The following is a 144,179-nucleotide window of genomic DNA, read 5'->3' on the forward strand; positions in this document are numbered from 1 at the left end:
CTGTGCCCTTGCCGCACTTGCTGAGGCTGGCTGCTGTGTTCATTGGATTTGTATTCTTTGCTGTTGGCATGTGGTGTGGGAGATGCTACAACATACTGTTGTTCTTGAATCTATCTCAACAGTTTATTGGCTTCCTTTTACCTATTTTTCTACAGTTTGCTCATACAGTGTTTTTCAATGGACTTATTGGCTTGAGGGTGTCTACATTTAGAGATACATATCTCGGAGTGTGGTTTTTGTGTTCTCGCACTGTTGGTTTGGTCGTTATTGAATTTCTCTTTCAGATGGGATTACATCTTCATGGGGCCCTGTCTAGCAGGGCGACTGACATGATCCCCAGGGTGAATTTCCTATCTCCCATCCAATCATCAAGGTTCCTTTTGAAGAGGGCCAATGAGGTACTCTGCTTGACATGTATGGGCAGTCTGTTTCAGAGTATGGGGAGTCTCTGGGTCAGGAACCTATCCCTCCAGCATGTTTTGTTCATTGTGATGATAAGGTTTAGATCCCTGGAGCGTGTGGCTCTGAGGGATTGGGATTTCTTTAAGTGGTGCATGTCCAACAGCTCAGGGTTTTATACGGCCTTGTATGTTAAGCAGAGACCACCTCTGAGTAGATGATATGCCACAGAGTATAGCTGGAGTTTTTTTAGATGGCCAGCATATGGCATCTGCTTTAGGCCTGTGATTCTTTTAGTGAGGTATTTTTGTGGCCTTTCCAGCTGTTGCAGATGTCTTGTGAGGTACATACCAAATGGGGCATTATACTCTATAATGGGTCTAATGAGGGATGAGTACAGTGGGACAATGACCTCCTTTTTTCTGGATGAAAAGCCCTTAGTGATGAGGTGTGCCATGTAGAAGGATTTCCTGACTGTTGGTTATCGAAAGTGAGACCACTGTCCACTTGTGTCCCTAAGTCTCTCATCACACTTTTGATGTTTAGTGTCCTGCCACCTATGTGGTAGTTCATGGGTGCATATTTTTTTTTCAAAGGGGATGACTATACATTTCTTGGCATTAAGCTTGAGCCCATGGCTCTGGCACCAGGCATCTGTTTCTGTAAGGCCCTTTTGTAGAATATCCACATAATTTGGGGATTCACTAATGGCTCCCAGTTTGCAGTCATCTGCAAACTTTGTTAGCCAGAGTCCCTTAGTGTTGACCTGTACTTCAGAGAAGTAGATGCCAAACAAAAGTGGTCCCAGGACTGAACTCTGAGGTACTCCACTTGTCACTTGTCTGGAGCTGGATTTGGAGTCGGCTACTTTTACAGTCTGGGTTCTGTTAGTAAGCCACTTGGCAACCCATCGAGTGACGTAGGGATTTATGCCCAGCTTAGTAAGTTTATCTATGATTCCAGAGTGGGGGATGGTGTCAAAGGCCTTGGCGAGGTACAGATAGGCTGTGTGGACCTCCTTACCCTTGTCTACAGCTCTGGAGACCGATTCAAAGAAGTCAATCAGATTCAGGAGGACAAGATCGGCCCTTCACAAACCCAAACTGGGTGGGTTCCAGTGTCTGGAGGTTGCCAATGTCTTTGTTTATAAGTTCCATGATAATGCGTTCCATGCCCTTGCAGATCAGGCTTGTCAGACTGATGGGACGATAGTTCCCGGGATCCAGGGTGGATCCTCCCTTGTGGATCGGGCTAACTGTAGCTGTGCGCCACTCAGTGGGCACGATGCCTGAGGTGAGGCTATGATTAAACATGACACTTAGGTGGGGTGCCAGTTCATTTTGTAGTTCATGTAGTACACAGCCTGGGATGTGTTTTGAATTACCCTACAGCCAATTTCAGATTCCCTGTAATAGATATAGTTATGGGTAAAAAAGGGAACAAGGTTGGCTGGCACAATATATTAAATTCCAAAGAAAGAAAATGGATCATCAAACTGGGTGGGTTATTCCCCCCTGGGCTCAATGAGCAAATGTGACCAGCCATGTACTTTTGCCAGTCAACTGTTGTATATATTATGTGGCTATTTGTGGAGGTTTTGTTACACTGAAGAAGGCTATGTAATTGTTTGCCGAACCCGGTCTGTGTTTATTGTCACATTAAAATATATTTTTGCCACACCACTTTGGGCTGGCAGTACCTTTTGGACTTTGTCTCCTGTGGGGCCATTATTGTTAGTTATTGTGCCACCATTAGTAGGCATAAACTTATGGTCATATAAAATGGGAACATGCACATGTCTATTTCTTTTTCCCATTACTTCAACAACTAACTCCCGAATAAGTGCTTCAGAATAACCTTTCTTCATAAACATAGCTTTTAAATTATCAGATTCCTGTAAAAAATCATCTGACCTAGTTGTCATATAAGCTGCCCTTACTAGCTGCCCTTTAACCACTGATTTCTTTTGATTATAAGGATGTGCACTTGGAAAATGCAGAAAAGCATTTGAGTAAGTGGGCTTTCTATAGATAGATGACACCAAACTCAAACTAGTAGGTTCCTTTTCCAACCATACATCCAGGTGTGATATCTGGTCTTTGCCCACCTGGTGTGTAAAGTTAAGGAAATCAGTGGTCCCATTAATATATTCTAAAAATATGGGAATTTTATGTTTTTCTGAATCAAGCCATAAAACAAGAATCATCTTAGTAACCAATGTAAAGTACCCACAGGTTTCAGAATACACTGTTAAGCAAAAATTTATTTTCTCATGTGACCATAACTGCATAAACATGCAAAACCCACAGGCAGACCCCATGGCCACCCCTTTAGTTTGTAAAAATTATTGATTTTCACAAAGTATATAATTGTTTTGTAAAACAATTTTAAGCAAGTTCACAAAAATATTTTCCTTGTCTTGTCCAAAGTCTGAATAATCATCCAGAAACTCAGCAAACCAAGACAACTCTATTACATATGGTATCGCTGTGTACAAGTTAGTAGCTGCAGTGGTGCAGCGGTAGCGTTGTTGCCTCAAAGCAAGAGGTTCTCCCATTCAATTCTCGGCTGGAGTGCCTTCTGTGTGGAGTCTGTATGTCCTCCACGCGATCGAGTGGTGTTTGAAAGACATGTGTAGAATGGGCGTGCCTTTGCTGAAGGTTGGGTGTCGAGCTGGCACCTCGGCACCCATAAAAAAATCTACTGCCAATCATTAGCAGACCGGAGTTCCGTTGTGGTGACCCCTAACCGGGAAAAGCCAAAAGAAGAACAACATTACTTTGTACAAGTTATTAACATCAATTCATAAAAAATATGTCTAAAACTAGAGTTACATTGTTCTAGAAAATCCCGAGAATTTTTAACTATAAACGGCACTTTTTGTACTGTTCCTTTCAAGTAAAAGTCCAAAAATTTAGCAAGTGGTGCAATAATCGAGTATCTATTGTTCACTATAGGGTGCATAGGAGGATCCACGATGTTCTTGTGGATCTTGGGAACACCGAAGATCATAGACACCAGTGGATCTTGTACACAAAGAAAACACATAGCAGCAGTTTCTGACCTATATGAATTTAAAAACAGAACATCCAAGATACTCTTTCAGATCATAGCAATGAGGCATCTTTTGTGAACATGCTAATGTAATTATAGTCTTAAGAAGTTTGTCATGTAAATATCATATACATACAAAACCTAATGCTGTGCAAGTTATTCATGTTCTCATAATAGTATCAATAAGTCTTAGAAGTAAACTGGAACAGAAACTGCACTAAATGGAAAACTAATGTGTTACTCAGAAGCACTTAAAGACAACAGAATAGGTGAATGGTATGATCATTGTTGTGAAAAAGACATGATTTACATTTATATTGATCCATAAAATCTGACTAAAGTGATTAAAAGAGCACATTCCCATTACTTTCAGTTTAATTGGTTTCAAGAGTGCCAAATATTGGGGGCGTGGCCAAGGATGAACACAGGATAGCAGCAGATTTCTTCAGCTCCACCAATTTCATTACATTGACAGGAATTAATTACTTAAAAAATTAATTCTTGAAGTAATTTTCTTTCTAAATATGTTTGTTTTATATAGTTCTTGAACTATATCTAAAAAAGAAAGGAAATCTTAATAATATTCCTGTCAGAAATTACTTTGGAAATTTTCCTGTCAGTTTATCAGTCTGAAATGAGTTCCAGTAAGACAAATTCTCAAGACTCCAGCATCAAGAAAGAACTTCAGTCTCTGATAATTATAGTCCAGCAACTTACTGCTAAGATGGATAAAATGGATACTAAAATAGACACTTTCATAGAAAAACTACAAAACAAATAGACTTGTTACATATGGACCTGCAACAACAGAAGATCCAGATGACAGGCATAGAAGAAGCTGTGAATGACATGGAAAATAAAATACAAGAAGAGGAAATCAACATTGAGTTTCTGCTGAAACAAAATACACATTTACAAACAAAGCTGGATGACCTGGAAAATAGATCTAGGCGCAATAACATTAGGATTTTTGGACTGCCAGAAAATATTGAAGGTAACAATATTACTTCTTTTTAACAACATGGCTCCCTAAAACTTTAGATTTACCAGAAGCATTCTCTTTTGGTATCGAAAGAGCACATAGATCTATAGCTAATACTAACTCTAACAAAAACTATCCTAGATCAGTTATAGTTAGATTTCTATCATCTTTTGATAAAGAGATGGTTCTTAAATCTGCTTGGGCTAAAGCTCCTGTTAAGTTTAATGAGACAACTGTGCGTTTTGACAATGACTATTCTTCCATGGTAATTGCTAAAAGAAAAGTTTTTCTGCCACTAATAAGGGAGCTTAAAAGCACAGTTTAAAACATACCTTCTGTTTCCTGCCAAGCTTAAAATCTTCCTTCCTGATGGTCCTAAGGTCTTGATGATTTAGACTCTGCTTTACTGTTTGTCAAAGAAAAAGGATTTGGATAAAATAGAAGAAATGGAATGGGCTAGTTCTTCATTAAAGAGATTGGCAACTGAAGCTTCCTGGAAGACTTCAGAGAAGAAGAAGAGACTAAAAACAAATGATTTGTTATATGTTTTTCTCTCTCATCATTTTAGTTCATTATTAATCTTTTTGAATATAGTTCCTGCATTTCCAGAAAGCCACAAATATTTTGGAAAAGATTTAATCAAAGTTATTCTCTATGTGCAAAGAAATGTTTTGTTTCATAACCAGTCAAAATGCCTGAGGATTTAATGGCAGGCTGTGACTCAATTTGTTTTCTTTCTGAAAAAAGTAAGGTTAGTAATTTGATACATTTTTTATCTTTATCTTTTTTTCCTTTTCTTTTTATTATTTTTTTTGTTTAAACTATAATATTCTATTTACCTTATGTAGTGGGTAAAGGGTGGGGAGGGCAGGAGAGAACAGTAATGAAAATATCATTAATAGAATAATAACATATTTATTTCTTGTAAAAGTTTATAAGTTCTTCAAATGCTATTTCTAATTATACTTTCTTGATTATACTGCTTATGCTTGTTTGTAAATAATCTGTCATGCTTTAACTAATAATAATCAGAACTAAATAAGAGTAAATAATATGTTTTATTTTTAACTCTATTAATATAAACAGTAAGTAACATTCCATTGTATATACTTCTTACAGCTTTCTCTTACATTTTTTATTTCTGCCTCACTCCCTTTTATTTTCTACTCTCTTTTCTTTTCTTTATTAATATATAGAAATGCTTTTGACTGTGTGGGCACAGTGAATAATAGGATTTGTATGAAAATTGAGTTGGGAGAAGAATGCTGAGTTTTATTGCTTGTTGGTAATTTTGAGTTTAATTTCACTTGCATAGAGGCTGTAATGATCTGTGGAATACATTGTGGAGGTTCTGTCATGTTTAGATGCATTTACACTGCTAAATGAATGTTTGTCACTAGTTTTTAATAAGTTTCCCATAATGTTAAGAGAGACAATCTGGGATGTGGGCTGTCTTATGCACAATGTCCTTGAGTTACCTCAGAATCTTCAAATCACAGAATTCTCACAGAGAAACTGAAAGCAGTTAGTATAAACATTGACAAGGTTATCACACTGACACACCACAGATTCAGGAAAAATACTCTGTTCATAAAATATGTCAGTTATAATGAGTTTAAATGATGTAGTTTCTTGTAGTAAGTAAATGTCTTATTTTAGAAGGCATAAAAAATGAAACATTTATTTAAATGTTTTGAAAATCTACTTAACAGCAGCATAATAATCTGTGTTAAAAATTTGTGTTCCAAACATATACTTTACTATAACTCATTTAATTCATCTGATTGACAAACATAAATAATCTTATAACTCTATTCTGGAAGAAATGTCATGTGATATATTTTAAAGCAGTAGGTTAGCATGATTGTAAAATCTGGTTACCAATATGTGTTTGCTGTGCATTGTTTTGTATAAAGCAGACAGATTTATTCTGGGAACAGCAAGTGGGATGGTGCTCTGCAGGGACACAACTCAGTGAGATCAGATATATATATATATATATATATATATATATATATATATATGTGTGTGTGTGTGTGTGTGTGTGTGTGTGTGTGTGTATGTGTGAGTGTGATGGCTTTTTCTGAGAGTCTGCATGGCTATCCAATATGATTTGTAATGATTTCTATGAATACAATGTTTTACTCTATTGACAAAATGAATGTTTGCCACAAGTTTTAATAAGTTTCCCGCCAAAATGTTAAGGGAGACAATCTGAGATGTGGGCTGTCTCATGCACAGTGTCCATGAGTTTCCTCAGAAGCTTCACTCACAGAATTTTCACAGAGAAACTGAAAGCAGTTAGTATAAACATTGACAAGGTTATCACACTGACACACCACAGATTCAGGAAAAATACTCTATTCATAAAATGTGTCAGTTATGATGAGTTTAGATGATGTAGTTTCTTGTAGCAAGTAAATATCTTATTTTAGAAGGCATAGAAAATGAAACATTTATTTAAATGTTTTTGAAAATCTACTTAACAGTAGCATAATAATCTGTGTTAAAAACTTGTGTCCCAAACATATACTTTACTATAACTCATTTAATTCATCTGATTGACAAGCATAAATAATCTTATAACTCTAAGCACATAGATGCAGCATAGAATGGGTTAGAATTTTGATAGATAGAGACATATTAAAAAAGCAGAAATTAAGAGAAGAAATTAAAGCACTCTGTATTAATATTTCCAATAAAATTAAGCAGGAAGAGTTACAACAGTTCCTGATGAAAACTAATGAACAGTTAAATGAGTATGAAACAGAATTGATTGATCGTAAAAAAAGTAAATTACACAGAGATCTACGTGATTACGAGAACAAGAGAGCGTTTTTGTTTTCAGCCAATCAGAAGATCCGATGGCAGCGCGTACATTTCGAACAGAAGGAGAGGCAAAGGGAAGGAGAAGGATATGCTTCTGTGGAGGCGGACTGTCATAAGCGGAAGCAGAAGCGGATAATGAAGAGTATCCAGCACTCCCCAAACCTGGAAACCAGAAGGGCATGAATCGTTTCAAGAGAATCGTTTCAACCCGGAAGCAGTTGGAATGGACAGGGTATAATGGGGGAGGGCAGGGGAAACAGCGATCGAGTTACAGCAGCAATAACAGCAGCAAAAAAAGGAGATGGGAAGGACAATGGGACTAAAGTTGTTTGTGAGTATGATAATAATGAATATGTAGTAAATTTATCTGGATGTGATTTGTCAGAGTGTGTATTAAATGTTTTGAACAAAGGTTTGAAATTTGTACCCACGGTCATTCCGAGGGTACACATGTTAAAAGCAGACATATTTCATTTTACTCGCAAACTGAATTTAATTGAGATGTTTCATTGGTTAAATAAGGATTTCCCAGTAGAAAGTAAACAACAAATTGATAGTGTAACTACATTAGTTAATAGTGAGGAAGAGTTTTTTTCGTGTAACTCGGAAATTGATACAGATGAATATAGGCAATTGGATACGAGTTCTATTCCTATAGTCAGTACCTATATGCCACCTCAAAGTAATGAATGTATCAGATATTTTCAGAAATCGCTAACACATAATGTAGAAATTGAATGTGATAGATTCAAATGTAAGAATAAAAGGGCAGGTATGTATAATCTTACTAAAATGGAATGGGACTGTTTGAATGATTTAAGTAGAGATGACAAGATAATATTCAAACCTTCGGATAAAGGAGGGAAACTGGTTATATTAAATGTCAAGCAGTATTTAGAAATGTGTTATGAACACTTGAAAAATGAGAATATATATGAAGCAATAGATATGACACAGTATAATGAGGCACAAAAAAAGTATGAATATATTATTGACAAAGGGTACAGATTACATTATTTTTCTTACAAGGATGTAAAAGAAAAATTTAATATTAATACCCCTAGAATGCCATGTTTTTATTGCATCCCAAAAATACATAAAAAAATCTTTCCACCACCAGGACGACCTATAGTGTCGGCAACAAATGGGTATTTGGAAAATATTTCAAAGTTTTTACATTTGTATCTGATGCCTATTGTTTGTAAATTACCATCCTATATCAAGGATGTATTTGACTTTATTACAAAGATAAAAGATATATATTGGAAGGCAGATATGTATTTTGTGGTAGTAGATGTGGTGAGCCTTTATACGAACATAAGACATGAAGATGGAAAGATGGCTATTAAGTACTTCATGGGTAATGAAAGTGTGGTGAATTATGTATTGGAATTGTTTGACATATGTTTAACTAATAATATGTTTGAATTCAATGGTTCCATGTATAAACAGAAGCAGGGCACTGCTATGGGGGCAGCTTTTGCCCCTAGCTATGCAAATGTATTTATGGGATTTTTTGAAGACAAATACATATATACCAATGCCTTTTTTAAAAAATATGTACATATGTACTATCGTTACATTGATGATTTAGTGTTTATATGTAAAGGGGGACAATTAGAAGTCGATAATTTTCTAACTGAAATACAGGACAATGTAATGAATATCAAATTTGATGGGCTACAAAAGGGCCAAAAAGTGCAATACTTGGATATTTCAATAATGGGAAAAAAAAGGGCAAAAAATAGAGTATCAAATACATAGGAAATTCCAAGGTAGTGGCTCTGTATTACATGGTAGCAGCCATCATCCCTTGCATATTATGAAAGCGATTCCTTATACAGAGCTGAATAGGGTAAATAGATTGTGTAGTAATTCTACAACTAAGGAAAAGGAACTTATGTCAACTTGTAATAAATTTATAGAAAGGGGTTATGATCAACATAATATAAATCAGAGTTTGGACAAAGTTAAAAAATGTGGAAAGCATTATGCTGAGGGGGTGTGGAATACATTACATGAAAGTAAGGAGAATGTATATTTTGTTTCCACATTTTCTATAGCCTCAAATAGTGTTAAATATTATGTTTTAAATAGTTGGAAGCTATTACAAAAGGAAGTAGAGTGTCTAACAAATAAGAACATAGTTTTTTCATACCGGAGAGGAAGAAACATACAAGATTTTTTGATACACAGTAGGTTTAAAATGGTATGTCAGCCAATGTTGTCACAAGTTATGGAATATGGAACAAAGAGATGTGGGAAATGCACTATTTGCAAGTTTATTGTAAAACAATTTCATCAGATCAATAATATTGCATTTGAAATCAAGGGAAATTATAATTGCAATTCTATGGCGGTAATATATGGAATTGAGTGTGGCTGCAAAAAGTTTTATGTGGGGGAGACGAAAAGAACATTGACTTGTAGGATAAAGGAGCATGTAAGGGATATTTTGAAAAATAAGGAAACTAGCCCCTTGGCAGGGCATTTCCAAAAGTATCATGGGGGAAAGGTGGAGAATTTGAAAGTGTCAGTATTAGATAGTATTGAGAATTTACAGTATTTAAATGATAAATCTATAAAACAAATACTTAGGAAAAAGGAATTATATTTTATATTAAAATTTAATACGCTCAAACCTAATGGTTTGAATAGTGATTGCTCATGGAAAAGTTTGCTGTAATGAATGTTTGTTAGAAATACAGCATTTTATGCAATTTTATTTGTTCTGTTTTTTTAAAAAAATGTATCAAAGGGTTGATTGAATAATTGGAAATAATTAATGTGTGATAGTAGGTGCTTATAAGATAGGCTAATTGCTTAGTTTAGTGAACTATCTACTCTGAAAAGGCTATTTGCGGCTAGAGAAGAGAACAGCAGTGTGTTTTTTCGTGTTACTGGATGTAACTACAACCTTTGGATTAAAGCTTTCTACAAAGTTGCAACGGAGTCTTCCTTTGTGTGGTATAACAACAGTGTTTGAGACTTTTTGTGGTTTTTGATATTAATCTTATAACTCTATTCTGGAAGAAATGTCATGTGATATATTTTAAAGCAGTAGGTTAGCATGATTGTAAAATCTGGTTGCTAGTGTGTGTTTGCTGTGCATTATTTTGTGTGAAGCAGACAGATTTGTTCTAGGGAGCAAGTGGGATGGTGCTCTGCAGAGGGGCACTCAGTGAGATCAGATATATGTGTATATATGTGTGTGTGTGTGTGTGTGTGTGTGTGTGTGTGTGTGTGTGTGTGTGTGTGTGTGTGTATGTATGTATGTATATATGTGTATGTGTATATGTATGTGTGTGTGTGTGTGTGTGTGTGTGTGTGTGTGTGTGTGGGTATGTGTGTGTGTGTATATGTGTGTGTGTATATGTATGTGTGTGTGCCTGTGTTTATGTGTGTGATGGCTTTTTTTTTTAAGGTAATAACACAGGTGTTTCTGAGAATCTGCATAACTATACAATATGATTTATAATAATTTTATGAATACAATATTTTACTCTATTGACAATAATGAGTTTAAGTAAATGCTCATATACAAACAATTCAAGATTTTTGGAAGCTGTTGATAGAATTCACATGACAGAAAATAGATGCATCTTAATGCATGTAATGTCTGAATCATATTAGCCAAAGTTTTTGATTTAAATGAATGTTAGAACATAATTTTCTCTCCTCTTGATTTCTAACATTAAGATTATTTGAATGCTATTAGAATACAAGTGTTATATATTACATAGATCTATATAATAGTATGAACAGTTTTTTAAAAAAAAAAAAAAAAAAAAAGCTTATTTTAGTTTATATGATGCTGTTTTACCAAATGTGTAGTTTTGTCTTGATAGATAATTGAATTGAAAACTGTTAACCTCAGTTAAATATAACTAGTATTAAATTGATAAGGTGGTAGCTGAGGTACTGCTGCTTAGGGTAGGCGGTTAACTTGAGTAGTAAATACTGCTCTAAGTTGGAGTTTTCAACTCCAGGCGGGATGCAAGGTTTAATCCTTACATTATTTTCACTTGTTCATTGTTATATGTATATAGTTTTGACATCCACAATATATTTTGTACACTCATTGTCACTACAAACAAAATTGAATAGTATACAAAATCCCATAAGAGATTTAATAAATACAGCTATGTTTAAAGGTACACCTAAAAGAGGAGATGTAACATTATTTATCTTGTTATTTGTTATTTCGATCATAAGATTCTTGAGTTTTAAAAATGCCAAATGACATCTTTAAAAGGAATTTCTTTAAACATTAATGGATTGAATAATCCGTGTAAAAGGGCAAGCCTAATAAGATACATTAATCTACACAAGGCCAATCTAGTCTTCCTGCAAGAAACCCATCTCTTGAAAAAGATATTGATAAACTAGCCACTAATAAGTATACAGTATTGGTTAGTTCAGAGCACACTCAGAAAAAAGAGGAGTGGCTATTTTATGGAATAAAAGTATGCCCATTCCTAAAACCATTAAGTCTTATCAGGATGACAAAGGAATGTTTTGTATGGTTACAATACAAATTAATGGGAAGACTTACACTTTAATTAATGTATATTGGATACCTGGAATTGGTATTAATACAGTGAAACATCATATTGATAAGATCATATCATTCTCTGTAGGGGATATTATTTTAGCTGGTGATTTTAATTGTATACTACATGAAAGTGATACTACCACTATAAAGAAAAGAAGAATTACATCTAATGCAAAACATTTAAATGATTTTGCTAATTCTTATCATTTGAATGATATTAATAATCAGATAGAGTCAAAATCATTACCATACACCTTTTTTTAACAGATACAAAACTTATTCAAAAATAGATAGGGTCTTTATTTCTAACGAGATGGTAACAGATTTAATTAATTCCAAAATCATTTCATGTCCTATATCTGATCATAACTCAATTGTTTTGAATTCATGATAAAAATACTCATAATGTTCAGATCAAAAGGATACCAGCATACTTAACTCAGCTAAAGACTATAAAGAATATATACTTTCAAGTACAACATCTTCTAGACATAAATAATACTCCTGAAGTCTCCATTGTCTATGTTTGGGATGCCTTAAAATCATATCTATATGGACAAAGTATCAGATGGTATATTAACAAAAGGAAATCTTGGGATAAGGAATTGTAAGATATTCAAAGTAAACTAGACTCTTATAAACATAATAATAAAGAAAATATTATGGACAAGAAAGTTATTGAAGAAATAAACAAACTAAATGAGAAATACAAAGAAATTTTAACTCATAAAGTTAAAATAACTTTAGAGAAATACAAGTTTTTGTCTTATTCAATAAGCCCCAAATACTTACATAGACTTAAAAATAAAACAAAAGATTGAATAAACAAAACCATATCAAAGAAATCTTTTCTCTAAGGAAAAGAAGAATGTTTCTAGTATACCAGAAATACTGGATGAATTTAGAAATCACTTTCACAAGATTAACCATAACAACATTAACATGGAACCTAAAGATAAAATAAAGGAGTTTATAACCACAAACATGAATAAAAAGCAATAAACAACAGATTAAACTATTGGACAAGAGTATTTCATATACAGAAGTTATTACACAAATAAATAAGCTTAAATCAAACAAAGCACCGGGTAATGATGGTATTATACCAGAGATATATAAAATCCTTTCTAAAACTACATATTCATTAATACATAAGGTTTTATTCTGGCCCAAACTGAGTTAATAACCCCCATCTTGGGAATATACATTTATTTCACCAATTTTAAAACCTAATAAAGATCCAACTAGATGTTCTTCATATCGACCCATCTCATTACTTAATGTTGATTATAAAATGTTTATGAGTATTTTTGCTGATAGATTGAAGACAATTATTCCCGGCATTATAGACATAGGTCAGGCGGGCTTCATTGTAAATAGAAATACTTTTGATAATATAAGAAGAACTTTAACATTAATTGATTTTGCAAATAGGAAAAAGAAAGATTTAACACTTATTAGTCTTGATATAGGTTCAGCATTTGATTCAGTAAGTTGGGACTATCTGTTTACCTTACTGAAATGCACAAATTTCTCTGATGCATTTGTAAATTTAATTGAGCATTTATACAAAGGCAGCTGGCTTATATTAAGGTAGGAACATATGTTTCACAAAAATACCCATTCTTAAAGGTACAAAGCAAGGATGTCCACTTTCTCCACTATTATTCACTTTAGTAATGGAGCCTTGGGCTAATTTGATTAGAAACAGTACTGACATAGAGGGTTTTGAAATAGAAGAAAATACAACATCAAAAATTCAACTTTTGCAGATGATGTTCTAATTACATCAGCAGGATCTAATTCTTCTATGCAGTCTTTATTTGATAAAATGATGAATTTTAAAAGTATTTCTGGTTTAATATTCAATGAAGAAAAACTAAAATACTACCTATATATACACAAAAAATACTCTCATTAGTGATTTTACTAAATATGTACCCAACTCAGGTCAGATAACTTATTTAGGTATAATACTATCTAAAGATATTAAATCTATTATATATAATAACTATAATACCTGTTTTCTTAATATACAAAATCTTTTTAATACCTGGAATAATATGTTTTTTACTATGGAGGAGAGACTTACAAATTTTAAAATGATAATATTCCCCCAGATTTTTTACTTAATACAAACAATAATACTTTCACCTACAAAATAACTATCAAGAAACTGAATACACTAATGTTAAATTTCTTATGGGCACCTAATAGACCTAGGATTGCATTAAAGAAACATACTAATAGCTGGTCTCAAGGGGTATTTCTTTTCCAGACTTTAATTTATATATTATCTCTTCTATTATAAAAGTTATTACTTTAATAATAGATCGGTCATATGTCAAAATGGAAAGATTATTGGGAGCTAATTAGTATGCACTTCATGAAAATCTCCTTAACACATAAAAATATGATTATAAATAACTCCATGTTGTGGTTGCTAAAGGAATTTTGTACTTCACCTATTACACCTAAACATATGGTCTGTTACCCATTAAATATTATTATTAGTTATCGTAACTTTATATTCATGCACCCTAAGTATAGGGAATGGAATTTTATTGTATTCCTATAATTTATACTCAGGGTATGCTTATGTCATCTACTTCTGAAGGAGCTCATTTAGCTATAGATAATAATCTAAAGTACTGGTATCAGCTGATATCTGATAATAAAGTTAAAAATCTAGATTTCTTAAAACAAGAATTTGATCTAAGAGAAACTTGCTGGTTAGAGGTTCAGATCTTTAGACAACATCTCATTGATAGAATAGATCTAATGTCTATAACAGTTAAAGAATCTATTCAAAACTGATTGATTACTTGATAATAAATTTACAGCATAAAGTTTCTGATAAAGGTAAACTTTCATATATACATAAAATTATCAGACAAGAAACTTTTACAATGTAGATTCATACTGGAATTATTTCACCTCTATTAATGGGGACCCACCAACTCAACAAGATAAACAATATATATTGGAATCTGCTTATAGAACTACATCTTCCATTGTCTGGAGACTTTATACATGGAAATTTTTAAATAGATCTTTTTATACACCTTTGATGATGAATAAAATTAATAATAAAGATAATCTATGTAAGAGATGTAATGTAGAAATTAATGCTGACTGGGCTCATATGTTTTATGACTGTATGAAGTTGAAAGAATACTGGAAGCCAATTAATGAATTTTTGCAGGCTCTTTTTACAGATAATTTCATTATTTCTAAGTCTCTTATATTATTCAACACACCTGTACCTCAATGTGTTAAAAGGATTAAGCTTCCCTTGTTATGGTCTATCCTAGCAGTGGCTAGGAAAATAATAACTAGAAATTGGATTTCAGATACACCTCCTTCGTTCAATGAATTTAGAAATGTTATGAATATAATGTGTCATATGGAAATAAGCACAATTAGAATGAGAACAACTAGAAAAACATCACATTTTATTGTATGGGATAATTTACAAAATTTGTTAAAAAAATTCTAATTTCAATAGCACAGTATTTTAGTTTAATTAATTGATCTGATTGTAGTGGATGTCTTTGTAAATACTTTAGTTGTTTTGTTGAATATTATAATAATACCTATTTTAATTATTTGTATAAAATTGTTATGATATTTCTCTTATATGTTAAAACAATAAACTTGTTTTGAAAAAGAAAAAAAAAAGAGTGCCAAATATTAAGTTATTTTCAGTATTAGAAGCAAAGAAGGGTTACTTACAAATAAAGCTGGATGAGGCAAACTCAAAGTTTTGTACATTTAGGATTTCTTTAGGAAGACAGAGATTCATTAGACTTCCATTTGGTATTTCTTCAACAGTGGAAATATTCTAAAGAGCTGTTGCCCAGGTAATTGAAAGCTTAAGTGACATTGCTAACATAAGTAATGATCTATTAGTGTAGAGTCAAAAGAACATGACTAGAGACCAGTACAGCTTATAAATATATTAAGACAGCAGCATTTCAAGCAGAATAACAGCAAAGGTAAAATAAGAGTGGCAATCTTAAAATAGGTGGGCCATAGGCTAATGTTAGTGGAGTCTAAAACTCTGATCCATATAAATGTGAGCAGTTGCACAAATGCCAAAACCAGAACTCAAGCAGGAATTACAGATGTTTCTAAGAATGATGCAGTGTCTTGGAAAGTTTGTACATGCACTATGCCTCGAAGGACACTGTTAAATGTAGCCTGGAAAGAGAGTTATGAACAGGACATGAGTTCTGAATTGCTTCATAATCCAGTTGCAGATGAAACACCATTAAAATACTATGATATGAATAAGCTAGTCGTGTTCAATTAGATGCCAGTTAGAATTGCACTACAGTTGTGATCTTAAAGAAAACAGACCAGTTGCCTATGGATGAAGATAGATGCCCAAAAATGCTTAAAGAAAAATGAACTGTTAGCAACCATCTTTAAATGCAATAAATTATTTGCCCTCGTGATTAAACCACACCAACCATATCTTCAATATACCACACCAACATTGTCAGTTATTACTATAATAAATAATACAGCAACACATTTCAGAAATAAATGTAGTGCAATACCCAAATTAAGTGTCAAGCTTCAGTTCTGATAATTTTCCCTGAAATATGCTGTAGATAGCACTCAGTAAATGAACGGGGTATGCGGTTAGGTTAACAGATGTCCTACACAGCCATACATGTGTGTAACTGGCATTAAGCATTACAGTGTGAAAGGAGATGGTGCTTTGATAACTAATGTTTTCAAATAAAGTCCTCATAATTCATGTGGTCATTGCATTTGGTTTCCAGTCTGATAACACACGCAGCTATGCATGTGTGTAAATGTACGATTTCACACAAAATGTTGCAATAAAAGTCGTAGAAGAGATGAGATTTTGAGAATTCATTATATTCAAATAAAATGCACATTATTCCTGTAGTCACTGCTTGTGAGTTCTAATCCCATGGCAGCCAACCAAGAAATGACCAGCTGTCTAGTGTAATTAGTGTACACAAACATACCTCTTAACTGTCATGATTTTTGCAGAATGTAATCATTGCTGCCCCATATGTCTGGCCCATGATTAACAGATAAATGACATTACTTGGTATGCAATTAATTGGCAAATCTGTTATCAGAACATCTTGCTACTACTGTATGAACATACTATATAACAATGTTCCCTGTAGTTGTGCCTTTGTACCACCATTTGGTAGGGCTTGGCCCATAATGTCCCATGCTAACAGGTTGAGAGCTATGTACATGTAACATCATCTATACAACATGTACAGTCACTGTACTCACAACTGAAATCTTAGATATGTAGAGGTACATATAGTAGTCTGTGTAGTAATATTAGCTGCAAAGTTACTAAAGTTTTTTTTCTCTCTCACTCCACCCCTTCCCTTCTTTAATTTATTAATTTATATTTATTATTATTATTTGGTATTAATATATTATTTGTAACTACCTCTTATGTTGGTCTTATGTATAATTTCATATTGCTTTTCTGTTAATATACTTTCATTTATGTTATTTATTGTTGTGTTCCTCATTATATTCCTTCATATTTCTTTTGATTAATCATTATTATCATCCATTATGTTAATACTAACATTTGTTTGGTTATGTTTATTTTTACCTTATGTTTATATTTAATTTACTACAACGAGACACAGTAGGTTGGTTCTAGGCAATCCACCTACCTTGGCTGCCCTGGCTGTGGCATTGGGGCTCAGCATGTCTGGGTCACAGCCTGGTGGTGCCACCTCTGCTGACCCTGCACTACCTGGGCCGTTGGGTAGTTCTGCCTCACAGGCTGGGGATGGTCCCCCTCTGGGAGTGGAAGTGGAGGAGGTGATTATGTCACCCACGAGGAACTGCCAGACAGGGTGTGTGGGCTGCTGCACCAAACTCTCTGTGCATGCCAACGCCAGATGGAGAACATGCTGTCCATCCTGGTGGGGCACCCTCGCCCCGCATGCCAGCATTGACCTCTGCCTCCAAAGTAACAATGAAGGTACAATGCTGACAGTTCCATGGGTGAAGACTTGAGTCACACTGTTACTGTGTCTGACTTTCATGGGTATGGGATTCCACAATACTCTCCCCAACGAAGGTGTTTACTCTCCTGTTGTGTCACACACCAACCCTGTCTGCTGTCTTTTCTGCCTTGTCTGTCTGCAAAAGTTTCCTCACCTTTCCAACTTACCTCCCCCTACAGTACCTATGTCTCTCCCCAACATTCCACTCTCACCTTCTGGACACACTTAATTTGGTCTAATTAACTTGACAATGCACTTATGTAGTCCTCACCCCTCTCTCTTGGGATGACAGTCCAAATTCATCTAAAAAATCTGTTAAAGTGCACAGTTGTTGTTGTACAAGAAATGGATAGCTATGGTTCTTTCCTACACCCTTCTTGCACATACCTTCCTGCCTTTCACTATGTCCCCCCCCCTGCTTACACCCCATTTCACCACTGTCCTATCTCCCCATTTTTCATTTCTTTAAAGATTTTTGCCCGATGCTGCATGACATGCAGCATTGCTAAGCTCAGCTAAATGGCGGTATATTGATATATGTGTGTGAAATAATAATCCCATTCAAAATGTACGCCTGCACCCTATTTTAAACCTGCAGACCAGTGCATCAACCCGCCAAGCCACACAACTGTTAATTAACACAGGTGGTTTAAGCAAAACATACCAATTGCCAATTTATAGCCATTAAGCGTTTTTAAGCAGGGCTGTGCATCGAGCCACACCATGCAAATTTACTTAAAGAGTAATGGAAAAAAGGGAATGTAACTTGGAGTCTCATACAGGAATACATCACTAGAAAGCCAGACACAGAATAATGTACGTGAGATCTCTAACAGCAGGTAGCTGTGCACTTCTATTTGTAACATTTAAAAATACACCTGCTAAAACATTAATGGCAAAATAGGTGCGTAACTGGGACTCTGGTGGAGAAATACCATGCCAGCCATGCACATAATAATGGATGTAAATGAGGTATGTAACAGCCTATAAGTGTGCAATTATATGTTGAAAAATATACCCGCTGTAACAGTGACTCAATAGCTCAGTCTGCGAAGTGCTTTAAAAACATTTATTTTTGGTACACATAGTCCTGGGTTCAAATCCAGTGGTGTGTAGCATTTAAAATACATGTATGTGTACATCACCATTGTGAATTCTGGAATGAATTACTGTGTCATCAACTATTTATCCACCCAATGCATTGCAGATGGAATGGCTGGTGTTTAATGATAGAAGTCAAAGGCCTGCAGATAGGACCACAGTTCACATATTCCTATTACAACACTAGAAAGTACATAGGATGTCAAGTCATGCTTTACTATGCATTCACAGAGGATTTTAAGTTATGTAATAAAAAGGATGCCCAGTAATATAAGACTGCAGCACATAATCATTTGCTACTGATATTACAGATAAACACAGTTGCACAACTAACATACATATATGGAGGTCATGCTAGCAACAAGGATTGCCAGCACAGCCACACACATTCCAGATGAGTACCATAATGTAACACATGGTTGACATAATAGTAAATGTACCCCCTACCTTGTTCAAGGACACAAGAAACATGTTGCCTTTTACTCTGTTAATAATACCTTTCACTAACTTACTTACCTTAAACACATACCTCAATATCTTGTATGATGAGTTCCCACAATCAGGCTGTGGCTGTACACCAAGGCTGCCACAGGTAACAATGTTACTCATAAGTGTTGTTGTGCTCCACATTCTATAGCCTCTCTGACTATGCATATTGCCTGCAGCAGCAGCAGCTGCAGCCTGTAGTACACACATCTGTATGTAATAGGTATCTACTACAAACATCCTCTCCGTGCTGACATAGTATTTCTACCCAGCATTTCCACCTCATCATTTGGGAAAGGGGATGAATTCTACATTGAGGGGCCTTATATCTCCTTCAATAGTTGCATGGGATTGCCTGATTACACTGCAAATCAGCTGTGTATGCTTCAATTCACATTACTCAACCACAGAATGGTTCAGATGGTAATCAACTGCTAATGAGAACTATCTTAAAAAGGCAAATTCCTAACCAGGGAAACCATTGTGCATGAGAGTTACCTTCTATGGTGAACTCGTTGTCACAACACATATATATCTGAATTTTTCAAAAGAGGAGTATTGTATGGTATGCAACCATTTTGTTTCAACATGATGTATATGTTTTAATAAGGTCTATATTACGATGACAACAGGGCTGTTTATTTAACACCCTTACATCGACACATATTCATCGAAATACCAAAACTTTGAACGGCCACAAAAGCGATTTTTTTCCCAGGGAAAAAAATCATTGGGCCAACAATAAACAAAACAAACCAACAGACACAATGAAGTGGGGGGCTTCACCACCCCGATGTGGGGGGCTGTGCCCTCCATCCCACCCCCCAACTTAAATATACCAACTCTGAGATCACACTACAGTGGAGGAAAGGGCAAATTCCCGAAAACGGCCAAGCGATTTTTTTCCCCTGGGAAAAAATCTGCTTATGTAGCCGTTCGGAGTTTTGGTATTTTGGTGGATATGTGTCGATGAAAGGGCATTCAATGAACAGCCTTTTCGAAAAGATAATATAGACCCATTTTAATATACCTAGGGGGAATGGGGATTACATCAGTAAGCCTTTCTTAGAACTGTATGGGTGACATACCATTGATCTGCAGCTGTGTATCACCTAGATAAGATGTAGACTACAGCAATGGTTTAATGCTGTCTTTTAACTAGGGACACAGGTCTCCTGGATACTGCCTTTGCTCTCATATTACACACTCAACACACTCTACACATAGTACCTCCCCACTCATAAAGTTGCTACAGTCCATCCTGCCAATATACTATCAGGACCCCTACACATTCCACAGGGTTATTTCTATACACTCCTACCACTTCTAACAAACCAAACATACTCTCATCAAATAATTCTAACACTAGCACTCACCATCACAGCCCATCTAATCTCACCCTACTTCAACAACATTACAATCCCCAACATAAGTCACCACCTCAACCTCACCACCAACATTCACTAACCACCCCTTACTTGTCTCAACTTCACTCTTTAACCACACCACCTATGACCTACACCCATACAAACTCCTCCATTATCAAAGCAAATCTAGAGTATCCATACAATGTGACTTAGCCTTCTCCAAATACCTACAAACCATAATAGACATTGCCTCTCATCTACTATGCAGTGGCAATATCAACCCCAACCCAGGTTCAATAACAAGTCCAACAAATCACCAAAATCATCCTAGAAACAATACAAGCCTAAAGAAAACATTTTATATTCTAATAATAAATCATAACATAAGAAGCATCCTTAACAAAACCACTGAGCTCCATGTAACTATAGCATTATACTTACCTGACATCATCTTCCTCACAGAAACATGGCTCAAACCACACATTAAAATGAAGAAATACTTCCCCCTGGTTATACCATACTATGAAAAGACTGTACAGCTAAAAGAGGAGGTGGAGTCCCTCACCTATATCAGAACAACTTCATTGTTAAACTATTTAACATAGAAATCCCTGCATTTAATAATGCAGCGATCATACTTGCTAAGGTAAGACTAAATACACAAAAACAGCTATATATCTTAGGATCATATATCCATCCAGGAGATAATATCAAAACCCTAGAATCTCTTTTCCACTGAGCATCAAAAACCCTCCCCCATGAAATCATTATACTAGGCGACTTTAATATCGATTGGACCTCACTTAACACACCCCACCCTTCAAATCATATTAACCTTTACAGATTCTCACAGCTTATACAAACTCCTACTAGGGCAGACAAAACCTCAAAAAAAGAATCAATACTAGACTGGATTCTCACCCATTGCTCATCTTCCACTCATAATTTTGGTATACTACCCAACATTCTAAGTGACCACCTCCCAACCTTCTTCATCAGAGATCAAACTAAACTCACTAGAACTAGCTCTCTTAAACACATCAGATACACTAAAAAATTTCAGGGCTAATGACCTTAATACAGCCCTTAAACACTCGAACTGGTCCCCACTTTTAACACTTCCTCTAGATGAAGCAGTTTAGTATTTCAACACAGTTTTCTTAGGCATTCTCAACCAACTTGCCCCACCAAGATAGATCTGCACTAAAACCATCTATGCCCCATGGCTTACCAAGCACTCTAGGCAACTTATGAAACAAAGGGACAAACCATGGGAGACCTGGTGCAAAAACAAAACTACTCCTAATCAAACTAAGCACAATACCAACCCACACAAGTTCTGGGTTGCTATAAACAGTATTCTCCAACCAGGTAAATCACCAACTCCTCATCCAGACATAGACACCACCTCTATTTATTTTATTTACTTATTTACACTTTGTTGACCGGGAAAGTACATTGGGCCAAAAAGAACCTTTTTTCAATGGAGGCCCAGGGAGAAAAGCTCCACATACAGTATTACAATATTAAATAACAATACAAAAGTAGCAAGATGAAAAAGACATAGAATTGGCAAAGAAATATTAATAACAAGTCATTATGTGGCATATGCCATAACAAAATATGCTACGATTACATGGAATACAATGGTCTTCTGCAGACTAATAGAAAATAGGAAAAATAGATAAAAGTTAGGTAGGATGAGAGCAGGAGCATTCACAGTTAGATGAGAGGTAGGAATGAAGTAAAGTCTTAAAATGGAGTGATTCTGAATAGTTTGTATAAGTGGTGGAAGAGAATTCCATTTGTGTGTTAGAGAAAATGACAATAACAGTTGTCCTGGACTACGTCTGTCTTTATAAACTTCAAGGAGATTTTGGTTTTTGATCTGAGTGATCTTCCAGGAAGATGAAGGATGAAGATAGAAGAGAGGGAAGAACAGTTAGAGGGATTGAAGAAAAGTTTGTGCATGGTGCAAAGTTGAATATAAAAGAGATAGTTAGGAAGTTCTAGCCAATTTAGGGAGTGAAGGGAATCACAGTGGTGAGATGAGGATTTGGAACCAGTAGCAAACTTATAGATTTTATTGTAGCAGGATTCAAGTTTTGCCTTTAGAGAGGATTGAAGGTTAGTAAGAAGAGGAGCTCCATACATAAGAGAGGGACATAGGTAAGTAACAGCAAGGGTAAGTTTAGTTGTAGGAGTGAAAAAACGATTATGACGATACAGCATTTCAAGTTTTTGATTGGTTTTCTTGATATTAGTTTGCAGATGAATGACAAACTTTAAGTGTTCATCAATTATAACACTAAGTAGCTTAGTATGAGGAGCTATTTTTGATGGGAATCTTATTTTGGATGACTATCAAGAAGGAGTTCTTGTTAATTTTAATGTGTCTTGATGGAGTGAAAATCATGATCTTAATTTTGGATGGATTGAGAGATAGATAATTGTTTAACAACCAAGACTCAGTACTAGTGAAGGCATTTTGAGTTACTTGCATGAGATTTGCGAGGGACTTGGAAGAACAAATGATAGTTGAGTCATCAGCATATTGGACAAGTTTAGCTTTTGGTATAAAATGCTGGAAATTATTGATAAATATATTAAATAGTTTAAAAACAGCCACCCAATTAAATGAGTTCCTTACCAACCCTATATGAAAGCTGTCAACAGACCCACCCTCCTCAACCCCCACTATACTATATAACTCATAAAATAACGCCAACTCCTTCACCCTTCAACCTGTACCAACTTACACCATCTATAGACACCTAACCAGACTTAAACCCACCACCCTTGCAGTAGACAAACTACCTGCCAAATTCCTACAAAAAGCCACCAAAGCCTTTTCCTACCTAGTCTCTATAATCATTAACAGATCAATCTCAGAACAAAAGGTGTCACTTCTCTGGAAAATCTCCTACATTATACCAATACATGAAGGGGGCACCTTCACTGACCTAACAAACTACCGCCCTATAGCTATACTTTCCCCACTGGCTAAAATACTGGAAAAATGTATCCACATCCAGATCCTAACACATCTCCTCTCCAACAATCTTCTTGCTGAAACTCAACAAGGATTCCACCCCAACCATAGTACTACCACTGCACACATCCATTTTAGTAACCTAGTAAATATGCAATGCAACAACGGCCAACTAGTATCTGCAGTTTTCCTTGACTTCTGAAAGGCATTTGATACAGTCTCCCATACAAAACGACTAACATCACTCTCATAATTAAGACTAACTACCCCTACTCTGTTATGGTTTCACGTGGAAAAATTCCCTTTCCCCCTACTTCCTGTAAAACTAGGAGTATCCCAAGGATCAAACCTAGGACATCTACTTTTCACTATATTTACAAATAATCTTCACAAAGCCACCCCTCTAGCAAACCCAGTTCAATACGCTGACGACTCCACCTTAATCTGCTCTGCCCCCACCCTTCAACAACTTCACATCAAGACTCAAGAAGCCTTTATATCCATTGAAACCTGACTAACAAACTCCCAGCTAATACTAAATCCTAAAAAAACCCAACTTATGCTCTTCCATCCTTCCAAAGGAGCAGTACCTACCCCCCTGTTCTCTATTTCTGCACCAGATAATACCGCTATCTTCCCATCACACAAAACAAATGACTAGAGTTCATTATTGACAATAATATGAAATTTGACAAGCACATAGCTCATACAATAACCAAGGTCAACAAAAGACTAGGTAGTCTTTACAGATGTAAACACTTCCTAACCTGCGACAGTAAAGTTACCCTAGCTCATACCCATTTTCTCTCTACCCTACTTAAGCTTCTCCTGTCCTAATTAATGTAAACAAGGGCAATTTAAAGAAGCTGTCAGTATGTTGTTGTTTGCTACAACAAAATAGCAAAATTTGCCACAAACTCCTCCTACTGCACCCACCACTGTCAAGCCCTAAAATAAGCTTTCCTGGCTGGAACTCCCAAACACTTTAGCGATAAACTAACTTCTTCTAGCCCACCAAATACTGTACCAACCTGACAAAACTCCAGCCTCACAAGTCCTGATCACTTACTCCAATAACCGAGAACTTAGATCCAAAAACAAGGCACTAATCGCAATCTCCAAAAGCCATTACAGCTCTGGTGCCTCCCTGTATTCGGGCAACATTGCCAAGACTGGGAACTCCCTACCATTACAAATCAGGGTGCAACCTAACAAAACCATCTTCAGAAAACAGCTTATTTCCCACCTAAATAACTCCTGGACATGCAACTACCTAGCACCTGGCAGACATATTCTAACTCCTTTCCCCTACCCACTATCCAACCTCCTCTTTAAAACTCCCACAGATGTACTATGTATTATCACACATTACTTGTAACTGCCTAGCACCTGGCTGACATATTCTAACTCCTTTCCCCTACCCACTATCCAACCTCCTCTTTAAAACTCCCACAGATGCACTATATATTACACACATTACTTAACAACTCACCACCGCCTACTCCCCACTGTCCCATCTATACCCACTGACTCTCCCCTAGACTAAGTTGAAAAACTTTACCTTAAAATGTCAATGAACCTCATATGAACTTGTCTATATTCTCCTCCTTTGACAGACTGGCTAGTGTTTTTAGTTTTTCCTTTCTTCTCTTGTCTTCATTGCATCTTCAAGATTATCTCTACTTAACATACTGTATGAGCAACAATTATATGTTACTACCTGCTATACTTTTAATTGCATGTCTAAACCACTATGCTTATGTAAATATCTGATGCAATCATATGTTATTATCTGCTATATTTTATAACTGTATGTCTAAACCACAATGCTCATGTAAATATATTATGTATATTATGTTAGCAATTGTTCTGGAGCTTTTCTCCCCGGACCTCCACTGAAAACGAACAGGTCTGTCCAGTCGGACCTCCCTGGTAAACAAATGTAAAATAAAATAAAGTAAAAATAAATAATTTGTTGGCAGTTGTAATACTACACAGCCATGTGTTGACATTGAACTGTAAACATATGTTATGGCGGAGGGGGCTTTCCTGCTATGGGCCACACTACAAGTGGACTCCTATGTTGGGTGTGTGATCATATGTGAGTATCTGTCATGGCACAAACAGGAGTAGGTCACTATTGCTATTTCCTAGTTGCCTCCACACTCTTTGCATGATTGCTACACTGTTGCATATGACATGTATAATGAAACAGGGAATACTGATAGCCTTCCTTAATTGCTGTATCTGTACATACTGTACACCCACTTATATGATCCTGACATTTGTTCTCATTATTTCAGGTGATAACGTGCATGCCAGATATCACCCACCTTTCACTGAGGTGGAAAACAACCTCATTATTGAGTCATTATGACAACACTACCAAGTCCTGCTGTTCAGAGGGAGGGCAAATAGGCAGGAGCGACAAGCCTTGTAGGATGAACAGGTCCATAACATAAATGCTGCAGGGCATCAGAATCTCACATATGAGCAGGTGCAACACTATGCCACAGACATGATCCACTTGGCATGCAGAAGGGCAGTGGATGTGGCCAGGGATCATCAGGTTACTGGTGGTGGGCCTGCAATGGAGCTGGTCTATGACACTGGATTGAAAACTGATTTCATCAAATGGCTTTTACACTGAAAATGCCATTGATAGAAATATGTTTTGTGAGATCATGGTACAGTGAATATCGGACAATATGCCCTTTCCTCACTGTAGTGTGATCTCGGAGTTTGTATATATATTTGGCGGGAAGTGTGGGGGGGGCAGCCCACCACAAAACTGATTTCGATCAACAGCATTTTTGGTGTAAAGGCCATTTGATGAAATCAGTTTTCTATCCAGTGTCATGGACCCAATGGAACAACCTCTGACAGCCACTGAGGAATTTCTGGTGAACATTGCAACACAGGACAGCTCCCAGGCTTCCATCACACCATATGTTGTGGATGTGGGTGCCACCATTTCCACACAAGAGAAGCATCCAGGTATGTTTAGTTAAATCAGCATCAGAATACTGTAACATTTAGTGTGTCAGGCTGTACATAGTTTTATGTGGGTGCCACGTGTTTTATGGGGTGGGGGGAAGTAGGTTACTTGCAGTTTTAAGCTCATGCAGAGATTGTGACCCACATACCTGTTATCATAGCAGCTACTGTAACTGGAGGATATTTGGACATACTACCAGTGTTATACTGTAACATGTGGTGCTGTTTACATTACCTCTCCCTCAATTGTTTTTAAGGACCATCAAGAATAGGAAGAGGCCATGCCCCTGCTGCTGGTAGTCATAAAACATTTTTGTCACAGATGTAGATTTACTTCAAGTTATTAGCTAAAGTGTCATCCCAGGCCTGCTGGCTGGATATATGTACTGTCTTCATGACTGAAAAATGTGGAGATATGTTCTGACTGTACACACTGTGGTCATACCTTGGCCTTGTGATTGATTTCACAGTATTGACAGGACTTATCAGATGGCCATACTTGTAAACTGGTCAGAGTTCTTCAAAATGTCAGCAGTGTACATAATTTATGTATTGATCATGAGAATCCAGTTTAAAGAGCTGTTATTCTGAAATATTTACAGATGTGGGTTAGAAATTAATGATCTCAGGTCCTACTATCTCAGATTGTGATTTGTACAAGTCTGTAATAGTGACAGCAGTGTATACAGCTTAACATATATTGGAACATAGTACTGCAGAGCATAGTAGTGCAGGTATTAATGTGATTATTTCCCCTTTATATCACAGGTGACCTGGGAGGTTGGTCATTGCCCCCTCCACAACCTGCAGTCAGTGTCCCTTCAGACTCTGATGATGATGCTGGCCAAAGTGAGACACAGCTGGGGGTTGCAGAGGCTGAATCTGTCACAGAGGCTTACACCCCTTGCCTGCTTTCATTATCACTGTGCACAGTCAGTATGCCTACACATACCCAGTCCCCTGAGGCCACAGATATTTGACAGTTGGAGGATGGGGACAATGAACTGGGAAGTGTGGCTACTATGGTGGCAGTGAGTGTTGAAACTGGCCATAGCCAAACAATTGGCAAGGTTCCACACAGGTGGATTGAGTAGACTGCTCGTAGGAGGCCTGCTGTCCCTCCACCACCTGTTGCAGGTGTCTCATCATGTCAGTTGGCATATATTTAGGGCTATCATGGAGGCACAGGCATGTTCTGAAAGGAATTCCAGACAAATGCTCAGGGTTATGAATGCAACACAGTCTGACATCCATGAATGCCTCCATCGCATTGCTGATATCCTGGATTGGTTGACTGACGCAGTGGAAAGACGTTGGTCTGAGACAGATAGCACACTATCACACACTATCTGCTTGGAATGCCCATTGTCTGTGATGGAATGTCTGGTTGGAGTTGTGCATCAGAGTCATGGACTTAGGTCAGCAACTACATCTGCTGAGAGTCCATGTGGCCATGCACAATCATGCTCCCATAGTGGCAGTAAATCTAGCGCTCCAGAGGGGAGTGTGCTGTCCACACCAAGATGTGGCAGGCTATGGGCTCGTGGTCCTGGACAGTCCCATGGAGGACACAGTCCCAGCAGACAGCAGTCACCCTCAGGTACTAGCCCAGCATCTGACCTTGGGCATGGATGTGCCAGTGCAACTCCTGGCAGAGGCATTTCTCATGTTCAGGAGCGGAGATGATGAACTGTCAGCTCTACCATGCATGGCTCAAAGCTGTCTGACATACATTCATGAAGGGCTAGCACTAAGCGTGGCTGTGTTCATGCAGACACTTACACAACACTGTCACACTCAGGTCACCTACAGACACACACTCCACATTTACATGGTCCATCTTGCCTGATCCCCTTTCTGCCTCACGCACACGCTTGTCAACCTATTGGGTCAGTCTAGGCCTCCTGCATCCTATACAACACCCTGTGCAAGTGATGATATCTGTGCCATATCCTTGTCATCATTGTCATTGATGTTGGTTAATGATGCTTTGTGTCTAGTGCACAGGGTGACTACCTAAATTAATATGTATATGTTTCATCCATTGTTGCCGTTGACATGTTACTTGTACTGGTCAGTCACACAGTTTGAACGTTGCCATTTGTAATGTGTAAACCACATTATTTTGTGTATGTTACATTGGATGCTGTTGTAATGGCTGTGTAGTCACACAATGAAAGGTGTCTCATGGCACTGTTTACGTTTCACTTTCAGGATTGTGTAGGAGACATGTATGGGTTCAGGTCTACAATAAACCTATCAATATCAGAGCACAGGATGGAATGACAGCACAGAAGAAAATGTCATCAGAAAGGTAAAACAGTATAGTTGCATGGCTCTATGGGTTCATTTGTGTATAATAGACTAACAAAAACAAGGGTGTCTTTCATTCTAACCATGCATCCCCAAACTCTGACAAGGTCTGATACACTTGATAAGTGTAAGTAGGGTTTTGGGAGCTGACACTTGGATAAGTTGGGGAGTGAAAGGTGAACCATCTACAGTTTCCCTGTGCCCATTAGAGACATTTGTCCTAAAGCAGTTATGATTGTCATGCTCCTCATCCTGTTGTGTAACTTGCACATGATTTGCGTTAGGGTGGAACTGTGCTTCACATGCATTGGGTGCCTGTTACATATTGGGTGTAGTGTCTGGGCTACATGCCTGTCTGCCCAGCATGTCCTGTTTATACCACAGTCAAGTTGTAGGTATGTAGGTGAGGTAATTCTTGTACTAGTCCTTTCTTGGATATGCAGGAGATGCACAGTAGGGTCTGACACCTCCCTGTATAGCAAGCATTCACCTCCTCTCCAAAGCATGTCAGAGATAAAATACACAGCTATGGGCTTGACACGGTTTGCATAGGACATGCTATGTACACTCTGTATTGGTTTACTGTGGAACCTCTGTAGATGGTAGGTGTGATGAATGCTGAATACAGCGGAACAGTGACTGTGTTTGATTTACATGCCATACCTTTGTTTATAGGTTGCGTTACATAGAATGCATACCCAAATATTCTCAACCTATATCACTATTTATGTGTCCATAAGTCCCTGACTACTGGGTCAGCTGTTGGAGGTATGCAGTCAATACATTAGTTACCAGGGGTGGATGACTTCCCAGGGGATAGTATTGTGCATTCCTTGGCATTTACTGTTAGTACATGGTTCTGACAACAACTGAATGTCTATGTGACACCATCCTGGATAACTGCTGAGTCAGTGTGGGATTTAGTGACAGCACCTAATTTACAATTAATGCAAATTTAGTCAGTAAGAGGCCAATGACTGTGGCCATGATTGCAGAGATGTAAATGCCTCGAAGGAGGCCATCCTACACCACCCAAACCCACATTACACATACCTACATGTGTGAAGCTCCTTACCAGACAGATACGCAAACACCAGACACCTCTGAAACCCAAATGCAAGCACGCTACCCATGATCATACCTCTGCAGAACACAGTGCACATTACAGATCATGCACCACTATCTCACCAGGCAAACACCTAAGGCAAAACATAAAATCAAACATATTACAAATAGGTGCTTACATCATGAGACACAGCGATGTCTCTCTCACCAGGCTACATAAGGAAAAGGTCATGGTCAGCTGTCTGTGAGGTGCCCGGATACGCCATATCACACATGCACTCAAGTCTGTCAACATCAGGTACTGTTATGACTACGTCATAGTTTCTGTTGGTGTTTATGACTTGAGACATACCATTCTGGACTGTATGCAGAGGCATGACTGGGCTGACAGACTATGTGTTTCAGGCAGGTATGCCCTTGGCCTTGATCTGCATTTCACCATCACCTAGGACGATGGCTTCATACAAACGGAAAAAGATTGATATCAATGATTGCCATAGTGTGTGGTGTCAGTGTAAAGGGATCCACTATCTGTTAGCCTGAGATTACAGTACATGCTCAACAGACCTCAATGCTTTGCCAGAGATGGTATTCATCTTGCTGCCCCTGGGATTTTGGCAACTGGCCAAGGCTGTTGCCCCCCCCCCCCCCCATACAGTGCCTTTTAGGTGGTGTCACAAGGAAACACTTTCCAATGAGAAAAACCCATCTACAAACAACATCATGGTTATGCTGCTAAATACTAGGAATGTCACTACTAAATTCCACTCAGGAGAAGCTGTCCCCACCTTGGAAGATGCAGACATTTGTGCAGTCACAGACACCTGGGTCAAGGCAGTGAAGACCATCACAGCCATACCAGGCTACACCTCCTTCCACACATTCAGATCTCAAACTTAAAGCGTGCCAAGTAATGGAGGTGGTGTATCCATATTCATTAAGGATAGATACACATCCATATTGGTTAGACAGTATGATTCCCTGGAGAAACTGCAGTTGCTATTGACTGCTTTTAGAACACCTAATCAAGCCATTGCCAGCCACAGGAGCAGCTCCATGAATCAGGACACTCACTGTGCTTCAATGGATCTACTTGAATTTATCAAGACACATCACAACAAGATGGTTTTGGCTGACTTTAACTACCCACCAACTGGGTAGATTACTCATGCTCAAACTCACTTGCCCAGAGGTCAGTCGATTTCCTTAACTACAATGCCCTGGACCAGTGGGTTGATGTCCACACAAGGGGAGACAACATATTGGATCGGGTGCTTACCACTATGGGTGACCACTGTACTTCCTCCACTGTGAGGTCCTCTCTGGTGAGATCTGACCACAAATTGGTGTAATTCAAAGTAAGTAACACAACTGAACCCCCCCCAGCAGCATATAAAGTAAAAATGTTCAGAACAAAGCAGATTATAACCTACTATGGGATGGTATAAATAGATTGACTGCACTACCCTCTCAGATGGAACAGTCAACTATGCCAGGTTCTACAACAATGCTTTATATGAGCACCTGTACAACTGCATTGACTCGCCTGTACCTGACAGGGGCAAAAGAAGCTTCTCATGGCACAGCAAACCTGCCTGGTGGGCAACTGCCATTAGCATGCTTTACAATAAGAGGTAGACATTGGTGTCTCACATTAGGAAGAAGGGAACCCCCTAAAATGGTGACACTCTCTCCTCAGCATAAACAAGCAAATACGTGTTGTTGTGAAGTCCTGCAAAACAAAGTATGGAGCAAAATTAGCCTCCTCCACAAAGGACAACCACGAGGCATTGTGCAGTTACATGTGTAACGTAAAAGGAAAGGCTCACACTGTTGTCAAACTGGTACATAATGATACCACATATAATGAGCCTGTAGACATAGCTAACCTGTTGGCCGACAGGTTCTGTGACAACGACACTCCCATGTTCCCACCACACATTACACCATGACATCCCTACAACCTGTCCCATACCTTGTATCTCTAAAAAGCAGGTACTAAATGCCCTCACTAAGGTGATAAACACAGCATCTATTGCACCTGCTAACATCCCAGGCTGCGTCCTACATGGTATCCAACATGGATTACCAACAACACTGGAAACTCTTTACAATCATAGTGCAACCACTGGCTGCATCCCAGCCAACTGGAAATTGGCCACTGTTATCCCCTTGCACAGAGGTGGTGCAACCACTGACCACGGGAACTATAAACCTATTAGCCTGACTATCCATATCTGTAAGGCCATGGGGCAACTCCTCACGGACCATATCAACAAAGATATAGGCAATCTAAAACACTTGCTCCTACACTGTTTGGATCTGTGATAGGGGGATCATGCCTGTTAAACCTAGTGGACATGTATGAGGCAGTCACCAATGACCTGGAAGAGGGGATATCTTTGCATACAACCACCTGGACTTAGGCAAGTCATTTGACACTATCCCCCACTCAGGAATCATTGACAAACCCACCCAGCTAGCCATCAACAGTAATATAATTAGAGGGGTCACTAAATGGCTGACTGATAGCACTCATAAAGTCAGAACAGTGGTATCCACCTCCAATAACAGAGCTAAAACCACTGGTGCTCCACAGGGTTCAGTCCTGTGTTCTCTAAGGTTTGAAATCCATTTATCCAACATACAAACACAAAGTGAATGTCTGTGGCTGACAAGGTTTGTTGATGCTTGCAAACTGGGAGCCATCATAGACACTCCAAATTACATTAACATCCTACAAGAGGGCCATACATGACAAAATGATTGTTGACACAATCATGGCATTAAACTCTATGCAAATATATGTACTATCATTCCTTTCAGTACCAGCAAAATCCCTGCCACATAGCACATCAATAATAACACCTTAAGTACACACTCAGGGGTGAGAGACCTGGGCACACAGGTTTATGCCTACCTTACCTTAGATCACCATTTCTCCACAGTGGTAAGAAGGATATTATATCTTGCTCATGTCATAACTGAGGGTAATGTCACCCGAAAATGAATTAGTTATAACTTGCATGTACTCTTCCCTCATTAGGCCAATATGTGAGTACAATGGCCATTCTGTTATAGGTTCATAGGTTCATAGGGAGATTTTGGGTTATTGGCCCAGAGGCCCTTATAAGCCTAGCCAAGACTTTCAGCCATGTTCCCACAAAGTCAGCATCTGTTTTCCCTGTCCAGCAGGGACACAGGTTATGTATGTTTTCAAGCACCAGTGGCAATTGCAGAGACCACAGAGGTTCCTTACAAGGGAAATTCAAGTCTTCAGCATATGTCCTATGGGGATCATCTGAAATCACTGTAACTTTAGTCTTTGTCCTACAGACTACTTGGAGGTGAACTCTGCCTTGCATATGAGGCAATCTGTGACCCTGCTTTATTGGCAATGCTGCATATCCATAAATCAAATGGTGCACGGATTACTCACTGTAAGGACCTTAACCTGGTGTGTGACGTCAATAAAACATACTGGAGGGAGACATATGTCTACCAGGGTTTAATAAACCTTTGCAGCAGACTCCCACTTAATGTCAAACAGTGCACCTCATTGGCCCTCTTCAGATGCAATCAGTATGATTGGATGGATGACCATAAGTTCACCAGGGGGGCTCTGCTTGGGTCCCACTTGGATAGGGGCAATAGGTGCTGATCATGTAAATAAGGGTAAGGACTTGGCTAGGATTATAAGGGCCCTAGGGCCATTAGCCTATTAAACTCCAATGTTCCTATTATTCCTTAGGTTAATGTAAAATACTCTGACATCCACACACGCCAACTTGGCTACAGTAAGAATGGTATCACTACCAATTAATGTTTACAGGATACTGCACAGCACACATACACTCCAAGTTGGCTACAATGAGATTCAAACCTCTACCTATCTAGTCTTACACACTACACATCATAGTACTTAACACGTCCCACGTCTGACATTAACATGTCTTTAGGTACTCTTATGCTAGATAAAATAAGTAGACCTTGTGGAGGACAGGAATTTTGAAGCCTGTGTGACCTGCTATAGTCAAAATAGTGCAAAACTTTGCCTCTTTTTAAGTCAGTGTGGCAATCATATTTGTTTTGTAGGGAAATGCACATACACACACAAACACACCAAGTGGGCTGGAGTGACATTAGAACCCCTATCTATCCAGTCTTACACACTACAGATCGCAGTACTTAATACACATGCAATGGCTTAAGTCTGACATTAAGTTGGCTGCTGGTAGTCGTATGGTAGATGACATCTGCAGGTCTTGTGGAAGACAAGAGTTTGGAGGCCTGTGTCAACTGCAAGAGCTAAAATGTGCATATCCATTGCAGTTTGGAAGCCAGTGGGGGATCCACACTTGTTTTGTAGGGGGGATGCACATACACACAGAGTAAGTGGGCTGGAGTAAGATTATAATTCCTACCTATGTAGTCCTAGACACTACATATCAGAGTAATTTACGCACATGCCACAGATTAAGTCTGCTTTATAAGTGACTGCAGGTGAACTACTTATAGAGGACATACACAAGGCCTACGTTGAACCGTGTGTGGTGGCCTGCAGAGTGACATTGCTTCTGTCATCTGCATCTAGTAGCCTAGTAGTCAGACAATTTTTTTTTATCTTAGCTATGTGGCAATAGTAGCCATTTTGGCCATATGTGCCTGTTTGCATTTGGATCAGCAAGTCTGTGGCCATAAACACTTTGCCCTGTCAATGTGTGAGTACACAACATTATACATTACACAACTTGCTTACTTGTTGGTGTATGTGTGGTGACATCCAACAGGCACAGGAGGCTGTAGGTAAGTACATTATCTACTGTAGAGCCCTTACTTTTGGTCCTTTGACCAACATTATATATGTGTCATAGTGCAGCTTTACTCACCACAATATGGGTATGTCGGGCAATACAGACATACACACACGCACATGCACACACACACATGTATATATATATATATATATATATATATATATATATATATATATATATATATATATATATATATATATATATATATATATATATATATATATATATATATATATTTGTGTGGGTCTGATATATATATATGTGTGTGTGTGTGTGTGTGCGTGTTATCTAGATATATGGGAAGAGACAGAGATGTATGTGAGTATGTGTGTATATAATATCTATATATATATATATATATATATATATATATATATATATATATATATATGTAGCTATACACACATATATCTATATATATATATATATATATATATATATATATATATATGTATGTATACACATATATATATATATATATATATATATATATATATATTATAACAGTCATTGTGTGAGGAACAAAATATTTGCACTCGGCTTAACTAAGTGTATGAGCATGTCCAGTGGTAGTTTTGGCTAGTTATAAACTGACTCCAACCTACACCTAGCTGTACTCCAGTCTGAGATTTTGTGTATTACACAATGTGACATCTGCCCCTGTTTCTGCACTGCTGCACTTCACTCACATTGGCTAATTTTTGTAAAGTTGCCTTATGTAATTAATATGTGACAGTGGTTAAAATAGTACAGCACAAACAGACTGACAGTCTGCATTACACAAATTATTGATACCTCACATCCAAAACAAGTGAATACTTCTAGATAAGTACCATGAATGCCCTCACACAAGGTGACTGCCTTAGTCCTTTAAGCCACAGAAGCTGCTTGACAGACAGGGGGTCATTCATCACACAATCACCTGCATAAATAAGTACATTGGTTATTCCTCCGTTACTTAAGACATACAATGTATGATCAATTTCTATACTACTATCCTGAGACTGAGTGAAATGCTCATATATCATTGATGAGTCACTGTTAAAGCAGTTACAAGGAAAAACTGCTGTGTTGGGGGTGGGGGACAACAACAAATGTTCTGCTGGGATACATGACAGTCTGACTATCAGTTAACCCGACTATCTAACATCTCCCTTCCATGATGTACCATTAATCTGTTGCAGTAAGACTGCATGAATATTCCATGCATGAGGCCTACTGAATTGAAATGGAAACACGTTAGTGGAATGGGTATCTGTAGTCCCACATGGATGTCATTTCTATCCAACTAGTCCACTGTACTTACTTGCATAATGTACCTGGGCCATACATACACTTACATATCATAATAATCCAGTAGACTTCTGTGTAGGGTATGGACTTACCCTGCAAATGCAGCAGTTGACACAACTGTAGTTCAGGGCTGACTTTGTCTGATGCAAGCAGTACACAGCCAATACATAGATAGGTACAGGATGTGTGAGTGACCCTGCATCAGTTTTAATATCTGTATGTGAATAGGATTAAGGTATTAGTCCCTAGGTCCCTAGTTTGTCAGCAAATGTACTATGCATTATCTCTTAGCCAAAGCCAGGGCATACTGGGCATGTCTACTTCTGCCTACAGGGACATCAGCAGAGAGTTGCTCCTCCAGGTCCTCCTGTGACTATGGCTGTGGTGACCTATGCACTGGTGGGCGGATGTGTATCCCTTCCCTTTGCTGATCCTGCTGCAGCTGTTTCCACAGGATCAGATTGTGTAGCATAGCACATAGTATGAATATCTGTGCAGGGCTCCACCAGATATATAGAGGCACCTGAACCATGACTTCAGAAGCCCAAACACACACTCTGTGGTGTTCCTGATTTGTGAGTGTGCCTCGTTATGGCATTCTTCCGTGGGTGTCATCATCCATGGTTCCTGGGCATAGCCAGCATTCCCCAGTAAATGGTCCTGTAGGATGTCCCCTCTAGCAAATATCTAGTACAGCTGATGTGTGCCAGATATGGGAGTCATGATAACTGCCAGGGTTGCCAGCACACACACATTCAGGATAATCCCTTGGGCATTGCACATGACCTGGCAGTTGATGGAGTGGTACCTCTTGTAGTTAACATGGTGGTCCCTTGATGTGTACATGTGTGCAATCTATGGCACCTAGTACTTCAGCATAGTATGCTACATGGCAGAAGTGTTGCATATTGCTGGCCCTTGCCTCAGGGGTAAGGGGAAAAGATATGTGCTCACTGACATGTGGAAGCATAGCATCCAGGAATTAGTGGAGTATCCTGGATGCAGATGCTTGTGACATGCCCATTATATCCTCATTTGGTCTTTGAAAAATACTTGTAGCTAGTATCCTATGGGCTACACATACCTTTGTCTCCACTGGGATGAGTTCCCCTCTGTTAGCTTTGGCTCTGAGTTGAGGGTGGAAGAGCTCAGTGAGTTCCTTTAATATGTCACACAAAAAAACAAGAAAACCAAAAAACTACTAAAAATCAAAAGAAAAACGAGTTGAATGGTAGGAGAAAGCTGAAATAAGCAAATACGAATAACATAATGCTAAAGCAACTAAAAACTTTAATATGGTAAGCGCTTTCAGTGGTAAAAATATTCCACCTTCTTCAGACCCAGAACAACATAAAACTGATGCTTATATAGCTTGTAGTTAATTATCAATTAGTCATTCAATCAACCAATAAAAATAAAACCAGATAAAAGTACAATATTTAAACAGTATGAAACCTGCTCTAAAATGTTACAATGTTAAGTACATAATACTCAATTTATAAATAATATTAAATATATATGTATAACATGTGTAAATGTTATACTAAAAAAAATCACATTTTAAAAAGCTACTAGGGCAAAACTGAAAATGTATAATATGTGATAATGACATAAATTTACTATAAGAACTAAGATATTTAGCTAAATATAGACACATAAAAAATATATAGTAATATGTAAAAAATAAATAATTAATTGCATGCTGGTTAAAGACCAAAATCTGATCATAATAATACTGAATATATGACCAAAAACAAAGTCCATATTTTTATATAAAAGGGACACAGGAAGTTATCATTGCTCCCATACAAGAAGTGAATGTAGTAGGGGATCGTTCTGCTGGTAACAATGTTTCTAATGCTGTCAATAGCATCCCAAGCATGGCTGGTTTTCTGGATCATAATAACTTCTTTATTCACACAGTGAACGACCAAAATGGAGCCAACCAACGTCGTGATGTGAGTAATATAAATGATTTGTTTAATGCATTTGACCAAAAACTTTTTAATGTCGCAAACTGCAGCTTGAAGTTGCCTATCTAACTGAATGTTTAGACAAGAAAATCATTCCCAAAGGGCTTAGACAGTGGCGCTTCCCTGCAGGTTTAATTGCTGAATCTGTTTTTCATAAGGAACTTTTAGCATTATTTGACAGGCAAGCAGCTGAATTCATTAAAACTTTGGTTCATTTTTATAATACTGAAATTGCTACTTTTAAAACTGAACTTGAAATAATGGAACATTCTATTTGTGGGGATCACAACTTTGAACAGTATAAATATGACTATTGCAGAATTTATTCAAGTATTGATGCTACCATTAACAAATTGTTAGCCACCAAAAAGAAAAAATTGACAGAGATGTACAGGCTTATGTCCATAACAAGGCATACCCTGCCCCCCCCCCCCCAGTCACCCACATCAATGGTATTCAAGATTATATGGGTTCTAGACCTGATTTTGTACCTAACAACAATGGTCCCAATAACTCCTTTCACCATAATGCTCATCTGGAAGAACCTTTACGTAGAAGTGAAAGAATAAGAAATAACCAAACACAACTTAACCAGCAGCAGTTGAATGATGTTAATGGCTCTAGTTCAACTGCTAACAACCAGGTTTTTCAAGTGGACAGGGATTCAAACCACAACAACTAGAACAATCAATCGAACCTGAGACGGCAAGGGAATTGGAAGAACAATCGGAGGAACAAGAGGAGGAGATAACACCGATTGCACCTAATGAACCAGAGTTTTTATTGAGCACACACAGTGACTTTAAAATTTTCAACTATACTGCTTTAACTGTAGATCAAAATATGGTTGATTTCTTTGCTAAAGGTCTTTCCTTTGTCCCCCATCAGAAAACTAATTTTGTAAAAATGATAGTTGATCTTAAAATGTATGTGCGCAAATTGAATTTAGCGGTTCTGATGGGGACCAATTCTACACTTGTGAACTCTCTATGAGTTTCTAGTTTGTTTAACCCCCCACTTGTACCCACATTAATGTCCTTTAAAAAAATGTGTGAGATAGATTTAAGGAGACTATCAGATAATGATACGCATGTTAGATTAACGCACACTAACATTATTTCTGAGGACAAACAATACATCGACTTGATACACAATTGTGGTATTAGAGTTATGAAGCCGGACAAGGGAGGGGGCATGGTGTTTATAAATCAGTCTAACTACATTAGTAAGATGCGTGAACACATGGATTCTGAGGTATATACCCCTGCTAGTTTACATCAGGTTAATACTGCATACAGGCACATTAGAACTGCTCTTGACGATTTATTTCTGGAAGGGTCTATTGATATAGACACATTTCAGTATCTTTCTATGGCAGCACCTAGAATTCCTAGTATTTTTGGGACTCAAAAACTACACAAGGATATTAGGAACCCCCCCCCTTTTAGACCCATTGTTGATGGTAGGGGTTCGATTACTTTTGCTTGTGTTAAATTGGTAGATAGTATTCTTAAACCACTTATTAACCAGGAGTTACAAATATGTCGTGATTCATGGAGTTTCCTGGATAATATTAACAACTTGGAGTATAAGGACAACAACATTTTTGTTACGATCAATGTAAAAGATCTATACACAGTCATCCCCCACCAATTGGGTATAGAATGGGTGAGAGAATTTATGTTGTCCAAGAATGTAGAGCATGATAAAATATGTCTGGTTGAAACACTTTTGGATCTAATTCTTTCTAATAACTATATTATGTTTGACAAGAATATATTTTTACAAAACAAAGGGGTAGCCATGGGGTCCCCATGTGGTGCCAGTTTCGCCAACAGTATCATGGCATATTGGGAACATAATTTTTTGTTTTCTGATAGTGTTTTTCAGGAAAATGTACTATGGTACACCAGATACCAAGATGACATGTGTCTGGTATGGCAAGGTGACATCAAACTGATCGAAGGATTCATACAACATATTACCAACAAAACCAATTTTCTTGAATTCACTTATCAAGTAGGGGTGGATAGCATAACATATCTTGATGTACAACTGATTAATGACAGGTATAACAAGCAGTATAAAGCTACCATTTATAGGAAACCTACCTACTCCAATGCCTTCCTGCACTATACTAGTGAACATCCATATCACCAGAAAAGGGCAGTTGTTAAAGGTCAGTTGGTGAGAGCTGCACGGATGGTTACTGAAGATGTTGACTTTGACTTAGAATATAACAAGATGAAGTCCATGTTCACAAGTAGGGGGTATCCTATGAAATTATTTTTAGAAACACTTACAGAAGTTAAAGATAAGAGATCCATAGGTTGGTTTAAACCTATTTTAACTAGTAGAGCATATAAGGATGGTATTACTACCAATACTAATCTAATTACACGACAGCATGACAAAAACGATGACAGTGTCACATTATTACATCTCAGTTTCCTATCTACTTTTTCAGCTGACACGGCAAGAGTCAAAGAGATTTTTATAAAAAATTGGGCATTAATTTTGGAAGAACCGTCCACTTGTACTAAGCTAGGTATCAGACCCCGCTTCACTTTTAGAAGGGGTTTTAACCTTAAAAATCTGTTGGAAAGGCATAAGAATGAGCATCTAGGTACGAACAAGTGGGTACATAAAGGTATGCGTAAATGTGGGCATTGCACACAGTGTAAACACATTCAAGTGACTACTGACATCGATATTAATAACAAACACTACACAATAAATGGCTCCTTTAATTGTAAGTCCAAAGCTGTAGTATATGCAGCTTGCTGTCAGGTTTGTCCCTCATTTTATATAGGTAAGACCGAGCGGAAACTAAAACAAAGAATATACGAGCATTGTTATGCTGTTAGTAAAGGTGATGTTAACAATGCTCTTGCTCGGCATATTTTACAATTTCCAACACATGAGTTTTTATTTTTGGTTGTACACCAAACACTTTTAGACCTGAGAGGGGGGCCTTGGCAACTTTTATTAGAACAAAATGAGTTGTATTGGCAAATCAAAACGGCTGCATACATTTTCCCTGGTTTAAATGAATTTGTGTCTATTAAAAGCGTGTTAAAATTAAAAGCTTTAAATAGACAACATATTAATTTTGCATAAAGATTTCGAATTTGATACTGTACCTTTTTGTTGATTAAGTTTGAAACATAGTAACATTTACACAGTTTTATATATATAAAAATATGGACTTTGTTTTTGGTCATATATTCAGTATTATTATGATCAGATTTTGGTCTTTAACCAGCATGCAATTAATTATTTATTTTTTACATATTACTATATATTTTTATGTGTCTATATTTAGCTAAATATCTTAGTTCTTATAGTAAATTTATGTCATTATCACATATTATACATTTTCAGTTTTGCCCTAGTAGCTTTTTAAAATGTGATTTTTTAGTATAACATTTACACATGTTATACATATATATTTAATGTTATTTATAAATTGAGTATTATGTACATAACATTGTAACATTTTAGAGCAGGTTTCATACTGTTTAAATATTGTACTTTTATCTGGTTTTATTTTTATTGGTTGATTGAATGACTAATTGATAATTAACTACAAGCTATATAAGCATCAGTTTTATGTTGTTCTGGGTCTGAAGAAGGTGGAATATTTTTACCACTGAAAGCACTTACCATATTAAAGTTTTTAGTTGCTTTAGCATTACGTTATTCGTATTTGCTTATTTCAGCTTTCTCCTACCATTCAACTTGTTTTTCTTTCCTTTAATATGTCCCTGTCCACCTTGTAGAACTCTACAATTTCCAGCTCATGTAGCTCCTGGAAGGTTACCCTGGGCCTGAACACTCTTTCCTTCTTGGCTTAGGCCTATTGTCAGCAGCATCAGCAATACTGACTTCAGAATCTAGCACATACAAATGTAGCAGACCTGTGGCAGCCCCTAGCATTATCCCAGTCAAAATTCCCAAGTCTCTAGTCCAATGGTGCAGAGTATTGAGGGAAAATCAGAATGTAGGGTGCATGCATATTTTATACAGTTCTGCTTTATGTCCACCATGTGGGATTGGCTAATTATGATGCAGTTCACCTGCACAGGATATAATTAACATAATTTACAGATCCTTCTTTAGTGTGTGCCTTGGCAAGCAGCATAGCTTATACAAATGTCATAAATATTTATTGAAGATATCTGGTTTTAATTGTTTGCTGCCTATGCTATCACTGTCACGTAGGTAATCTGTCTGCTTGAACACGGTCAGCTATGTGGCGCGCCAAGAAAACATGTGCAGCTGGGAACACAAAATGCTAAAAATAATAAGACACACCCTCATGATATCACCCACATCCTCTAGATGCTACATGGTTCATAGCCATGTGAGCTTGGTGACAGCATGTATGCACCATTATACAGACCCGATGCAAGGCCCTACAGTATATTTGTGAAAACCATATTAGACATGTTTTTTTTTTTCTGTTAAGCATGTTTGTGCAATGCGCATAGTGCAAACATGCAGAAATTATTTTTAAAAATTATTATTTATTTTACATATTCCCTTCCTTTTTCAGACATCCACAATGTACCAATTGCACATATATGTCTGTGATCTAATATTTTCGGGGGAGTTATATCTATATTCGTGGACTTTTGCATCCCCTTCTGTCCTTGTAGATTCCTGTATGCAGAAAAATTCTGCGTACACTACGGACACTGACACAGAGTCTACACGGATGCCTTTCTGCTTGTTGGATTGCTCCACCTGAGTCATTTGCATAAGATTCAACTGCTTATGAGGTAATTTGCATTCCATGGAACTGTTCCTGTTTGCAAGTGCTTACGTGCCACTAAGAGATGCTTACTGAATTTAAAATTGTCCACGATCATACACATCGCACCACGATGCATATAAGCTTTACTGAATTCCCACCTAGGTAATGCAAAGTTGTGCTATATGCAATGTATGCCATAACAATAATCAAAAGGAAGACATGTTAGTACACTCTGATAGAGTCAGTTGGACACTTATTCCAATTTAAGGAAGCATTACATTTCACATGCCTGGGTTGTTACTCCAAATTCCCTGAAAAAATCAAAGTGACAAACATAAGTCAAGTATGATGATGAAATTAACTTCCATATTCTTGATGTAGTGGTACACAATGCAAAATTTAGGAATTTAGAAAATTTGGGCATGAATGGTAATTCAGACATGTAATGTCCAATCCACACCATCTACAATCTAGTGGACAAATGGAGAGAACTATTCAAACAGTAGAACATCTCATGAGAAAGAGCTACAGCAAAAGCCATAAAGACTGTCTTCTCACATATTTTGGAACATAATAATACTGCATTGCAGGAGGGACTTCCAGTGATGTCAGCAACATGTAGACATTCCCTGAAACAGCTCTGCAACCCATCAACAAAATGAATAACTAAATGGATAAAAAGAAAATGGAAGTTGGTCTACCTGGTACGATAATGCTGATAAAACCTGAATGAAATGACATATCTCAATGTAAAGAAGTAAAGACCTTATTCCAATGGGTCTCCCTCCATGTGGTCTACAAGCTCAGCCTTTACACCAAGCCCCAATATCAGCTGACAGCACAGACAAGTTAACACAAATGGAGGAAATGGGAGAAAATGTATCTATTAATGGTTGCGATCCAAAAGGTGAATGCAATGGTGGCTGAATTCATGGCAAAAAATGAAAATAGACTGTGTTTACAATGTACCTGGACCAACTGGCGGACCAATCCACCCATATACAAGCACTTCAACAAACGCTGAACCTTGCAGACACCAGGATCAAGTATTTCGAAGGTAAGACTGTGGATATGGAAGACCGAGGCAAATGAAATAACATCAGGATAGCAGGCGTACCCTGAAGATATGGAGGGTACTGACTGTGGGGCATATGTGGTCACCAGATTAGCAGAATGGACTGGTATCAATAGGAACACCCTGGTGATAGAATACACTCACAGAACACCTTGACCAATAGGTAATGGAAGACCAAGGCTGAGATCAAGTTTGGTACATTTCCTAAACTATAATATTAAAGACCAAGTTTTGAACCAGGTGTGGCAGGAAGGTAAAGTGATAAAGGTGGGAGACAGCAGAATCTATATAGAACAGGACTTTTCATCAGAAGCAAAGCAGAAATGCATGGAGTTTCATTCAACCATTAAAGTGGCAAGATTGAATGGCTGGCATTTCAGACTACTCTATCCTGCAACAGTGAAAGTTTACCTGCCGAGAGGTTCAAACTCCTTTTCATCACCCACAGACTCTTTGGAAAAACTGAAACAGTCCTCAACAACTGAAGTTCCGACACCCTTATTTCCACCGAGAAGGTCCCAGTCTATGTCTCCAAATTGACGTGGAAAGTACCAACTGGATCCATTTCCATTATTTAAAAGATGAATGCTTGTCTGCCAGAAAGAAGCACATACTTTAGCAACTGAACTTTTAAATAGTATGCAAAGCAAGAAATCATTGCAATAATAACCATGATATGGACTATCTTAAAAGCATCACCAATGAGGCAGGTTGAGTGTTTCATAAAATACTTTGAAGATAACTATTTGGATTGAAGTACCAAGAATGCAAAGACTGTGAGGGGTTCATGTGGGCTGAATGAGATGGTAGCAAATGCCTCCAACACTATAGCAGACTGAAGTTTGGACTTGTAGCTTCATGGAGTGCAAGTCACTCTGGGAATCAATGCCAATTAAAGTATTTGTAATTTTGTTAAATATGTTCATAATTTTAAATACCTTTTATTACAGTACACCTCAGACAACTTTATATGACAGTATAGTTAGATCTGAAGTGAAGCACCAGACACTGGGGTGGAAATAAGAGAATGCTGGAGATTAGTGAAAAAATGGCTAAATTAAGTTTATTGATATGGAATGTTAATGGTCTGTTGGTGGAAAATAAAAAGAGACAGGCAGTATTGCATTATTTATATAGGATTCGGCCGTCAATAGTCTGTCTCGAAAAAATGCATATGACTGAAAAGGAGAGCAGAGACTTTCACTCTAATGTTTATAAGCAAGGAGGTTATTCAGTAAGTTGAATGGGCAGGAAACAAGGAGTGATGACACTGATTAAAAGGACTTTCTCTTCACAGTTAGGGAAAAAAATAGTTGCAAAGAAGGTAGGTACATTCTTTTGAAAGGCCAAACACTGGGGAATGACCTACTTATTTTAAATGTTTATCTGCCACCAGCAACTGCAGTAAGGGAGCTGGCGTACTGTATTTGAGAATGGGTTACTAATCATAGGGGAGCTGTAATATGGGCAGGGGACTGGAACGTAGTACTATCACCAGACAAAGTGTCAGCAGGACCCAGAAGGTGCCTTCTCCTTCCTTTAGGTAAATTTATGAAAAAGACACTGAAAGTGTTTGGAATACAAGATGTACACAAACACTGAAAATATCTGGGTAACACTATTCATTTTATTCACATACAGGTAAAGTTTTCTCAAGGATAGATACATTTTTTATAGAGCAGGAGCAGACCCACTACCTTAGAAATATGAAAACCTCCCTCATACAAATTTTTGATCATACTTCAGTGCAGATGGAGTTGATACTTGGCCCACACTGGGACCCAGGTAGACACAGATTGAATATAATGCTATGTAATCAGAAAGTGATAGGGGAAAAGTTTATGTTACTAACTGAAGCTGCTGTAATCAATCAGTCAACATCTGAGCAAGATTGGGTCTGACTTTGGGAATGTTTCAAACTACCATGTTCTGTAATGTAGTGACACATATAGAAGCCAATAAATTAAAATACAATTAAAAAATTGCAGAATGTGTTATTAAAAATGCAGAAGTAATAGCATAGGGGAGTGATGAGACCATACAAGACCTTCAGATTAAGAGACAGCAGTTGGATAGCCTGTTCAGATGTCACACAGAAGCAATAAAGATGTTGAAACTTAAAAGAAAAGAAATGACCACATAAGCAGCTAAATATTTAGCCTTAAGGCTTAAGCAGCAAGAGGTTGAAAGATATGTTAGACAAATTAGGCACCCTCTCACAAGTGATTGCATGGAATCTCTGGAGGGCATATTAGACACATTTAAAGAATATTATAGTGATTTATACACTACCAGAACTGAAACAGGTCAAGGCTAGGCAATATAGAAGAAAATTTGTCAAAATTAAATCTGTGGCAGGTATCTATGGAGGAGGCAACTTCCTTGCTAACTCCTATCACCATAGAGGAAGTTATAGAGACTATAGGGAATATGTCAGTGGGACATCCCCAGGTAAAGATGGAATTAACTTTATATGTGGACTGGCAGGAAATGTATCCACCTATTCCATTCCCTTGGTAATGCTATTTTGAAAGGTGAACCACCACCCACAGACTGGAAATCAGCATTGGTTACACACATTTTGAAGCTAGGCAAAGACCCCCCTCTCCCCAACTCATTTCTTCCCGTATCAATATTGAACCATGATCACAAATTACTTGCATCAATCTTAGCCCACACAGTAGCTGCTATAGTACCTAAATTGATACATTTAGATCAGAATGGTTTTGTGCATGGAAGAAGCTTGTATAATAATGTTATTAAAACTCTATTGATTGTTGACCAAGCTAACTTCTATGATAGTCTACTACTTATAGCAAACTTTGATGCAGAAAAACCCTTTGATAGAGTTAATTGGCAATATCTGTGGAAATCATTGGGTATGTTAGGGTTCCCCAGAGAATTTATAGTTGCACTCAGATTACTAAATATTGGATCCATATACCGGGCCAGATTAAATAAAGCCTACACTAAGTGTACACAATATGTATTCAAGAACATTCTTATCACATATTTTGTGCTTTCTAGTCACCCAGAAGGGTTATGCTAAGTGCACATTTAGTTTACACTTTGCGGTAACCTTTACAAATACCTGTCAATATTTAAAGCTGCAAGAATATCAGTAGAAAAACTAAAATTAGCATGAAGAAGGTGTGAGTTATGTCTGTGTTGTTTGCTCACTCAGAACAGTGTGCACTTAGTGTAGGCATTATTAAATCACTGGGCCTGTCTTTTTCTTAATGAATCATTGACAGTGCCTTTTGAAATTAAATGAAGGACAAGACAGGGGTGCCCTCTGTCCCCACTGCTATTTGTCATATGTTTGGAGCCCCTAGAGAGCGCAGGCTGTGACAATTCTATATAAGAGGCATCAAAATTAATGGCACGGGGCATAAATTAGCCCTATATGTGGATGACTTACTGGTGTATTTGACTGGTCCTGATAATCAACTTGAGTTACTGATTCAGGAACTAAAGCACTTTTCATCAGTCTCAGGCTACAAAATTAAAATTGAGAAAACAATAGCAGTAAAAATTCAGTATTTCCCCTTTAACAGAACTAGCCAAACATTTACCCTGTCTTGCTAAACAGGGAACAGTGGATTACTTGGGATTTAACTGGGGGGGGGGGGGGCACAATAAAAGTGTGTGTGACAGCCACATATAATAAGACATATGATAAAATCAAAAAATATGTCACTACTTACAGGCATTTATGTACTGATATGCTGCAGAGGATTATGGACATAACATGGTGTGTTTTGCCACAGATTCTTTATACATCACAAGCCCTCCCATTTCCCCACTACAGACCTACTGGAAATCCCTTGAGGTGCTGTTGACCAACTTTGTTTGGGCAAGGGATCAACGTAGGGTGAGTTGGGATCATCTTACTATTCCATTAGGATTGGGGGACTGGGCTTACCTGAATTAGAGATATATGCATGTGTAGCTTGAGTAAAAATGTTTGGAGAACTGATGAATCCACAGAAGGAGGCACAATGGCAAGTTATGATATGTTTCCATTTACCCACCCCATTATCTGTATATGTTAAACTTATATCAGGGGTGGGAACCCTTGAACAAAACTGCCCCAAAATGTTTAACTGTCTGTTTAAAGATGTCAGGGAAAGCTTTAAGAGAACTAAAATGGTAGACTGGATGAAGGAAGTTCTACCCATTAAAGATAGCAGAAAATGGAGTCCTTGGACAATATTGATCTCCAGTTTTCTAGGGAAATGCAATAATCTGCAATACTGGGGACAGCTGATTGAGAATGGGGAAATAACATATGAAACCTTTAAAAGAATGTTTTCACCTCCACAAGACAGTGCAATACAGTATGAAAGGCTAATCGCTAGGGTACATAAAATCAAGATAGCTAAGGTTTCCACCCCAGACAGACCAAAGTGGGTATTCATGGGATCTCAACCACCCCTCTATAGATTGGGAATCCTACACCAGTTCTAATGCACGAGCCCAGTGATTCCTAAACTTTGTTGATACCATCATCCTGGAACAGTTGGTCCATTCTCCTACAAAGGGTACAAACATACTTGACCTTGTACGCACAAACATGTGGGCTAATATTCCTCACTCAGTATAATGTCTTTGCTCATCATATGTGACCATAAGACATTATTGCTTGAAATAAAAATTAAATCCTGGGATCTAGCGAAACCAAAAACCTTTAGGAACTATTCCAAGGCAAACCTCTCTCTACTAAGCTACTGGACCCATCACAGTTCGTCTTTGTTAACAGATCGTTATGCCTATTAAATCTGTTGGACTTTTTTGAGAGGGTCACTAAAGCATTGGATGAAGGCAAGACTGTACACATAGCTTACCTTGACCTGGCCAAGGCTTTTGATACAATAGTCTATTCAAGAATTATAGAAAAGCTCACTAATTTAGGTATAAACCCTTTTATCACCCACTAGGTTAGACAACCTGCTCACTGATAGGACCCAGGAGGTCAAAATAGGTGAGACCACCTCCACCAATAGGCCAGTTACTAGTGGAGTTCTCCAGGACTTGGTACTGAGCTCACTCCTTTTTGGCATCTATTTCTCTGAAATGGAAGTGAATGCTGAAGGATTATGGCTGACTACATTTGCAGATGTTAGGGGTTATCATTGACTCCCCTGCATACACTAGCATTCTTCAAAAAGGCCTATCTCTGACCAACAAATGGTGCCAAAGCCATGGTCTTAAACTCACTGTTAAGAATTGCATAACTGTACATTTTAGGATGTCAACCATCCCAGCTAACTGTCATGTTGATAATACAGCCCTAAGAGTCTACCCAGTGGTCAGGGATCTGGGTATGCATATAGACAGTAGCCTTAACTTTGACCACCATGTCCCCACAGTGCTGAGGAAATCCTTTTATGTTGTGTAACTCACAAGTAAGGGCATGACATCTAGGTCCAAAGAGGCCATTATCCCACTGTACTCTGCCCTTATCAGACTAATCATAGAGTATAAGGCTCCCTTTGGTATGTATCTGACCAGACATGTGCAGCAACAAGAGTGACCTCAGAGGTTCCTTACAAAAAGAATACAAGGCGTAACAAATCTGCCTTATGCAGGGCACCTTAAAGCCCTTTCCCTCTACTCAGTCTCCTATAGATTGCTAAGCGATGATCTATGCCTGGCTTACAAGCATCCATAAACCCTACACTTATGAATCTCCTACATATTTGTAAGTCAAAGAGTAGCAGAAATACAAGGTCTAAGGACCTTAGTTTAGTCAATGACTTAAACAGAACATGCTGAAGAGACAGATATGTGTCCCAAAGACTGCCCCTACTGTGGAACAGGCTTCCCATCCATATGAAGCTGAGTTAGTCTATTACCTAATTTAACTGCAACCTACACCAGTGGATAGGGAATAGGACATTTACACCAGGCCTGGAACTCATGTCTCTTATGATTAAATGTAGCTTATAAATGCCTGTCCCTCAATGTCCTGTTTGGATACAGGACATCATTATTCTTTCACTAAAACTTGGCTTGGCTTAGAAAGGCCCCCCTGGATTGTTAGCTTAGTAGCAATCTATGAATCTGTGAATCTATGTAACTGTATTGTGCTGTAATAAAGGTATATCAAAAAAAGAATGCTCCATTGCATAGACTGAGTCCCTCACCACCTCATTTGTTAATTGACAGAAGGCTGAAAATCTAATTACCTACCTCAACTGCCAATGCCTGAAAATCAACACAGAGTGAAGGAAGTGGCAGAAGGAAACAGACTGAAACATTACTGTGACAGAACATGCCCAAGTGTACCAGACTTACAGATTTAGGATAGAGTAGGAATACAAGAGTAGAAAAAGTTTGAAACCTGAAGTTGCAGTTTTTGGTAAAGAAGTTAAACCAAGATCCTTTGTTTTTCATGGTGAAGATGAAAAGTTGTATAGAAGAAACCACAGACATTTGTACAAGTCAGAAACATCAAAGTCAAAGCTCCAGAAGGAATAGCAGCTAGAGTTGTCACTATGAGTTCTGTCACAAGAAAATAAGGACTGAGAACTGTGTTAGTCAAGTCTTCAAGTGAAACTGTTGCACAAAAAAAGATTTTCCAAAAGAAAGATCAGACCTCAGTATAGATAGTCCTTCTAAGTATTCCAGAAATGATAGATCGGGGAAAAAGCAAACATAAGATGATTCTAAGGACTGAAAAGTTGTCATTAGTACATTTTTAAAATATGTACAAAAGTCTTGTTTTATTCAAATAGTCTATAACCTACTTATTATAATGTTAAGGATAATTGTCAAAAATGAGTGTAAAGCTTGCTATTTATATCATATACGTGGATCCATGACATTGAAAGTTCATTTGACATACTCCTAACACACTAACCAGAAATGACTTGAAAACTCATTTGACTGAATCACAGTTGATAGAAAATATATTAAACAACACATACATTGTAGAAAAATTTTGCATACCCCCATGCTTATATACAATACAGTCACACAATCATGGAGAAAAGAAAAAAAAAACACCACACACAGTGAGTCACTGGTGGACTACAAACATCTATATTGTACATCTGGGGGTGTGACATGAAGGTGGTCACTGCCCATCCATAAGTACTCTTCTGGATTCACTTCCCTATTAGCTAATTTCCCCTGCAAAAATGATGCAGTTTTTTTATCCTTTGTGGATCAATGCTTTTTACTACAACAGTTTGTGGCTGATGATTTAAGTGTCCATGTTTCTGCATGTTGAGGAATTGTTAGGCTCCTATGTACGTATACATTACTCAGTACTCAGTATGCCAGTCATTGAATATAATGCCCCCACTGGCATGTATCTGTCCAGACACATGCAACAACTGGAATGACCAAAGTGAGACCTTACCAAAAAGATACAAGGTCTAATCATCATGTCCTACATGGACCAACTCAAAGCCCTGTCACTATACTTGGTATCCTACAGACTGCTAAGACATGACCTGTGTGTGGCATACAAGGCATCCTCTGACCCATTAAGTATGGATTTACTGCACATCAGCAAGTCAAATGCCATCAGAAATACTCAGTCTAGGGATCTAAACTTCTTCTACAATGACAGAATAGTTTGGAGGGACAGGTATATTTCTCAGAAGATACTGCTGCTGTGGAACAGACTCATCTCTGTTCATTTTCATGTGCAACTTACATCTATGGATAGGAAACAGAAATTTTATCCCTGGACTGTTTTCTGTACTACTAATGGACAGTTGCATCTCCTAAATGCTTTATTGCTTTATCCCATGCATTAGTCCCCTCAAATTATCTATGGTATGATCCGACTTATTCTCATTAAGGGTAATATATAATTATCCACCATGGGATGAATAAGGACAATGTTAGGTTATTTCAAGCACAAAAAGAGAACATGGCTAGGCTTAAAGTGTTCCGCAAGGGCAGCTAGCTTAGTACTTACCTATGAAACTATATATATATATATATATATATATATATATATATATATATATATATATATATATATATATATACACATATATATGGGTCCCCTTCACATGGTTGACATTTCAGAAAGCTAAAGACTATATGGCCGAGACCATATGATCGACTTTTGAAACGTCGACCATGCGGAACGGGCATCTCTGTACAGTGCGGAATGGAAAGATTTCCATCTTCCACACTGTAGTGTGATCTCAGAGTTTAGGTTAGTGATTGTTTTTTTTTTTTCTTTTTTCTTTTTTTTACATGATCGACATTTCAAAAGTCGATCATATGGTCTCGGCAATATGGTCTTCGGCTTTGTGAAATGTCGACCATGTAAAGTAGATCTTACATATATATATATATATATATATATATATATATATATATATATATATAATATATATATATATATATATATATATATATATATATATATATATATATATATATATATATATATATATATATATATATATATTACTTCATGAAAGGTAGAAAACTCAAAAGAGAAAGAGAAAGAATAAATGGTAGAAAAAAAATTAAAAAAAAGAATCACAAAACACTGAATGACTCATGAGGGTGAATTACAAAAGACTGAACACTTCTCTCCCTCTAAAATGGCCTATATCAGTAAACCCAAGCTACAAAACAGAGATCAAGTGTCATATTTATACTGGTAGGGAAAGGGTTTTGAATAATGTAAATACTTATTTTATAATCAGAAAGCCCACTTTATGTAATGAGAGCAGAATTACTGCAAAAAGAAATGGTAACAAAAATCTTTCCACGTGATCTTTAAATCACATTTTAAAAGTTTTACTCATAAATTTGAAAGGCGCCACATCATCAGCCTGCTGCTTTCTCCAGTTAAGACTTAACGTCACTCTACCAAGACGGCGTTATAATCTTGTACGTTAATTACAAGGGGAAAGTTAGTAAAATGGTTAGAATCCCTGAGGGACCAAAGGAGGTGAGTGGGTAGCAGGCAGGGATGGTGGAGAATACTCGCAATATGAATGGTGGCAGCTCTTTTTGTTGGATGTGTTCAGGGTGGCAGGGGCATTGGTGTGTCCAAGTGAGATCATCTGAATGTTGTATGAATGCACTTCCTGATGATGTGATGGAAGCTGTGCAGAGACTCCAAATCTTTTTTATAGCCAGGCCCATCCAAACTCGACTCTGAGAAGGTAAGGTAATAGTGCTGGGTAGATTGTAATAGTTCTAGCTTTATTGTGGTAGGAGGATGAGCATTGTTGATGACAGGCAGTAATGGATATCTTTCATATTCTGCAGATCTTAAATTGAGATGTATTTGTTTTGTGTGCGTTGTACTTTTTAAGTTGGTTTTGCATTGCCGTTTTGCTTTGTGCAGCATACTGTAACATTATTGATTTGGAGTAGTGCTCTCACTTTTCAGATATTTTCAGTATTAAGATAAGAGCTTGGTTTAATGTGAGCTGGTTTAGGTTTTCTCATTTATGTGTTTTTAAAGTTGGCTTCTCCACTGTAATTGAATACCATGCAACAAGCCACACTGTTTAATTTAATGTAATGCAAGTAAAATAAAATACTGCTGAACATTTGTTTGGAACTGTAGTAACTAAACTAAACTAAACTAAACTAAACTAAACTAAACTATTTTGTGATCAGTAAAACAAAAGTGCAAAGGGTTACTGTCAAAGGAAAAAACTTCCAAGACCAATACACGTAAGGTTCAGTTAAGGTATATTTATTTACTTGCCGCAAGGAGACAAAAACATGCAAATCAAGGATTTGTCTAACTACTAACAGGAAGTATGCTCATTCTTATACTATTTTACAAGACATGGCCCTCTATGGCTGACGTAATCAAACACAACTTTCAGTATTGTTCTACAGCAGATGTTACTCAGATTTTCTGCTGACATGACTAGATTTGTGAGAAACTTTTGAGAAAAACAACCTGACCTTGGTGGGCACTAATTCATTTACAAGCTTCCATTGTACAGTGTTACATTTCAAGGTACTCTTCTAATTCAGATACAAGCAAATGCTGATTGCAGTTCATATTTTCAAACAGGCTTTGTCCTAATTATCTATAACTTCTACAGCTGTGTATTTTCTCACAGCACAAATCGAACTTCTTGTCTAAGCTTCATACAAGTAGTATTGTTCTATTCAGGGGCGGCTCGTAGCATAGGGCTGCCGGACTGCAGCCCCCTCAAAAATAAAAAAAGAAAGAAAGAAAAATGAAAAATAAAAAAAATTATTTTTTCAAAATTCGCGGACTTGGCATGCATAGACGAGTCCGACTACTGTCGGTCTATGCGCATGCTCAAGGCAGTCCGGCCGTCCCCATAGGGGGACACAAGGAGACGTCTGTGCACTTTTACAGTGCACAGACCCGCCAGGATTATGGGTCACGTCCGGACTGCAAGAGGAGCAGCAGGGACTCGGGACAGAGCATTAGGGATCTCGTCGGCGTCGGGATGGAGCATTGGGATCTCGCGGGTCTTCAGTATTGCGCGGGAAGGATGTACGTTAGCTGGATGTATTCAGGTAAGGTGCCTTTTAATTTACAATGTTTATTTGTATGGAGTTTGTGCTTTTTAATTTACAATGTTTATTTGTGTGTGTATGGTGCTTGTGCTTTACTGGAGTTTGTGTATGGTGCTTGTACTTTACTGGAGTGTTTGTGTATGGTGCTTGTGCTTTACTGGAGTGTTTGTGTATGGTGCTTGTGCTTTACTGGAGTGTTTGTGTATGGTGCTTGTGCTTTACTGGAGTGTTTGTGTATGGTGCTTGTGCTTTACTGGAGTGTTTGTGTATGGTGCTTGTGCTTTACTGGAGTGTTTGTGTATGGTGCTTGTGCTTTACTGGAGTGTTTGTGTATGGTGCTTGTGCTTTACTGGAGTGTTTGTGTATGGTGCTTGTGCTTTACTGGAGTGTTTGTGTATGGTGCTTGTGCTTTACTGGAGTGTTTGTGTATGGTGCTTGTGCTTTACTGGGTGTGTGTGTGTGAAAATGCCCCAGGTGCTTATGGTGGTGTGGTAGGGAATGCCTCAGGCTTGAACCCTGTACCCTGTATGCAGGTGTTAAAGACTTGAGTTCCCTACCCACCACCATTTGTAAAAAAATTTCAGATTTTTGCCTCATATTCGATCTGATCTGTTCCTCATAATATCTGTGGTTTGTAAATGTTGCAATGCTTGATATTTGATGGTGTAGTAGTATCATTGTTGCCTTACAGCTGCAGGTTCTTGGGTTTGATTCTTGGCTGGGGTTCCTTCTTTGTGGGGTCTGTATCTTCTCCCTGTGTTTGTGTGGGTTTGCTTTTGTGTCCTCCCATGTTACAAAGACATGTCTGCATTATTTCTTCCTGGGCCTCTGCTGAAAATTGTTTATTTGTTCCAAGTCAGACTGTCCTGATTAAAAAATGTTAAATAAAATTGACAGGCATTTGAATTTCAGACTTAAGGGTTTCTGAATGTTTAATTCCTTACGTATTTGATGGTGCAGTGGTAGTATTGTTGCCTCACAGCTATAGGTTTTCTGGTTTGATTCTTGGTTGGGGTGGCTTCTGTGTGGAGTCTGCATCTCCTCCATGTGTTTGTGTGGATTTGCTCTGGTGCCCTGCCATTTTACAAAGACGTGTCTGCAGTTTTAATCCCTGCTGAAAATTGGTTTTGTTCTGTCCGCAGTAAAATTGACAGGCATTTGAATTTCAGACTTCAGGTTTCTGAATGTTTAATTCCTTGCATAATTGATGGTGCGGTGGTAGTATTGTTGCCTCACAGCTATAGGTTTTCTGGTTTGATTCTTGGTTGGGGTGGCTTCTGTTTGGAGTCTGCATCTCCTGCCTGTGTTTGTGTGGATTTGCTCTGGTGCCCTGCCATTTTACAAAGATGTGTCTGCAGTTTTAATCCCTCGTCTCTGCTGAAAATTGTTTTGTTCTGTCCGCAGTAAAATTGACAGGCATTTGAATTTCAGACTTCAGGTTTCTGAATGTTTAATTCCTTGTATAATTGATGGTGCAGTGATAGTATTGTTACCTCACAACTATAGGTTTTCTGGTTTGATTCTTGGTTGGGGTGGCTTCTGTCTGCATCTCCTCTCTGTATTTGTGTGAATTTGCTCTGGTGCCCTGCCATTTTACAAAGACGTGTCTGCAGTATTAATCCCTGCGTCTCTGCTGAAAATTGTTTTTGTACTGTCCGCAGTAAAATTGACAGGCATTTGAATTTCAGACTTCAGGTTTCTGAATGTTTAATTCTTTGCAGATTTGATGGGGCAGTGGTAGTATTGTTGCCTCACAGCTGTAGGTTTTCTGGTTTGATTCTTGGTTGGGGTGGTTTCTGTGTGGAGTCTGCATCTCCTCCCTGTGTTTGTGTGGATTTCCTCTGGTGCCCTGCCATTTTACAAAGACGTGTCTGCAGTATTAATTCCTGCGTCTCTGCTGAAAATTGTTTTTGTTCTGTCCGCAGTAAAATTGACCGGCATTTGAATTTCAGACTTCAGGTTTCTGAATGCTTAATTCCGTGCAGATTTGATGGTGCAGTGGTAGTATTGTTGCCTCACAGCTATAGGTTTTCTGGTTTGATTCTTGGTTGGGGTGGCTTCTGTGTGGAGTCTGCATCTCCTCTCTGTGTTTGTGTGGATTTGCTCTGATGCCCTGCCATTTTACAAAGACGTGTCTGCAGTATTAATCCCTCGTCTCTGCTGAAAATTGTTTTGTTCTGTCCGCAGTAAAATTGACCGGCATTTGAATTTCAAACTTCATGTTCTTCAGAATACATAGTAGCACAACCTTTTTTTCTAGCAATTTTCTAAGTTTATAAGATGAATATTTTAAATTTGTCCCTATTTTGGGACTGTATTCCCCCATTATTGGCTTCGTCCAGGTTTTGTGCTAAGGTTGACAGCTATGGCAAGAACTGAATTCACTGAATATGGACTGTAGAATTGTGCATATTTACTGATAAAGGTGCACTGTAGAATTGTGCATATTTACTGATAATGGTGGACTGTAGAATTGTGCATATTTACTAATAATGGTGGACTGTGGAATTGTGCATATTTACTAATAATGGTGGACTGTAGAATTGTGTATATTTACTAATAATGGTGGACTGTGGAAGTCTGAGTAGACTTTTTTTATGATAAATGTTCTCAACTGTGCAGTTTTGCCATTATGGGTGCATATGTTTTGTTTCATTGCTTACTGGAAAATGTTCAAAACAAATTTAAAACACCCTCTAACAAGTGTACTGTATTGTACAAGGAATATAATTTTAGTACAATGAGGAAGGTGTAACAAAGAGCACATGTATGTTTCATATGCAAGGGGCCTATGATTCGAAAACAGCCCAAAATTAATCTTTATCTGCCACTGGCAAAATGTATTTTCTTTGAATGTGGGTTTCAATGCTGTTTCAATGAATGTGAGTTTCAAGGGCAGAGAAGTTTTAATGCTAAGTTTTCATTGTGAGACTGCATTGCTTTGTTTAACAGATGACTTAATGTTTGTGCTGTAAAATACAAAATAAAACTTTCAAATGAAGTCCAATCATTGAAGTAAAGCAGTATGCACATTAGTGTTTATGGTAAATGGAGTGAAATAGCCAAGTAATGGTTAATTGGAATGGCTGCAGAGGCTCCAGTTCAACCATTATTTTGTCAGGGGAAGGGCAGCAAACTCAGACAGGCCCAGCTGAACTATACCTCCCAACTGTCCAGATTTTCAAAGAATGAATAGATTTTTGCTTCTTATTTTGGTTTGTTCATAAAATTTGTAGTTTTTTAATTCCTAAATGATTTGCCAGAAGTCACTAAATAATAAGTTTCAGACTTCATAACCTTCATAAAATGCATGTTAAAGTAAAAGCCGTTCTATCAACTGTCTCAATTTATACAAGAGCAATTTTAGTACTGTTTATATGTGCCCCCAATATATTTGGCCTTGTTCAGATTTACTGCATTAACAGGTTGAGAGGTACATGCAAATAAATTGCTTTATAGAATTAGGCATAGCCAACCTCTCAACTGTCCCCAATTTTTGGCTCAAAATGTTGCTCTTCCCCTAATAATCCCTCCAAAATAGCAATTTTGGAAGAAAACATGGAGGGTTTACAATTAAGAAATAACTGTAATAATCAAAGTTATAGATTACTTGAAATGCATGTAGATTCTTTTATTTTGTCAGCTGCTCAAGGTAGCAGTACTAATATTAAAGTGTCCCTTCTTTGACAGGTAGAAGCTGTATTGTGTGTCTATTTTATATTTTTGCATCAAATTTTTGGTCCATTTTCATAAAATTGTGTTTTTGGCAAATTAGTGACAAATCACTAAAGACTGAAGTTAGAAAATGACAGACATTTGAGTTTCAGATTTTATACCCTTCAGAAAATTCATACTAATGCAAGACCTATTCTATTATCTTTCTAAGTTTATTAGAGCAATATTTAAAATTGTCCTTATTGTTGTGCCTTTGTCCCACTTCTGTGTATGGCTTTGTCCAGATTTCTTGCTCTTGAAGTTGAGAGGTATGACAAATGTGTCAGGGCCATCACAGTCAGCCAGAGAGATTTCAAATTGTGACATGCTTGTTGCACCCCACTCCCCATGTAGTGACTCTGGATGTGTCCAAGCAAGGCAAGGAGTAGTTGTATCTACCTTGGATGGGGAGGACACACTGCATAAGTACTACAGTGGCTTTTCATCTGTCCTTGATTTTGCAGAATGGTCTGGTTTCTGTCATATTTTTGTACTGTTGATTTATGCTTATTACTCAAAGTGCCTGTTGCTCTGTGTTTAAGTAGCAATGCTTTAATGACCATAAGGTAAGCTTGTCTGACATCGTAAGATGCAAGTAAGCTTTAATAAGCATACTGTTAAAGAATTGCCAACATTGAAAGCCTTTCTGTTGTTGCCATGCAGAGAATACTTGACTAGATAATGTATAAGCCTTGGGTATTAAAGGACAGGATTCCATTATTTTAAAAGCTCATTACACTTGTTGGAGACTTCCAGTCATCTCTACAGGCTTTACCCGTAAACTAAACAGAATGCCAATCATGTGTGGTCCATAACCTGTACAGTAATCCTTTAAGCAATGTATCTTGAGCTTGTTTCTTGTTTGCTTTTCATTTTTTACTTTTATCATGTTTTCCCCATGAAACAAGGTGTCAGGCAGCAGGTCTTTTTTGGATAAGAAACATTTTTACAAGTGGGGGCATCACATAGATTTCTACTTTCAGCATGTTGCTTGGTACTTTAATAAAGCTGAATATATTATAATTAGAACTGCAGTGCAAGGAGAAGTGGTTTGAGTTGAGTGCTTCTGACTGGCATTCCAGTAATGTATTTAAAAAGTAATTTATTTTTTCATGCCTCACAACCTTTTGTTTCCATCTAGATATTAAGTAAGCTGTCATGCAGCCAATGCATTGAAATATTTTTATTCTTCTACACTTATTTTTGTCTTGATTGGACTTTCATAATGATGGTTTGCCACCCAGGGCAGCGTATTTAATTAAAGTTAGTTTTTTTGTGGTTTTGTGCATAGCTCCTCCCCTTTATGGTTGACCACACCCCTTCCCTTTGACCCCGCCCATTCAGCGTCTCCTGCAGCCCCCCCTGTGATTTGAAGTCACCAGCCGCCACTGGTTCTATTCATTATTTTCCTAACATAAGCAGGAATCATCTGCTTCTCAGTAAATTTCCAAGGCACAAGCAAGATTTTAGCTAGCAATACAAGGTCAGAAAGCATCTGCAGTTTGTACAGATTTATGCAGTATGAAATAGAATAAACGTGTTAACCCTTTTCAAGCTCTAAATGCACTAAGCATATTACTAATACACACATTAATACATATTTTTCTGACATTTCCCCCTTTTAATACTTTTATTCTACTTTCAAAATAAGCATACACAGTTTGTTTTCTTCTCCTAACCTCTTCCACTCAGAGTTTGCAGTTAAGAGTCATTCAGTTTAAACTTATGAAAGCATTTTCAATCTTTTAACAGTTCTTTAAACTCAGTACTTTGATATAAGGTTTCAGACACTGACATGTCTATAAAGTCTTTAATCAGTCTTTTCATGCAGGGGATGCCACAACAAACACATACTCCCAGTAGGAGCATTCCTACACAAATGGCAATCAGGATGTTCATTAGGATGGTACCCCACCCCCCAAACCATTTCTGGAAAAAGTCTGTCAGTGGGTTTGGGCCTGGTTTGGTCATGGCCGACACTTGCTGAATTACCTCAAGATGATTGTCTATCTCGTGTTTATGGTCAGGAATATACGAACAGCATTCTTCTTGGATTAAAGCACAAGTACCACCTCTCGCCGCTAGGGTGCAGTCGAGAGCCATGCTGTTCTGAAGCACTACAGTTCTCATAGCATTCAGTTCATCATTCACCAATTCGAGAGTGGGAAAAGTTGCATTACTCATTACTTCGAGAAGTTTCGACAGTTTTCTCAGCTCCCAGATCGATTTCACTGCTCCATATGCCAGTAATATGCCTGCCCACGATATAACGCTATCACTCAAGTCCATATGTGTCAGTCCTTTGCCTATGGAATGATGGTCTTTCCAACGCGCATTGATTTGTCCCACTGGATTTACAGGTTTCTTGATGACCTCTTGGATATTTCAAATTTTTCCTCGAGGCAAAACTGCAGTGTGTTGTATGGCCGGAACTAGGTAACCCAAAAAACAACTGCCGGACCAATTCTTAGGTAACCATTTGTATGCCTTTCTGATACACACAAAATAACAGTCCTCTACTTTAGTAGTAACCTTGCTATGAATATACACTCGCCCTGCATGAAACATTTTTCTATCAATTATAGACAGTTGTTTATAAAGAACAGAATTATGTTTTACTTCAAGTGTTTTATGCATCAATCCAAGAAATGAATCATAGTTTGTATTACAATAAAGATCTACATTGTTAAATTTAGTGTAACATTTATAAGGAACAGTCACATTGCAATTGCTCCAACCCACATGAACAGTATCATTTTTATAAAAACACACAGTTCCCTTTTGTGGAACAGACAAGTGCAATGCTATTTTATCTTGTGGTGTAATGGTTGAGGTATCATAAATCAAGTTCTCCCAGGTCTCATTGACCCCTAGGGGGACTGTAGTCATTAATAACCCCCTGTATGCTGTCAGCAAAGCTGTGCAAATCCAGCAATTCGAAACACTGAAAGTCTCAGCATACACATATTTAATTGCCTGGTAAGTGTTAAAGTTTGGATGCCAGTCGATGAGTAACACTTCACATTTATTCAGTTCAGTCTGTGTGGCTGGGAAAAGGAAAGGCCACAACAAAAAGATTATTGTCACTAGTACAGTTAACAGGATGATTATGCAATACTTCTGAGGAAAGGGTTGTTCTGCATTCCTGTTTCTTCTGGACTCTATAATTTTTACTCTTGGCATGTGACAAGATTTTTGTCCAGTTCAAAGTTTTTTACTAATTTACAGTGCATCAGGTGGATCCAGGAGGCCCAATCCGCTATCTTGACTGCAGTGGGTGTCGACAGAAGCACTTGATATGGACCTTCCCACTTTGGTGATGCCCAATTCTTTCTCTTTACTGTCTTCACCCAAATCCAAGTTCCAGGGGACACTGCCACTTCTGACGGTTTGGTTCATTCTTTATCTGAAACAGAATTTGACTGCAACAAATGTTTAGAATTTAACAAGTTTCGCATGTACTCAGCTAGTGTACTGTCAGCTTCCTGGTCTGCGGGCATGAGAGATTTCCACTGAGGTATATAATAAGCCCTTCCAAATAATTTTTCAAAAGGAGTCAATCCTTTTGCATTCTGAGCAGTTCTCATGCTCAACAGTGCCAGGGGCAGACAGTACACCCAATTTCTCTGCGTTTCTACTATTAACTTCCTTAGCTTATTCTTTAAAATCCCATTATGCCTCTCTACTAGCCCTGCAGATTGTGGGTGATACGCACAATGATTTTTTAAAGAAATACCAAAATGTCTACTTAACTGTTGTATGGTCTGGTTTACGAAGTGTGTGCCATTGTCACTGTAGATTCTTTCCGGAATGCCGAATCTAGGGATGATTTCTTTAACAAGGACTTTGGCCACAGTTGCTGCATCTGGATTTTTAGTCAGAAAGGCTTCCACCCATCTGGAAAACATATCTACAATGACAAGACAATACTTCTTATTTTCACATTTATTCAACTCTATGAAATCCATACAGATAGTATGAAATGGACACGGTGGTGTAGGGAAGATCCCTTGCTTGGGCTTTAACACCCTTTGTGCATGATGTTTATTACAAACATGGCACATCGAACAGAATTTTTTAGTGTAATTTAAGAATCCATATGTCTTGAACACTTGGTTCACCAGCTGTATCATCCCCCCTGTTGAGACATGGCACTGCCCATGGCTCAACAAAGCTGCATATCTAAACAAATTAGACGGCAATATCGGTTTCCCTTCTTTAGAGATGTACAGCCCCTTTTCGAGAATTGTTCCTCGTTTTACCCATCTTTGTTTTTCAACTTGCATAGTAAGTGTCTGCATTGTCTTTAACATTTCTAAGTCTAAAATCTCAGAGGGTTGTAATTCCTCATTCAAAAGAAATACTTCTGAAGCTGCCTGCTTTGCAGCTGTATCAGCTCTCGCATTACCTTTTGAAATCCTGTCCTGTTGCTTGGTATGAGCTGTGCATTTACAAATAGCTACTTTCTGAGGTAACTGAATAGATTCTAAAAGATCTAAAATAAACTGTGCATGATTGATTGGTTTGCCAGTAGATGTTATCATTTCTTGATTTTTCCACTGGTGCGCAAAAACATGTACAGTAGAAAAAGCATACTGGCTGTCAGTAAAAATTTTCACACATTTACCCTTTGCTAAGGTACATGCCCGTGTCAAGGCAATCAATTCTGCTGCCTGTACAGATAAATTGTGTGGTAAAGATTTTGCTTCTATAATCTCAATATCAGAAACTACTGCATATCCTACTAGGTTCTGTCCTGCAGGACCCCTTTTGCATGAGCCATCCACGTAGTATGTCACCTCAACATCATCCAAGGGAACATCCGTAAGGTCTTTTCTAGGCAGTGTCTTTTGCTCAATCACCTGCAGGCAGCTGTGTGGTGTGCCATCTGCAGGGGTTGGGAGCAAGGTAGAAGGGTTCAAAGTCATACATCGTTCAATTGTCATATGAGGTTGGCTCAACAATATAGTCATACAGGAAAGATGCCTAGCAGGGGAAAGATATGCTACCTTCTCTTGCAGTAAAATAATCGCGACTGCATGAGGCACTCTCAGTGTGAGAGGGTGGAACAAAACTACTGAGGCCGAAGCCTGTACTGCCATTGCAGCTGCAACTACTGCTTGTACACAGTGAGGTAAAGACCGTGCCACTGGGTCCAGTTGTGATGAATAATAAGCAATAGGGCATTGCTTGTCCCCATGCTGCTATGTTAACACTGATGTCATATAACCTTGCTTACAATCTACAGTTTGGAAAAAATGTTTATGATAGTTTGGTAATCCCAAAACTAATGAGGACGCTATTAACTGTTTCAGTTTGCAGAAAGCAGATTCTGCTTCTGGTGTCCATTGTAACAAATCCTGTGCTGCCATAGGCTTTTTATAAATCGGGTTAGTCAACAGAGCAGATTCCAAGGCATAGTTTGGAATCCAACTCCGACAAAAATTAGTCGTAGCCAGGAAGGACATAATTTCCTTCTTGGTAGTGGGTTTTGGTGCTTGCAAAATTGCTACTTTTCTGTCCTCATCTAATGTCCTACCTTCCTTGGATATTACATATCCTAGGTATTTAACTTGTTTTTTCCAAAGCTGCAGTTTATTTTTGTTTACTTTATGTCCTTCAGTGGCTAAAAATTGTAATAGCGCTATGGTATCTTCTTTACAATCTTGCTGGGTGGGGGCCGCCAGCAGGATATCATCAACATAAAGCAAAATCTGGCTACCTCTTGGTGGGGTAAATCCCACCAAGTTGCTTGCCATTTCTTGTGAGAATATTGTTGGACTTTCACAATACCCCTGTGGTAGTCGTGTATATGAATACCTTTTCCCCTGAAATGTGAATGCAAACCAATACTGGCTGTCAGGGTGTATCGGTATCGAGAAGAATGCATTGCTGATATCTACCACAGAAAAATATTTCTGTTGAGGTTTTAAATCATTCATGTGGGTGTGGCACCATAGATGCCCTTGGTATTACTGCATCATTTACAGCTTGTAAATCTTGGACCATACGCCACTCTCCATTCGCTTTCTTAACAGGAAATAAGGGTGTGTTACATGGTGAATCAGGAGATTCCACCAGCACCCCTTCCTTAAGTAAAGCTGCTATAATAGGTTTGATTCCTACCTCTGCATCTTTTCTTAAGGGATACTGTCTTTTTTGTGGTCTAAATGCTGACTTTGGCGTTATAGTAACTGGTCCCGCTGTACGAATAAGTCCTACATCTGATTTTCCTGTTGACCAGAGAGTTTCTGGTATATTCTGTAAGGCATTCTCTTCCTCCTTCAATAGGAGTGCTAATCAGCTGTCCTTGCTAGACTGCAAGTGTACAGCTGGGTGGGTCTGAGTTATCCAATTCAAATTCTGCATTTGTATTTCCTGTTCTGACAGTTCTAACTCTGTCTGTTTTTCCCATCTCGTGACTTTTTCTCCTAAGTCTACCCATTTTACATTCTTGTCCTTAGTTAAGCTAACATGTGGTAATCGATTAGATTTATAGAGTGCAAAGAACTCCTGGGGCAATGAACAGCTGGCTACACTGTTCCCTTCTGTGTCCCAGTATAGATTACGTAATATCAATCTGTTTGCACGATTTCTAAACAATTCTTGCTCATATTCCTTATCAGGCCCTGGTGTGTTACAATAATACAGAGTACAGTGCAACAAATGCTGTTTATCAGTGTCAAGGGAGGGGAACTTGCTGATGGCTACATTCATCAACTCTTCGGTCACTGCCCCTGGACCAGTCGTAACCAAGTCCTGGCTGTACCAATACAACATTTTACCCTCCGTTTGCACTGCAAAGGTATCAATTTGTCACTGTGCTTCCATACCCTGCATAGTTGGAACTACTGCTATACCAAATAGCTGCATAAGGTCTCTGCCCAAAAGGTTTACTGGGTAGTTTGCAGAAACAACAATTTTGCCTTTCTGGGTCAATCCTGAAACAGGATCAGTTATCACAATATTATGGGAGAGGGGCTCCCGATACAGCTGTCCATTAGCTGCTTTCACTAATATGTAATCAGGTGACTCTGAGTTCTCTGGCAGTTTGGAGGGATGTATCAGGGTCCGTGATGCCCCTGAGTCACACAAGAATCTGACTTCCCTCCCTTCTACCAGGACTGTAACTTCTGGTTTCGTGTCTGCTAAATAGAGCTCTAAGCTCAATAAAACCAAATCTAATATTTCATTTTCTTCACTATCCATGACTTCCTGCACTTCCTCTATTTCTTCTGTCACATTCTCTACTCCCTCTGTCACATTCTCATTTGTCCCTTCTCTGCTATCCCCTTCTAGTGATTCCCAACTATCATATAGTCAGTCCTCACCCTCCTTATCTTCTGTGGTTGCTTTCTTGTTTTTCTTGCAATCCCTTGCCAAGTGTCCCTTTTTACCGCATTTAAAACATTCACCCCTTTTCTTTCGCCCTTCAAAGTCCTCTAATCGCTGATCAGATTGTTTGTTTCCCTGGGCATTTCTCTTGCTCTTTTTCCTGGACTGTACTACATAAACTTCTGCTCCATCTTCTACAGAAAATACTTGGGCTTTCTTTTTCTTTTTGCTATTAAAATGCCTTTCGGCATGCCTAGCATATTCAAGTAATGACTGTAACCTTCTTGTACGATGATCTACCATGTGCTTTGTAATAAAGCTGCTTATGGGTGCAATACTGCCTTTTAAAAATGCATTCTTTAACTGCTGCTCATATGGGGAATCATGTGTCTGATCTTCAGGAGCCTGCATTCCACAATGGTTATTAAAACATTCTAATAGTCTGGCATAATATCTGTCAGTAGTTTCACCTTCCTGTTGGATGCATTGATTAATGCAAGTCCAGTCTGCCCTAGGCTTCCATTTCTCAGAGATTCGGTCTGTAAGACCTTTCACTCTGTTGTCTAATTCTGCGCTGCTATGTGGGAGGGGCCTGAGCACAGCGTCACGGGGATTCCAGTCACCACTAATCATGTGCCAATCTGGTCCCACAATTTGTCTGACTACTTTTTCTACCTCTTCTCCATTTAAATTATAACTTAGCCTCATTCCTTGCAAATCTTCTAAGAACTTTCTAAAATTAACTTTTGGATTGGGAATTTCCTCAGTGGCTTTCCGGATGTCTTCCAGAGTCCAGGGTCTATACACTAGGATAGTTGGGTCCTGACCTTCTTGCCCTGCCTGAGGATTAGGCACTTCTATAAGTGGGCATATTTCTTCTTCACTCATAAATCGTGAATTTCTACCCATTTGATATAACTCGATGTCCCCTTTTGAGTTTCCTACTCGTGTTCGAGACCTGGTCTCGACGGGATCTCTAATAAATGGTTTTGCTTTTGTAGTGTCTCTACTTACAGTGACAGCAGGATATCGCAGGGGTGGACTAACTTGTTCACTTGCCTCATATTCTGGCAAGGGAGGCAGAGGGGCTGATGCTATTACTAAGTTATTGTCCTCCTTATCTAAAAACATTGCTTTTGAATTATTACTCTTTTTGTTCCCTTCGGTTTACTTCCTCAATCCACCTGTGTGCCTGAGGAATTCCTAATTGACGTTGCTTTTTTACCCGACCTTTAGAATCGGTTTTAAGCTGTTTGACAAGTTTGACAAGTGAGGATTTTTCTAATTTACCATCAAATTCATACTTATTAACCCATTTTGAGTAGTATTTAATATTATCAGCACGCTGTGACTGCATGTATTTCGCGTCTTTGGTTAACGGCGGATTTTGGGATCTTTTTGTACAATTATTACCCATTTTGTTCTACCCTTTTAATCGTTACGTAACTCCTTATTTTTAATGTGATACCACGGATTTTGTTATAGTCTCTTCAGAATGACTGCCTACCTGCTCTGTTTCCCTGATCTATGACAAGACAGTAATCTTTTTGTCCCTGACTTGTATAAACAAAGTCTTAACAAAATAAATACAAATCTAGTCCCTGATCTAAAACAGAAAAAAGTAGATTCACCTTACCTGAGCCTTTGTGATTGATCACCTGGTTCGAGTAAACCCGTCCTTCAGTCGCAGATCAGAAAGTGGCTGGCCTCTTTTGTACAATTCAGTCGGAGGGCTTTTCAACTAAGAAGAACTGATGTGGTTTCTTCCCCGTACGGTTTCAAGCCACCTGGCCTGTCTGATCCGAGGCGAAGTGAGGATTTCTGGTCTGAAGGACCAATCTGTCAAAGGAAAAAACTTCAAAGACCAATACACGTAAGGTTCAGTTAAGGTATATTTATTTACTTGCCGCAAGGAGACAAAAACATGCAAACACAAGGATTTGTCTAACTACTAACAGGAAGTATGCTCATTCTTATACTATTTTACAAGACATGGCCTTCTATGGCTGACGTAATCAAACACAACTTTCAGTATTGTTCTACAGCAGATGTTACTCAGATTTTCTGCTGACATGACTAGATTTGTGAGAAACTTTTGAGAAAAACAACCTGGCCTTGGTGGGCACTAATTCATTTACAAGCTTCCATTGTACAGTGTTACATTTCAAGGTACTCTTCTAATTCAGATACAAGCAAATGCTGATTGCAGTTCATATTTTCAAACAGGCTTTGTCCTAATTATCTATAGCTTCTACAGCTGTGTATTTTCTCACAGCACAAATGGACCTTCTTGTCTAAGCTTCATACAAGTAGCATTGTTCTATTCATTATTTTCCTGACATAAGCAGGAATCATCTGCTTCTCAGTAAATTTCCAAGGCACAAGCAATATTTTAGCTAGCAATACAAGGTCAGAAAGCATCTGCAGTCTGTACAGATTTATGCAGTATGAAATAGAATAAACGTGTTAACACTTTTCAAGCTCTAAATGCACTAAGCATATTACTAATACACACATTAATACATATTTTTCTGACAGTTACCATCCCAATGGATGGCTTTTTTCAGCCATTCATCATGCTAAGGGAATCATGCTGTAGGGGGAAATGTCTAGCTGTCGGCTGTTCCTTACTCATTATTCTGGCTTTGCATAACTAATGTGAAATGGGTAAAGCCATTTGGAATATTTTAATTTATGGCAACTGTTTGTGTGGTGCTAAGGTGAACTACATTACCTGAATGTTCTCATCTGTCACAATCAGATGTCTGAACTATGGACAGAAGAGGCTATAAATGTGGAGGTGAGGGCTGTCTGGAGGAAAGCAATTGACCCTTTTGTGATTTGCTCAGCTTAAATCATCTTCTAAAAAACATGGCATAAACTGCACCAGATAGCACCCAGATTTTTTGAGTTTCTGGGGGCATGGTGGCCATAACACTCCAAGACTTTATGAGTGGACTTTGATACAGGCTTAGTAGTGAACTTTGTCCTGAACCACACCTAGGCAAAAACTGGCCTTTGTCAGAAGTGTGCACAGAAAATTCAATGTAGCTCTGTTCCCTGTGTTCGGAGGTTGGGGACAGTGCACGTATTTGTTTAAATTACTTCTCAAACCTCAGAAGTGTGCACAGATCACTATACCTTGTGTTGGGCTGGGGACAGTGCACTTATTTGTTTAAATTACTTCTCAAACCTCAGAAGTGTGCACAGATCACTATACCTTGTGTTGGGCTGGGGACAGTGCACGTATTTGTTTAAATTACTTCTCAAACCTCAGAAGTGTGCACAGATCACTATACCTTGTGTTGGGCTGGGGACAGTGCACATATTTGTTTAAATTACTTCTCAAACCTCAGAAGTGTGCACAGATCACTATACCTTGTGTTGGGCTGGGGACAGTGCACTCATTTGTTTAAATTACTTCTCAAACCTCAGAAGTGTGCACAGATCACTATACCTTGTGTTGGGCTGGGGACAGTGCACTCATATGTTTAAATTACTTCTCAAACCTCAGAAGTGTGCACAGATCACTTTACCTTGTGTTGGGCTGGGGACAGTGCACATATTTGTTTAAATTACTTCTCAAACCTCAGAAGTGTGCACAGATCACTATACCTTGTGTTGGGCTGGGGACAGTGCACTTATTTGTTTAAATTACTTCTCAAACCTCAGAAGTGTGCACAGATCACTATACCTTGTGTTGGGCTGGGGACAGTGCACTTATTTGTTTAAATTACTTCTCAAACCTCAGAAGTGTGCACAGATCACTATACCTTGTGTTGGGCTGGGGACAGTGCACTCATTATTTCTTTAAATTTCCTCAAAAGCATCAGAGGTGTGCATATAGGGTCACTACAGCTTGCACAGGAGAAATGTACTGTCTAGGAGTAACAAGTTGGAAACATTACTGTGATCATTTTTTTCACTTTCCTCACAAACATCAAATTTGTATTTAGGTGGTTGTCTTTTGTGGGAGTGTAAGGAGGCATGATGTTTATATGTCTGACAGCAACAGGTTGAAATATGTGATGTTTTATTTTTCAGTTTTGTTCCAGTCTGACAGAGAGGTACACAGAATGTGAATGTCTTTTGGGAGAAGGGGTGAGGAAGCATGCTGTGTACATGTATAACAGCAAAACTTGAGATATATATGACTGTCATTATTTGTGTCTCCACTTTCATCCCAGTCTAACACCAGGGGACAAACAGAAGGTGCCTATTTTTAGGAGAGGGGCTAGAAAGACAGGTACTAGTTTCAGATATGATTTATGTATTTTTGGAAACAGTTGCCTTCTCAGTTTATTATGAACTGCTATTTTGTCATTTTTGAGCATTAAGCATTGGATGCAACTTATTTCTTCCTTGAAATGGAACAAAAGTCTGAATTTCTTTCATTATGATTTTTGTTCAGGCCATCATTGTGTGAAAAGTTTGAAAAAAAAGCTCTAAAATGCACCTCAGAGCATCTAGAGCCCTCATGGCTTCTGGTGGCCTAGTGACCGCCAGACCACTGGCTTAAGCAATTATTTCCAACAAGTGTAGTCTTGTTTACTTAGGACCTGTTGAAAGGATACAGGAAAAAACAATGGTTAAGAACAGAACTGAAGTTCTTTCCTTAATCATGATTTTTTTCAGGCCATCATTTGATCAAAAGGATGGGAAAAGTATAAATTATACCTTCAGCATTTAGATCCTCCATGGCTTCTGGGGGTCTAGCAGCCCACAGACCCCCAGTTTAATCCACTTTTTTCTTCTACATATATTACAATGCGGTTCTGGTCGGTTAGGATGTGTTGAAATGATACAGGAACAAGCACAGTTCAAGAATAAGGCTGACTCTCTTTTCCTTAATTTGGATTTTTTAAAGGCCATCAGTGATAAACAGGTGTGTATAAAAAAAGCTTGGAAATGCACATCACAACATCTAGGACCCCTGTGGCTTTTAGCCAACTGACCCACAGGCCTCTGAATTAATAAAATTATTTCCTCCACATTTATTAGAATGTAGTTTTGGTGAGTTATAATGTGTTGAATGCATAAATGAATGAATGAATAAATGCAGGAGAAAGCTAAAGAGTATGCTAAACTAAGAAAAGAAAGAAAAAAGTAATGTGCATAGTGTGGATAGGCCATACTGGGGGCCAGGAGGCACTGGGTGATATCTACTGGGGTGGGGGAGGCAGTAGGTAACAGGGTGGGGGCTGCGCTATAAGGCTTTTCATGTAGGGGACCAGTTCAACTAAGGCTGCCCTGTTTGCTTATTCTACATGCTTTGGATGACAGAAACAGATGGTGGACAGGTGTGTGAGACTGGCAATCCCAGGGAAGTGGAATATGCCCTTTCTATAGGGTTGTGCAATCTCAGAATTAGTATATACATTTAGCAGGGGTTGTGGGGATGCAGAGGGGCTTGGTCCTCTAGAAAAGAAAACACTTACTTTTATTTTGCATGCTCCGAGGTTAGTTTTTGAAGTATGCATAGTAGCCTGTCAATGTTTTGTTGTCAAATTTACTGAGTCAGTGTTTTGGATATCAGCATGCTGCATGTTCATTGTGGAGCACACACACACACTTTTATATATATATATATATATATATATATATATATATATATATATATATATATATATAAAATTATTTATTTAACATTTATTTACCAGGGAAATCCGACATGGAACAAAGCCAATTTTCAGTGGAGGTCCGAGAAGATACACTCCAGACACATTTCTTTGAAACATGGGGGAAACCAGAGTACCTGGAGGAAACCCACACAAATGCAGTGAGGACATGCAGACTCTGCACAGAAGGTACCCCAGCCGAGAATCAAACCAGAGAACCTCTTGCTGTAAGACAGCAACGCTACCGCTGCATATATATATATATATATATATCTATATATATATATATATATATATATATATATATATATATATATATATATATATATATATATATGTATATATATATATATATATATTTACTTAATAGAGAAAGAGAGACTACTACCAGTACAGGTAGGACTAGAACACTAGGCATATGAAAGATGTAGACTAGATGGAATATCTGAGGATCTGTAGCTATAGCAGCAGAGATTAGGGAGAAGCTGGACTTGGGATTTGGTCACTTTAAGATAATTTTGCTGATATCACAGGGAACTGTTGGTAGCTAGAATAAGAAGCCTACTTAAGGCAGGCTTTCAGACAATATGGCAGTGGTCAGTAGAGAAACCAGTGGAGTGTCCAGTGTCCCAGGTTCCAGAGGAGACTGGAGGGCCTTCTTGATGAGAAAGATGCACTAAGGCTGGAACAAGTGGCTCTGGGAGGGCGAGCCTTCACTTTGTGTTACTTGACTATTGGTGGACATCCTGGGAGTTGGAGTGTTGAGCCATATGTGTCTGTGAAGGAGTGGCTAGCCAAAGACATTTATTTGTTTGTCCACTCAATTATTACATGAGAGACTTTTTATTTTGTTTCAGAGAATTTGGATTGCATAAACCTGTGGTACTCAAGCTGTGGTCTGTGGACTGAAAGTCTTTGTTAGTGGCCCGCGGCCTTTAAATAATTTTTTTACAAAAAAAAAAAAAAAAAAAAAGAACTGCAGAGCAATCATGCCTACAATGCTGCTTAAAATAAGGAAAAAACAAAAACGTTGGTCCCGCAGATCCACTGGATAGTCCTCCTGTTCTTTCTTTCTGCGTTCGCTTCTGTGCATGCGTGAATACACAGACCTCTTGTTCTTCCTTTGTACACTTGTATCTGTGCATGAGTCAATGCACATACCTCCTGTTCTTCCTTTACGTGTAGCACAAAAAAATGAAGCCAGCAGACAATGGCAAACTGTGGATTTATTAGACTCCTATAAAAAACATAGGTAGTCAAAACCAACAAACCAGTTTCAGCTAACACTATTACTTAACTTTCATCAGTGTAAAAAATGAATGATTTTAGACACATTTGAATATCATTCATATAAATGCATGTTCAACAACCATTGGTTTGTCATTATTTTCTACAGTTATTATTATAATTTACATCATCTTCCTAGAGGGGCCAATATTGTGTACCATTGTATTTTTTGATCGGCATGAACCAGGAGACCAATATGGGCTTAATCTAATGTGAGCAGTCGTTTAAACCTTCTTGGGCCATTTTTGAACTAAACTAATGCATCATTGTCTTTATGCTGTTTGGTGTCATGGAACTAGATGATGGCCATTTTGCTGTATCTTTTTCTGCTCGTCAGCAGAAAAAACGTTTGGTGTGCTGTTATATGCTTATTGCAAGGAACGGAAACCAGGAGGTAACTTTTTCTTATTTTAATACCTACATGGACCTTAGGAACCTATAGAATAGTTGGGTGTTTCTTTTCTTTTGACATTTGCTCACTTAGGAGGCTGCTGAAAAAGTTTTTTCGAACATATTGACCAAAAAAGCTTAATAATAGGGCTATTGCCATATAATATTGAATCAAGGAACTACATAAGATGCAGTTTGGACGCATTTTGGATTTAAGGTTTCAGATATCTATATTTTATGTTTGATCGGGTTTTGCGGCAATCATCTAGCTGTATCCCTCTGATGTTGTAATCACAGTTTTTGTTATTCACGGGTTGTTTTTTCATTGACATTTGGACATTATTCTTTTGAATGTGGAATTTAATGAACATTTAATGGACAATCCTATGTGGGCTATATATGATTTACCATCTTTCAGGAGTGGCACAAAAAGGACAGACCAGTTTTGGATACTGGATGCTGTTATTTGACCTCAGTTTTGACTGCCATATGTATTTGTTTCAAATTAAGCTTTGGGCAGCATGCATGTGTTTTCATTTAGGTTTGTCTAATTTTGTTAGTATATTAAGCATATACTATCCAAATGTTGATGCTTACGCACATATTACAACAAATGAGGTCTGATGGCATACATTCAAATGTACTAACTTACTTCATTACATGTTTAGATATTGACAAGCCATAGGCACCTATTCCTATGTTAAGTGATTGTAGGATGAGTTAGGTTCAGTCAATATGTGACTTAGTGGTTTTGAGTGCAGGTTAACACTCTGTTGTAATAACAACTTTTGCACTGTGTTTTGAGAATTAGTTTTAGGGGTAATATACACAATGTTTGACAATTTTGATTGTAAGGTATTAGTAGGACTTTTCCTTTGCATATTGTATTTTATATCCCTGATGGACTAGTGGCCCTGGTTAAAATTCTTTATGTATCAGTATTTAATAGACTTCAGGTGATTACTATTGTTTATCAACACCTTGTCCAACAGCCAGTTTTGAATTCTTTTTACTTTCTAGCGTTATACTCTTTTCAATGGTTTGTATATATGACCTTGTTGGTGCTGACAGCCCTTTAGTTTAACTAACAAATTCTGACAATATTGTTGAGATGAGAGCTCTTTATAGGATCCTAATTTGACCAATTGATCTGCAGTTTTTGATGGGGGCATATTCCTGGTTTAACATCCGTTAGGGTGTTCCAGCAGTGGGCTCCATTTTTTTCCTTTATACCAATTACAGCAAGGGCTATTATTGTTCGGTCTTTAATATCAACAGCGCAAGTGGACATAGCATTGCTCTTTGGGCACAATAATTTTTCGGTGTCCTTTTGGAAATGAGAGCAGGGACTATTATTGTCTTGCTTGTCTTAAAGACAAGTAGATGGTTGGTTTACATACCATTCTGAATGTAGCATTGCTGCATTGGCTAAACTTAATTGCAAATAAGGCCTGCAGGAGGCTTTTTTGAACCTCTTTTTGAACACTTTTGAATGGTTAATGCCACACACTGTTGGACTGAATGCAAAAGGCATTTTTCCTTTGTGGTAATTTGATGTTTTGGTCCCACCAGTAACAGCAGATTTGATATTTTATTTACTGATCAATAGGTTTATTTACGGACAACATTTGTATTGCCATGGATTTGTCTAGCATTCTGAGGGGTTTGTCAGCCAACAAGGATGATTTGGGTGTTTTTGCATTGGGCATTAGTAATGATAAACATAATAATCCTATCCTGACAACTATGGAGGCTTCTTGTGAAGCACATTTTCAGAATTTAACCAAACAAATGCGGTCACTCAGAACCATACCTCTTAACTTGGAATCATCAAAAATCTGGACAAAGCCCATGAAAAATAGGTACAAATCTGTATGCTGATTAACATACAATTTGCATACATAATTATGTAACCCCACCCACTCCAATGGACTTGTGGGATATCAGCTTTTAAACGCAAACTGAACAGACAACCAAAAATATGACCCCAAATTGCCTATGCTACATTAAAAAAAAGATATTGCAATAGGGAATGGATGGCAAACTCATAACAGGTTCATAGTTACTAGCCTAGGTATCCCCGCCGAAAAGGATATTCTCAGGACTGCAGCATCCTCCGCCTTTAAAAGTACAACACAGTATCAGCAATGCATCTACACATACTGTGGAAGTAGAACCCACAGCCTTCTCCATCAAAAGCAAGCATTCTACCTGTTGTGCTACTAACAATGCAAGCAGACTTGGCATAAGCATCACTATTTCTCTTCCCCTGAAGCTCTCAGCTCCTTGTAAAATCCACTCAACACTCAACTTTATCTCTCAACTTTGCAACACAAGAAATCTGGGAAAAGCCAAAATTTATTGGGGGTGACAAAAACCCAGAAACCAGGGACACATTTTAAACATTGTTTGCATAATCTTGGAAAGCTGCTAGAATAAAATGCTGTGTTACCACCATGCGTTTCCTGAAAGATTGGAAGACTGAAACTTAAATTTACTTAAATAAACTTAATTTAGTGAATTCCGTTCAACTTCTCACCAGATCTCAACCTCTTAAGCACAAAAAACCTTTAAAAAGCCAATATTGGGGGAATACAGCTCCAAATATAGGGACAAATTTTAAATATTGGTCTTATAAACTTTGCTAGAATAATAGGTTTTGTGCTACCATGTATTTTCTGAACAATATGACACCTGAAATAAGAATATGACATCTGAAATTCCAATGCCTGTCATTATTTAGTGAGTTCAGTCCTCACTGATTTGCTACAAAAATCCAGAAAACCACAGATTGTATGAGGAACAGAACAAAAATATGAAGCAAAAATCACAAGTGGTGATGGGTAAGGAATTCAGGCTCTTGATACCCAGTACCCAAGGTACAGGGTTTGAGCCTGAGTAATTGTAACCAGCCTGCCTATTTAACAGGGGTCAGCTGCCACATATGCGGTCTTTCATTATGCCTTATGTAATCAACACGAGTAAACAGTGCTTCTAGCATTGTGGTTGGTGAGGATATCATCGCTGTCCATTAGCAGACACCCAGTAGTGAGTTATGGCCAGATGCATTTATGAGAGGAAATTAAAGGCTGATGGATAGGTAATGTTTGTTGAGTTCCACAAAATTAAACTCCATTTAGGCTGTGACCTGGTAAGGCTTTAAAAGTTATTAAACAGCAATCTGGCTGTGGGGGGGTGAGGGGTGGGATTACAACAATTGACTTCTGCTGTGGTGCAGCGGTAGCGTTGTTGCCTCACAGCAAGAGGTTCTCCCATTCGATTCTAGGCTGGGCTTGGGAGTGCCTTCTGTGTGGAGTCTGCATGTCCTCCCCGCGGTTGGGTAGGCATTCGAAAGACATGTGTAAATGGGTGTGCCTTTGTTGAAGGTTGAACATCGAGCTGGCACCTCAGCGTTCATGAAAATCTACTGCCAATCATTAGCAGACCGGAGTTCCGCTGTGGTGACCCCTAACCGGGAAAAGCTGAAAGACAACAACAACCAGAGAATATAGGCCGCCTTTGTCACAGTGCTAGTCACTAGTAGAAAATAATGCTATTATTTTTTTATATACTATACATATAAGTTCTGGCCTCTTGCGTTCATGAAGACATAAACAGAATCCCGCAGTTCAGCAGAAGCAAAAAAACTACCAAAAGTCAAATAAACATAGGTAAAATGTTAGTTTAGTCAGGCATATACCCTGTACACCATGGAGTACTTTTTAAAATTCCTCGATTATTATTTTATTTATTTAGTTTTGCTATGAAATGTACTAAAATTTAATTATAAAACTGATCTAGTTTTCATGGTTTGGTTTATGATTATATATTTTGTTAAATTACATATTTTCACAATGCTTCAGCTATACTTATGTGCACTTTATAGTTATCTGCAGAAAAAAACTGCTACGTCTTAAATTCTAAAGTAAACAAAATTCCTATGGCAAATTTTAAGTAAAAAATATTAAGGATAGTTATCCCTTTGGCAATAATGAATGGAACACACACTTAATAAAACTCCCGGTAGGAAGCTACAGTGCTATTAAAACTGCAACCAAGCCAAAATGTAACTTGTAAATTAGCACACTCCCATTAAAAGCAAACTCTTCAAAAAGCCAAAACAGAAACCAGGTTGAAACACAGTGCTTTAAAAGTAAAATGAAATGTAACCTGTAACCTGCCTGCAGCCGTTAGCACACTCCTGGTAAAAGCAAACATCTTTATAAAGCTAAAACAGAAAGCACACTCAAAGGAAAGAAAACCAAGCTGCAGCTAGAGCCTATTCTTATTCTGATGCCTTAATGGTCAAGTGGACAGTTTGATAGGCACACTTCTTCCCTACCTTTCCAGTCGGCAGCAAGTTAGCAACATATCAAACGGAGCTGCAACAACACTCTGCTTTGTCCATCAAACGGCTCGTGCAGCTACAGATATCTGGCCAGCCTCACTTGCAGTGCAGTTTCAAATGGCTGTTCTGTCAGAACAGCATAGAAGATGCCTTGCTCACATTGTAGTTATTCCCACTAAGGATTTTGAGCGCATTTCAGATGGAAATGTGAAATGCATGCACGTTGAGCTTCACGTAGGCTGTTTCACAGAGCTGACGTCATCACGCATGTGATGACGTCAGCCAGGAAATAAAATGTAAAATAAAAATGCCGGGAACTCAGAAATGAAGGGGTGTCACTCGGGAATCATGGCACCCCATTATTTGGACCCCAAAACTCAGTTTTTACCGAGTAATTCGTTACGGTTGGGAGGTATGCTCAGAACTAATGCTTGTCATGCAAAATTATTCAAGGCCTATTTGGCCAAAGACATGGCTCAACGAGGCTTGAGGGTTTGCCTTCAGCCTTTGGTGGGCAAAATAGACAGTGAGTTGATGGAACAATGGGCCAATGCCCAACAACAAGCATCTATGAGCTTTGTCAAAATTCTACCAGCTTATTACGATAAGATTATTGAAATGGAAACGGTGGAGGTCACTAAGTTGTGCGAGATTACTAAAACATATGAGGGATCACCAGCATATCACATTTGTCTTAATAAATTAAGCAAGGATTTGGTTAATTTGCAGCAATATCTCAAATCCAAGAAGATGAGAAAATTCCAGAGGGACTCAACAGATTATGAAAAGGGAACCCTGTTTAATAATATGAGTAAACAGGTGAGGTTCAATGATACGGGTACCAAAGGGGGTAGATGTAAAAGACCCAGATCAATCTTGAAAAGAGTCACACAGTCTAGTTCCATTTATAAAACTTCTGGTGATGACTCATCATCTGCAACAGACCCCGACACACAGCCCCTTGGAGATTCTCCAACAGCTAAAAGAGCTAACCCTTTAGACAGTGGCAGGTCAGGGGGGGTAGGAAACATACATGGAATAAACAATATTGATGCCCTACTGGAACTGATGACACGGACATAACTGATCAGAACAATGTACTTAACATTTCTAATATTGTGCTATCTGACATACAGATAAAAGTGTTAAACAAGGGACTCAATTTTATTCCAGGTTTCTTTGTGTCAGAAGACAAGCTAGCTCAGGATGCTATTGGTTTTTGCAGATTATTAAATCTAAGAATATTTTACAAGGACTTTGATAATGTTGCATGTAGTGACAGATTTCAATATCACAAGTCCAAATTTGTACCCACCATGCACCCCCATGTTTTGATGTTTCAGACCTCTGTACTGAAGGATTTACATTACAATTTTAGGGAACATATGTGTAAAACCAATAATTTCTCTAAGATTGAAACATTAGCTTTATAACAATTGATGGAAAACAGGGACTTGGTTATTTTATCTGCAGACAAGGGGGGAGTGGTGGTGGTCATGAACTGGACACAGTATAATGAGGAAGCCTTGAGACAATTAGGGATGGACGCTATTATACCTGCATGCCTTTAGATCCCATTTTCAGGTTCAGCAAGGAAATTGATGAATTTTTGAGGTTAGCTAGGGAACAGGGTATCATTTCTGATCAGGATCAATACCATTTAACAGGTACGGATACTACTAACCAGTATATATATTTTCTTCCTAAAATACACAAAGACCTGAACCATCCACCAGATAGACCTATTGTCTCAGGTAGGGGCTCTTTGACAGAGCCCCTATGTCAATTCCTCACTAGACATTTGCAACCTTTACTTAAGTGGGTTGGATCCAGATTGCAAGACACCACAGAGTTACTCCATATCATTGCGGACACCCAATTAGAATCTGGGTGGTTAGTCTGCACTCTGGATGTCTCTGCTTTATATACCAGTATTCCCCATTGGGCGGGATTGGATGCCCTGGAGTATTGGTTGTGGAGGTCTGAACGTTACTCTCCAGGTTTCAACACTCTTCTCATTGAGCTTGCCAAACATGTATTGACTAAGAATGTCTTCTATTATCAAGACAAATGTTACTGGCAAACCCCAAGGGACGGCGATGGGGGCATCATTTGCCCCGATTTATGCGGATTTGTTCATGGCTTATGTAGAGGAGTTTTTGATTTATGATAGTAGTCACAACATATACCTGGTTGAAATTGACATCTGGAGAAGATTTTGGATGATTGCTGAATGGTATGGTGATTGGATGTTGTATATCTTAGGGAATTTGTAGAGTACTTGAACGATAATAAGTGGGCTATTAATTTTACAGCTAATTATCATTCCTGAAGTATCACATTTTTGGATGTATTAATTACGAGGAATGAGGACCACTCCCTTGCAACACAGGTATATCGCAAGTACCCTCAATATAACTTCCTTCTCCATGCTTCCAACTATCATCCACCCCATGTCTGCAGAAACATACCCAAGTCCCAGTTTCTTAGAGTTAAACGCATCTGTTCAGAGGACAACACCTATGAACATCATAAGCAGGACCTTATATCTAGGTTTAAGGCTAGGGGTTATGCCATAGGGGATGTCCTAACTGCTAGCAATTCTTTCTCCATTATAGACAGGTGGGAGACTTTACAGTACAAACAAAAAACAGCGAATAATCAGGCAGTCACCCACCTAGTGACCACTTATGGCAGAAATACAGATCTCTTGCTTAATAGCATGCAGAGACATTGGAACATATTACAGGCTGATGAATACCTTTCCACAATTTTGGGTGAAATGTGTTTGTTTTCATTTTGTAAGGGGAGGAATATTGGTTCCCAGCTAAGCTACTATAAGCACATTCTCAGAGGCCCCAATAATTTTAGTCAAAGAATGCTGACTGGGGACCTTCTAGTAGGTTGTGTACCCTGTGGCCACTGTAGTCATTGTAAGAATGTTAGCAAGACAAAGGATTTTACTAGTCATAATACAGGCAATGTTTTTGATATCCGTTTTTTGCAAATTGTGGGTCTGATTGGCTGGTTTACCTAGCTACCTGTACTTGTTCTGCATTTTATGTTGGTCAGACATCTAGGCCTTTAAGGATCCATATTTCTGAACATTTAAGTGAAATCAGGAATAAAAAAACCTACTAATGCTCTATTTAAACATACCAATAAACATCCCAGTGCTTCCTTTAAATTTACAGTCATAGACAAAATCTTGGGCAATAGGGCTATTAAAGCGGGCTGGCATAGCCTTTTAAATGTGAAAGAAAAGAACTGGATAGTTAAATTGGGTGCATTACTTTCACCTGGGTTAAATGAAAATTTGTGAGGAACCAATGGTTGTTGAACATGCATTTATATGAATGATATTTAAATGTGTCTAAAATCATTCATTTTTTACACTGATGAAGGCTAAGTAATAGTGTTAGCCGAAACCAGTTTGTTGGTTTTGACTACCTATGTTTTTTATAGGAGTCTAATAAATCCACAGTTTGTCATTGTCTGCTGGCTTCGTTTTTTTGTGCTATGCTTTTGGTGTTTTGGAGCCTTGCAACTGCCGTATGTGCAAGAAGCATTTCACTTTGGGCTTCCTTTACATGTGCAAAAGTTAAATTATGAAAATTAGAACTGCTTTGCAAGAAGAGACAAATTATAACATTGGGCTATAGTAGTGGTAGTCAGAAATAAGGTAAGGTTTTTCTCATGTACAGTACACTTTTGTTTTGTAATGCCAATGTGCTGACACTGTCAGTCTCTTTTTTTATCTAGCGTTAGTAATCACTTTCCTATAGCTGAAGCATAGCTCTCAATGTCAACTGTTCTGATTTTCGTAGACTCTACAGATTTGTACCTCATATTTTTGGTCTTTTCCTCATAATATTTGTGGTTTTCTGGCAAATTATTGTGATAATCCAAGGACTAAAGTCACTAAATAATGACATACATTTGAGTCTCAGACTTCATAACTTTCAAAAAATGTATGTTAACACAAATCCTCTTATTATAATGACTGTCAAAGTTTATTATAGACTTTGTTTCCTTTAGAAGCTGTGTATTAATTCACATTATCTTACTCTGTCAATATTTCTAGTTAATAGTGTTAATATTTTAAAAGTGTCCGTGATTATTTGTGGATTTGTCCCTGATTTTGGCGAGATTTGTGCCTGATTGGTTAAGAGCTGCAATCAGGTGCATTTTACAATAGTGTCAGTATTGCGCTAAAGAATTGAAATGCACTACTAGTAGTACAACAGGTAGAATGCTTGCTTTTGATGCAGAAGGCTGTGTGTTCTACTCCTACAGCATGTAAATGGATTGTTGATACTGTATTGTACTTAAAGGGGGTTGGGTGGTGCAGTCCTGAGAATGTGCTCATTTGGATGAGATGCCTACTGTGAATCTGTTGTCAGTTTGCCATCCATTCCCTATTGCAATATTACCATTTTTTTTTGTAATTTAACTTAGGTAATTTATGCTTCAAGGGCAGCAGGCACTGAATTTGTAGATGAAAGACTGAAATATAAAGTTATTTGCTAGCAGCAACCTCTTCATTAGTTACAGATCTTTTTAATGTGGATTTATTCTGATGACTTTTACTTCTGCAGAGATTGTGCATATTCACTGATATTGGTCGATTGTTATGTGAAATGTTTGAGTAGACATTTATCGTTGAAATGTTTTGAATCGGGCAGTTTTGTCATTCATACATTGTTCATACATTTTTTTTCATTGCTTACTGGAAAAATGTTCAAAACTACAAATTTAAAACATGCTGTCACAAGTGGCGCTGTATTATACAAGGAATATTATGTAATACAATCAGGAAGGTGACTCAAAGAACACAGGCATGTATGCATGGTCCTAAAAATGTATGCAAGGGGCCTATGATTTGAAAACAGCTGAATGGTAAACCCACTAGCTAGATGCATTTTCTTGGAATATTGGTTTCAATGCTATTTCAATGAATGTGAGTTTTAAGGGCAGAGACATTTTAATGCTACGTCTGTTTTCATTGTGAGGCTGTATTGCTCTGTTTAGCAAATGTCAATCAGTATTTGTGCTATAAAATTTGAAATAAAAGTTTTAAATTCAATTCAATTAATCATTGTAGAAATAAAGCAGAAAACAGCATGCACACTGAGATGTTTGAACAGTGTTTGTGGTAACTGGGGAGAAATAGCCAAGTAATGGGACAGTGTCCACACAGCAGCATTATGGAACAGCATTTCAGAGGACAGGTCAGGAATGTCTGCTAATCGAAATGGGATGGTCAGTGAGTGTGAGTTTCCCCCCAGGTATGAAAGTATAATATATTAATATTTCAGTTAATAACTTGCCCCAAAAGTATCAAATAAAAGCTTAACCAATCCTGGAATAGCTGCTGCTATTACCTAGTAGTCTCTGACTACCACAACTAAAAAGTGCATATGTGTTGCTTTTCTTCATCCTGTGTAGTTGGTGTTCAGGAGTTTTCTAAGTAAGATGTTTAGATCTAGGAAGACTTAACACCTTTCCACTGACACTATCGCTGTAGCATGTCACTGCTATTTTTTTTCTGGCAAAAACTGTACTCTGTATATAATGGCAAACATTTGACTTTTAGGCTTCCTACCCTTCAGGAACTGCTTGCTGCTGTAAAGCCTTAAGTATGCTTATATATATCCCTCATTTTGTCTCTGTCCCCATTTCTAATACCTTTCCACTGTTTTTTGGCTCTATCCTTAATTTATGAAGTTGCAAAATATGCCTTTTTTTAATATAAATCTACTTGTTGTTCATTCTGCAAGTATTACTTATCTGTGGATGAGAACTAATCAATAGTTTGAGAACTGTGAGTACTTTGCTGGTGTGGAGGGAGAGATGCTGTGCAAATACTTGTCAGTTGACCCTTATTTTGCAGAACATCCTGCATTTTGGCTCATTTCTGTTTTTTCCTTGTAAAATGTGTGGCTTTACCAAATCTAGGGCAACAGTGAGGAAATGAGACATTTTATTAAATTTATAGTTTAACATGAATATGTACTTTAGGAAAGTAAAGTTCATGTTAACTATTTACGAATGGAAAAACAGGCTTCAATGGACATTTTTGTAAAGAAAAGATGTACCTTTTCTGAATGTTGCAATACCCCAGTGATGATGATACAAGTGATTTGGAAATGAAGACCAACAGACTCTGTATTAATTTTTCTCAAAAGTATGATCCAACATATATTGAGTTCGGTTTTGTAGCCATAGAGGATGGTGAAGTGCAAAACCACAGTGTGTTGTATGCGGAGAAGTACTGGCTAATGAAGCAATGAAACCATCAAAGCTTAAGAGGCATTTACATACAAAACATAAAGAAATAAGTTCAAAACCAAGACAGTTCTTTGAAAGAAAGAGTGCTGAATGAAAACACAGACAAAGCAGATGTTCACTATTTCACAAATTAACAATGGTGCTTTGCGAACTTTTTATAAAGTCTCACTTCGGGTTGCAAAAACTAAAAAAAATATACAATTGGTGAGACATTAGTGAAAGAATGCATCAAAGATGTTTGCTTGGAAATGGGTGAGTCTGCAGCAAAAAAGGTAGCTCAAGTACCACTTTCCAACGACACCATAGCTCGACATGTTCAGGAAATGGCTAATGACGTGGAAGAACAGCTTGTAGAACAAATAAAGCTGGCAAAGTATTATTCATTGCAACTTGAATGCACAGATATTTCTAACATGACAATTCTTTTGGTATATGTACGATTTGAATATGATGGTGATATGAAGGAAAAATTCTTTTTTTCTGCTTCGTTACTGACAAACACAACTCTGTATAAAACTTTGAAGGATTATATTGTCAACAAATATGGCTTGGAATTTAAGCTTTGTGTAGGGGTGTGTTCTAATGGTGCAGCTGCAATAACAGGAAAATATTCTGGAGTAGTTACCCACATTAAGGAGCTTGTACCAGAATGTAGATCAACACACTGCTTCCTTCATCAAGAAAGTCTTGCAACAAAAAAACAATGTCAACTGAACTAAATAGTGTGCTTAGTGAAGAAGTAAATGTTATAAATTATGTTAAAGCTAATGCATTAAATTCTTAATTATTCTCTTTATTATGTGATAGTATGGAAGCTGATCATAAACAGCTGCTATTGCATACTGAGGTATGATGGTTATCAAGGGGAAAAGTTTTGTTGAGGGTATTTGAACTATGGAATGAACTATTAGTGTTTCTGCAAGACAACTAACCAGTTTTGCTTCAACATTTTAAAAATGTGAACTGGACAACCAGGCTTGCTTATTTCTCTGATATCTTTGGTATTTTTAATGAGCTCAATACTTCCATGCAAGGAAAGAATGCAACATAGTTTTCTATGGCAGATAAGATCGAACGGCAGAAATGAAAGTTAGAAGCTTGGAAGAATAGAGTTTCTCCGGATTGTTATGATACTTTCCATAATTTATCAACTGTTGTCAATGAAGTAGGTGATAATCTTGATACTGCATATGTGTGAAAATTTATCACCAAACACCTTACAAATTTGACAGAATACTTTGCATTTTACTTCCTATCAAAAGAAAATCCACACATAGGAAACTCGTGGATCCAGAATCGATTTCTTTCATCAAAAGAAAATGTAAATTGGCCTGTAAATTTGCAGGACAAATTGTGGGACCTGGCAGCTGATGAAGGATTGAAGATCAAATTTGAAAATACAGCGTCACTTGCCTCATTGTGGGTAAACATTAAAAGTGAATATCCTGAACTTTCTGAAACTGCTGTAAAATCACTTCTTCCATTCCCATTAACATACCTCTGTGAGACTCATTTCTCTGCTATGAGTGTTATTAAAACAAAACATTGAAAGAGCTTAGACATATATTATCCCATTTGAGTAGAACTGTCATCAAGTCAATCTCAGTTAGATAAGTTAATAAGCAAGAAACAAGCTCATTTGTCACATTAAAAATTAAGTATATATTTAATGTGCTCATTCAAAGTGTGCTTATATAGGTATTTAATTTAAGGACTAGCTATTTTAATCATAATGTTTGCTTAGTTATAGTCTTTCAACTGTTTTGATCTGATTTTATGTTGAAATTCTATTTGAATCTAATAAACAACCAGAGCTTGTATTTTGTCAGTCTTTTTTTATTCATTTTCTACTAATTAACTTTTGTTGTATGTAGTTGACAAATGTAGCGGCCCCAACAGACTGGAAATAAAAACAAGTGGTCCTTGACCACAGATAGTTTGAGAAGCATTGGCAGAGACTATTGCTCACCCAAGAATTTTTTGGGGTTATTTCAATTTCAAGAGCACAAGCAGTGTTTCAAAGTAATTGTTACCTTGTAACAGGAAATCTTAACCGCTTGTAAACACAGTGCATTTTATCTGAATACTACACATGTGAGACGAACTGTTAAAGAACTTTGAAACATGCACATCATAAAGAAAACCTTTTCACTGAATTACTGGAATCTGTACCCATCTAAAAACTACAAATCTCTATAATGCTGATTTCTAACTGCCACACTGGACTGATTTGTAGCTAAAAATGGTCTATGAACCAGTCCAACAACCTAGTTAAAAAGTAATTTACTCCAGTGAGAGATTGGTGAAATAGACTGTATATTAACATCTACACTTATATTTTGCCAACTTTGGGTGTTCTGGAGAACCAGAATACATGTTAATTTAACTTCTGCATTTTTTTAGAGTTACTGGCTACCAGGACATGAATTGTTGACAGAGATTTGTGCGAATTTGTTTCAGTTTTCATTTCATTTGCCAGGGTGATGACTGGTGAAAGAAACTTGCAACCCTGCATAACTGAGAAATGGTGATAGTGACTTGCAACTCTGTATTATTATTTGTTTGAGAGCGCTAGTTTGTACAAGTCTTAGGGAAAGAGATGGACAGAGAGAGAGACTTTGAATTTAACTGACTCATTTGGTTAAAGTTTGAAGTCAAGTGCAAGCTGCTTACAAGTCTAACAGCACTGTTCTAATTACTAAAGTCCCATGGGGACAGCTGTGTTCGTAACTTGTACTGCATAACAGAAACTGCTTTAAATCACCAAATGTTTCAGTCTCTCCTGTCATCATGTTGCATATTGCCATTCCAGTTGGCAAAAATTTGCCAATTTTATAATAAACCACTTGTTTTAACTTTTTTTTTTAACTTGGTCCTACTGCTGCCGTTTTAAGTTCCATATGGCTGCAGTACTTGCAGCAGCCACTGGGAGTGCTGACAGCAGAAAACAGTCCTGATATCAATGTTGCTTTTTCTCTTAGAAGGCACCTATTATGTTTAGTCTGGGCAGCTGCAAATTGCCAGAAAGAGATACTCTTATGGCAATTATGTTATTGTAATTTTTTACCTTGTGGTAAACTCAGAATATAAAATGGTGAATAAGTTTTATTTTATTTATAACTTCAGAGTGTGAAAAGACATTTTCATGAGTCCAGTATAGCTGTACACATACTAAAACAGCGTAATCAAAAACAGACCAGACACCTTTCTGGTTACATTTTGATTTAACCTGAGAGCCATTATTAGTGCAATGTTTGCATTTAGCAATTGACAGCAGAATCTAGTTGTAAAATGTGAAAGTGGTTCGTTTCATGTTAACAGTGGCTGGAGGGCAAACCCTCATCTGCACACCTGTCAGCTTTAATGGCAGTTAATTTGACTAGTGAGTCAGTGTCTGTTTACACCTCAGGAGAATGCTGTGGCAGTGTGGTGGTCAACAGGAAGGAAAACAAGGAGACAGGAAACAGAAGCATGTGATACTAGAAAGGTGCCTGAGGCTCATGAAAAAAAGCTGTGGAAATAATGACAACACGCATACATGGAAGAAATAATTAACATGTGATTCATGTGTGTCTGCTTCAGTATTTTTCTGTAGCAAGGCAAATGAAATGAGTCTAGTGCATATAGCTTTGGCTACTGCATACACTGATGGTCAAGCACTAATAAATATATAAATACACACAGAAATAAATATACAAATGAGTAAATGAATTCTATCCCTGTGACTGACTAATATTAGAATAAGCATCACAGCAGTGAAATCTGTAAGTTTTTTCAGAGCACTCCTCCATGTGCTCCTAAAGCGCGCACAGGACATGGATGGGTGTGTGATGGGTGGCAAAGCTGGGAGTTGTGCCTAAGATTTCAGCTTATGCACTTTTGCCTGTGCAAACATCATGTGCTCAAGGTCAGACGACAGAAGTAAGATAAATACATTAAGGCAGTGTATGTAGTAAGGGAATACATGCAATGATAAAGCCACATCTTTTTAATCATACTGCACATACATACAGTTCACCTAGGTGGATAATTCATTGAAAGCAATGAAAGCATGCCGTGCTATAGCTTTTGTTGATTTGTTGTTTGAAAGGATTTTATTTATTATGCTTGTGATCAAAGCATTTGCTTGTCAGTCGGTATTATACTTTGTGTCTGTTTACTTGTGGAGTGGGTTTTCTGAGTATGGATGCAGGGGGTTATAATTGCAGTGGGGTAATTTTTCCTAGTCCTCAGATGCAGGGACCTCAGGTATGGCTATAATGAGAAGAGGATTGGGAAGGGGACCTGTCCCCTACATGAAAGAAGATCTGCTCCCCACAATAACTATCACTTTCATCTTATATTGTTAAATACATTGGCTGTGTAGTGTTTGATTTATTGCATTCATGTCTGTTGTCTAAAACTGGAATCCAATGTAGTTGTATTCACTTGATGAATGTATATCCCAAGATGACTTTGTATGATATAGGAATGTGATCATTTTTATGGTGCTCCTGGATTCTAGACCCCCATTTCCTCGATGTATCGGAAGTGTGCTGACTGACAAAGTCCTCTTGGTACATTCTGTAACTATTTCATGTGCTGACGTGAGAGAAGAGTCAGTAGATACTAAACTCAATGGCTGTACACTTTAGGACCTTTGTATGATATGGGGGCATTAGCCTGAGAACGTACCCCTTCCCCAAAAATGGATAAGAGCACTACACAGTAAGCCATAGCAGAAGCCACTGGAAAATAGGCAGATCTTCATTTATTTGAACTGTTTATGTCTTGAATATATAATACAGGTAGACTTTATTCATTTGTGTGTTGATTTAAACTATCAGATCCTTTTTCAAATGGCTTCCTGACCTGTAGCAGAGTATTAGTAGATTACAAAGGGAACACAGCTTTGGGTTTCTGTAAGTTAAATCAATGGAGTTGTACAAACATTGCAGTGGCTTACTGAGATGAAGGCAATGTCTAGTGAGTTATAGGTATTTGTGGTGCTCAAAGTGAATCTTTCTGGCAATGCTTGAGAGGGCAATGCAGGCCCTGGCAAGTTGAGTCAGATGTTTCTGTCACAAATGTAATGAATTTTAAAATAGTGACACTTGTAACTAAAGTCTGTGGCAGACTTTGAATGTTTTCCTCAAGGTGTATAAAGCTATATAATGATATTTGGATTTGTTGCACTCATGTGCACTGTTTCAGCTTGCATAAACCCCGCAGTACTTGAAATACAAAAGATGCATTTGCATTCTAGAATTGCAATCTGCTCTGTAACAGGTTCTTATAGGTTCATAGGTATATATATATATATATATATATATATATATATATATTAGGTCAACGACCACCAGGGCCTTTATAGGCCAAGCCACACAATCCAATGTAATCCCCTTGTAACATGTGGATCTAAATTAGAGGCATATGTTACTTAGGAGAGGTATGTTAATTAGAGACTGTTTACTGTTGACCTCAGTCTATAGGAGACATGGGGGCCAGCCAGGGGGTGAGTTTATGATTTCTTATCCATTGTTAGGAAATGTTTACTGTCAGTCTCTGTCTGTAAGAGACATGAGGACCAGCCCCAGAATGAATTTACAGTTTCCCATCCAATGGTCAAGGCTACATTCGAATAGGTTAGAGATGGACTCTGCTTCATGTGGATGGGGAGCCTATTCCAGAACGTACGGGCTTGAGACATATTTTCCTGAGCATGAAAATGATCTAAATTAAACTTAACGTGTGAGCTTTACCTTATTCCTATCCATGTGATGACATGTGACCCTCACCATTCCAGTCATGCCCAGACTGCATTTCAACAAGAGCATTACCTAGACAGCAATAAAGGATATTCTGATGCTGTCCTAACTCTGTTTCATGCAGCATGGAATGCATTCCCAGAGAGGAAAGGGTCTGCTACACCATTACCTGATGCGTGTGTATACTTTAATGCACATGTAATTAAGGCTACAGTACATATGTGCTGCTTCTTAAAGCAAAGCACATAACCCTGACACATACCCTGCACAGATATTAGCACAGCAGCAAACTGAGACACATTTCTACCTACATGAGCTAACACTCACCACTCATTCCTACCTTTCCTGGCTAATTCTCATAGCACCTTGGTCACTAGTGGACCATAGGTCATCTCATTTACAGTCAGGGTTTTATTCATGTATACCCGAAAAAAGGTAAATGTGAAATATAAGCATTTGGTAAAAGGGAATTTTAGGATAGGCATATGTGAAATACAATATCTGCTATAGGAAAACTCACAATTAGTATTCAAAAGAGTATGTATTGCTTTTCTGACATAAAGCCGCTGTATTTTTCTAATAGATGTGGTAGTGATACTTTTATCTTCTGCTTAGCAGCAAAAGTGCACGTTGTGAAAGTGGAACAGTTCACAGTGAATAATTTTGAAGTGCAGAGTGCAGCCTCCCAAACATCTCTGATGCTCAGGTGAAGGCCGCCCTCTCCAAAGCAAAAAACACTGCTTCATGGGACCAGATGGCATCCCGGGTTGCGTCCTACATGAACTCCAAGAAGAACTAATCCCTCAAGTAAAACTGCTGTACAATCTCAGCCTCACTATAGGATATGTGCCCAAAGAATGGTGTACAGCAACAGTGGTCCCACTCCACAAAGGTGGCGCCTCTGCGGACCCTGGAAACAATCGCCCCATAAGCCTGACTAGCCTAGTATGCAAGGCTATGGAGAGGATCATCATGGAACTCATAAATAAAGACATTGGGGACCTACAGACACTAGATCCTACCCAATTTGGCTTCATCAAGGGCAGATCCTGCCTTTTGAACCTGGTCAACTTCTTCAAAACAGTCACCAAGGCCATAGATGAAGGGAAGGTAGTCCACACAGCCTATCTGGACCTCGCAAAGGCATTTGACACAATACCCCACTCAGGCATCATAGATAAGCTATGCAGCCTAAATATAAACCCCTATGTCACAAGATGGGTCGCAAACTGGCTCAAAGACAGAACCCACAGAGTCAGAGTTGCTGGAGCCATGTCAGACTCGAAACTGGTCACAAGTGGCATCCCACAAGGTTCTGTCCTGGGACCTCTCTTGTTCAGTATTTACTTTTCTGAGGTACAGGCCAACGTGGGAGGACTATGGCTCACCAAGTTCGCAGATGACTGCAAACTGGGCACCATAATCGACTCTCCAGCTGACACAAACATCCTTCAAAAAGGTCTCGCAGAGATGGATAACTGGTGCCAGAGCCATGGTCTAAAGCTAAATGCCATGAAGTGTATAGTCATACCCTTTGGCAAAAACAATGTGCCCACAAATTACCACATAGGTGGTAACCCATTAAGTACAGAGAAAGTAATTAGGGATCTGGGGACCCAAGTTGATAGCAATCTCTCCTTTGACAACCACATTGCCAAAGTGGTTAGAAAGACCTTCTACATAGCCCACCTCATCATGAAAGGATTCACATCTAGATCAAGAGAGGTAATCATGCCCCTTTATTCATCCCTCACCAGGCCCATCATAGAATACAATGCCCCCTTTGGGATGTACCTTACCCGACACCTGCAGCAATTAGAAAGACCCCAAAAGTACCTCACCAGGAGGATCAAGGGACTCAAACAGATGCCATATGCTGCTTGGTTAAAAAAACTCCAGCTCTACTCAGTTGCATACTGCCTACTTCGAGGCGATCTATGCCTGACATATAAAGCTATGTCCAACCCAGAATTAATGGACATGCTCCACCTCAGTAAATCTAAATGCCTTAGAGCCAGTCGCTCGAGGGACTTGAACATCAGCACAGAAATAAATAGAACATGCTGGAGGGACAGATTCATAACCCAGAGGCTCCCTTTGCTCTGGAATAGAATTCCAATTCATGTTAGGCAGAGCACCTCACTGACTCTCTCTTCAAGAAGAATCTTGATGAGTGGATGGGGGATCGTAGGTTTGTCCCGGGGATTACTTCCGTGTCACTATTAGACAGAGGCACAGTAAACTAAACTTTAAAAAGGGCACAGTATACTCAAATCAAGGGGTGGCGTAAGCCAAACACAATTGGGCTAGGCTTATAAATGCCCCAGGGCAGATAGCCTAGTATGAACCTAGGAACCTAAGAAGAGTATAAGGGCTGCACACATGCAGTAAAATCATGTTGGTAGATGCAAGGACGTGAAAAAAACATTCATGCTCCAGTTGTTACCACAACAGTTCATAGCTTGTAATGGTATTTGCAACCTGTACACTGGTAATGTTTGATTATATTCTTAAATGCCTGGCTACTACCATATCTGCCTTATCCTGTCTCACCTACCTGGCCTTAATTCATCTAAGGTTCTCTAACTATTGAAGAACCATTCCATATTGGTACTACTCTTTGGATGAACTAATGCATACTGGAGGTGCTACCATATCAGTGCTTCTTTTAATTTAGTTTGGATTCCCCTGAGATTGAGGCAGACATTATTTCTTCTCAGTCTATACAATCACATGTCAATCATTGCTGGTTGCCCTGTATAATAAAAATGTATCACTCATAGCTCTCCTATGTGATAACAGTTAAAGACTAGTTTAATCTGCCTTTGGTTAGGTGAGTGGTGAGTGTAGATTTGGCCACTTGTTCTGTAACCTTTTACTTTTAGTTGTTATCCCCCTTCTCAGGAGTGTTCATGTGTCAATTTCATATTCTCGGGTGGGCCTAAGTATGTTGGATAACAATGGGAACATCATGTAAGTTGTTTTCCCCGAATGACCTGGGGATCTGTTAAATGTCATTCACAGTTTTAGTTATAGTTTGAAATGCAAATAACATTGTCTGATCAAACTCACATGGTAATATTGTTAACTTATTGCACTCTAGTGATACCTGCAGGCGTATCTCTAGGATGAGGTGACTGATGTTTTTAGACATTTTATTCTGCCTCTTCTTTGCAAATGTTTTATTTATGTTGCTTTTGTGTAAAGAACTGTTGCTTATCAAAGAATATTATACTGCATGTTTGTTTCCTCCTGGAGTGGGTCATGTGTGTGTGTGTGTGTGTGTGTGTGTGTGTGTGTGTGTGTGTGTGTGTGTGTGTGCGTGTGCATGTGTGTGCAGTGGGTTATCACTGTAGTGGGGTAATGCTCATTGGCTAGAGGACCTGATAATTCCATAAGCAGGTTACTTAAAAGTTCACAAAAGATTCCACTCCTAAAGCTTATGTGATAAGTAATGCATTGCTACTGATATATAACCTCTGTCCATTACAGCCAGATTGATAGTTACCATTCATGTACTACATATGTATATTACCATAACTTTTGCACTAGTGAAATCATGAGTATTTCAGTTACCAAGCAACAAAGACAGACTTGGGTCTGGATTCCAAAAGAAAGTTGTGGACAGCACAGGATGCTGAAGGCAGATGTCAGCACATCAGTGGTGGATGTGATTTTATAACGTATGCTAATACAAAATCAAGTAATTATCTATTCAGCACAGGATAACCGTGGACTCTACACATGCCTTTAATATTCCAAAACACAATGAATGAACCCAACGCAATTTAAATGTAACATGATACTTCATGGACAACCTTCTGAAAGCATTTGGCAGAGGCCATATGTACTTCATTTTATATTTGCTATATTCTTCAAATTCCTAGGGAATCCTGTGAACTCTGGAAACTTAACTTAAAAAAATGCACCTAGCATTTAATGCACTACAGCAAGCTGGGGTGTTGCAAGCCATAATAGAGGACGAAATGCAAAGGCAGCCCAGAAAGCAGCAATTCAGGTGCATAGCCAGTCTGCAGTTAAGCCAGCTCTCTGAGCAGGCAATAATACATACATAGAGAGCTGGTGCGGGATGTGTATACCACACATGTAAGCTCATAGTCTCTGTAGTAATCTGGTACTGGTGGAAACAAAAGTGTGCCTGTGTCTTGGTATACAGGCCCAGACAGCTGCCAGTCACATTCTCCCACAGTTGCACCATGCTGGATGAATATATCCATTTCCCAACACTAGCCATGGAGCACGGAAATGTCATGAAACAGTTCCTTGCCACAGCCAACTTCCTTCTTGTCCTTGGTGCATTAGACTGCAACCATGTCTCAATTAATACCCTATTTGTAACTGAAGAAAGGGTGGTCATAACTCAATTGCCAGATGGTATGCTCTGCAGATGGCCTCATTACTAATATCAATAATACAGCAATAAGGAGGGAAATGCCCTAAGGTCTACTGTCCTACATGGTGAAATACAGGAGGGGAACCTACTAGGTAAGTACATGGCCACTGCTATATGGTAATCAGTAGCCACACATTGTCACATGAAGCAAGATGATCAAATATCCCTTCTCATCCCTCTGAAAACAAGTGAATGTAGTTATCCACTAGAGCCTTGGTTAATGATACCATACAGGGCCTCATCAATCCCTGTTGAGGATTCATACAACAGTGCATACTGTATGACATGAAACACCATCGAATGCATGTTTGATATGCTGAAAGTTAGACTCAGATGTATAGACACATCCAGGGGTGCACTACAATACATACTGGAAAAGGCATCACAGATGGTCACCATGTGTGCCATGCTTCACAACATGATAACATCAAAACATGGTGGCCTTTAACCCATAGGTATGGGTGACCTACCCCAAGAACCGTAGATGTCTGATGTTGAGCTGTCAGAAGATAATCAGGAGGACACAGGGGTGAGAAGAAATAAGTGTGGGTGACAGAGGATGCAGCCATATGTCCTAGCTCAAGCAATGTGGCAGACTCTGACACATACTTTTAAGTCATGACAAGCCACACATAAAAATGTACCCAGACTAAACAATGATGCTTATGTGATGCCCCACAAGAGCAGCTCAGAGCACAGTTAATGGAAAGATACCATTAGTTGTCCACACTGAACATCATATACAACAGAAGCATATGATAAACCTGTAAGAACATATACATAACACTCACCAAGGAACACATCTGGATATCTATACAGGAAACATCACCACAGGAAGTCTCTGCAAGGTACATCACCAAAGAGGACTACATAGACAAGTGTGTGGGATGGGTGAAGTGTGCACAGTATAAGGTGCCATAGGTATCATTCCCTAATATTTGATGGGTAATCATGAAATCATCCCCTGCCTGTCCCCCGTGTCTCTTATAGACTGAGATAGACAGTAGACATTCTCTAACTACCATACCTCCCCACATAACTTTTTAGCAACCTCCTAATATACCCATCCTAACAAACATACCCCTCCTAACAACCCCTCAACTAAGATGCACATGCAACCAAGGGGCGCAATTGGGTTGGGTTGCATGGCTAGGTTTATAAAGGCCCTGTTGGTCATTAGCCTAGTATATACCTATGAACCTATGAACCTACAGGTATGATATCATCTTACAGATAATTAACATGGGAAAGCAGCAGTAAACTAGCACATGGTAATGTGTCAGTGCAAACATAAATGTAAAGCAGGGGCTATACACTAACACTGATACATTACAAATAGCATTATGTGATGTATAACAGTATGGTACAACATAGTAAACAGCATACACCAGTATAAGTTATTACAAACATCTCAAGGACTGGCCAGAGTGAGAAAAAAAGCCTTACATCCCATGCCTGACATAGAATGTCACACATAAGACAAGGCTTTGATGCAGAGGTTATTGCTGCAACATGACTTAGTAAGGTTAAGATATGTTCAGTCATGCAGAGCATCAATGACTACACAGCAGACAAGGAACATGCATCATTGTTGGGGATACAGCAACACAGGTGGAATATATATGTGCATCGAATCAGTGCAATATAGGAATGCACACATGGGGGCTACTTGTCAGCATGGGGATACAAAATGGAATCAGGTCCCCAGAAGTGCAGTAAGTGATGAGGGTGAGGCATGTGCAGCACCATATTGTAGTGCCATAAGTAACATGGGTATGCATACAAAGGCATACCTGAGAATGCAGGAATGGCAGACACCAAAGAAATGTCTAATGTTGCAATCAATGCTGGATGACTAAGGTAACATGCTGCTAACCATGTAAATATGTGCCATATGTTAACTAGTAAGAGATGCAAACATAGAAGCATGGGAGATTATCACACAGAGCATTACTGTCATCAATATCTGTCCTAACATATACTAATGATGAATAAGTACTACATATTACAACCTGAAGCTAGTCATCTAGTCAGAGAAATGATCAGAAAAACCCTGTGACATCAGACATTTCAAAAACCACCTTCAGATTGATTAGTCAGTAGTCAGTACAGTGGCCATTGCCACAGGGTCAGAATGACATAGCAAGACACACAGATCAACCAACAGTGCTATTCTGACACAGTTTAGGGTGCCGAGACTGACAGCTCACACTGCAGTCCTGGCTGCCTCTGTCATCTCCAGAACACTCAGCCCACAGTGCTATACTGAGGAACTGGATGTAGTGACATTTGTACTGTAGGACACAGTGTAGGTAGGAGCAGTAGTGAGATGTGTCTGTCTGGACCTGTGCTCACAGTTGAGTGACCAACAGCAGATGTGCATGCACACTGCAGCACAGACATTGATGTTCGAGGGCCATGTGTGGTCTAATGAGAGGGGGTCTACCCCTCCCTGCTGGAGGTAATCTGCTCAGTACAGTTAGGGCACATAACACTCAGATCATGCTGTGGCACTGCTCTAGCACTGCTGTAACAAGGCTTTCCATAGTGTGTGCAACAGATAAACACTCTCATGCTTCATGGCCTGTGCTGCCATGACCTCTCCATGTCTGTGCTCCTGAACTTCACGTAACACACGCAGCTGGTGTACTACATGACCAGTGGCAAGGGCAAGTCTGTGCAGGTCAGAACCGTGACTGTAAATGTTCATTTAGCTATAACAGTAGGCAGACACCCTTTCACACACATCCATGCACATCAGCTACACTTCCACATGTAGTCCGACAGACAGTAATGGTCCATTATGGGAAAGATTCACAATCATTACCAGACTCTAAATAAGACATTGGGTCATGATCCTTAATGTCTGTCACCTGATGTCCTCACATCATTAGAATGGATAGACACATTATCCTTCCTATCAGAGGCTACCACATAAACCACATGTCTATCCCCTTTTGGGCTGGACAATGAACTGAATGCATTGGCCCATCTATCGTTGGACATGCTATCAAAGTAAGGCACATCACATCACACCTCAGGATCAGTGGATGGACTTATGGAAGAAGCAAATGGTGGACGTGTTGCTAAAAGAGACAGATGACACATGTCACATACACTCACAGAAGTCAAATGATGCAGCATAGTGCTGACATTCAGACAACTATATAACCACACTGCTAATGGTTATCTGCACTTACCAGGTCATCATGCCTGTGGGTGGGTCAGAGACACTGTATAACAGACATAAGATATACCAGTTACAAATTAACCCCATATGACAGATAATGTCATTAAAAGTAGTAAAACCTATCTGACATGTCCTCCTCTGACTCCACCACTGGTGATAGGGGTTGAAATGCCACAGTCATATAAAATATAAATGTACATAACACAGTAGTAAGCATATGCAAGACTCATGTAGAATTATATCTGTGGTATAACAAACAGCAAATAAGATGCACACATACTGGATGGGCAATGGGGATGATCTGATGCAGGTATCCTATGCAGGTGAACAAGATCACATTAGTCATGAAGGGCAAATATGTAATTATCAATAGTGAACAGCAGAAAACATATAGACTGCATTACCAGGTGCATCCTCCTTGGTTGGGGAGCATATCATCTGGCTTAAAGTGGATCCTGCAGGATAAAATGGCAAACAAATAATCATATGAGTATAATCCACAGTCATAATAGGAGGCAGAGGAACACAAAATCTGTGGATCATGCTAGCAGGATATGGAGACACTTACATGACAAATGGTGTACATGCCATGCAGGTGTAACTGTGTAGGGAAGAAGACAACATTAATACCATCGATCACAGGTGAACTAAACAGTGCTGCACAACAGCCACACTATGAACAACCTTACCAGGTCTCCCTGTAGCAGATACTTCCTAGTCCATGTCTTGTGATGATGTATCTGCAGGTTAAAATGGCTCACAAACAACATGTGATTATGCTCCACAGTCATAAGAGGAGGGAGAGACACACAGCAGCTACAAATCACATTACAGTATATGGAGGCAATTACATAACATGTTGCTGATGTTCAGATGTTGATGGGCCACTGCAAGTGAAAAACAAAATATCACACATGTTGCTGACAATGTTATGTATGTACTTTGTTGGTGAGATAACATGCTATAACACTTACTTTGTACATTCTATCAGGTGTCCTGCCATATCCACAGCTTAGTTCTGCTGCTGTAACACAAATATACCAATATGTTAAGCACTGTGCAATAATGTCCTTCAATGAAAATTGGTGTATGCAGGTTTAGACACCTAGGCAGCAAGACATTCCCCTGTGATAGATTTGGTTGGGGCCACATGACTGAAGCAACATTCAGTTGCAGAGAAATATGACTGTCGTGAATTCCCTGTGTGCAGAGAGATTCACACACTGCTATCCCCATGGCTTTAAGAACCATGTGCATGGTAGTAGAAGAAGTAATGAGTGTTGTGCTCAATGTAGAGTACATGCTTATGTAGCAGCAACATAGAGAAGCATGCTACAGCTTGGAGGAAATCTTGCATGCAAATGTAGTCACATTTATGCTCCAGTATGCATTTTAGGTAATGTTCCCTAGACACTGTAAAGGAGGTACTGGTCCACATGCACCAGTTATAAAGGCACTGATCATTATGCACTGACATGCCCACCGGTTAGCCTGCTACTGATGCCTGCCATACTGCCTGGTGTCTCATGTTGCCTTGGGGGCCATGGGCATTATTTTCTCCCTGTGGATTTGCTTATTAAAGTTGTGGGCATGGCACCCATTCTTCTCTTTACCCACAGGGAATTCACAACAGCCATATTTCTCTGGAGCTGAATGTCACTTCAGCCATGTGTCTCCAAACAAAATGTTCCATGGGGAAATGTCCTGCTGTCTAGGTGCTTGAACCCAGCTAGGAGTGCCACTGCAGGTGGGCAACCCCAGATAAGATAACAATATTCCTGGCCTGCCGTCATACCACCTGCCAGGATCATTGAATACCAGGAGTGGTACTGAGGCAGGTATTTCAGGATGTACAGGTATAACCAATGCTCATGAACAGTGCAGCATACACCAAGTTCAGGCACCTAGACATCAAGACATTTCCTTGTGGTGCATTTGGTTGGATGCTGACCCTTAGAAATGTAAGTATTGTCTGTGTGATCCACTTTTATGATACTGCCACTGTGGTGTTTTCCATATTCAATCTGTGCAGCCTAGGCACACTTTTGTAGACATCTCATATTGCCCTCATGCTTTTCTGTCATACATCATAATGTGCATTGCATATATCAGGTCATATGTGGCTTTAACGTGCTGCTGAAGCATATCACACATTACCAAATGACACATACATTATTATTATTTACATAATCATCACATGCTGTGGTTACTGCATGCATTGCTGTGTATGGACAGGGGTGCTCCTCCTTCAGTCTGCATGTGTATGTACTCCTATGCATGTAGTGCTGCATAATATTGTTATATCCGATGCACTCCAATGCACTTTGGCCATCCCCCCCCCCCACCATAACCACACTACCTTCTTGCAATCACTTCAAGACTGCACTAAAAACTCACTTAAAAAGCCTGCAGTTATGCCCATGCATCAATCCCGACTAGTAACCCTTTTTTTTTTTTACTTCCCCTAACCACCCTGCATCACACCATCTGATCCTGGCATTCCTTCCTCTGCATGCTCTGGCTCACCCTTTACCTTCCCCTTCCCTCCTCACTCAATCTCTCAGACCTGTTATAACATGCTTAACTACCTCACTTTATCTCAACTCCAAATACATATCCAACTGGCTTACATCTAGATTCCTCTCACTACCACATATAGTACTCACTCAGTCTCCTCTCTTACTCATCTATCTTCTCCTTCCACCCCATTAGCCCTTCTAGCTTCTTCCACCATCATGTGGAAATTCTGCTTTATATCTGCTTGAGTTTAGTGCAATATTTGTACATAAGATTTAGGTGTATAGGTTTAGAACAGTATCTGTTTGAGCTTAATGCTATCTGTATATACATCCTAGCCTTTAGCTAGATATTGGTATATCTGTTCATTACTATGTTTCATATTGTATGTATATCTAATGTTTGCTACAGTATGTATTATTTCCTACTGTATGTATAGTCAATTGTTCTTCATGTACTCTGCTGCTCATTTATTGTTCTCTGTAGCTTTTCTCCCCGGGCCTCTGCTGAAAAAGGACCTGTGTCCAGTTGGACTTTTCCCAGTAAACAAATGTAAATCAATCAATAAATAAATAACTGTTGCAGTGAGAATAATTTTATTTATTTATTTATTTATTTGTCTTTTGTCAATCGGGTTAGTCCAACTGGGCTAGTGTCCCATTTTCAGTGGAGACCTGAGGAGAAAAGCTCCACACATAAATAAGTAACTATACACAGTAACAATAACAATGTTACATATAAGAAATAAGCATATGAAAATATAACTACAAACATTCAAGCCATAGTGAAAATTAAGAAATGATAAAAGTTCAGTAAAGAGAACAATTGATAAATGTGTATTGCAATAGGGAAACAGGAAAATAACAAAAAAGCCCAAAGAATGTCTTTATGAGTCAACTATGTTGATTTAGAGGTAAGAGAGGTAATAGATAGATGGGTTGAAATGGGACAAGAGAGTAGGAGAAAAACAGAATAAGAGAAAGGAGGGGTGAGGACGTATAGTAGCAAAGAAGAGAAATCGATGAGATTTAAGTATAGGGTTTCTTAGGGGGGACAGCTAGGTACTTCCGTACTAGTTGTTAAAAAGTTATAGAAATAATGTGAGTGGGACAAGCTATCTGCTTGTATTGTTCCTGTCAATATGTGAGGGAGCATAACTCACATGCTACTTTATTCCCATTCTTATCACACAACACAGTGAGGTCAGTCAAATGTGTTTATTTGCACATGGTATCCACGTGTATGCATTGTACTCATTTGTGAATTGATAGTTTCTGTCTTTTGTCTGTTCAACAACATGACATGACCTTGATTTTGTAACTTATATAGTATTTTTGGTCATTTTGTCCCACTGTCACAATGACCTTGTGTGTGCCATGCACTGACAATTATTGTGCCATGTTGTTGTACAGTATTGTGACAGGTACATATGAACATGTATCCTTCACATACTGCATTTACATTCACTGGCCCCTTGGTGAATATACGTCTTGCTTATGGCACTAGCCAGTCTTTTTGAAACTAGTGTATATTAGGACATGTATAACATGGGTTAGCATACATGTCTAAGTGTGTGTCTTTGTAGTGCATATGCACTGCTTTTAACAGATGTACATGTGCATGGCCATAATATGATTAACATGCAACTGTCCCTGGAATATGTAACTTGTTAAATGCACTTATTCCATTTGGTTGTGTTGTACTCATGTACAGAGGACTGTGCTTTGATCAGTCCTACATATGTACACCACCTGTTGGATTATGTTTGCATGGCAGAATATACTGGCATGTAATATTTAAAACTATTTTTGTTTTTTTTTTTTTTCAAAACAGGTTTATTGTTTTAACATATAAGAGAAATATCATAACAATTTTATACAAGTAATTAAAAATAGGTATTATTATAATATTCAACAAAACAACTAAAGTATTTACAAAGACATCCACTACAATCAGATCAATTAATTAAACTAAAATACCATGCTATTGAAATTAAATTTTTTTTAACAAATTTTGTAAATTATCCCATACAATAAAATAAGATGTTTTTCTATTTGTTCTAGTCCTAATTGTGTTTATTTCCATATGGCACACTATATTCATAACATTTTAAATTCATTGAACGAAGGAGGTGTATCTGAAATCCAATTTCTAGTTATTATTTTCCTAGCCACTGCTAGAATAGACCATAACAAGGGAAGCTTAACCTTTTTAACACTTTGAGGTACAGGTGTGTTGAATAATATAAGAGATTTAGAAATAATGAAATTATCTGTAAAAGAGCCTGCAAAAATTCATTAATTGACTTCCAGTATTCTTTCAATTTTATACAGTCATAAAACATATGAGCCCAGTCAGCATTAATTTCTACATTACATCTCTTACATAGATTATCTTTATTATTTATTTTATTCATCATCAAAGGTGTATAAAAAGATCTATGTAAAAATTTCCATGTATAAAGTCTCCAGACAATGGAAGACGTAGTTCTATAAGCAGATTCCAATATATATTGTTTATCTTGTTGATTTGGTGGGTCCCCATTAATAGAAGTGAAATAATTCCAGTATGAATCTACACTGTAAAAAGTTTCTTGTCTGATAACTTTATGTATGTATGAAAGTTTACCTTTATCAGAAACTTTATGTTGTAAATTTAATATCAAGTAATCAATCAGTGTTGGAATAGATTCTTTAACAGTTATAGACATTAAATCTATTTTATTAATGAGATGTTGTCTAAAGGTCTGAACCTCTAACCAGCAAGTTTCTCTTAGATCAAATTCTTGTTTTAAGAAATCTAGATTTTTAACTTTATTATCAGATATCAACTGATACCAGTACTTTAGATCATTATCTATAGCTAAATGAGTTCCTTCAGAAGTAGATGACAAAAGCATACCCTGAGTATACATTATAGGAAATACAATAAAATTCCATTCCCTATACTTAGGGTGCATGAATATAAAGTTACGATAACTAATAATAATATTTAATGGGTAACAAACCATATGTTTAGGTGTAATAGGTGAAGTACAAAATTCCTTTAGTAACCATAACATGGAGTTATTTACAATCATATTTTTATGTGTTAAGGAGATTTTCATGGAGTGTATACTAATTAGCTCCCAATAATCTTTCCATTTTGTGACATATGACTGATCTATTAATAAAGTAATAACTTTTACAATAGAAGAGATAGTATATAAATTAAAGTCTGGAAAAGAAATACCCCTTGAGACCAGCTATTAGTATGTTTCTTTAATGCAATCCTAGGTCTATTAGGTGCCCATAAGAAATTTAACATTAGTGTGTTCAGTTTCTTGATAATTATTTTTGTAGGTGGAAGTATTATTGATTGTATTAAGTATAAAATCTTGGGGAATATTATCATTTTAATAATTGTAAGTCTCTCCTCCATAGTAAAAACATATTATTCCAGGTATTAAAAAGATTTTGTATATTAAGAAAACAGGTATTATAATTATTATATATAATAGATTTAATATCTTTAGATAGTATTATACCTAAATAAGTTATCTGACCTGAATTGGGTACATATTTAGTAAAATCACTAATGAGAATATTTTTTCGTGTATATATAGGTAGTATTTTAGTTTTTCTTCATTGAATATTAAACCAGAAATACTTTTAAAATTCATCATGTTATCAAATAGAGACTGTATAGAAGAATTAGATCCTGCTGATGTAATTAGAACATCATCTGCAAAAGTTGAATTTTGGATGTTGTATTTTCATCTATTTCAAAACCCTCTATGTCAGTACTGTTTCTGATCAAATTAGCCCAAGGCTCCATTACTAAAGTGAATAATAGTGGAGAAAGTGGACATCCTTGTTTTGTACCTTTAAGAATGGGTATTTTTGTGAAACATATGTTCCTACCTTAATATAAGCCAACGTTCCTTTGTATAAATGTTCAATTAGATTTACAAATGCATCCGAGAAGTTTGTGCACTTCATTAAGGTAAACAGATAGTCCCAACTTACTGAATCAAACGCTGAACTTATATCAAGACTAATAAGTGTTAAATCTTTCTTTTTCCTATTTGCAAAATCTATTAATGTTAAAGTTCTTCTTATATTATCAAAAGTATTTCTATTTACAATGAAGCCTGTCTGATCTATATCTATAATGTCCCGTATGATTGTCTTCAATCTATCAGCAAAGATATTCATAAACATTTTATAATCAACATTAAGTAATGAGATGGGCCGATATGAAGAACATCTAGTTGGATCTTTATTAGGTTTTAAAATTGGAGAAATAAATGTATATTGCCAAGATGGGGGGGGGTTATTAACTCAGTTTGGGCCAAAATAAAAACCTTATGTATTAATGAATATGTATTTTTAGAAAGGATTTTATATATCTCTGGTATAATACCATCATTACCCGGTGCTTTGTTTGATTTAAGCTTATTTATTTGTGTAATAACTTCTGTATATGAAATACTCTTGTCCAATAGTTTAATCTGTTGTTTATTAAGCTTTTTATTCATATTTGTGGTTATAAACTCCTTTATTTTATCTTTAGGTTCCATGTTAATATTATTATGGTTAATTTTGTGAAAGTGATTTCTAAATTCATCTAGTATTTCTGGTATACTAGAAACATTCTTCTTTTTCCTTAGAGAAAAGATTTCTTTGATATGGTTTTGTTTATTCAACCTTTTTGTTTTATTTTTAAGTCTATGTAAGTATTTGGGGCTTATTGAATAAGACAAAAACTTGTATTTCTCTAAAGTTATTTTAACTTTATGAGTTAAAATTTCTTTGTATTTCTCATTTAGTTTGTTTATTTCTTCAATAACTTTCTTGTCCATAATATTTTCTTTATTATTATGTTTATAATAGTCTAATTTACTTTGAATATCTAACAATTCCTTATCCCAAGATTTCCTTTTATTATTATACCATCTGATACTTTGTCCATATAGATATGATTTTAAGGCATCCCAAACATAAACAATGGAGACTTCAGGAGTGTTATTTATGTCTAAAAATGTTTTACTTCTGAAAGTATATATTCTTTATAGTCTTTTAGTTGAGTTAAGTATGCTGGTATCCTTTTGATCTGAACATTATGAGTATTTTTTATCATGAATTCAAAAACAATTGAATTATGATCAGATATAGGACATGAAATGATTTTGGAATTAATTAAATCTGTTACCATCTGGTTAGAAATAAAGACCCTATCTATTTTTGAATAAGTTTTGTATCTGTTAGAAAAAAGGTGTATGGTAATGATTTTGAATCTATCTGATTATTAATATCATTCAAATGATAAGAATTAGCAAAATCCTTTAAATGTTTTGCATTAGATGTAATTCTTCTCTTTCCTATAGTGGTAGTATCACTTTCATGTAGTATACAATTAAAGTCACCAGCTAAAATAATATCTCCTATAGAGAATGATATGATCTTATCAAGATGATGTTTCACTGTATTAATACCAATTCCAGGTATCCAATATACATTAATTAAAGTGTAAGTCTTCCCATTAATTTGTATTGTAACCATACAAAACATTCCTTTGTCATCCTGATAAGACTTAATGGTTTTAGGAATGGGCATATTTTTATTCCATAAAATAGCCACTCCTCTTTTTTCTGAGTGTGCTCTGAACTAACCAATACTGTATATTTGTTTGTGGCTAGTTTATCAATATCTTTTTTCAAGAGATGGGTTTCTTGTAGGAAGACTAAGTTGGCCTTATGTAAATTAATGTATCTTATTAGGCTTGCCCTTTTACATGGATTATTCAATCCATTAATGTTTAAAGAAATTCCTTTTAAAGATGTCATTTGGCATTTTTAAAACTTAAGAATCTTATGATCAAAATAACAAATAACAAGATAAGTAATGTTACATCTCCTCCTTTAGGTGTACCTTTAAATATAGCTGTATTTATTGAATCTCTTATGGGATTTCGTATAGGATTCAATTTTGTTTGTAGTGACAATGAATGTACAAAATATATTGTGGATGTCAAAACTATATACAAATAACAATGAACAAGTGAAAATAATGTAAGGATTAAACCTTGCATCCAGCCTGGAGTTATAAACTCCAACTTAGAGTAGTATTTACCACTCAAGTTAACCCCTACCCTAAGCAGCAGTACGTCAGCTACCACCTTATCAATTTAATACTAGTTATATTTAACTGAAGTTAACAGTTTTCAATTCAATTATCTAGCAAGACAAGACTACACATTTGGTAAAACAGCATCATATAAACTAAAATAAACCTTTTTTTTTTTTTTTTTTTTTTAAAACTGTTCATACTACTATATACATCCATGTAATATAAAACACTTGTATTCAAATAGCATTCAAATAATCTTGATGTTAGAAATCAAGAGGAGAGAAAAATAAGTTCTAACATTCATTTAAATCAAAAACTTTGGCTAATATGATTCAGACATTACATATATTAGGATGCATCTATTTTCTGTCATGTAAATACAGTTAACAGCTTCCAAAAAAACCTTGAATTGCTTGTATATGAGCATTTACTCAAACTCATTATTGCCAATAGAATAAAATATTGTATTCATAGAAATTGTTATAAATCATACTTCATAGTTAAGCAGATTCTCAGAAACATTTATATACATATCTACATACACACATACACACACACACACACACACACACACACACATATATATATATATATATATATATATATATATATACATACACACATACACACACATATACATATATATATATATATATATATATATATATATATATATATATATATATATATATATACACATGCATACACACACACACACACACACACACACACACACACACACACATACACACATACACACACACACACACACACACACACACACACACACACACACACACACACACACACACACACACACACACATACACACACACACACACACACACACACACACACATACATATATATATATATATATATCTGATCTCACTGAGTTGTATCTTTACTGAGCACCATCTTACATTGCTGTCCCTTCAATAAATCTGTCTGCTTTATACAAAATAATGCACAGCAAACACATTTTAGTAACCAGATTTTACAAACATGCTATACTACTGCTTTAAAATATATCACATGACAATTTCTTCCAGTATAGAGTTATAAAATTATTTATGCTTGTCAATCAGATGAATTAAATGAGTTATAGTAATGTATATGTTTGGGACATAGGTTTTTAACACATATTATTAATCTGCTATTCCTGTATCTGTGATGTGTCAGTGTGATATTTAGGTCAAAGGTGAGACCAGCTGCTTTCAGCTTCTCTGTGAGAATTCTGAGAGTTGAAGCTTTTGAAGTAGCTCATGGACACTGTGCATGAGACAACCCACATCCCAGATTGTCTCTCCTTACATTTTGGCGGGAAACTTATTAAAAACTAGTGACAAACATTCATTTAGCAGTGTAAATGCATCTAAACATGACAAAACCTTCACAATGCATTCTACAGGTTATTACAGACTCTATGTAAGTGAAATCAAGCCCAAAATTATTAATAAGTAACAAAACTCAACATTTTTGTCCCAACTCAACTCCTATGCGAATCTTATTATTTACTGTGTCTATATGATCAAAAGTATTTCTATATATTAATAAAGAAAAGAAAAAGAGAGTAGAAAGTAAAAGGGTGTAAGGCAGAAATAAAAAAAATGTAAGAGAAAGCTATAAGAATTATATACAATAGAATATTACTTACTGTTTATATTAATAGAGTTAAAAATAAAACATATTATTTACTATTATTTAGTTCTAATTATTATTAGTTAAAGCATGACAGATTATTTACAAACAAGCATAAGCAGTGTAATCAAGAAAGTATAATTAGGTAGTGTCATTCCTGTATCTGTGATGTGTCAGTGTGATATCTAGGTCAAAGGTTAGACTAGCTGCTTTCAGCTTCTCTGTGAGAATTCTGAGAGTTGAAGCTTTTGAAGTAGCTCATGGACACTGTGCATGAGACAGCCCACATCTCAGATTGTCTCTCTTAACATTTTGGCCGAAAGCTTATTAAAAACTAGTGACAAACATTCATTTAGCAGTGTAAATGCATCTAAACATGACAAAACCTTCACAATGCATTCTACAGGTTATTACAGACTCTATGTAAGTGAAATCAAGCCCAAAATTATTAATAAGTAACAAAACTCAACATTTTTGTCCCAACTCAACTCCTATGCAAATCTTATTATTTACTGTGTCTATATGATCAAAAGCATTTCTATATATTAATAAAGAAAAGAAAAGAGAGTAGAAAGTAAAAGGGTGTAAGGCAGAAATAAAAAAATGTAAGAGAAAGCTATAAGAAGTATATACAATAGAATGTTACTTACTGTTTATATTAATAGAGTTAAAAATAAAACATATTATTTACTATTATTTAGTTCTAATTATTATTAGTTAAAGCATGACAGATTATTTACAAACAAGCATAAGCAGTGTAATCAAGAAAGTATAATTAGGAATAGCATTTGAAGAACATATAAACTTTTAAAGGAAAAAAAATGTATCAAATTACTGACCTTATTTTTCCTCTTCAGAAAGAGAAACAAGTTAAATCACAGCTTGCCATTAAATCTCCAGATATTTTGACTAGTTATGAAACAAAACATTTCTTTGCACACAGAGAATAACTTTGATTAAATCTTTTCAAAATATTTGTTGCTTCTTGGAAATGCAGGAACTATATTTAAAAGGATTAATAATAAAATAAAATGATGAGAGAGAAAAAAAACATAGTACAAATCATTTGTTTTTAAGTCTCTTCTTCTTCTCTGAAGTCTTCCACGAAGTTTCAGTTGCCAGTCTCTTTAACGAAGGACTAGCCCATTCCATTTCTTCTATTTTTTCCAAAATCTTATTTTTTTGATAAACAGTAAAGCAGAGTCTAAGTCATCGAAAATTTTAGGACCATCAGGAAGGAAGATTTTAAGCTTGGCAGGAAACAGAAGGTATGTTTTAAACTGTGCTTTTTTTAAGCTCCCTTATTAGTGGCAGAAAAACTTTTCTTTTAGCTAATACCATGAAAGAATAGTCATTGTCAAAACGCACAGTTGTTTCATTAATCTTAACAGGAGCTTTAGCCCAAGCAGATTTAAGAACCATCTCTTTATCAAAGATGATAGAAATCTAACTATAACTGATCTAGGATAGTTTTTGTTAGAGTTAGTATTAGCTATAGATCTATGTGCTCTTTCGATACCAAAAGAGAATGCTTCTGGTAAATCTAAAGTTTTAGGGAGCCATGTTGTTAAAAAAGAAGTAATATTGTTACCTTCAATATTTTCTGGCAGTCCAAAAATCCTAATGTTATTGCGCCTAGATCTATTTTCCAGGTCATCCAGCTTTGTTTGTAAATGTGTATTTTGTTTCAGCAGAAACTCAATGTTGATTTCCTCTTCTTGTATTCTATTTTCCATGTCATTCACAGCTTCTTCTATGCCTGTCATCTGGATCTTCTGTTGTTGCAGGTCCATATGTAACAAGTCTATTTGTTTTGTAGTTTTTTCTATGAAAGTGTCTATTTTAGTATCCATTTTATCCATCTTAGCAGTAAGTTGCTGGACTATAATTATCAGAGACTGAAGTTCTTTCTTGATGCTGGAGTCTTGAGAATTTGTCTTACTGGAACTCATTTCAGACTGATAAACTGACAGGAAAATTTCCAAAGTAATTTCTGACAGGAATATTATTAAGATTTCCTTTCTTTTTTAGATATAGTTCAAGAACTATATAAAACAAACATATTTAGAAAGAAAATTACTTCAAAAATTAATTTTTTAAGTAATTAATTCCTGTCAATGTAATGAAATTGGTGGAGCTGAAGAAATCTGCTGCTATCCTGTGTTCATCCTTGGCCACGCCCCCCAAAAACTATTTTTGTTGTGTACCCATGTCATTTGTTGTTTAATTGTTGCACAGTACTGTGTTGTTTGTGCCATCCCCAATGCACTACACATGTGTCAGACATTGGTCATTTGCTTCAATGTATCTTGCGAGGACTTGCAGTCCCTCTTGTTTTGTTGACACATGCATGTGCACTTGTGTCTCTTTAGCTATGGTTGTAATGCTTTATTCTGTACTTACTTTCTCTTGCTGACATTTTCTCACTGCTGTGGGCCTGTCTTGTCCATCTCCCTACACCCTTATAGCTTTGTCTTACTTGTTTCACATATACATGGCATATGTTATGTGTATGTTTACTTTCCTGAAATGTATCATTGTTGTATGGTAGGTGTACTGGTAAATTATGACCTTGTGCCACCATGATGGGTACCATACACATGCAAAGCATGTGCACACAAGGTGTTGGCAATTGAGTAGATTCCATCAGTGTTTATGATGTACTTGTGTATTGTGCATTACCCAGACATTTCTATGCTTCCTGCCTATGCACAAGCTTGCATTCCTTAGCTTTCATTAATCATATGTGTATCACCATTCATGTAATTGTCCATGTCATTGGTGTGAGTATGTGTGATGAGCCTTCCTTCAGTTTGGCTTATGTAATGTCATTACATTTCATACATCTATGCTATATACCTTAACTCTCATATGTGTTGCTTCTGGCACTGCATTTGTTTTTGACATATGGATCCCATTTCTCCTGTGTTGTGTAAATATTTATTTATTTAATACACAGTCACATTAGTCTTTTGCTGTGGTACAGCTGTTTGGCACTTTGCTTAGTTGTTTGCCTTTTGCATGCAGGCTTGGAGGTTCTAGTCTGCTCTCCACTTATCTGATGCTGCATTTCTTGGCCTGTATTTGCTCATCCTTGCTATTGCTTGGCTTATGCTTGTACTGCTGACAGCCTAATGGATGATTAGATTTGATAGCCATTGTGTACTGAAAAGACAGCAATCTCCATTCAGTATTCTCCAACACATGCCTACCATTGGTCATGCTCATTCTGCTATGACTGTTACACAGTTTACAACATGTCAGCAATGATTTTGGCATTGGTACGTATGCATTTTTGTGTTACACCATGTCTAGTATGCATCCATACACAGTTATTTTTCATTCATCCATGTTGTATAGTCTCTATGTGTGCTGCCTGTGTACCTTACTTATCCTTTATGTGCATTTCTGACCTTTGTATATCATGTCTTGTAATATTTATTATATGTTTGTGCCTGCTCTTTTGCTCACCTCCTCTTTTCATGTTTTTTTCCATCCCTTCTATTCTCAAAAAAAATTATAAATAAATAAAAAATAAAAAAGTGGGGACTATTGGACTATTCCCACTGAAAAAAAAATTCCCACACCCCTCTGACTCCCCCTTTGATCTTAATATTCCATCATACCTCTTGTGTGTCCCTTTTCTTCACCCTCGCCTCACATCTGCTTTTTATAATTAGAAACCTGAGTTCCTTGAGTGTGTAGATTACTTGTGTCCCCCACACATCTGGCATCCATTGTTAATTACTTTTAGCTATGGCAAAGTGGCTGTGATTGCCCTTCACCTTACTTAATTATTTTTTTTTATTTGAAATTTTGCAGATTATGTCTGATTCCAAAAATTGTGATGGTATATTTATATATTTCTGTCTACATATTATAATGTTATTCACAAATGTTTGCAGATATTTCTCATTTTCAGACAATGGCTGATGCACATTTGTCTTCATTTATTAATTTGCACATGTTAATGTAATTTGCATTGGGCTTGTATAACTTTCATAGCTGTGCATTGCTACTGCACATACATATATCATTTCATGAACAACTTTTCCTGGAAAATGTATTTGACATGACTGATTGTGGTTATGCTGATATCACTGGTTATGTCTGCCTTGTACTGAGGCATACCTTTCAACCTCTTAGCCCAAGAAATATGGACAAAGCCTGACATAATGGGGGTGCAAAGGTCCAAAAATAGGAACAGATTTTAAATATTACTCTTATAAACTTAGAAAGTTGCTAGAATAACAGGGTATGTATTAAAATAGATTTTGTATAGGACATGAAGTCTGAAACTCAAATGTATGACATTATTTACTAATTTCATTCCTTTACAGCATCAGAGTGATTTGCCAGAAAACCAAAAAATTTATGAGGAACAGACAGAAATTTGAAGGCAAAAATATGGATATTCTGCAAAAAAATCTGGAGAGTTGAGAGATATATTTATTTATTATTTATTTATTTTATTTTTTATTTTATTTTATTTTACATTTGTTAACCGGGATGGTCCATCTGGACGAGGTCCATTTTTAGCGGAGGCCTGGGGAGGAAAGCTCCACTTAATTAATTACAGAGACAACAGGTATTTATACATCAGTTATAAAACAGTTAGTGAGACTGTGAAACAGTGACATAATAGATCAGAGTACAAAGACATTCTTTTAACATATTTTCAAAACAAACTTTACAAGCAGACAATAGATTAATAGTTTAAAAATTGTTAAGACGAGATTAATTTACTGTTTCTTTCTTACATTAACATACAACTAATATTTTCGTGTCTATGTTTAATGGTTTTAGGATGAGAAAGAAATGTAGTTTGTTTGTCTTTATTCCATGGACATAACCAGGAATTAATAAGATGAGACTTAAGGGAGTGTTTGAATTGTTTTGTGTTTGGTGCTGAAATAACTGAGTGAGGGAGGTTATTCCAATACTTTGCTATACAATGAAAAAACAGAGCTTTACCTGCTGTGTTATTAGCTGAAGATATGGAGAGGATTGATTTATTGGCAGAGCGGAGTGACCGATTTGGTATGCAGTTACTTATTAGTTCTTTAAGGGCTGGAGTTCTGTCAGGATATTGTTGGATATTATAGGCTATAACTAGTTGGTAGTAGGTTAGTAGCTGTGGAAGTTCAAGCCACTGAAGTTGCCTGAGAGATATACAATGGTGAGTTCTAAAAGGGGAATTTTTAGCAAATTTAGCAATGCTGTTATAACATGACTCTAGTTTGCTGAGATCAGATTTTCTGACATAGGTGAGGATTGGTGCTGTCTACATAAGTGTGGAGAGAAGGTGGGTTTGAGCTAAGGTTACCCTAGCTTGATTTGACAGAAAGTATTTTTGTCTGTAAAGGGACCCCATTTTGTATGTACTTTTTTGATAGTTTGGGAAATTTGGATGTCAAAGTGTAAATTGTTATCAGTTTCAATGCCAGCAGCTTGGTGTGAAGAGAAGGGGAGATGACAGTCCCATTATTAGTGAGGATAGAGAAGGAGAGTGGGGTGGCTTTGGATTTGTTTGGGGTGAATAGAAGTAGTTTTGTTTTGTTAGCATTTAGTATAAGTTGAATATTTGTGATCCACTTCACTGCACTAAAAGATTTTTGGGCAATATGTTGAAGGGGAATAAGGGTTGGAGCAGAGCAGATTATTCTCCATAGACTGCAGCATATTTGCATATTACTTGGTTATCCGCAAATTTGTGGAATCCAAGTCTTGATTACCTCATATGAATGCATGCAGGATGAAAAACAATGCTGTTGACAGTACATGTGGAGCCTGAGCATTTAGTGACATACTGTAAAATGTTTGTAAAACATATAATAAATATTATTTACTGTGTTTACTATGATTTCATTTACAAAACCCACTTTCAAATCTTTTAATCTAATGAATGCTACCACTGTAAAGCTGAGGTTGTGCTGAACAAGTTGCTGTTTTTACTCATTTTGCAACACTTCCTAAGATGTGAATACTGTTTGTATTGTGAGTCTGTAACCTGATTTTGTCAAAAGGCTGACTGGAAGTAACAAAGCACTTTCCAAAGATCTAGCAGAGACAATAAGTTAAAACACTCAGATTTCTTATTTCTTATTTTGGTCCCCATTCCACTCACTATTGATGTGTACATGAAAATATTCTGGTTTCTAAGGTGATACATGCTAGTGAATCTTTTTGCATGCACATGCATATAATCAGATTTCTTTGGATCTGTGGTGTATCATGCTAGGAAACATTGTACAGCACAGCAGCAAATCCATTAAGTCAACAGCACACATTGTTGACTTAAAAAAAAACAGTAAAGTAAGCCTTTTTTACAGAGTGGGAATCCCCTCTGCACTCCCATTTCTCTGAATATACTAACTCTAAGGTCACATGACCTTGGGGCATGGAGAAACATTCTTACTGCCAAGGTTTGCAATATGACAGACTAGCAGTGGCTTGACCAAAATGGGAGTAGATTAAAAATAATAATTAGTTATTCTGGTTTATGTTTAACCAGTGTGATCATATCCACATTTCCTATTGATTTATATTTATTTTAAGCTTATCCCTGACAACCCACTGTCTAAGATTATCCAGTCACATTTGTAGAGCTTGGTGATTTACGATACTTATAATTACCACAGCTAACTTTATGCAGTCAGCATATTTGGTGATGACGATACCCTTGGGTAACCTGATGCCTCACTGTAGAGAATAATCAGCAGGGGGAACCAGAATTATTCGACGATCATTCCACTTTTGAAAGCTGATTCTACACTGAGCTCACTGTTGTACATAACTACCACATTACTATGTCATTTTTATTGATTAAAACATAAATAAATACAAATCAAGCACATAATTTCCAAACAGTCTGGTTTGCTAGTCTTGGATCCAACCACAGATCTAATCTTCCCTTACTTGGAGAATATGCTCTGCCCTTTGTAACTCTTCAGTCATCCCCAAATACTGCCTTATTAGAAGCACCTGGAAACAAAATCCTGCAGTTTGTTACATTAAGGTTTATAAACATTAGCAGACATTTGAGAACACTGCTGCAATTCTATTGCCAAAAGCAAACTGACTTCCTGCCACTGTAAGGGCATTATTTCTTCTACATACATTGACATTTAAGCTTCTGAATAACAAATATTGCCCCCTTATAATGAATTTCAAAGGAGGCAAATACTATATGGCCTTCAAAGCCAAGAAGGCACAATTCATCATGGTCAAGAGAGAGAAAGCCTTTCAGAGCTTATACCAGCAATATAGACTCAACATACGAATGAACTGAGAAGTTTATCTGATCATCATCTCTTCAGGAAGAAAAAAAAAATTAAAGACTGTCTAAATGAATTTGCTTCTTTTTTCAATACAAGATATATAATATATATATATATATATATATATATATATATATATATATATATAAATGGTCCACCTCACTAGGTTGACACACCAGAATGTCGACAGCAAGAAGGTCAGCCACAAAACGTTGACATTGGAAACACTGACTCTAAACTATGCATGTGCAAGTAAAATCCCCACTGGAAGCAACCAACAAAAAAACAAAATAACATCGCTATTTTCTGGAGACGTTTCCGGGGAAAGAGCGAGCACACAGCTAATTAGCATATAAGCACCTTGTTAGGACTATCTTTGAAGTCAAAAAGGTTGCTGTGAGTGGTAACCTTTTTGAATTCAGCCCAGAGACTTTTTTAAAAACAACAATATTACTTACACTGCAAGTTTATTATGAACTATTTTTAAACTTTTATAATGAACTGTGAAATTATATTCCTTAATATTATTTAAATTGTTTGCAGATATAGTCTTTCTTGTGGAAAAGAAAGGAAATTATTTAAAACAATCTAACTTAGTTCCTAACAACACTAGAGGCACAGAGCCTCTGGCATGTCTTGCATAGGAAAGCAGGAGATCAGGAATAAACAGAATTTAAATTTAAAATACAAGTAACGCAAGCTGTTTTGGCTTGCGAGACTTGCAGGAACAGAATTAGCATCTGGATAACTGTATTAATGATGAAAGACTGTTTGTAAAAATGCTACAGTTCTATGTGCACATCCTTTGATTCTGAGTGTGAAGACGGAATAAAACTTGCTAATTTTAGTGTTGTTCTCCCTTCAGGATCCATAGATTACTTTATTATTCTGGAAAGTGCTTCTTCACTTTGGTAAGAATCCCATCTGACATTCGATCTATGTTGCACCAGTACCGTAGCTCTAACCATCATGTTGCGCCATCTACAGGTAGCTAGAATTCTTGCCTTATCAAGTGGTAGCCCTTCAGATGGTCTACATTTACCCTTATAAGAGATCATATACTAGCTCTGAAGACCAATCCATGAAAATACTGTAGGGGGATTCTAGGTTTTGTAGGCCTAAAACCAATGACACAGTTCATGGACTTGTGGATTTTTATGTGGTTGTACAACTTTGGAAATAACACATAAAGGTAATGACTGTGCAGGGGTGGGTAGTATGTTTGTTTGGTCTTTGTTCTGCATTTTATTTCATTTTGATTTATTTTGGGGGGCTATGGTTATTTTTTACAGTGTTTTATTTTGTTTCATTCAGTTTGTATGTCAGGTCTTCAAACCTCTAATATAAATCCTTCACATAAAGCCCTGACATCCTCTAGGTGAGGAACAGCACCACAGCATTACTAGGTTTCTTAGAGTCTAATTCAAAACTCAGTAAACAAAGCTTGACCTTGCTTCAATAATGCAGCAATTATCAGAGTCTCCATGGTAATTCTCACATATGAAAGTCAATTACATACAACTAAAATGAGACCCCATGTCAGAAAAGTGCATCAAAGGACTGGCAACAGGATTACTCATGCTGTTGTCAGAACCATTGTGATTTAAAGCATTCTGAGATATGTTGTGACTCTGATCTTTGTTCTGTGGTTAAAACAAATCTCAATCTTACTCTTTTTTTAGTTGCAGCATATCCTATCTTGTGTTTTAGTCTTTACTGAAGATAATACAGAGAAGCACAAGGGTACAGCAGTTAGCACTGTTGCCTCGCAGTTCTTGTCTGTCCAGTTGAGTTCTCTTTTAAGGTGGCTTCTTTCTGGGTTCCATCTGAATGACTTTGTGTCCATAATGTTTTCTCATAGGTGCTCCATTTCCCCACCCACACTGTAAAGACATGAGGTAAGAAATTGGTGATCCTCCAAATTGTCTGCAGCTGTGCTTGCTGTGTATGACTGAGAGTGTGTGCATGCATGCATGCATGCGTGCGTGCGTGCGTGTGTGTGTGTGTGTGTGTGTGTGTGTGTGTGTGTGTGTGTGTGTGTGTGTTCTTCAGTACACTAGGTTCTTACCCAGGATTATTTCCTGTCTAGTCCATTAAGTGCTGGGGTTGGCTGCTTATCCAATGACCCTGAATTGGACTGAATAAATTGAATGAATGAATGAATGAATGAATGAATGAATGAATGAATGAATTTGACATTTACCTGGATATGTCATAGTTTCAGCTAATGGGAATTTACATGAAAAACTGATAAATTATTAGACAAATCCTTCCAAACATATGTTAACCAAATGCAATCATATTAGGGGCTCAAAATTTGCCAGAGATGTTATAAGGTATGTAATGGGGTGATGAAATGTTTTGTAAAAATACATTACTCACAAGCAAAGGCATCTTTATCAGTCCAGTTAGGTGGTCCTGAAAATAAATATATACTAGAAATACTAAAATTTTGTTTAATTTAAAATTATTTTCTATTTGAGTGAAAATTGTCCCTGGATAAACAAACAATGGCAAAGAGAAGCAGCTTTTGCCCACTCCCATGCTAGTATTTTTATGAAATCTTTTATCTGTCTAACTAAACTATCTACCTATCTATAATGAATTTTGTAATGAAAATATACTTCATTTGCACATGTTCACTTTATATGTGGTCTTATTTGTAAGGGTGCATTTGGAGATTTCTTATAATTTATGAAACAATTAAATCATAATAATTACAGAACTGACATTATATCAGATTTCAGACCATGATATTAATAGGTTCATAGGTTCATAGGTTGATACTAGGCTATCTGCCCTAGGGCATTTATAAGCCTAACCAGAGTGTGTTTGGCTTTCGCCACCCATTTTAAATTAATTTTGATATGCCCTTTTTCGAGGTTAGTATACTGTGCCTCTGTCTAACAGTCACACAGAAGTGATGCCCAGGGTAAACCTACGATCCCCCATCCACTCATCAAGATTCCTCTTGAAGAGAGTCAATGAGGGACTCTGCCTAACCTGGACTGGGATTTTATTCCAGAGTGAAGGGAGCCTCTGGGTTATGAATCTGTCCCTCCAGCATGTCCTATTTATTTCTTATTTATTAATTATTTGGATAATAGGAATAATATGAAAAATGAGGAGTCTAGGGTGTATCATAAGCATATGTAGATAGCTACAAGTAATGTTCACCATCCAAAATTATCAAATTCATTACTATGTAGAGTTTTTTCAAACAAAACAATTGTGTAGCATTGTGGAACTTTTGGTGACACAGTGATGCAGCTGTTAGCATTGTTCCTTCACAGTTCCTGGTTCGTTCTGCATCTTGGTTCTCATCAGAGATGCTGCCTGTATGGAGTCCACATGTCCTTCCTGTGTCCATATGGGTTTTCAACAGGTGCTCTGGTTTTCTATCATAGCCCAAAAATGTACCGTAGGTGTACTGATGAGTCACCAAAATGTTAATATGAGTGGATGTGTGTGTGTGTGTGTGTGTGTGTGTGTGTGTGTGTGTGTGTGTGTGTGTGTGTGTGTGTGTGTGTGTGTGTGTATGTGTATGTGTGTGTGTGGACATCCTGAGATGAGTTGGCACCCCCTCAGCAGTAGTTTCACAGCCTTGCAGCTAGCAAGTGCTGGTGTAGTCTCAGGCTCCTCCTGCACCCCAGCAATGGATCAATCAGGTTATTAGAGCTTGAATTGATGAATAAATGAACTTTTCTTCACAGGATAAGCTGTATTATAAGTTAATTAAAATCCAGAAGTTGCTCACTTTAACCACTTCACTGAATATAGGAATAGTTGGGTCTATATTATAACATCTTAAAACTTCAAATGTTATAATATCGAACCATTTCGATCGAAAGACTATAACATCGAACACTCAGAATAGCGATTTTTTTCCCAGGGAAAAAGATTGCTGTTCCAACAAACATACACACAACAAAAGCACACCAAAATAAATAATCCACACACAAACATTTCACAAAACCTTACACTAAACCATACATACACTACTAGCTATCCACTTACCTTAGCCCAACCCTAACCCTAAGGTCCATAACCACTGGACACTCACCTTACCCGCTCCCTAACCCTAAGGTCCCTAACTATCACACACTCACCTTAACCCGATCTCTTCGCACACTTACCTTAACCCGGTCTGTAACCTTCACTCCACAGTCGAGGAAATAGCGAAGCTGCAGAAACGGTCCACTGAATACTTTCCCTAGGAAAGTATTCGATATTCTGCAGCTTCATTATTTTCAGCATTCGGTGCATAGGGTTCGATATTATAACATTTTTAAGACTTCAATGTTATAATATGGACCCGAATAGCTAAGGTGTTCTGTGACCTCTCTGTGGGACTATGCTTGAGAAAAGACTGTCAATTTACTTTTTAAAAAGATTTAACTGTATGAGATCCAGAACAGGTTATATGTATAAATATTGCAATGTTATGTTAAAAAAATGTCATACATGGGACTAAATTACATGTACCAATCACCTGTTTTGTTAATGGAAGAAATCTGGCATAAATGAACTTCTGCTTACTTCCAGTCTAGAGTAGTGGATCAGACAATTATTTTTCTGCTTATTTATCATGTATGTATATCCCATGGGCCTCCACTACATGAGGTTTAAGGTATTACACAGTGAAGACTCTGGCTTGCTTGAGTCCTTCCTGCAGTTTTTACTAAATGGCTACTCTTGTAAATTTTTTACCTTTTTACTTGAATGTTTGGAATATTTTTCAGGCACCTTAATGTTTATGGACATCAACTGGGTTTGTAGCCTATAATGTTTCTGAAGTATAGCCATGCTACCTGCATATGCTGTACTAAAGAGTTACAAAAAGTCCAAAACACAGCACGTTTACAGCTGTTGGGTTTGGGTTTATTGACCTGAATGTACCCATAAAGATCTAAAAAGTAAAAAATCATGGGTGTCCAGAAGCTGTAACACTAGTATGTCCTTAATGTGTCTTTTGTATATATCCCATGGGCCTCAACTATACAGGAGGTTAAAGGTATTAGGTTATGTTGCCAGGGATGGTCTTCCCTTGTCACTTCAAGGCTTTTGGATAGTGGCCAAAACATTATCCACCCCTACAGTGCCTTTTTCAGGCACTGAGAGACAAATCAGGCAACATAACGAAAGCTACTCAGGACAAGCTTAAAGTGTTCCTGCTCAGTGCTAGGAATCTCAACAAGTAACAGCACTCTGTAGAATTTCTACACACCCTGGGGAATGGTGACATTTGTGCAGTCACTGAAAAATGGTTCAAAGACAGAAAGCATTCCAGAAATGCATGGTTATACCATCTTTCATATGTTCCGACCAACCATTGAACATGAAAGAGCAAAAGGCTGAGGCATCTCTATCTACATAAAGGACAAGCACACCTCAAGGCTGGTCAATCAATAGGACATGCTTGAGCTACTCCATGTCCAACTAACCTTGGGAATAATCCATTACCATAGTCTTGTTAGCTACAGGTCTCCCACCATGAACCGGATACCCATACATCATACCTGAAGTTGCTCTAAAAATGTAGTAAAATCCACTGACTTTTATTGATACCAGTTAAAATAAAATTTATAACTTTTATTTTAACTTGTATCAATAAAAGCCATTGGATTTTACTATGATGTTTTTCAGAGCATCTTTTGGTTACACCTGTGTTCTGTGCCACACACACAAACTTGATTTTAGTATGCCTTTTAGCCTTCCTGGTATATCATACCTGAAGTTACTTGAATCACTCACCATCTAGCATAATACCATACTCATGGGTGATTTTAACTACTCCTCCATTAATTGGGAGGCATACATGCCACTAACATGTAGACCCAAAGATTTCTTGACTTTTTAAATTCAAATGCCCTAGAGCAGCTAATCTGCATTCCCACTAGGGGAACAAATAATCTAGATCTGGTTCTCACAAATATGTGCTAGTACTGCACCACCCAACTCCCTCCTCCCAGTGTGATGTCCTCACTGGTAAGATCAGATCACAAAGCTGTCTCCCTTGAAATAAAGGTAAAACTTGTTCCCCCACCTAACCCCAAAAACTTTAGGAACTTCTCTAAGTTAAATTACCGCCTATTTAGCTAGTTTCCAAGCTCCCCAAAATCCAGATAAAACAGAAACCTATGCAGAGGCATACGCAAAAGCCCTGTATGACCATATAAATTACTGCAGAGAAACGGCAGTACCAGACAGAAATAAACTCTGGTCAAACTACAAAAACATGTCACCATGGTGGACCCCTGATATTAATAGGTTGTACAACAAAAGAAAGACAATCTTGTCAAGAAGTAAGACAGAATGTGCACAACAGAGCAAAAAGTCCCTCATTAGTCTAAACAAGTGAATAAAGGTACTAGTGAAGTCTATAAAAGCAGACTTTGAGGTAAAAATAGCCTAAAAAGCAAAGGATAACCTTAGGCATTTTCAGTTATATCCACAATGTTAAGGGTAACACCCAACAATGTGTAGAATTAGTTGCAGATGGCATCACCTATCTTCAGCCAGAAGATACAGGAAATCTGTTGGCCAACAAATTCAGCTCAAATTTAATCGCTCCATCACACCCAGTTCTCAACCAAGAAATACCTTTCGCCACTCCCTTGCTAATTATCATCAAAGAAGAAGTTGCCACTGCACTCTCTAAAGCTAAAAATACAGCTTCAGTGGGGCCTGACGATATAACAGGTTGCCTCTTAAATGGCTTAAATCAGGACTTAGGCCTGCTATGAACTCTAACCACAGCTTCTAGACTGGATTTATCCCGATAGCATGGAGGACAGCAGCAGTTATCCCTCTGCATAAAGGTGGACCATCAACTGACCCGGGAAATTGCAGACCCATAAGTTTGACTAGTCTTATATGTAAGGCCATGAAAACAATAATCATGGACCTGAAAAATAATGACATAGGAAACCAAACACTGAAGCCAACCCAATTTGGTTTTGTGAAGGGCAGGTCATGCCTATAGAATATGGTGGATTTCTTTGAGAAAGTCACTAAGGCCATGGATGAGGGCAAAACAGTGCATGCCACCCACCTCAACCTGGCCAAGGCATTTAACACAATTCCTCATTCCAGTATTGTAAATAAACTCACAGAACTAGGCATAAATCCTTATATCACCAGATTAATGGCCAATTGGCTCACAGACAGGACACGTGGCTAAAGTGGGTGACTCCAGATCCAGCAATAGGCCAGTTACTGTTGGTGTGCCACAGGGCTCAGTGCTGGGACCACTCCTGTTCAGAATATAGTTCTTAGAAGTCAAGGCTAATGTGGAAGGCCTCTGAATGACAACATTTGTCGATGATTGCAAGCTGGGGGAAATCATTGAATCCCTCAGTGATGAAGATGTCCTTCAGGAAGGTCTAGATCAGACAAATTATTGGTGCCAGAGACATGGCCTAAAATTAAATGTGAAAAAATGCATCATCATACCCTTTGGGAAGTCAGATACCTCTGCAAATTACAACATCAATAGCACGCCCCTAAGAGTAGACTCAGAGGTGAAAATTATAGGTATACAGACAGATAGCAGCCTAAATTTTGACTTCCATATGTCCACAGTGGTGACAAAGTCCTTCTATGTGGCACAACTTATAAGTAAAGGTATGACATCCAGATCCAAGGAAATTATAGTCCCTCTGCACTCAGCCTTCATTAGACTAATAACCGAGTACAATGTGCCATTTGACAAGTACTTGACTAGGCATTTACAGCACCTGGAGTTACCTCAGAGGTTCCTCACAAAGAAAATACAGGGTGTGAAAAACATGTCCTATGCAGATAAACTAAAAGCCCTATCCCTTTACTCTTTCTCCTACCGACTATTAAGGGGCAACCTATGCCTGACCTACAAGGCACTCACAAATCCAGCTCTGATGGAGCTACTACATATCCGTAAGTAAGACACAAATGACGGTCTCCTAATCTAGGGATCTAAACTTAGTTGTCGACTCATACAAAAAATGCTGAAGAGACTCAGAGATAGTTCAGTCTTTAAAACAGGCTTCCTTTTCAAGTTATGCAAGCCCTTCCCTGACCCTCTTCAAACTCAGTTTGTATCAATGGATGGGGAGTTGCAAATTCGCACCCATGGTAGCACCTATGTCCCTTATGGACAGGCACAATCTATAAAATACTTAAGGCATAGACATAAACCCATGCCATCCTCTTGCCCCTAGGAGCCATATATTGGATAAAACTGGGTTATAGTGCCTATGCTTGTAAGCGCTTTTAGGCCATTAGCCTAGTAATTTCCTATGCACCTATGAATCTGTGAACCTATAAAGTTTCTACCTTGGCTATGTCTTTTTAAACCTTTACTTATATTTATGTATTTCTCATGAAACACTGAACTTCAGAAGAGCAAACATCAAAACAGCGATCACTTTACAGAGATCTAAAGTGATCGAAAACATGAAAAGCTAAAATTATTTTTTTGCAGGGGGGCAAGCCCCACTGCACCCTCCATGTGGGAGTTTGTGCTCCTCACACTCACTACTAATTATATATACTATCTCCTAGATCACACAATAGTGGGGTAAGAACAAATTCCCCATCATGAAGCTGAAACACGATCCCATGCAAAAGGTTGCCAGTGGAGAAGATTAATGCATTTGTAAACACACAAACACTAACATTATATAACTATAGAGAACATGAATAATACATTTGTTGATGTTATTTATTCATTTATTTATTTAGTCTTATTACCACTTGGAGGTTTAAACATTTGCTCTAGATGGTTCCGTCACATTGACTAATGCCAATGCAATATCCTGAATCCATGTAAGAAATGGGAAAAAGTGGTTTGATGATGATTTGTTTACTGAAATAAGGCTCTGATCAGAATAGGCAATTCTCAGGCTCAGCTCACAAGCAAACAATGATGAATATACAAACAAAGGGATATTTTTAACACCTTTGTTGAATTATCACCACCTGGCAGTGTAAACCTTGGGTCTAGATGATTGTTATTGTTGAAGTAACACCCCAACCCCATGTGCAAAAATGGGAAAAAGGGATTGCAGATGGATGGTGTAGATCAGCAGGTGTGATGTACCTTTAAGAAGCTTTCCAGTCAGTAAGCACGTGCATATAAGTACTGAGCATGTGCAAGCAAGAGTGCCATTTTGTAGTGAGCATCCATGGTGTAAGCATGCATGTGTGTGGTAGTCAGTCAGTTTGTTTAGGTTTAATGTTACCATTTTCCATCCTGATGTGTTTGTGTGTAATAAACTACTTAAACAAGCACCCAGCCTCATCATCTTATTAAAATACACAAGATGAGTGACATGGTGTTAGAATGGGATGCAGAGTCAAAACCATGAGGCGCACAGTTAACGTTGGAGGAATATACAGGAGTGGATCATCCCTACTGCTCAAACAACTCACAAACAGGTCAGAAACAAATTTCAGTTAATAAAACTCACTTAAATGATTTTTTACTTAAGTAATATAAAACAAAGCACTCAGAATGCTCAAAACAAAATTTTAATTAAACAAAATGTCCAAAACTGTGACATATTGATAAAAATATTCTAAATAATTATGCAAATGTTTGAAATAATATCCGAATCGCATACAATTTATGAAAAAGAGAAAACGATAGTATTGTTTCACTATGTGCTACTATTTTGCATTAACTAAAGCTATTTGGATTATCCAAAGTGTGCAAAGTGTTGGCAAGTGTGCACAGTATTACAGTACAGTTATTTCACAGAGCACAGTCATTTCAAAGAGATTTTATGCATTGAATATTATTACAAGTACCTGGTGTGTGTACATGTTCGTACATAATTACAAGGGCCATATTTGTATTGTGTTTAAATATAATTTGTTGGCATGGCAAAAAGATTTTGCAGACCAAGTCCGCTTGTGTTTTATAACAATATTGCAGAAAACTGGAGCGTGTTTGAGCAAGATTACGATATTTTCATACAGGTTGCTTTTTCTGACAGAGATGCATGTGCAAAGAAATTTATTCTGCTTAATTTAGCTGATTCAGAAGCCATTGAAAGAGAGCATTAATTTGTGTATGCACCTGCTGTGTCTGCAGGGGAAGGGGAAAACTGCCATATAGTGGTATTGGCTGAAATGCGGGAAGACCCTGACTGCTTAAAATGTAAATTTAGAGAAATGTGTAACCCTAAAATGAACATTACAATGGAAAGGCACTTATTTTACACAAGGGATCAAAAGCCTGGTGAAACTTTTGCAGCATATATAACTGACTTGAGAAACAAGGCAAAAACGTGTAGATTTGGTAATGTAAGGGATGAGTTGATAAAAGACAGGCTTGTGTGTGGTATTAAAGATGATGCAGTGAGAAAGATTTTGCTTCGAGACAGTGATTTAACTTTGAATAAGGCCATAAAGATTCGTCAGATATAGGAGCTCACAGAAAAGCACACGAATATGCTTACAACTGAGAAATGCATCCTTCCAGTACTAATGCTGATAGTATACAGAACATGGTTAAAAGATACAGGCCCAAGGGTGTGGCAGCTTCAGTGAAACCCAGAGCCTTTCTAGCAAGTTCTAGGGCAGCCCCAGTAAAATCCAGAGCATGCTCAGTGAAGTGCAGGAGTGACTCAGAAAAACCTGTAACAATCCTCATAGTCAGCTGTCATAATTGTGGAAGTAATCATGAACCCAAATGAGAAAAGTGCTTAACTTTTGGTCAACAGTGCCACAAATGTAAAAAGTGGAATCATTTCAAAAGGTTCTTTAAATCAAATGAGGTCTGGTAACCTATCACTGTAAGACAGTAATCAAGGAGCCTCAATCCTCACCACTGGCAACAGTGGGAGACATACCCTGGGAGGATGACAAGTGCATACACAGTATTTACAGATGCAGCTCTCTGCATCAAGTGCAATTTCCCTTAAGAGCACACAGAGACCACAGTCAGTCTGGGGATGGTTTCTCCCTCTTTCTCCAAATCTCTAATAAGACTCCTCACTGGCTCAGCTATAGAGTTGAGATCTTAACTGAGTGACCAAACCAAGACCTACCAACACCCTCTCTGTCCAACCAGTGCTTTGTGTCCTTGTCCAAGTAGCTGACACACCTTTGAGGTTTGATACACACACACACACACACACACACACACACACACACACACACACACACACACACACACACACACACACACACACACACATACACCTGGGAAAGGCTGGCACAGGTTTACTATCTATGCCCCTTTTGCCCAGGCTATAAGATAGTTATGATTGTCAGCAGTCAATCCTGCCAACTACCTTAAGACCCTTACCAAAGTGTGTCCAATCTTACTGTGTAATATTAAAATTAATACAAATGTTAGTTTGACCAAGAGCAAGTCTATTAGGAGTGGCCCACACCATGTCACCAAATAAATACGCAAGTACTCACAAAACTTTAATATCTCTACACAGATCAGTCACAATGAAAGGTTTAAATATATTTAATAATAAATAATAAAAGAACAAAAAATGCACAGTATATATTCACAGTGACATCAGAGTTCAAACCACAGGAAATATTTAAAACAACATTCCAGGACAGTCTCAAATAAAGAAATAAAAATATCTAAACTAAGCTTCATTACATTCCTGACTATATCTAAGAGAATTACTATTCCCTAGTTAACATACTTAATTAGAACAAGGCAGATGTGTGGTGAATGGTTCTTGTTACTGTCAGGTCCAACACAGAATACAGAATGATCTGTCTCTCTAAGAAACATCTTAAATTAATATCTCAAATATTACTGCTGTGATAGCTTGTAGAATGACATCATGTCTTGTCATCTGACTCTAGTTCCCAGGTGAAACCTCCACTGCTGGAAGCTGGCAGTATTTATCATCTGCCTGTGAAAATACATAGACCTCAGATCTTTAGCAGATGCTGGAAGTCATAAAACAATTACATTCCTCCACAATTCAAGACTAGTAATTATTTCACCCTAAAGACAGTACAGAAAACTCCATAGTACAGACATTGTGTCTCTTGTTGCACTTAAATTGAAAGATACCAACTTTTATGGTCTAGCCATAAAGTAATTTAATTCAGTTATTTCAGCTAGCTGGAATTTTGTAAATAATTATATGTCATTTGTGAATATCAACATGATTTATATAAGATGCTTGTTCTACAACTGTATTAGAACTGTATGGCATGTGTATATGAAACTATTTGGTACAGACGTGTGTTAAAACGGTATTTTATGAAGTGCTTAAAATGTAACCATAGTGTGCCCTACTGGAAGAGAACAGAAATGTACATGCACTATTGTAACTGTTTAAATGTATATATTATAACAGTGAAAACTGGAATAGAGGAGGTTAACTTCAGAAAAATAACTGAAAGATACCATCTTTTATGGCCTAGCCATAAAGTAATTTCATTTCAGTTATTTTCTGAAGTTAGCCTCCTGTATTCCAGTTTCCACTACTACATTGGTTGACAACAGCCACAAACATTTTCGAATGGAATTGTCAACGTTACTCGGTGTTAGTAGAGTCTTATTCAAATTGGTTTGATATTGATCTACTTCCTAATTTTACTTCCAATACTGTCATTACTAAGTTGAAGAGACATTCTTCTGTCCATAGTACCTTTCTTCTGTCCATAGTAGTTCACACAGAGTAATTTCTGACAATGGTGCATAGCTTACAAGTCAGCATTTCAAGAGATTTGCTGAAATGTGGGACTTTGTTCATATTACGAGTAGTCCTGAATACCTGCAGTCAAATGGCTTGGCTGAACTTGCTGTTCAAAGTGCAAAGCAGCTGTTAGACAAATCAAAACAAGACAATACCAATGTTTTTCTAAATCTCCTGAATCTCAGAAGCATTCCTCGTGATAATCATCTTGGTTCGCCTGCCCAGAGACGTATGTCGAGACAAACCAGAGCCATGTTGCCAATTAGTAGCAATTTGTTCATTCCATGTGCTAAAAGCAACAAAGATGTGAAAGTTCAACTCTTGAAAAAGCATTTGTTCCAGAAGTCCTACTATAAGTCCAGCAAACTGCTCAGTCCATTACAAAAAGGGGAGATAGTGTGGATGCAGACAACCAAAGTTTTTTGATCAGATTGGATTTGTGAAAAATTTGTGTCAAGAGCCGAAATCGTACATCGGGGAATCACAGGGAATGGAATTTTTGGTGGAATCAGAAGCATTTATTACCAGTGTTCAAGCCAATGTTACAGTATCCTGCCTGTAATAAAGACTAATTCTCAGAGTGACTCATCCAATGTTCCAGTACCAAAGATTCCAGCAGATATCTCTGTTCCTGAGAATATCCCTAAGAGTCCTAAAGCAGAACATTCACCAGTGAATGTTCTTGTTGCTAAACTCAGTCCTAACTATTACATAACACAATCAGGTCACATTTCAAGACCTAGTTCCAGATACACGGCAACCTGGATATGAATGTTATTTTTGTTTATTATTACCTGTATTATTTGCATGTCTATTCAAATGTCATTGTCATTGCAAGACAGCTCAGTAAAGAGGGAGGATGTAGATCAGAGTGTGTGATGTACCTTTAAGAAGCTTTCCAGTCAGCAGGCATGTGCATATAAGTACTGAGCATGTGCAAGGAAGACTGTCATTTTGTAGTGAGCAGCCGAGGTGTAAGCATGCATGTGTATAGTAGTCAGACAGTTCGCTTAAGTTTAATGTTACTGTTATCCACCCTGATGTGTTTGTGTGTAATAAACTACTTAAACAAACACCCAGCCTCATAGTCTTATTCAAATACACAAGACAAGTGACAGAAGGATGGATTGAATTATCACTTAAGACATAGGCAAGCATACATTTTTATAAAAGAAAACAAACCATGTAAATGTGTTCACAGTTATAAATATTGTACATCACATATATTATTTTATACAATCATCATCAATCCAAAATTACATAAATTGATCAATTCCAGCCTTCCCTTAAACCTCAGTCCTCCTCCAAAACATTATTCTGCATGTAGTATTCCCACAATTTCCATTTTTTTCTATGTAATTTGCTCCTATCCCTTACTAAATATCCCACTTCCAGTTCTCTTATCTCTATTGCAATATTCACTACTTCAAATACAGTTGGTTTAGACATTGCTTTCCATTTTCTAGTAATTGCCTTTTTTAGCCAACACCAGAATTAAACTTAACAAGACCTTACTATGTCTAGGCAATTCAGATGTTGTATTCCAGCTCAAAAAATGATTTCCTTAGTTACACTCATTTGTTCACCCAATATTTCTGACACTGTACTCTGTGGGAAGTTTTTAAAGTCTGCCAACTCATTACATTCCCAAAACACATGTTCCCAGTTACCTCTTCTTCCCCATTACATCTCCAACATTTGCCAACTACCTGAGGAAAAAAATCTTTGGAGTATGCTTGGGGTATTAGAATACCTATGCAACACCTCCAAGCAGAAATCCTAAATCCTATAGACTTTGTTACATATTTGGGAGCCATGAATATATCTTCCCATTCTATCCTTGTGAATTGGATATTCAATTTCTCTTCCCAATCTTTTGTAACCTCCTCTGATTGATTCCTATAGTTGCCATGCAATATTTTACATGTTGTACTAATTTTCCCTTTTCTAACAGCAGCTTCTGTTCTCTATTTAACTAAAAAACTCTAACTGAGCAAGCCTTTCACTTAGGATTCTCCTATCCCTTTCTCTTTGCCTATACTCTGATATCAATCCCTGATAGGGAAGGCAGTCTCTAGCTTGCAGTCCAAATATCTTTTTGACCTCTTCCCATTCTATTACATTTCCCTTTCTAGTGATTTGCTCCTAATGCCTTGGTTCCTTTCCAGTTTTCTCCTGTAAATTCCAGCTCCTCCTTTCGTCTTCTCTCTACCCGTAATTGCAGTTACACCTATCAGAAAAATCTAATTTTTCCATTCTCATGTTGGCTTAGTTCTTAAAGCACTTTCTACTACTTTACAAATATAATATTCTGTATGATTTGTTATTTTCCTTAAGGATTTACATTCAAAATCTCACTCTCTCCTTATTTCTTGAATTTCTCCCTGTTCATCATCATCTCTTTTCACTTTGAATTATAGTTTTTTGCTTGTGTTACATATATGAACATTAACTGTGCAACTCTCAAATAAACCTTCAAATCAGGTAATGCTAAATCACCATGTTCTATTGGAAGGACCAACTTATTCCACTTGACCCTTGCCCTCTTCCCCTCCAAATAAAATCCTTCAACTCTATTAATTACTGTCCACAACTTCTCCTCTAGTTGGTAAAAATAATTTTGACCTGTATATAAGGAAAAGGGACTGAAACATTTTCCCCAGGTCTCTGCTGAAAATAAGCCTGAGTGTCCAGTCAGATCATCCCAGTAAACAAAAGGCAATAAAATAAATGATTTTCCCTTATTTTGCTATACCTATCCATAAACAAGATCTTCCAGTTTCTCAGCTTTTATATTATTTTTGTTAAGTCTCTTCCCACATGTCCTTAACTGCTATAAAAGAATAAATTTTAACCAATAGTCCTAAAGTCTTTATTTTATCATGCCCCATAAATATGGGTATCACTGAACTAATTCATGTGTGGATACATAGCTGCAGTTGTTGCCGTTTTTGTCTTCATTCATTTTATATCACAAAAGACCTGAAACTGATGCAGAATGTTCCACAATGCTTTGATATCCTCTTCTGGTATTATGAAGTACAAAATAATATCATCTGCAAATAAAGCCAACTTTTCTTGATTACCATACCAATTATATCCTTGAATTTCTGAGTCCCTTATTTTCTCTGCCAATGGTTCTAAATCTAAAGCAAATAACAAAGGGGAAAGAGGACACACCTACCTAGTTCCTCTGCTCAGACCCAACTTATCAGAGGAGCCCTCCCACTTTAATTCTTGCCTCTTATCCCTCATATATCCTCCTAAATAAACTTATTATTTTATCAGGGAATGCAAATGCTGCAATTGCCTACTCATAAAAATCCCAGTTTATTCTGTTAAATGTTTTTACTGCATTACAACCCACCAACAACAGTGGTATTTTCTTACATTCTGTTTCCCCTCTATTAATCATTCTATTAATGTTGCCAAATGGTTGCCTTCCCTCCAAAAAATACACTAATCCATATATATCAATTTTAGCAACAACTCTGCCATTTTATAGCTATTATAGACATAAACACTTTATAATCATGATTTAAAAATTGAAATGGGTTTCTATGAAGCTGGGTCTGATGGATATTTACCATCTTTAGATATCAAGGCCACCACAGCTTTTTTTTCAGGATGTCGGTGCCCCCCCCCAACACTTTTAAAATACTGTTAAACAAAACCTTCCAGATCATTATCACTTTCTTCACACCTACCTTTAAACACCCATGGGAATACCATCTATGCTTGGTGACGTTCCTGCAACTTGATTATATGTCACTGCTTTTTATCTCATCCCCTCCTATTTTAACTAATTGTTGAGCATCATCTACTTCTAACCATGGCATATCCAAGTCTTCCAAAATATTTCCATTTCTGCTTTTTCTTGATTTCCACATTCCACTGCCTTATACACATTTTCATAAAACTGAAATATCTCTAAAACCTCTAAAGGATCTCTGGTTATTTTTCTTGCTATAGACTCCCTACATTGCCAACAACTGTTTCTATTTTATACTTCCTAATCATTGTGCTAAAAGTTTTTGTGCTCTGGAGTTATCAAAAAACAGTTGATTAACAGTAATCTTTCTAAACTCTTGCATATTATCCAGGAACTCCCCCTATTTTCTCTTTAGAACCCTGCAATTAAACCTCTTCTTGTACTGTGAGATCACCCTTATTCTGTAATATGTCAACCTTTGTCATCCCTCCAATTAATTATTGTAACTTCTTATCCATAATCTCATTTTGTTTAATTTCTACTCCAGTTTTTAGACTCTACTTTCATGTTATCCCACTCACAGCTATAACTATCTTCCCTAATAACTCTTGAATAATTTCCACTTCTCATTCCTTAAATTACTCTATTTTTAACAGGTAGGTGGAGAAGTGGCATTGTTTAATTTCTACTTCAATACCCTTCATTTTTATCCTAGTTATTGGTGCATGATCAGAAATAGTTATCAGATGTGTGTAAAAGCTTTCAATTGAATACATCTCTGTGAAATATAATTTCTGTCTAGTCTAACCCAGTTATTGTATCTTGGAGAATAATATGCAAATTCTCTCAGAGCTCCTACTTCTGAATTCACATCTTCCATAGCAAATATTTTCATAAATTTCTCCAGACATCTTCTCTCTTTTGTTATATTTTCCCTCTAGGTCCTGTAGATACAGCCTCACTGTTGCAAATCAAGTTCCGGCCCCACCTACAGGTAATATTCCCTGTTGAAAGCTAATTATTTCTCCCCAATTTTCTTAAGTGCCATAATAGCAGTTTTAGGTAGAATATAAATACATGCAATCATTCTCCTTTGCCAGCTTATTACCATAAATCTACCAATACTATCTTTTTTCCTCTTCTGTCATTATTGGAACTCCTATTTCCCATTTCCTTGTTCCTGAAAGACTGCTGAATATCCATCCTGAAATCCTTCTTTAAATCAAATTTGAATGCTTACTTCTTTTCATATCTGTCACATGTAACATTGCTATTTGCACTCTGCATTTCTTAATATAATTCACTACTTTTATCTTTTTTTCTATGCCTGTGAGGCCATTCACATTCCAAAATAACATCTTCAGTGTAGCCAGTATCATAAGAAGTTATTATTCCCACCTATTATATATGACTGCTTTATTTACAGCTACAGCTGTTACATGGACCCACTAATGCTTGGCAGTTTGATCCTTTATACAGTTGTTTCTTGTCACCTCCATTTGAATCTATGTCAAATTTTACAAGACTTTTTATTTTAATGAAAGCCCTCAGACAAAAAAAAAAAAAAACAAACATTCAAAACTAGTCCATCTTTCAATAAAGTTTAACCATCCCGATAGGAACAATTGCCCCAAATTGACAGCTGCATCTATAGGCATTAGCTAACATAACATTAAAGTTTTCCATGCTAAAACATGTGTTGCAGCCTGTGCTCCTACTTAGACTAATGACTGTTTTTGTCTTATCTTTATTCCCCTCCCAGGAGTGAAAACATCTTGTATGCTTTCAAAAAACATTAACTTCTAGCCTTAAGTATACGTGCATTGGCTATCTTTAAATAAAGCTAAATAATACATTGTTCTAGTAAATGCATTAAAGTATTTAGTTACCAGAGAAGCTGCTATCTGTTATTCACTTCTAAAAATGTCAAACTTTATTTTTTACTGAGCTGCTTAACATTGTACCTTATAATTTTACAGTTTTTCTCAGTAAACAATGTTCAGACTTCTCAGTTTATTGCCTTCACCTTTAGTCACCTTGTTTCCATGGAAACATTAAGAAGAGACTGTATTTCTCCATGATCACTAAGCATCTGTCATTTAAATAAAAATAAACACTTGCTTAAGTAAAAAACTTATCTGATTAAGCCAAGGCATTAATCCAGACATTCACCTCTGCAAAAGTAAAAGAAAACATTTTAGCTCTACTTACATTATATTATATTATATTATATTATATTATATTATATTATATTATATTATATTGGATCTAGGACTGTTGAGCGAAAGCTCGTTTCACCAAAACCAAAATGGGCGAGCACATGTTTGCAAAAGTGCATTTTCACCAAAAATGCACTTTTTCTGAAGTGATCTAAAAAAAAAAAACATGACAGAATGGCTGTTGCTAAGATCGCACTACAGTAGGGGTAAGGCAATATTCCCTTCTCCCCATTGTAGTGTGATCTCGGAGTGAGAATATAAAAGTAGGGGGTGTGGGGGCACAGTCCCCCACATGGGGGTTGCAGTGGGCTTACCCCTGCATAAACATGTTTACTTTTTTTTTTTTATTTTGTGTTTTGTTTTTTCTTTTTTTGCAGACTTTTGCGTAAGTGCTTTTTCAGTGAAAAGCACTTTCGTGGAAGTGTGCTGCACTGTTTCAGTTTCATTGAAGCAAGTTGGTAATTAGTCCTAGATCCATTACATTATAGTATATTCATATTTAGTGTGCTTTTACACCTCATCCCCCACCCCAGCAGCCCAGGATTACAGCACATTAACTTGAATGTGTTATTGTCCAGTCTTTTTTCTCTTTTTAACATTGTGATGCCTACATTTCTTGAAATGAAAAGAAGAAAAAAGTACTCATTTACTTTAGCATCTTCATCGGACTCAACAGTCACTAAAATGCTTTACAAAATAACATGCAGTTTATATCATGACATTTTTTATACAAATACTGTTAAGAACAAATATTGTTTTACTTACAATTATGTTTTCTCTTTTTTCCTTTTAATGTCCTTCCAAACATAAATGACATGAAGGAGAGCACTTGCCTGTCAATCCCCTCATAAGTTTGACAAAGTCAACAAAAATCCAATCTTTCTCAGACTCTTTTTGTTGTAAATCCAGATTTCACAAATGTGATTGATGCTTTATCGTCATATAGGTGAACAGCTACGGTCATTCACTAAATCCAGTACTGCTAGTCTTATTCCTGTTTATCTGTATCTCCCAATCCCAGACTCTGGTTCAAGTCCAAGGTACTTTTGATTCTTCTAGTCAACTCCTGTGCTTTTTTCTGTCTCTTAAGCATTTTCCTTTGGAACATTGGAAAGGTTTCCTTGACAGACTCTGTCTATGAGCTCTATTGTCAGAAGAATTAGAAGCAGATTCCCCTTCTGTTTAATAGTTCACATTTTGTTGGACAAACTTTTATATTTCCTCCTTACCAAAAAATAACTTTGATGCTCCAGGAAAAAAGATATATTCTGAAGACAGCTGGATGCAGCAGTTTGAATCTCACTCTTGCCTCTTGACATTCCCTAATTTCTGAGATAAATGTCCTTCTCTTCTGCCTGGTGTACAGTGAATAATAATTTTCTACAAATACTCTACTCAACTCTTTCTGCTGGCATGATTGCATCTTTATTAATACAGGTATTGGATGCTTCTCATGGCCAGGTTTGAAGCATACACATGATGTGCCCTTTCTAGTAACAAATCTTGCTGTGGAATACCAGTCCATTTACTTATCTGTACTTTCATAAAATTAATACAGTCTGTTCCTTCCAGTTTCTCTGGTACAGCAGAAAATGTCATATTTTCTCAGCATGCTCTGTCCTCTATCATTTTTTGAACCAGCTCTTCTTGAGCAGTCTCATACTCAGCCAGCCTTTTCTTCATTTTAACCTCTGATTTTTGGAGTTTATATATTTCATTTGACTATCTGTTCAAAGCTTTTTCCATTTTTCTAGCCTTGTATTCTTTGAGATGATATCTGTACTTAATTTATTTTGATCAGCTCTGAGCATATTTGACTTATTTTTTTCCTCTAAATTACTGGAAGCCATCTCTTGAATTAAAGCTGCAGCTTGAACTAATTTTGTTTGAACAGCTACAGGATTCTTCCCAGTCAATGTTTTCTCTTCAGCTTTTATGGTTGCTTTCTTTTTTTAAGAAAAAAATTATTAATTTAATATATTTACAATATATACTAAGAAAGGAAGAAATCAAACTTCATATATTGTTATACAGTGATTGTAATACATTGAATCATCAAGGTAATCTTATATGATTAACACATTAGCAATCTTTGTATTTCAATAGCAACATTTCTTGAAGGTTATCCCAACCACTAAAAACTGTAGTATGATTTATAGATCTTATTCTGATCACTTATTTTTGAGTTTTACATAGTATTGCTGCTAAGTTTAAAATTTCTTTGAATATAGGAACTAAGTTTGATTTCCAATTTTTTGTAATAATTTTTCTAGCTATTGATAAGAGAGCCAAAAACATCTTTTGCTCTTTGGCTTTTATAGATACAGGAAGTGGAGCACTCATTAGTATTACTGATCTAGTTAAAGAACAATTATTAAACCATCACCCCTTAAAAACATACTTATTTCTTCCCAGCATACATTTAATTTTTCACATTTCATGAACATGTGTATCCAGTCAGCTTTTACATCTTTGCTATATCACCAACAAACTGAAGAGGTCATTTTACTAAACTTAGTGATTTTATAGGAGTAACAAACATTCTCTGTATATATTTCCACATAAAAACTTTCCAGCATAAACTTGAAGAAGTTTGACTAACTGCTTTAAGTAACAAAGTTTTATTCTTACCATATACTGAGTCACTCAATCCACTACTATCTAAAAAGTATCAGAATTTTGCATCAATATTATTATTATTATTATTATTATTATTATTATTATTTAGAATGAACTTATATAGCTTGGACAAGTTTCATTTGTATGTCAATCTATCTTCAATAACAGCATTCATTTATTCATATAATGGGGGAAGACATTTCTGTTCTTCTTCACTTGTGTTATTCACAAATTAATTTAATTTCTTATTGATGAATAATATTAACAGGTTAGCAGATTCATCCAACTTCTATTCTTTCATTAAAAATTGTGCGAACTTAGATTTTCCTTTTTCAAAGCAGTCAGACCATAATACGAATCCATTCCTTTTTAGTACATTTATTTTAAAATTGTTCTGAGTTCCCTTAAATCTAGAGGTGTATGCAATGGGAAAGTACAAAAATTTTCATTTTGACATTTACTTGTTACAGCCTGGTGTGCGTCCAGGTACTTCTGCAGTTACCTCCTGCAGCGCCACTAGGCATCAACTATTACTTGTTCATATTTGCATTAATAATTCTAAAACCATGCAACATACAAGGTATCAAAATATTTTATCTTGAAGCATACATGATAGCAGATACAGTTGTATTGATATTTGACCTTCATCAATGAGTATTTATTAGAACTGTAAGTTAATAACTTAATTTTTTTTAAAAGGCTCAAGTCACACCCACTGGGAGTTAAAGGTTCACACTCAAAAGAACTGTACTGGAGGGAAAGAGTTAATAGGGTTTTAAAAACATATTTTTAATTATTTTAAGAATTGATTTCATATATGCAGAGTTCCCTTTTAAGGTAAATTGTGTTAGCCAGATGAAAGGATTATTACATATTTCTAATTTATCATCTTTAATAGTCTTATAAGAATTTACTATAATCTGTACCTGAATGGTTTTCCATTGACTTGTATAAGTTGAGTCTATCCAGAGTACAACAGAGTTAAAATGTACAGAAATAGATTAAGATTCTACATCTGGGAAGCTAATACCACCATACTCCCTTAGTCTTATATGCTATCTATAAGCAATTCTCAACTTTTTAGGATACCATAAGAATGAAGTTAGCTTTTTTTCATTTTCTTTAAAAGCTTTTTTGTTGGGTATTAAAACTATAGAATGCAATATATATATATATATATATATATATATATATATATATATATATATATATATATATATATAATCTAGGGTAATATAATCATTGTAATAAGCACTAACCTATTGTCAAGAGTAAAAAAAAGTATTCAATCCATTTTTTAATAAGAAATCACACTTCTTCAATTATTTTTTCAGAATTATCATTTATGATCTAATTCACATCTTGATATATTTTTATTCCTAAATATGTTAGATTTATCTTTGAACTTACTGTCTAGTAATTGATTTAATACCAAGGTTTCAGTTTTATTATTATTAAATTTCAGCAGCAATACTTCTTGAAACTTTTCAATTTCCTCATCTATTTCTTCTAGCAAATCATTTAAATCTCCTACAGTTAGTAAAATATCATCTTCAAAAAGCTGTATTTTAGATTGACAATCTTTATTAATTGAGAATCCATTAATTTTCCCATTGCTTCTTATACTGTTAGCTAAGGCTTCAGTAACTTATGCAAATACTAAAGGGGACAAGAGACATCCTTGTTTTGTGTCTTTGTTTAAAGTGAATTCTTTAGAAATGTAAGATCCAGTTTTATCATATGTTTTAGAGTCCCTATGCAGGTTTTTTAATATTCCAATAAACTGTTCTGGAAATGCAAATGCTTCTAATGTTTTAAACAAGTAGTTCCAATCTACAGAATCAAAAGCTCTCTCAATATCTAAGCTAATTAACACTAATTTCTTGTTCATTCCTTTTGCTAACTCTAAGATAATTACTACCTTTTTTATATTATTGTATGGTAATCTACTGACTATAAATCCTGTTTGATCTTTATTGATTAATTTATCTACTATATCTCTTAATTTTGTGGCAAAAATGGAAGTAAATATTTCATAGTCTACATTTAATAATAAAATAGATCTATATGAGGAAACTAACTTATTATCTTTTCTTTCTTATTATCTTTTCAATCTTATTGGCGCTTGGAAGCAGTTTTTTTCTTGGTGATTGTCTGTCTCTGCTTCCGCACCTGTTCGGTTTTACAAGTGGATTTTGGGTGCAACTGGTGCCTATTAGACCTGTGTACTTGGCATGGAAAACAACGATCTCTCTATAGTATTTGAGGAGTAATTAAACTCTCTTCCTTTCCCATGTGGACAGCAAACTGGTGCTAACAATGAAAATTTGTTTCAGTTAATATTGAGTTTAACTGAAAAAGTCACTGAACTGCAAGATGCAGTTCATCGTCTTCAAAATATCAACATTTCTGGTAATAATGGACTTGGTAGCAGTGTGGGGAACCAAAGAGATGGAACATTTCCGGGTTCACGAGCAGCTGTTTTTACTGCGGGGCGTATTAAGGAAACTACTGTTCAAGGAACTGGTGGTAGCGGTGTGAACAATACGGAGAACAGAACTGATTGTAATGGATTTTACTCTAAACATGACCGTTTGAAAGAATGGACAAAAAGAGAATATTCATTTTTCGGCAACAACAGTCAAGCCAATAAAAACAGCATGGACAATAGGTTAGTGACTCTTGAAACCAAAATGCACAAAGTTAGGGCTCTGCAATGTGATAATTCTTATTTAAGGGAATGTATTGTAAAAACATGGGTGCCTAAGAGCCTTTGCATGTTCAAATTCCCTAATGGTTTGAAAAAGAGTGACCCTGAATGTGAAGAATTAATTCAAATGTTTGATCGGCATAGGGTGGAATTAATGGAATTTATTGTAAATATTAACAACAAAAAGATAGGAGAATTTCTAAGAGAAATTGATGAAATTAATAAAGCTGTGATTGATGATGGGTTTTTTAATCAATATTCCTTTAGATACAATATTATTTTTGATAAAGTGGAGAATGAACTTAATAACAATATTTTCAGGAAAAAGAAGAAACTATTAAGAGATGAATTCGAATATAAGAATGGTTTGGCCTACCCTTTCCCTAAAGCTTACTTGGATAAACATCCAATTAGGGGTAATGCACAGGTTCATTCTCAGTTTCCCAATGAGAATGGTGCTACCAATAGGGTTGGTATTGATGACAACGAGTATGATGTTGAGTTCCCACCTCTTAGAAGGTCCGAAAGGATCTACAATAAAAATCAGACTAGACAGGATAAAGATTTTTTAGGCATCCGGGGGGAAGGATGGGCGAGACAGAAATACAGGAACCCATCGTACAGGAGGAGGAACAGTTACGAGTAGGTCAGTTTTATAGGGGTAGTAATGATTATGATGATGTTATAACTAACACTGATAATATTGTTTTTTTATATAAAGGTGTTAAGATTTATAATTATGCAGATTTTCCAGTTTGTAAAGATCTTTTCCACCTTTTAATGAAAATAATGAAATTTGTACCCACTTTTAGGGATGAAAGTAGCAACATTTTAACTGATTTTAAGATTTTTGTTAGAAAATTAAATCTCAAACTTCTGAATAGAGATAAAACAAATTTGGATTTTACTAGAAATTATGTAACTTACAAGAGAAGTTGTTACAACCCCCCCTTGTGCCCATTTTGCATTCTTTTGAAAATGTTATTTGTCAGCAGATTTTTAAGGCTCTACAAACACACTGTTACAGGAGACACAATCTTACCTTGGCTGAGAAGAGGTTACTTTTACAATTAAGGGATAACCAGAACGTCAGGTTCATGAAACCTGACAAAGGTGGAGGGATGGTTATTATGAATGTGGTGGATTATAATAAAAAATCACTAGTATGTTGAATGATAACACCAAATATGAGGTAGCCTCTAGGAATGAAATTCATTTGAGTTATAGAAAGATAAAATTTCCTTTGGGGGACTCCTTATACCAAGGTGTCATTAATGAAGAGGTTTTTAATTTCCTTCATGTGGAACATCCAGTCATACCTATTGCATTTGGTATTCCTAAAACCCACAAGAACTGGGAAGATCCTCCCTACAGATTAATAATTTCTGGACATGATAGTATAACCTACCCATTAGGGGTGTTTATTGACCGGATGGTTAAACAAGCCTTGGTACCCATAGACCACATACTTATTGATTCCTGGGATTTTTTTGAGGAAAGTGAAGAAGGAATTTTTTAATAATGACCTTTAGTTTTCAACAATAGATGTTGTTGATCTTTTTACTTCTATTCCCCATGATGTTGAATTGGAATTTTTTAATGACGTATTAGTAAAAAGAACTAACTTAAGTGGCAATATGATCAACTTCATCTTGGAACTTATGGAGATTGTGTTGAAGAATAACTTTTTCACTTTTGAGGGGGAATTTTACAGACAAGTAAAAGGGGTGGCTATGGGTAACAGCTGTGCCCCTATTTTTGCAAATCTAGTTATGTATTCTTGGGAAAATCAGTTCTTATTTAATTCTTGTTATAAAAATGAATGGTGTTTGTACCTAAGATTTTTGGATGATCTATTTATTTTGTGGAAAAATGAAACATCCTTTGAACCCTTTCTTGAGTATATTAACAACATCTGTGAGTATTTTAAATTTACAGGCAATGGTAATTCCATGGAGATCAATTTTCTTGATGTAAAATTGTTTAAAGATGTTTGTAACAACTCCTTTCAATCGAGGGTCTATAGGAAACCCACTTTCTCTAATGACTACCTTGAATACTCAAGTAACCATCCACCTTATACCAAGAGGAATATTGTCAAGGGACAGATGGTCAGGGTTGTAAAGATGTGCTCCAGTATAACTCTTGTGGAGGATGAAATTAGGTTAGTTATGGACCTGTTCCTTGATCGGGGTTATCCATTGGATTTGTTAAAGAAAATTAGGGATCAAGTAATGAGTGAATGGAGCGTTAGATACAAACCAATATTAGGGGCTGATATAGAAGAAGTTACCATGTTTACCAGTGAACCTAAGGATTTCTCCCAGGCTATGGTTATAACTTACGGTGAAACCTCTAATGAGGTGAAACAGATTATCAGGAACAACTGGGCTGTGTTCAAGGGAAACAGGGATGTGTTAACTGTTTTGGGTTCAGAACCTTTGTTTACATATAGAGTTAGTAACTATTTGAAAAATATTTTGGAGTACAAACCTATTAAGAAATATAAAAGGAAAGGTACTCATAAATGTGGATCTTGTGATTATTGTAGTTACATTTTCGAGGGTACCAAGGTTATATTGGGTCCCTTTGATATTGAAGTTGTTTTTGCAACCGGTTCATGTACTACCACTGGTGTTGTTTATCTAGCTCTATGTATGTCCTGCCAATGTTTTTATATTGGCAAGACGGAAAGGAAAGTGAACCGTAGAATCTATGAGCACTGTTATAGTATAGGGAGACAGGATGAAAGGAATGCTCTATTTAAACATATTAAATCCAACCCCTCCCATAGTTTTAAATTTGGTATCTTGGAAGTTGTTCTTGTTGATTTTAGAGGGGGGGATTGGACTAACAAGTTATTAAGGGCTGAAACTAAATGGCAACTTAGGTTAAATGGGGCTGAGTTTCCTGGTATAAATGATTCCATCAGCATCAAACCAGAATTAAAGTTCAGAGCTAGTAGATTATAATTTCCTTAAAAAACATTTTCTTGCTACTAACATTTTTTAATTTAAGTTAAAAACTATTTTTATTAGGCTGAATTGTTTTTTCCCCTTCATATACATTTAAATGACATAGAAGGGTCACAATTTTGACACTGTCTTTTTAAATCTTAATTGTCTAGATCCAATTGATTTATTAAGGAAAATGTATAAAATGGAATTTTGTGGATCATTTTATTGTTCTGATGAAGTCAACCTTGACGAAAGCGCTTGACCTTTTTTGTTTTGTTCTGTTTTACCATTAAAAGTGATTTTATAACACTGTGGAGTCGGGGACTAATTATTGGTGCTTGGAAGCAGTATTTATCTTGGTGGTTGTTTGTCTCTGCTTCCGCACCTGTTCGGTTTTACCTGTTTGATCTTTATTGATTAATTTATCTACTATATCTCTTAATTTTGTGGCAAAAATGGAAGTAAATATTTCATAGTCTACATTTAATAATAAAATAGGTCTATATGAGGAAACTAACTTATTATCTTTTCCTTGTTTAATTATGGGTGAGGTTACAGAAATTTTCCATAAAGGAGGAATCATTTTGTCACTCTGAATTAGTCTAAAAATGCCACTCAGTAATTCTAAAATAATTAATGGAAACAAACTATATAATTCCATACTTAAAGCATCCAAACCTGGTGTTTTATCATTTTTAACTTTTTTAAAGCTTCTTTAACTTCTATCAGGGTAATAGGCTTATTAAGCAGAAATACTTGTTGATTATTAAGTTTGCTACTAACATTTTTCTTTAAATATTTTATTAAGATCCTCATGGATTAAAAAAACATTAAGCATTTCTTCTATATCTGAAGTAAGTTTATTAGTGTGAGGATTTTGGATATCATTGACTTGTGCCTTTTTGCTTAACATCTTACTTCTATTAGCTAATCTATGCAGATTTTTTGAAATCATTAGATAACTATGCAATTTAATTTTTAAAGATATCTCTACTTTATGGGTTAAAACTGTTTGATATGTTTGTCATTAATTTTTAATGACTTCAGTATTATCTAATTTCTTTGATGTTTGATGTCGATTTCTTGCACACACATACAAAAAATAGAAAATGATTTTCTTCTTTAACAGACATTAGTGATGAACATTGACCTAAATTTTATTCAGGACAGATCAAGGTGAGAAAATCCAACACTCTGAAGAATAGAACATTATTTTGCTCTCAGGTTTACTTTCTAAGTGCTATTTGTTTCATAAGCGATATGTGAAATGAATGTATTACACAGTAGCAAAGAAAAAAATCACCAGCATTTTAACACTTCTAATTAGCACATTACTTTGATCTAACATTCAGTTAACCCAGCAATACACATACTAAGCAATGTTGAACAAATGAAATAAAATTCTTAACTTATATAACTTTAAATTGACCAATTCTGTTATTTATAATATAATGACATTTTCCTACAGGAAGCATTTTTTTTTTACATTTTGAAACGCACTTATACGTTTAGTTAAATGGAATATATTAAGTCTTTCACTGTAAATGTAGTAAAACAGTAAAAATAACTCCTTATATTCCTCATCATGGAAAATGGTTTAGCTTAAAACATAAATACATACTTACATATGTTCTGAAGCTTAAACTCCAGCACAAATCTTTTACTTAAAAGGCAAATATATTGTTTCAGAAAATAATTGTCGTTTCATTAAAGAAGGAGAGTCACTTGTTTTTAGACTTTTTAGTTTTAGTAGCAGTTTTCCAAGAATTTAGCTCACTCTTTCTCTTCAGGGATATACTGATCCATTCCATTTCTGCAGTATTATTAAGGATGTTGTTGCTGTTAACAAAAGTGGATACCTCCTCCAACATGTTAAATATTTTGGTTTCTTCAGAAATAAATAATTTTATTTTTGCAGGAAACACTAAAGTGGCTTTAATATTGTTCTTTTTAAGTTCCTTGATCAGTGGTAAGCAGGATTTCCTTTTACTCATTACTTTACTGGAATAATCATTGTCAAATATGACTACAATTTCACTTATTTTAATAGGTCGGCTGGACCATGTTGTTTTTAATATTTGGTGTTTTTCTAAGCTAGACATGAACTTAACTAAAATTGAGCATGGTGGTGAACCTTCCTTCTTAGAAGGTGCTGTCAGGGATCTGTGTGCTCTTTCAATTCCAAAAGATGAAGCTTCAGGTAGATTTAATGTTTTATGTAGCCAGGTAGCTAAGAAGTTTATTATATTGTCTCCCTCATACATTACAGGTATACTATAGAGTATAATGTTATTTCATCTCTGTATATTTTCTAAATCATCAAGTTTTTCCTGTAAGCCAGTTATTTTAAAAGAAATTCAGTATGAGACTCATCTTCAGTTATTCTTCCTTCATGATCATTCAAAGTCTCTTCCATGGTGCTGATTTGTGCCCCTTGTTGTTTCATAATAATTTCAAAATATTCCATCCTCTTTCTGGTCTGTTCTTTGAAACTTTCTAGTTTGGTATCCAGATTGTCTATTTTAAGTAATACATCCTGCATAGTAGATATTAATGACTGGATGTCTGTTTTAACACAAGAATCCTGAATACCATTTCTTGAGTGACTCATGTTGAAATCTCTTCTCTCTTAACTAAGCAGCTGACATTCTGACAGAAAAATTACAGCTTTTGAAGAACTTGAAGCTTTAAATCTTTTCTTTGACTATTATCAATAAAATTAGCTAACAAGTATCTCCAAATTTTAATTTTTGATCAGAGAAATGTTTTCAGTCACAGAGCTTTTACCAGTTGTTTCACCCAGACTCTGCCACAGCTTGCTGCGAG

The 144,179-nt window shown here is 37.0% G+C and overlaps 1 pseudogene; it reads left to right on the forward strand.

Moving 5' to 3' along the window:
• Positions 1 to 7,501: 7,501 nt before the first annotated feature.
• On the forward strand, positions 7,502 to 85,220 carry LOC122791412 (annotated as a pseudogene).
• Positions 85,221 to 144,179: the final 58,959 nt, after the last annotated feature.

This window comes from Protopterus annectens, chromosome 17.part0 (assembly GCF_019279795.1).
Source record: "Protopterus annectens isolate FY-2018-M chromosome 17.part0, PAN1.0, whole genome shotgun sequence".
Lineage (NCBI taxonomy): Eukaryota > Metazoa > Chordata > Ceratodontiformes > Protopteridae > Protopterus > Protopterus annectens.